The sequence below is a fragment of the Sinohyriopsis cumingii genome, chromosome 4 (assembly GCF_028554795.1).
Source record: "Sinohyriopsis cumingii isolate HCF-2022 chromosome 4, ASM2855479v2, whole genome shotgun sequence".
Classification (NCBI taxonomy): domain Eukaryota; kingdom Metazoa; phylum Mollusca; class Bivalvia; order Unionida; family Unionidae; genus Sinohyriopsis; species Sinohyriopsis cumingii.
The window spans coordinates 39,190,227-39,334,405 of NC_142964.1; the positions used below are offsets into that span (position 1 = coordinate 39,190,227).

At 35.4% G+C, this 144,179-nt stretch overlaps 53 non-coding genes across 53 annotated transcripts; 50 read left to right on the forward strand and 3 right to left on the reverse strand.

Annotated features, from left to right (window-relative positions):
- Positions 1–1,322: 1,322 nt before the first annotated feature.
- Trnas-uga (transfer RNA serine (anticodon UGA)) lies at positions 1,323–1,404 on the forward strand. The gene has a single exon. It is a non-coding gene; the product is annotated as a tRNA-Ser (tRNA).
- Positions 1,405–1,662: 258 nt separating this feature from the next.
- On the forward strand, positions 1,663–1,744 carry Trnas-aga (transfer RNA serine (anticodon AGA)). Its single transcript has one exon. It is a non-coding gene; the product is annotated as a tRNA-Ser (tRNA).
- Positions 1,745–6,653: 4,909 nt separating this feature from the next.
- Positions 6,654–6,735, forward strand: Trnas-aga (transfer RNA serine (anticodon AGA)). The gene has a single exon. It is a non-coding gene; the product is annotated as a tRNA-Ser (tRNA).
- A 1,256-nt stretch (positions 6,736–7,991) lies between these two features.
- Trnas-aga (transfer RNA serine (anticodon AGA)) lies at positions 7,992–8,073 on the forward strand. Its single transcript has one exon. It is a non-coding gene; the product is annotated as a tRNA-Ser (tRNA).
- Positions 8,074–8,460: 387 nt separating this feature from the next.
- Trnas-uga (transfer RNA serine (anticodon UGA)) lies at positions 8,461–8,542 on the forward strand. The gene has a single exon. It is a non-coding gene; the product is annotated as a tRNA-Ser (tRNA).
- A 256-nt stretch (positions 8,543–8,798) lies between these two features.
- On the forward strand, positions 8,799–8,880 carry Trnas-aga (transfer RNA serine (anticodon AGA)). The gene has a single exon. It is a non-coding gene; the product is annotated as a tRNA-Ser (tRNA).
- Positions 8,881–13,365: 4,485 nt separating this feature from the next.
- Trnas-aga (transfer RNA serine (anticodon AGA)) lies at positions 13,366–13,447 on the forward strand. The gene has a single exon. It is a non-coding gene; the product is annotated as a tRNA-Ser (tRNA).
- A 1,255-nt stretch (positions 13,448–14,702) lies between these two features.
- Trnas-aga (transfer RNA serine (anticodon AGA)) lies at positions 14,703–14,784 on the forward strand. Its single transcript has one exon. It is a non-coding gene; the product is annotated as a tRNA-Ser (tRNA).
- A 387-nt stretch (positions 14,785–15,171) lies between these two features.
- Trnas-uga (transfer RNA serine (anticodon UGA)) lies at positions 15,172–15,253 on the forward strand. Its single transcript has one exon. It is a non-coding gene; the product is annotated as a tRNA-Ser (tRNA).
- Positions 15,254–15,510: 257 nt separating this feature from the next.
- Positions 15,511–15,592, forward strand: Trnas-aga (transfer RNA serine (anticodon AGA)). Its single transcript has one exon. It is a non-coding gene; the product is annotated as a tRNA-Ser (tRNA).
- Positions 15,593–26,166: 10,574 nt separating this feature from the next.
- Trnas-aga (transfer RNA serine (anticodon AGA)) lies at positions 26,167–26,248 on the forward strand. The gene has a single exon. It is a non-coding gene; the product is annotated as a tRNA-Ser (tRNA).
- Positions 26,249–26,637: 389 nt separating this feature from the next.
- On the forward strand, positions 26,638–26,719 carry Trnas-uga (transfer RNA serine (anticodon UGA)). Its single transcript has one exon. It is a non-coding gene; the product is annotated as a tRNA-Ser (tRNA).
- A 255-nt stretch (positions 26,720–26,974) lies between these two features.
- On the forward strand, positions 26,975–27,056 carry Trnas-aga (transfer RNA serine (anticodon AGA)). Its single transcript has one exon. It is a non-coding gene; the product is annotated as a tRNA-Ser (tRNA).
- A 4,908-nt stretch (positions 27,057–31,964) lies between these two features.
- On the forward strand, positions 31,965–32,046 carry Trnas-aga (transfer RNA serine (anticodon AGA)). The gene has a single exon. It is a non-coding gene; the product is annotated as a tRNA-Ser (tRNA).
- A 1,256-nt stretch (positions 32,047–33,302) lies between these two features.
- Trnas-aga (transfer RNA serine (anticodon AGA)) lies at positions 33,303–33,384 on the forward strand. Its single transcript has one exon. It is a non-coding gene; the product is annotated as a tRNA-Ser (tRNA).
- Positions 33,385–33,771: 387 nt separating this feature from the next.
- Positions 33,772–33,853, forward strand: Trnas-uga (transfer RNA serine (anticodon UGA)). Its single transcript has one exon. It is a non-coding gene; the product is annotated as a tRNA-Ser (tRNA).
- A 256-nt stretch (positions 33,854–34,109) lies between these two features.
- On the forward strand, positions 34,110–34,191 carry Trnas-aga (transfer RNA serine (anticodon AGA)). Its single transcript has one exon. It is a non-coding gene; the product is annotated as a tRNA-Ser (tRNA).
- A 4,908-nt stretch (positions 34,192–39,099) lies between these two features.
- Trnas-aga (transfer RNA serine (anticodon AGA)) lies at positions 39,100–39,181 on the forward strand. Its single transcript has one exon. It is a non-coding gene; the product is annotated as a tRNA-Ser (tRNA).
- Positions 39,182–40,437: 1,256 nt separating this feature from the next.
- On the forward strand, positions 40,438–40,519 carry Trnas-aga (transfer RNA serine (anticodon AGA)). Its single transcript has one exon. It is a non-coding gene; the product is annotated as a tRNA-Ser (tRNA).
- Positions 40,520–40,906: 387 nt separating this feature from the next.
- Trnas-uga (transfer RNA serine (anticodon UGA)) lies at positions 40,907–40,988 on the forward strand. The gene has a single exon. It is a non-coding gene; the product is annotated as a tRNA-Ser (tRNA).
- A 257-nt stretch (positions 40,989–41,245) lies between these two features.
- Trnas-aga (transfer RNA serine (anticodon AGA)) lies at positions 41,246–41,327 on the forward strand. The gene has a single exon. It is a non-coding gene; the product is annotated as a tRNA-Ser (tRNA).
- A 4,908-nt stretch (positions 41,328–46,235) lies between these two features.
- Positions 46,236–46,317, forward strand: Trnas-aga (transfer RNA serine (anticodon AGA)). Its single transcript has one exon. It is a non-coding gene; the product is annotated as a tRNA-Ser (tRNA).
- Positions 46,318–47,572: 1,255 nt separating this feature from the next.
- Trnas-aga (transfer RNA serine (anticodon AGA)) lies at positions 47,573–47,654 on the forward strand. The gene has a single exon. It is a non-coding gene; the product is annotated as a tRNA-Ser (tRNA).
- A 388-nt stretch (positions 47,655–48,042) lies between these two features.
- Trnas-uga (transfer RNA serine (anticodon UGA)) lies at positions 48,043–48,124 on the forward strand. Its single transcript has one exon. It is a non-coding gene; the product is annotated as a tRNA-Ser (tRNA).
- Positions 48,125–48,379: 255 nt separating this feature from the next.
- On the forward strand, positions 48,380–48,461 carry Trnas-aga (transfer RNA serine (anticodon AGA)). Its single transcript has one exon. It is a non-coding gene; the product is annotated as a tRNA-Ser (tRNA).
- Positions 48,462–53,369: 4,908 nt separating this feature from the next.
- Positions 53,370–53,451, forward strand: Trnas-aga (transfer RNA serine (anticodon AGA)). Its single transcript has one exon. It is a non-coding gene; the product is annotated as a tRNA-Ser (tRNA).
- Positions 53,452–54,707: 1,256 nt separating this feature from the next.
- On the forward strand, positions 54,708–54,800 carry Trnas-aga (transfer RNA serine (anticodon AGA)). The gene has a single exon. It is a non-coding gene; the product is annotated as a tRNA-Ser (tRNA).
- Positions 54,801–60,824: 6,024 nt separating this feature from the next.
- Positions 60,825–60,906, forward strand: Trnas-uga (transfer RNA serine (anticodon UGA)). The gene has a single exon. It is a non-coding gene; the product is annotated as a tRNA-Ser (tRNA).
- Positions 60,907–61,163: 257 nt separating this feature from the next.
- On the forward strand, positions 61,164–61,245 carry Trnas-aga (transfer RNA serine (anticodon AGA)). Its single transcript has one exon. It is a non-coding gene; the product is annotated as a tRNA-Ser (tRNA).
- Positions 61,246–66,155: 4,910 nt separating this feature from the next.
- Positions 66,156–66,237, forward strand: Trnas-aga (transfer RNA serine (anticodon AGA)). The gene has a single exon. It is a non-coding gene; the product is annotated as a tRNA-Ser (tRNA).
- Positions 66,238–67,493: 1,256 nt separating this feature from the next.
- Trnas-aga (transfer RNA serine (anticodon AGA)) lies at positions 67,494–67,575 on the forward strand. The gene has a single exon. It is a non-coding gene; the product is annotated as a tRNA-Ser (tRNA).
- Positions 67,576–67,962: 387 nt separating this feature from the next.
- On the forward strand, positions 67,963–68,044 carry Trnas-uga (transfer RNA serine (anticodon UGA)). Its single transcript has one exon. It is a non-coding gene; the product is annotated as a tRNA-Ser (tRNA).
- Positions 68,045–68,299: 255 nt separating this feature from the next.
- On the forward strand, positions 68,300–68,381 carry Trnas-aga (transfer RNA serine (anticodon AGA)). Its single transcript has one exon. It is a non-coding gene; the product is annotated as a tRNA-Ser (tRNA).
- Positions 68,382–73,291: 4,910 nt separating this feature from the next.
- Positions 73,292–73,373, forward strand: Trnas-aga (transfer RNA serine (anticodon AGA)). The gene has a single exon. It is a non-coding gene; the product is annotated as a tRNA-Ser (tRNA).
- A 1,256-nt stretch (positions 73,374–74,629) lies between these two features.
- Positions 74,630–74,711, forward strand: Trnas-aga (transfer RNA serine (anticodon AGA)). The gene has a single exon. It is a non-coding gene; the product is annotated as a tRNA-Ser (tRNA).
- Positions 74,712–75,098: 387 nt separating this feature from the next.
- On the forward strand, positions 75,099–75,180 carry Trnas-uga (transfer RNA serine (anticodon UGA)). Its single transcript has one exon. It is a non-coding gene; the product is annotated as a tRNA-Ser (tRNA).
- Positions 75,181–75,436: 256 nt separating this feature from the next.
- On the forward strand, positions 75,437–75,518 carry Trnas-aga (transfer RNA serine (anticodon AGA)). Its single transcript has one exon. It is a non-coding gene; the product is annotated as a tRNA-Ser (tRNA).
- A 4,908-nt stretch (positions 75,519–80,426) lies between these two features.
- On the forward strand, positions 80,427–80,508 carry Trnas-aga (transfer RNA serine (anticodon AGA)). The gene has a single exon. It is a non-coding gene; the product is annotated as a tRNA-Ser (tRNA).
- A 1,256-nt stretch (positions 80,509–81,764) lies between these two features.
- Trnas-aga (transfer RNA serine (anticodon AGA)) lies at positions 81,765–81,846 on the forward strand. Its single transcript has one exon. It is a non-coding gene; the product is annotated as a tRNA-Ser (tRNA).
- A 387-nt stretch (positions 81,847–82,233) lies between these two features.
- Trnas-uga (transfer RNA serine (anticodon UGA)) lies at positions 82,234–82,315 on the forward strand. The gene has a single exon. It is a non-coding gene; the product is annotated as a tRNA-Ser (tRNA).
- A 256-nt stretch (positions 82,316–82,571) lies between these two features.
- Trnas-aga (transfer RNA serine (anticodon AGA)) lies at positions 82,572–82,653 on the forward strand. Its single transcript has one exon. It is a non-coding gene; the product is annotated as a tRNA-Ser (tRNA).
- Positions 82,654–87,561: 4,908 nt separating this feature from the next.
- On the forward strand, positions 87,562–87,643 carry Trnas-aga (transfer RNA serine (anticodon AGA)). The gene has a single exon. It is a non-coding gene; the product is annotated as a tRNA-Ser (tRNA).
- Positions 87,644–88,899: 1,256 nt separating this feature from the next.
- Trnas-aga (transfer RNA serine (anticodon AGA)) lies at positions 88,900–88,981 on the forward strand. The gene has a single exon. It is a non-coding gene; the product is annotated as a tRNA-Ser (tRNA).
- A 388-nt stretch (positions 88,982–89,369) lies between these two features.
- Trnas-uga (transfer RNA serine (anticodon UGA)) lies at positions 89,370–89,451 on the forward strand. The gene has a single exon. It is a non-coding gene; the product is annotated as a tRNA-Ser (tRNA).
- A 256-nt stretch (positions 89,452–89,707) lies between these two features.
- Positions 89,708–89,789, forward strand: Trnas-aga (transfer RNA serine (anticodon AGA)). Its single transcript has one exon. It is a non-coding gene; the product is annotated as a tRNA-Ser (tRNA).
- A 4,910-nt stretch (positions 89,790–94,699) lies between these two features.
- On the forward strand, positions 94,700–94,781 carry Trnas-aga (transfer RNA serine (anticodon AGA)). Its single transcript has one exon. It is a non-coding gene; the product is annotated as a tRNA-Ser (tRNA).
- A 1,256-nt stretch (positions 94,782–96,037) lies between these two features.
- On the forward strand, positions 96,038–96,119 carry Trnas-aga (transfer RNA serine (anticodon AGA)). The gene has a single exon. It is a non-coding gene; the product is annotated as a tRNA-Ser (tRNA).
- A 388-nt stretch (positions 96,120–96,507) lies between these two features.
- On the forward strand, positions 96,508–96,589 carry Trnas-uga (transfer RNA serine (anticodon UGA)). The gene has a single exon. It is a non-coding gene; the product is annotated as a tRNA-Ser (tRNA).
- Positions 96,590–96,845: 256 nt separating this feature from the next.
- Trnas-aga (transfer RNA serine (anticodon AGA)) lies at positions 96,846–96,927 on the forward strand. Its single transcript has one exon. It is a non-coding gene; the product is annotated as a tRNA-Ser (tRNA).
- A 5,526-nt stretch (positions 96,928–102,453) lies between these two features.
- On the forward strand, positions 102,454–102,535 carry Trnas-uga (transfer RNA serine (anticodon UGA)). Its single transcript has one exon. It is a non-coding gene; the product is annotated as a tRNA-Ser (tRNA).
- Positions 102,536–116,268: 13,733 nt separating this feature from the next.
- Trnas-aga (transfer RNA serine (anticodon AGA)) lies at positions 116,269–116,350 on the reverse strand. Its single transcript has one exon. It is a non-coding gene; the product is annotated as a tRNA-Ser (tRNA).
- A 9,790-nt stretch (positions 116,351–126,140) lies between these two features.
- On the reverse strand, positions 126,141–126,222 carry Trnas-cga (transfer RNA serine (anticodon CGA)). The gene has a single exon. It is a non-coding gene; the product is annotated as a tRNA-Ser (tRNA).
- A 10,380-nt stretch (positions 126,223–136,602) lies between these two features.
- Trnas-cga (transfer RNA serine (anticodon CGA)) lies at positions 136,603–136,684 on the reverse strand. The gene has a single exon. It is a non-coding gene; the product is annotated as a tRNA-Ser (tRNA).
- Between the last annotated feature and the right edge of the window lie 7,495 nt (positions 136,685–144,179).

Here is a 144,179-nt window from a genome sequence, read left to right on the forward strand (position 1 = left end):
CGTTGATTTTTCAAGAACCAGCTTCTGTTTCCTTTTGGAGTAAGATATTTAGTTTGGAAAAGCATAAATACTGGAAATTGATACATCTACCTTTCAAGACCCCAGATTGTATAGATTTGGATTACAGAATAATGCACAATCGAATATTTACAAAAGAGAGACTAAAATACTATGGCAAAATTGATAATGACTTATGTCCAGTGTGCCAGTTGGAAACAGAAGATTTATTTCACATGTTTTTGAAATGTCCTGAATTAAGCTCTTTTAAGAATTATATTGTATATATAGTTGAGATTCTTTTTAAAAATTGTAGAGTTGGTGTTCTCAATAGCACTTCTTTTGAACAAATGCTCATGATAGGATATAACAAAGAAACAAAATCAGTAAATAGTTATTTTTTGAACTACATTCTGAGCATTGCTCGATTGTGCATTTACAAAAGAAGAAACATTAGGTCTTTATTAGGGAAACAAATAGACATAGAAAGATTGTTCCAATATTTGACTAGAAAATATATATTATATGCGTATCAACATTACAAAGACAAAAATCAGACTTTGATTACGAAGTATTTTGTAAAAGATAATCCTTTAATGAGAATAGAAGAGGATAAAGTGTTTATTACTTTGTAGAATCATTGTTTTGTACTATAGCATTACAAAATAAAATTTTAGAATCATTGTTCTGTAATATAGCTTAACAAAATACTATTGTAGAATCATTGTTTTGTAATATAGCATTACAAAATACTATTGTAGAACCATTATTTTGTAATATAGCATTACAAACTACTATGTACATACTGACTGTATATTTTTAACTTATATACTGTACAAAGCGTTTTTTAAATAAAGAAAGAAAAAAAAAAAAAAAGGCGATAGACTAGAAATCTATTGGGGTCTCCCCGCGTAGGTTCGAATCCTACCGGCGACGTAATATTTTTTTATATGGGTCAAAGGTGTGATAGTAGAATACATCAGCCGTACAAGAGAGGGAAACTGCCCGCGAGGACATACGATATGTTTTTACCTATAACCTATGATTTTCTTCGCGGGTTCAAACCAGCTATACTATAACTCCATCCACTCACAGGTGCTCGACGCGAGGTTGATGTTGAGAAAAAAAAAAATAATTAATCGCTCTTTAAGATATTTTCCTTTACATTATTGTTTTTTTTAAATCTTCTCAATATCAAGCTCGCGTCGAGCACCTGTGCATCAACTGTGAAAGACACAGTATTGTGATATGAAAAGAGAGAGACAAATTCCTGTATCAGTTCCAAAATGAAACAAAACGCGAATTTGCCAAACATAGGTGTAGAAGTCGTCGTGGCCGAGTGGTTAAGGCGATAGACTTGAAATCTATTGGGGTTTCCCCGCGTAGGTTCGAATCCTACCGGCGACGTATTATTTTTTTTTTTTTATGGCAGAGTGTTGTGATAGTAGAATACACGAGCCGTACAAAAGACGGAAACTGACGGCGATGACATAGGGATATTTTATTTACCTATAACCTATGATTTTCTTCATGGGTTCAAGCAAGCTATAATATAACTCCATCCACTGTGAAAGACACATTATAGTGATCTGAAAAGAGAGAGAAATTCATGTATCAAGTCCAAGAATGAAAAGAAATGAAAATGTGCCAAACCTAGGTGTAGAAGTCGTCGTGGCCGAGTGGTTAAGGCGATAGACTAGAAATCTATTGGGGTCTCCCCGCGTAGGTTCGAATCCTACCGGCGACGTAATACTTTTTTATATGGGTCAAAGGTGTGATAGTAGAATATATCAGTCGTACAAGAGAGGGAAACTGCCCGCGATGACATAGGGATATGTTTTTACCTATGACCTATGATTTTCTTCACGAGTTAAATTTTGTTTTATATTGATGATGATTAATTGTCACGTGAGTGTAAAAATTTAAACAAGCCATTACTACATCTAGCTGGTCATACCGCCTGATGATATGCACAACACTCTGCTACATAATCCTCTGCTCTTTACATCTTCAACTGTAGCGGACAGATGGAGGAGGAGAGGATGGTTGCCAGAGGTCTTGCCGTCTTCAAATGTAGCGTACAAATGGGGTTGGTGGGTTGGAGGAGGCGGACGGGTGCCAGACGTCTTGAGAAACACAATCCATATTGATGCTGATTAATGATATGTCGGAATATATATGAAGAATGTCTGCAGAAGCTGTTAACAGGGTGACTCACTATCTAAATGTCTATTTTTACTACGTGCAAAAAGTGTGATCGAAACTATGAAAAAATAATAGGAATAATAAAAGCAATGAACTACATGAAACAGAATATTTGCTCCAACATTTTGCGATGATACTACCTTGATTCTTGATGGTTCTTTTCGAATTTCTTAAAACTTCCATTGATGTATTTGATTTGTTTGCAAAGATCGCATGGAATCAAAACTATTGTCATATTAGCAGATGAAAATGGCAACAAATTATTAAAACGATGAACAATATGCTCTGACATTATGTTTTACCTGCTTGGAAACTTTTAATACAAAGAAATATATCTCAAATAGGGGATAATTTTATGGCCATGAACTTATTGATGAAGACACTAATTAGAGTAAACAAAGTACCCATCATGTACAAGAAAGGGATTGAACATAATATAATTGATATTAGCGATGTATTCACTTACCAGGGAAGTGTTCTTGAATTTGAAATCTATAAAGAAACGTAAAACAGCAATGCAAATTATCTTGCCTTCCAAGGGGCCACTCATATTATGAGAGCATTACGAGGAAACTTTAACCTAAATCTGTATACTGGCAGGAATGTGTGACCTTTCAGCCTTAGCAACTAAGAGAGCGAGAGAGATCATAAATCCAAAAACCTTAGCACCATATAAAAAGTTTGAAAAGCAGGTTAATAAAGGGGAACATTTTACTTCGATACTTCTTAGGCCGAGATGCAGCGATAAGCCGCGATGTTTGAAAAGACCTACTGAAGGATAGGTCCTATCACTGAAGCAATCACAAGCAAATCACATTCGCTGCGAAACAGAGAGGAACTGTAAGCCGACACACAGGATCCGGGAAACAAGTCGAAAAGCATTGGTGAAATTTCGAGTAAATGTGGCCTGTACGAATCAATAAGGTACTTAAATCTTATATAATGGAAACGGTTTGGAATATGTTGTTGACGTTGGTGTCATTTACGGCTAACTAACTGTATGTACATACAATATAGGAAATGTGGCACATAATCATCGACGGGTTAGATTGTGAACCGCGAGAGTTACCTTGTTTTAATGGAGAGTAGGGGAGAGGATCATTATTAGTTTCTCTCTTCTGTCTAATTGCATGTGTTTGTGGCTTCAACTACAGGTTTAGAAAAGTGCCGTTTCATTGAACACCTCTTCCAATATTCGATAACTACATCGATTTATACGCATACTTAAGTATAAATTACCGTGTTTATAGTCTACACTTTTAAGATCATTTCTATAAACGTTTTTTCATTCAAGGACTAAATAGAAATATATTTTGCACTTGTTCAGTACATTATACAGTAGCGCACGTATGAACTTCTCCTTTTGTATTTGGGTTTTTAAATACCCAGTCCTACCTTCCATGATTTTGTAAGCTTACCAAAGCTGGCATCATCCTCTGATCACCTTTCATGTCTTTATTCTACATGTCTTGATGTTTCTTCTTTTATTGTTATTGCAGCACCTTCTTTAACTTGATGTTATACATTTTCTTCAGAATATCTGTTATGTTATATTACTTATTGTTACCTTCTGTTCTTGCGTTCGATATATCTTCTGTCATACTTACAATATCTTCAGACATCATATTCGTTTCCTTTTGAATTTGTCTTTGATCTTACTATGCTACAATTCACTCCAATCATGGTCGATATATAAGATAAAAAGAAAAACAAACTTTATTAGCAGTAATCTTGATATTGTACAATGGAGAGAATTTTGGTAAACGTCATTAGTAGGCCTGGTTTATATAAGTTCTTTATGGTCGCTCCACATAACCATACTAACAAGATTATAAACGTTTTTAAAGTTGAATTCTGTGTCAATAAATATTGCTACATTAAATTATCAGCGGTAGGGGATCTCAGGAAAAGAAGAATTGTATTGGCAACTAAATTGCTACACCTGTTAATATTTATGAACCAATAAAGACAATTCATACTTTACCTGGAGATAAAAAAAAGATATATCTTGCATTATAAAAATAATTTTGTTTATTTTAAGGTAGGATGATTTCGATGTTATATAGATATATTCAATTATTGTAATTTAAATAACCGAAATGCAAGAGAAAGTTTCTTTGGTACATTCGTAGAATATAATTTAGTTGATGTATTGAGGGAATACAATAATAAATGGGAGCCACATTTAAACTTGGAGGAATGGTAACGTAGTGAAACAAATGAGAATGGACTTTCTTTTGGTACGAAACTGCATTCACAATTACTGAAATTGTAAGTGTTGAATCAGTGTATAGGACTGATCATTCTTTTGTAAAATATTAAGACAGTTTTCCAAAGGAATGTAACAGAGAAACATTCTTGAAATTTACTAAGTTATTACTAAAAGAACATTGACATGTGGAAAGAGTAAAGGAGGCTATCTAATAAATTAAAGATCAATATGTATGCGGTGAACAATAGGATAATTTTGAAAATATTCCTATATCTGATTTCAAACCTGTTATAAATTGTCAATGGTTCAATTAAATATTAGAGGAACAACAATTTAATTTGCATCGTTTAGGAAATATATCCTATATCTATAGGAAAGGCAACTACTTGCAAATATCAGGAATTTAAAAGAGAGAAGTGGTGAAAATGAACTTATATAACGGAGGGATGAAAAATGAAAGAGTTAGAAGATATTAAAAACAAATAGATGGATGTTGTATGGATTAGGTCTTTAGCTATGTAGTTTGAAGAAGAAGAGAGTGACCAGATACAAGTAACAAATAGAACTTCATAAGGAAATTAATACCGCCTCTTGTTACTACCAGTGGTTCTTTAACATACGGAATGAAATGTAAGATGATAGGAATGCACCTTATATGAAATGATATAAAAATTGCGATGTTGATCCTACCGATTTAAGAACGCCGCTTAAATGTTGTGACACTCCTAAAGTGTATTATTTACATAAATTCTCCTGAAACGGTCCTTTATCATATACAGAATATGCAAATGTTTTACAAAATATACCTAATGAAAAAGGATATTGGACAGTTTCTAGTGAGGGCGGTTAACATTGGGAATTACCGTTCAAGTAGAGAGAAGGGGAACTGTGATTATATGTATACCAAAAGGTTATAAGCCTAAACAGTATATGTTATATTGGAAATTCATATAAATTCGCATGTGTAATGCAAAATTGCTTCTGCAGAAATTGCAGTCAGAGTTAAAACTGTGCTACCCACATATATGCAAAACGTCCACACACAAAAACAAAAAACGTTTATAAATGGACGATACATTTGAAGATAACATAAGAAACTTATCTGACTTAATCTAGAAATCGCCAATATTCCTTGACTACTTCTTTTAACGAGATTATTTGAAAAGCCATCTGACACAGTTCCGTCGCTATTTAGTGGCAAACTTATGAAGTTTTCCAAGTTTGAAAAACTTATAATATACTGGGTACAACTTCTTTTCTCGGAAAATCAAATCTTGAGCAATTAATAATGGTCAAGTCTCTAATTGGTTTGGTATGGAAAGAGTGTGTAGACAGGGAGATCCAATCTCCCCATATAGTTGCATCCTATTTGCATAGATGTTAGCTCAAGTGATAAGAAAAATTAAACATATTATGGAAATAAACATAGTTAATATAACATAGGTTGTTTCTCAATATGCTGATATGTCACTTGCTATTATGGATCAGTGACATTTTTGATGTCTGCTTTACATTTGTTGTATCAGTGTTCTATACTGTATGGTCTATATATATGGTTTCCATCAGAAGTAGAATTGCTATAATATGAAATATCGTCCCGAATATAAACTTAATTGGGGATTTCCTGAGTTTGCTGTCTTCTTTGTTAAGTTGTCAACAAACGTTGGAGAAATGCAATCTTTAATAACCCATCTAAAATTCGAGCAATCAAGAATCTGCTTATTCATTCGATTAAAAAGATTCGAACTATATTGTGATAGATAGTAATGATAAGCATCTTGATTTTCATTAACATATCCACAGTGCTACAGTGAAGTCAATACACACTTTCACAAGTTTGTATAGCATGGGTCAAAGGATAAAGTGGAAAGAAAAATTAATTTGAAGGATTACCCTGAGATTGGATTAAATATGAGGCTTAGAAGAATATTGCAATATGGCGCCGTGTTAGTATGAAAAGTCCGCTAAGCATGAAAGACGAAGAGGATGCCAGTGATATGGCCACTTTGTTCACATCCAGGTTAGAAATTATAAATCAGTGAATGAACTGATTAAGTTCCGTGCACTTTCCATCACATTAGAGATTTCCATTTATGAAATTGGTACGGGTTCAAACAAGCTATAATATAACTCCATCCACTGTGAAAGACACAGTATTGTGATCTGAAAAGAGAGAGAAATTCATATATCAAGTCCAAGAATGAGACGAAATGAAAATGTGCCCAACATAGGTGTAGAAGTCGTCGTGGCCGAGTGGTTAAGGCGATAGACTAGAAATCTATTGGGGTCTCCCCGCGTAGGTTCGAATCCTACCGGCGACGTAATATTTTTTTATATGGGTCAAAGGTGTGATAGTAGAATACATCAGCCGTACAAGAGAGGGAAACTGCCCGCAATGACATAGGATATGTTTTTACCTATAACCTATGATTTTCTTCGCGGGTTCAAACCAGCTATAATATAACTCCAACCACTCACAGGTGCTCGACGCGAGGTTGATGTTGAGAAAAAAAAATCTAAATAAAAAAATCATACAGAGTGACAACAATACCTTAGATTACCCCCATGACCCATTCTGATATAGGACCCTCTCTATCATAATATATAAGAGAGAAGGTACGGAACTTCCAAATACGTCATTCCACCCATGACCCTCGATTTCCTTCTGCTATTTCCGTTTTTTAAGGCACATGACCAAACTATATTGCTTGTTTTACTCCTGAGATATTTTTCTATCCATCAAGCCATTATTGACTTTTCTGCGATGTATCCAACTGAAGTTACGGACTCCGAAACGTGCGATTTGTTTACTCTGAGATAAGTCCGAGCTCATATGATAATAAGTAAAACCTTTTGAGCCAATCATATTTCGGCGTTGACGTGTGTGCCGCATAGTTTACCTATTTTGAAAATAGAGTCGCATCTATACAATGTATGTGCCGTGAAGAAGACAGTGTCTAATTCTTGCATAGAACAGGATTAACAAAGTTAAATCGAGTTAATGGTAAGTAAAAACGTACTTTTGCATCTACCACTGTTCTGTAATTCAAGAAGGGATGCACCATAGAGTTGAAAACATGGTACATGTAGCGGTTTTCACATGTGCACGCACTTCTCCAAAACGAAACAATTCGCAAAAATCGCACGTTTCGGAGCCCGTAACTTGAGTTTGGTACAACGCAGAAACGTCAATGATGGCTTGATGGATAGATATCACAGGAGTAAAACAAGTCATAGAGTATGATCGTGTGCCTTGAAAAACGGAAATAGCAGATGGAAATCGAGGGTCATGGGTGGAATGAAGTATTCGGAAGTTCCGTACCTTCTCTCTTATACATTATGATAGAGAGGGCCTATGTCAGAAGGGGTCATGGGGGCAATCTAAGGTATTTTTGTCACTCTGTATGATATTTTCCTTGATATTACTGTTTTTTTAATCTTCTCAACATCAAGCTCGCGTCGAGCACCTGTGCATCCACTGTGAAAGACACAGTATTGTGATCTGAAACGAGAGAGAAATTCCTGTATCAACTCAAAAATGAAACGAAACGAAAATGTGCCAAACGTAGGTGTAGAAGTCGTCGTGGCCGAGTGGTTAAGGCGATAGACTAGAAATCTATTGGGGTCTCCCCGCGTAGGTTCGAATCCTACCGGCGACGTAATATTTTTTTATATGGGTCAAAGGTGTGATAGTAGAATACATCAGCCGTACAAGAGAGGGAAACTGCCCGCGAGGACATACGATATGTTTTTACCTATAACCTATGATTTTCTTCGCGGGTTCAAACCAGCTATACTATAACTCCATCCACTCACAGGTGCTCGACGCGAGGTTGATGTTGAGAAAAAAAAATAATTAATCGCTCTTTATGATATTTTCCTTTACATTATTGTTTTTTTTAAATCTTCTCAATATCAAGCTCGCGTCGAGCACCTGTGCATCAACTGTGAAAGACACAGTATTGTGATATGAAAAGAGAGAGACAAATTCCTGTATCAGTTCCAAAATGAAACAAAACGCGAATTTGCCAAACATAGGTGTAGAAGTCGTCGTGGCCGAGTGGTTAAGGCGATAGACTTGAAATCTATTGGGGTTTCCCCGCGTAGGTTCGAATCCTACCGGCGACGTATTATTTTTTTTTTTATGGCAGAGTGTTGTGATAGTAGAATACACGAGCCGTACAAAAGACGGAAACTGACGGCGATGACATAGGGATATTTTATTTACCTATAACCTATGATTTTCTTCATGGGTTCAAGCAAGCTATAATATAACTCCATCCACTGTGAAAGACACATTATAGTGATCTGAAAAGAGAGAGAAATTCATGTATCAAGTCCAAGAATGAAAAGAAATGAAAATGTGCCAAACCTAGGTGTAGAAGTCGTCGTGGCCGAGTGGTTAAGGCGATAGACTAGAAATCTATTGGGGTCTCCCCGCGTAGGTTCGAATCCTACCGGCGACGTAATATTTTTTTATATGGGTCAAAGGTGTGATAGTAGAATATATCAGTCGTACAAGAGAGGGAAACTGCCCGCGATGACATAGGGATATGTTTTTACCTATGACCTATGATTTTCTTCACGAGTTAAATTTTGTTTTATATTGATGATGATTAATTGTCACGTGAGTGTAAAAATTTAAACAAGCCATTACTACATCTAGCTGGTCATACCGCCTGATGATATGCACAACACTCTGCTACATAATCCTCTGCTCTTTACATCTTCAACTGTAGCGGACAGATGGAGGAGGAGAGGATGGTTGCCAGAGGTCTTGCCGTCTTCAAATGTAGCGTACAAATGGGGTTGGTGGGTTGGAGGAGGCGGACGGGTGCCAGACGTCTTGAGAAACACAATCCATATTGATGCTGATTAATGATATGTCGGAATATATATGAAGAATGTCTGCAGAAGCTGTTAACAGGGTGACTCACTATCTAAATGTCTATTTTTACTACGTGCAAAAAGTGTGATCGAAACTATGACAAAATAATAGGAATAATAAAACAGCAATGCAAATTATCTTGCCTTCCAAGGGGTCACTCATATTATGAGAGCATTACGAGGAAACTTTAACCTAAATCTGTATACTGGCAGGAATGTGTGACCTTTCAGCCTTAGCAACTAAGAGAGCGAGAGATATCATAAATCCAAAAACCTTAGCACCATATAAAAAGTTTGAAAAGCAGGTTAATAAAGGGGAACATTTTACTTCGATACTTCTTAGGCCGAGATGCAGCGATAAGCCGCGATGTTTGAAAAGACCTACTGAAGGATAGGTCCTATCACTGAAGCAATCACAAGCAAATCACATTCGCTGCGAAACAGAGAGGAACTGTAAGCCGACACACAGGATCCGGGAAACAAGTCGAAAAGCATTGGTGAAATTTCGAGTAAATGTGGCCTGTACGAATCAATAAGGTACTTAAATCTTATATAATGGAAACGGTTTGGAATATGTTGTTGACATTGGTGTCATTTACGGCTAACTAACTGTATGTACATACAATATAGGAAATGTGGCACATAATCATCGACGGGTTAGATTGTGAACCGCGAGAGTTACCTTGTTTTAATGGAGAGTAGGGGAGAGGATCATTATTAGTTTCTCTCTTCTGTCTAATTGCATGTGTTTGTGGCTTCAACTACAGGTTTAGAAAAGTGCCGTTTCATTGAACACCTCTTCCAATATTCGATAACTACATCGATTTATACGCATACTTAAGTATAAATTACCGTGTTTATAGTCTACACTTTTAAGATCATTTCTATAAACGTTTTTTCATTCAAGGACTAAATAGAAATATATTTTGCACTTGTTCAGTACATTATACAGTAGCGCACGTATGAACTTCTCCTTTTGTATTTGGGTTTTTAAATACCCAGTCCTACCTTCCATGATTTTGTAAGCTTACCAAAGCTGGCATCATCCTCTGATCACCTTTCATGTCTTTATTCTACATGTCTTGATGTTTCTTCTTTTATTGTTATTGCAGCACCTTCTTTAACTTGATGTTATACATTTTCTTCAGAATATCTGTTATGTTATATTACTTATTGTTACCTTCTGTTCTTGCGTTCGATATATCTTCTGTCATACTTACAATATCTTCAGACATCATATTCGTTTCCTTTTGAATTTGTCTTTGATCTTACTATGCTACAATTCACTCCAATCATGGTCGATATATAAGATAAAAAGAAAAACAAACTTTATTAGCAGTAATCTTGATATTGTACAATGGAGAGAATTTTGGTAAACGTCATTAGTAGGCCTGGTTTATATAAGTTCTTTATGGTCGCTCCACATAACCATACTAACAAGATTATAAACGTTTTTAAAGTTGAATTCTGTGTCAATAAATATTGCTACATTAAATTATCAGCGGTAGGGGATCTCAGGAAAAGAAGAATTGTATTGGCAACTAAATTGCTACACCTGTTAATATTTATGAACCAATAAAGACAATTCATACTTTACCTGGAGATAAAAAAAAGATATATCTTGCATTATAAAAATAATTTTGTTTATTTTAAGGTAGGATGATTTCGATGTTATATAGATATATTCAATTATTGTAATTTAAATAACCGAAATGCAAGAGAAAGTTTCTTTGGTACATTCGTAGAATATAATTTAGTTGATGTATTGAGGGAATACAATAATAAATGGGAGCCACATTTAAACTTGGAGGAATGGTAACGTAGTGAAACAAATGAGAATGGACTTTCTTTTGGTACGAAACTGCATTCACAATTACTGAAATTGTAAGTGTTGAATCAGTGTATAGGACTGATCATTCTTTTGTAAAATATTAAGACAGTTTTCCAAAGGAATGTAACAGAGAAACATTCTTGAAATTTACTAAGTTATTACTAAAAGAACATTGACATGTGGAAAGAGTAAAGGAGGCTATCTAATAAATTAAAGATCAATATGTATGCGGTGAACAATAGGATAATTTTGAAAATATTCCTATATCTGATTTCAAACCTGTTATAAATTGTCAATGGTTCAATTAAATATTAGAGGAACAACAATTTAATTTGCATCGTTTAGGAAATATATCCTATATCTATAGGAAAGGCAACTACTTGCAAATATCAGGAATTTAAAAGAGAGAAGTGGTGAAAATGAACTTATATAACGGAGGGATGAAAAATGAAAGAGTTAGAAGATATTAAAAACAAATAGATGGATGTTGTATGGATTAGGTCTTTAGCTATGTAGTTTGAAGAAGAAGAGAGTGACCAGATACAAGTAACAAATAGAACTTCATAAGGAAATTAATACCGCCTCTTGTTACTACCAGTGGTTCTTTAACATACGGAATGAAATGTAAGATGATAGGAATGCACCTTATATGAAATGATATAAAAATTGCGATGTTGATCCTACCGATTTAAGAACGCCGCTTAAATGTTGTGACACTCCTAAAGTGTATTATTTACATAAATTCTCCTGAAACGGTCCTTTATCATATACAGAATATGCAAATGTTTTACAAAATATACCTAATGAAAAAGGATATTGGACAGTTTCTAGTGAGGGCGGTTAACATTGGGAATTACCGTTCAAGTAGAGAGAAGGGGAACTGTGATTATATGTATACCAAAAGGTTATAAGCCTAAACAGTATATGTTATATTGGAAATTCATATAAATTCGCATGTGTAATGCAAAATTGCTTCTGCAGAAATTGCAGTCAGAGTTAAAACTGTGCTACCCACATATATGCAAAACGTCCACACACAAAAACAAAAAACGTTTATAAATGGACGATACATTTGAAGATAACATAAGAAACTTATCTGACTTAATCTAGAAATCGCCAATATTCCTTGACTACTTCTTTTAACGAGATTATTTGAAAAGCCATCTGACACAGTTCCGTCGCTATTTAGTGGCAAACTTATGAAGTTTTCCAAGTTTGAAAAACTTATAATATACTGGGTACAACTTCTTTTCTCGGAAAATCAAATCTTGAGCAATTAATAATGGTCAAGTCTCTAATTGGTTTGGTATGGAAAGAGTGTGTAGACAGGGAGATCCAATCTCCCCATATAGTTGCATCCTATTTGCATAGATGTTAGCTCAAGTGATAAGAAAAATTAAACATATTATGGAAATAAACATAGTTAATATAACATAGGTTGTTTCTCAATATGCTGATATGTCACTTGCTATTATGGATCAGTGACATTTTTGATGTCTGCTTTACATTTGTTGTATCAGTGTTCTATACTGTATGGTCTATATATATGGTTTCCATCAGAAGTAGAATTGCTATAATATGAAATATCGTCCCGAATATAAACTTAATTGGGGATTTCCTGAGTTTGCTGTCTTCTTTGTTAAGTTGTCAACAAACGTTGGAGAAATGCAATCTTTAATAACCCATCTAAAATTCGAGCAATCAAGAATCTGCTTATTCATTCGATTAAAAAGATTCGAACTATATTGTGATAGATAGTAATGATAAGCATCTTGATTTTCATTAACATATCCACAGTGCTACAGTGAAGTCAATACACACTTTCACAAGTTTGTATAGCATGGGTCAAAGGATAAAGTGGAAAGAAAAATTAATTTGAAGGATTACCCTGAGATTGGATTAAATATGAGGCTTAGAAGAATATTGCAATATGGCGCCGTGTTAGTATGAAAAGTCCGCTAAGCATGAAAGACGAAGAGGATGCCAGTGATATGGCCACTTTGTTCACATCCAGGTTAGAAATTATAAATCAGTGAATGAACTGATTAAGTTCCGTGCACTTTCCATCACATTAGAGATTTCCATTTATGAAATTGGTACGGGTTCAAACAAGCTATAATATAACTCCATCCACTGTGAAAGACACAGTATTGTGATCTGAAAAGAGAGAGAAATTCATATATCAAGTCCAAGAATGAGACGAAATGAAAATGTGCCCAACATAGGTGTAGAAGTCGTCGTGGCCGAGTGGTTAAGGCGATAGACTAGAAATCTATTGGGGTCTCCCCGCGTAGGTTCGAATCCTACCGGCGACGTAATATTTTTTTATATGGGTCAAAGGTGTGATAGTAGAATACATCAGCCGTACAAGAGAGGGAAACTGCCCGCAATGACATAGGATATGTTTTTACCTATAACCTATGATTTTTTCGCGGGTTCAAACCAGCTATAATATAACTCCAACCACTCACAGGTGCTCGACGCGAGGTTGATGTTGAGAAAAAAAAATCTAAATAAAAAAATCATACAGAGTGACAACAATACCTTAGATTACCCCCATGACCCATTCTGATATAGGACCCTCTCTATCATAATATATAAGAGAGAAGGTACGGAACTTCCAAATACGTCATTCCACCCATGACCCTCGATTTCCTTCTGCTATTTCCGTTTTTTAAGGCACATGACCAAACTATATTGCTTGTTTTACTCCTGAGATATTTTTCTATCCATCAAGCCATTATTGACTTTTCTGCGATGTATCCAACTGAAGTTACGGACTCCGAAACGTGCGATTTGTTTACTCTGAGATAAGTCCGAGCTCATATGATAATAAGTAAAACCTTTTGAGCCAATCATATTTCGGCGTTGACGTGTGTGCCGCATAGTTTACCTATTTTGAAAATAGAGTCGCATCTATACAATGTATGTGCCGTGAAGAAGACAGTGTCTAATTCTTGCATAGAACAGGATTAACAAAGTTAAATCGAGTTAATGGTAAGTAAAAACGTACTTTTGCATCTACCACTGTTCTGTAATTCAAGAAGGGATGCACCATAGAGTTGAAAACATGGTACATGTAGCGGTTTTCACATGTGCACGCACTTCTCCAAAACGAAACAATTCGCAAAAATCGCACGTTTCGGAGCCCGTAACTTGAGTTTGGTACAACGCAGAAACGTCAATGATGGCTTGATGGATAGATATCACAGGAGTAAAACAAGTCATAGAGTATGATCGTGTGCCTTAAAAAACGGAAATAGCAGATGGAAATCAAGGGTCATGGGTGGAATGAAGTATTCGGAAGTTCCGTACCTTCTCTCTTATACATTATGATAGAGAGGGCCTATGTCAGAAGGGGTCATGGGGGCAATCTAAGGTATTTTTGTCACTCTGTATGATATTTTCCTTTATATTACTGTTTTTTTAATCTTCTCAACATCAAGCTCGCGTCGAGCACCTGTGCATCCACTGTGAAAGACACAGCATTGTGATCTGAAACGAGAGAGAAATTCCTGTATCAACTCAAAAATGAAACGAAACGAAAATGTGCCAAACGTAGGTGTAGAAGTCGTCGTGGCCGAGTGGTTAAGGCGATAGACTAGAAATCTATTGGGGTCTCCCCGCGTAGGTTCGAATCCTACCGGCGACGTAATATTTTTTTATATGGGTCAAAGGTGTGATAGTAGAATACATCAGCCGTACAAGAGAGGGAAACTGCCCGCGAGGACATACGATATGTTTTTACCTATAACCTATGATTTTCTTCGCGGGTTCAAACCAGCTATACTATAACTCCATCCATTCACAGGTGCTCGACGCGAGGTTGATGTTGAGAAAAAAAAATAATTAATCGCTCTTTATGATATTTTCCGTTATATTATTGTTTTTTTTAAATCTTCTCAACATCAAGCTCGCGTCGAGCACCTGTGCATCAACTGTGAAAGACACAGTATTGTGATATGAAAAGAGAGAGACAAATTCCTGTATCAGTTCCAAAATGAAACAAAACGCGAATTTGCCAAACATAGGTGTAGAAGTCGTCGTGGCCGAGTGGTTAAGGCGATAGACTTGAAATCTATTGGGGTTTCCCCGCGTAGGTTCGAATCCTACCGGCGACGTATTATTTTTTTTTTTTATGGCAGAGTGTTGTGATAGTAGAATACACGAGCCGTACAAAAGACGGAAACTGACGGCGATGACATAGGGATATTTTATTTACCTATAACCTTTGATTTTCTTCATGGGTTCAAGCAAGCTATAATATAACTCAATCCACTGTGAAAGACACATTATAGTGATCTGAAAAGAGAGAGAAATTCATGTATCAAGTCCAAGAATGAAAAGAAATGAAAATGTGCCAAACCTAGGTGTAGAAGTCGTCGTGGCCGAGTGGTTAAGGCGATAGACTAGAAATCTATTGGGGTCTCCCCGCGTAGGTTCGAATCCTACCGGCGACGTAATATTTTTTTATATGGGTCAAAGGTGTGATAGTAGAATATATCAGTCGTACAAGAGAGGGAAACTGCCCGCGATGACATAGGGATATGTATTTACCTATGACCTATGATTTTCTTCACGAGTTAAATTTTGTTTTATATTGATGATGATTAATTGTCACGTGAGTGTAAAAATTTAAACAAGCCATTACTACATCTAGCTGGTCATACCGCCTGATGATATGCACAACACTCTGCTACATAATCCTCTGCTCTTTACATCTTCAACTGTAGCGGACAGATGGAGGAGGAGAGGATGGTTGCCAGAGGTCTTGCCGTCTTCAAATGTAGCGTACAAATGGGGTTGGTGGGTTGGAGGAGGCGGACGGGTGCCAGACGTCTTGAGAAACACAATCCATATTGATGCTGATTAATGATATGTCGGAATATATATGAAGAATGTCTGCAGAAGCTGTTAACAGGGTGACTCACTATCTAAATGTCTATTTTTACTACGTGCAAAAAGTGTGATCGAAACTATGAAAAAATAATAGGAATAATAAAAGCAATGAACTACATGAAACAGAATATTTGCTCCAACATTTTGCGATGATACTACCTTGATTCTTGATGGTTCTTTTCGAATTTCTTAAAACTTCCATTGATGTATTTGATTTGTTTGCAAAGATCGCATGGAATCAAAACTATTGTCATATTAGCAGATGAAAATGGCAACAAATTATTAAAACGATGAACAATATGCTCTGACATTATGTTTTACCTGCTTGGAAACTTTTAATACAAAGAAATATATCTCAAATAGGGGATAATTTTATGGCCATGAACTTATTGATGAAGACACTAATTAGAGTAAACAAAGTACCCATCATGTACAAGAAAGGGATTGAACATAATATAATTGATATTAGCGATGTATTCACTTACCAGGGAAGTGTTCTTGAATTTGAAATCTATAAAGAAACGTAAAACAGCAATGCAAATTATCTTGCCTTCCAAGGGGTCACTCATATTATGAGAGCATTACGAGGAAACTTTAACCTAAATCTGTATACTGGCAGGAATGTGTGACCTTTCAGCCTTAGCAACTAAGAGAGCGAGAGAGATCATAAATCCAAAAACCTTAGCACCATATAAAAAGTTTGAAAAGCAGGTTAATAAAGGGGAACATTTTACTTCGATACTTCTTAGGCCGAGATGCAGCGATAAGCCGCGATGTTTGAAAAGACCTACTGAAGGATAGGTCCTATCACTGAAGCAATCACAAGCAAATCACATTCGCTGCGAAACAGAGAGGAACTGTAAGCCGACACACAGGATCCGGGAAACAAGTCGAAAAGCATTGGTGAAATTTCGAGTAAATGTGGCCTGTACGAATCAATAAGGTACTTAAATCTTATATAATGGAAACGGTTTGGAATATGTTGTTGACGTTGGTGTCATTTACGGCTAACTAACTGTATGTACATACAATATAGGAAATGTGGCACATAATCATCGACGGGTTAGATTGTGAACCGCGAGAGTTACCTTGTTTTAATGGAGAGTAGGGGAGAGGATCATTATTAGTTTCTCTCTTCTGTCTAATTGCATGTGTTTGTGGCTTCAACTACAGGTTTAGAAAAGTGCCGTTTCATTGAACACCTCTTCCAATATTCGATAACTACATCGATTTATACGCATACTTAAGTATAAATTACCGTGTTTATAGTCTACACTTTTAAGATCATTTCTATAAACGTTTTTTTTCATTCAAGGACTAAATAGAAATATATTTTGCACTTGTTCAGTACATTATACAGTAGCGCACGTATGAACTTCTCCTTTTGTATTTGGGTTTTTTAAATACCCAGTCCTACCTTCCATGATTTTGTAAGCTTACCAAAGCTGGCATCATCCTCTGATCACCTTTCATGTCTTTATTCTACATGTCTTGATGTTTCTTCTTTTTATTGTTATTGCAGCACCTTCTTTAACTTGATGTTATACATTTTCTTCAGAATATCTGTTATGTTATATTACTTATTGTTACCTTCTGTTCTTGCGTTCGATATATCTTCTGTCATACTTACAATATCTTCAGACATCATATTCGTTTCCTTTTTGAATTTGTCTTTGATCTTACTATGCTACAATTCACTCCAATCATGGTCGATATATAAGATAAAAAGAAAAACAAACTTTATTAGCAGTAATCTTGATATTGTACAATGGAGAGAATTTTGGTAAACGTCATTAGTAGGCCTGGTTTATATAAGTTCTTTATGGTCGCTCCACATAACCATACTAACAAGATTATAAACGTTTTTTAAAGTTGAATTCTGTGTCAATAAATATTGCTACATTAAATTATCAGCGGTAGGGGATCTCAGGAAAAGAAGAATTGTATTGGCAACTAAATTGCTACACCTGTTAATATTTATGAACCAATAAAGACAATTCATACTTTACCTGGAGATAAAAAAAGATATATCTTGCATTATAAAAATAATTTTGTTTATTTTAAGGTAGGATGACTTCGATGTTATATAGATATATTCAATTATTGTAATTTAAATAACCGAAATGCAAGAGAAAGTTTCTTTGGTACATTCGTAGAATATAATTTAGTTGATGTATTGAGGGAATACAATAATAAATGGGAGCCACATTTAAACTTGGAGGAATGGTAACGTAGTGAAACAAATGAGAATGGACTTTTCTTTTGGTACGAAACTGCATTCACAATTACTGAAATTGTAAGTGTTGAATCAGTGTATAGGACTGATCATTCTTTTTGTAAAATATTAAGACAGTTTTCCAAAGGAATGTAACAGAGAAACATTCTTGAAATTTACTAAGTTATTACTAAAAGAACATTGACATGTGGAAAGAGTAAAGGAGGCTATCTAATAAATTAAAGATCAATATGTATGCGGTGAACAATAGGATAATTTTGAAAATATTCCTATATCTGATTTCAAACCTGTTATAAATTGTCAATGGTTCAATTAAATATTAGAGGAACAACAATTTAATTTGCATCGTTTAGGAAATATATCCTATATCTATAGGAAAGGCAACTACTTGCAAATATCAGGAAATTTAAAAGAGAGAAGTGGTGAAAATGAACTTATATAACGGAGGGATGAAAAATGAAAGAGTTAGAAGATATTAAAAACAAATAGATGGATGTTGTATGGATTAGGTCTTTAGCTATGTAGTTTGAAGAAGAAGAGAGTGACCAGATACAAGTAACAAATAGAACTTCATAAGGAAATTAATACCGCCTCTTGTTACTACCAGTGGTTTCTTTAACATACGGAATGAAATGTAAGATGATAGGAATGCACCTTATATGAAATGATATAAAAATTGCGATGTTGATCCTACCGATTTAAGAACGCCGCTTAAATGTTGTGACACTCCTAAAGTGTATTATTTACATAAATTCTCCTGAAACGGTCCTTTATCATATACAGAATATGCAAATGTTTTACAAAATATACCTAATGAAAAAGGATATTGGACAGTTTCTAGTGAGGGCGGTTAACATTGGGAATTACCGTTCAAGTAGAGAGAAGGGGAACTGTGATTATATGTATACCAAAAGGTTATAAGCCTAAACAGTATATGTTATATTGGAAATTCATATAAATTCGCATGTGTAATGCAAAATTGCTTCTGCAGAGAGACTTCCGGTTATGACATCAGAAGGAAAACACGTTTGATGATCGCTCCGTGAATTTTCAAGTTTTTTTCCTTTAATAGACATTTTTGCTGTTTTAATTTGTTACAGGTACGTTGATAAGATTTGTTTGATCGCATTCATATATCAGTGAGATATATTTTGAGTGTGTGGATAACTTTATCCACCACACAAAATATTATTTTCTGTGACAATGAATACAAAGCCTGGTCGTGCTGCACGTGCAGCACAAGGAGCTGACTCACACTCTAATGACACCAGTGGAATAGCTAACAATAAGAATGGCATGTCGAGTAACATCGATAGACAGACAGGAGCTTCTCGTCGTTTTGGGAAAGAATGTACCGTGGTGATTGATGTAAAGGATGTGAAGAAAATAAAGGCAAGTGATATTGTTAGAAGTGTAGAAGAATTAACCGGAGATATGTCGGTCTATGCAGTTGTGCCCAAAGGTGCAAATTTGTATGAGGTCACACTACCGAGTAAGGAAGTAGCATATAATACCTTGTGTGGAATTGATATTGGAAGTGAACACTTTGATTGTACTCTTTTATATTCAGACACTATTATTGTGTCAATTCTTCATTTACCAGCATACATCACAGATGATGATATAAGTATGAAGCTCGGTGAATACGGAGTAGAACTTCTTTCTCCCATTCAACGCAGATATTATCCTGGAACTAGTGTGGCTGATGGGACTCGTTATGTCAAATGTAAATTTCCACAGCAGGTAAAATCCTTGCCTTACAGTCTGAAATTTCAGACTGTTAATGGTCAACAATACTTTAGAGTATTACACAATAATCAAGTTAAGGTATGTTCTAGATGTCTTGATCCGGGACATGTTATAAAAGACTGCCCTGATTTTGTATGCTACAAGTGTGGGGAGCAAGGCCACGTAGCAAAAAAGTGCACAAGGCAAAGATGTGAAAGTTGTGGAAGTTTTCCTCTTATGTGTACATGCAGGATATGCGACAAATGCCACAAAGAGGCGCAAACATGTATGTGTTACAGAGAGGCCATTGAAGGCATTCATTCGGAAGTTGATGATGATATGAGGGAAGACATATTGGAGTTACAGAGTGACGAAGATGATAAAGAAGAAATTGAGAATGCAAAAAAAGATAATGAGAGTGGAGAAAGTGGGGAAGAAAAAGAAAGAATTGGAGTTGATATGACCAATGTAGAAATAGAATCTGAGGAAGTAAACAACAATCATACAATTGGAGATGGATCGGGGACAGATTCAGATGATGACAGGAAGATGGCTGCAGACGTTGTTGAAAGATCAAACGAATCACGTACATGTCAAGAAAACGGTACTAATATCGAAAATTTCAAAGTAGTACAAAGGAGAAGGAGAAGGTTTAATCCAGTACCTAATATGAAGATGAATAGCATGCGACGAACACCTATGAAGAAATGATCAAACACTCAACATTTTTTAATACTTTCAATACACTCATCATAATCATGGCTTTAAATATTGTATCTCTAAATGTAAATGGCTTGCGTAATTTGAATAAACTAAAGTCTGTTTTAGAAATATTTAAAGAGAAAAGAGGCCATATTTTATTATTGCAAGAAACCTTTTGGGATGATGAGTTTGTTGAAAGTATTAGAGAAAATGAGATTTGGAATGGTGACATATTTTATAGTAATGCTGACAATAGGAGGGCAGGTGTAGCTGTTTTAGTAGTGAGAGAATTGAGAAATCAGGTGACACAAGAAATGATTGAAAAGGGTAGGATTTTACATCTTAAAATAGCTATTGATGATAAAGTGATTGATTTAATCAATATTTATGCTCCAAATGTTGTGAAGGAAAGGTTTAACTTTTTCATGAAGCTAAATACATATTTACATAACAGTACTAGTGATAGCACTATCCTGGCTGGTGATTTTAATACAACTTTAGCAGGTATTGATCGATATAACAAAGCCTTACATATTGATGATGTAGCAGTGCGTGAACTTTATAAAATTATTCATGATAGGAATATTACCGATTTATGGAGATCACGAAATCCTAGTACTCGTAGTTTCTCCAGAAAACAAGTTGTACTAGGCGAAATGAAGCAGAGTAGAATAGATTATTTTTTGATTTCCTCAAAATTGCACTCCAATGTGCAAAATATTTATTATGCAGATACATCCTTTAGTGATCATTCTTTTGTATACCTTAAACTAAATACCTGCAAAGTGGAAACAGGGCCCGGATTATGGATATTAAATAACAATGTTCTTTTTGAGGAAAAATATGTACAAAGAGTGAAATCAATTCTTACCGAGGGAAAAACTGACGAAATGTATTTCAGTGAACCACTCATTTGGTGGGATAATGTAAAATACAAAATTAAAAAATTTTCCCAAGTATACTGTACAAGAAGAAATAAGGAAAGATTAAAAGAATACTTTACATTGCAAAATAAATTAAAATCATTTTCAGAAAAAGTCGCAAATAAAGAACCATATGACATTAACAAATATGAAGAACTAAAACATCAGCTAAGTGACTATGAAACTGATTTTTGTCGGGGTGCTATATTGAGATCTAAGGCCAAATGGGCAATTGAAAGCGATAGAAATACTAAATATTTTCTAAATCTTGAGAAATATCGACACAACAAAAATGTAATCAATGAATTGATTGATGATGATGGTGTAATTATTTCAAATACAAGCGGAATCTTAGATGAAATACATCAGTTTTATAGTCATTTATATTCTTCGGTAACTGTTGATGATAATTGTACTGATTCACTTTTAAATTTTGTAAACTGTTCTGTATCTGATGAGGATAAAGATATGTGTGATGCCATAATAACAGTTGATGAAATACATACAGCTATAAAAGGGATGGCTAAAAATAAAAGCCCCGGCCCGGACGGATTGACAGTAGAGTGGTATTGTAAATTTTATGATTGTATATATGATATTCTGTTGCACATCTTTCAGAGTGTTAAGAATGACAATATTATGTCGAGATCAATGAGATTTGGGGTTATATCACTTATTTATAAAAATAAGGGGGATAATAGAAGATTGCAAAATTGGCGTCCTATCAGTTTACTTAATGTAGATTATAAAATTTTGGCAAGGATTTTGTCTACACGTTTAAAAATGGTATTACCCAAAATTATTTCTCAAACTCAGACATGTTGTATAGTTGGGAGAGATATTGCTGATACTATAGTCACTGTAAGAGATATTATAGATATGGTTGAGAGAGACAATCTTGAGGGATATATCTTAAAAATTGATCAAGAAAAAGCGTTTGACAGAGTTTGCCACTCATATTTGATTTCTGTTTTACGAAAGTTCGGTTTTGGTGACAATTTTATTCAGTGGATAAAGATATTTTATAATGAAATTAAAAGTAGTGTTAAATGCAATGGTCATCTAACGAAACCCTTTTTAATTAAAAATTCAGTCAGACAAGGTTGTCCTATATCAGCAATGTTATATGTATTAGCAGCAGAACCCTTAGGACTCGCTATCAAAGCAAATCCCACTATCAAAGGTATTCCGCTCCCACTGTCTAGTAATACAAGTAAAGTTTTTCAACATGCAGATGATACAACCTTGACATTAGCGGACACACAATCCATTAATCAATCTTTTAATGTACTTGACTTGTATTGTAAAGGATCTGGTGCAAAGGTGAACAAGGAAAAGACAGAACTTCTGTGTATTGGATCTGGTAAACTTACTGATGATTATTGCAAACAATTACAAATTCAAATGTGTGATCACGTCATCTTAATTTTGGGAGCTTATGTTGGAAAATGTGCAAAGTTATGTGAGCAACTGAACTGGAATGATAGATTGTCTAAAATTAAAAACTTATTACAACTGTGGTCACAGAGATATTTGACAATACAAGGAAAAGTAACAGTTGTTAATAACTTATTAGTTTCTAGAGTATTGTACATAGTGTCAGTTCAGCCTCTTCCTGATATGATTGCTGATGAATTGAAGCAATTATTTCTCAGATTTATCTGGTCAGGAAAGTCCCATTTGGTTCACTATTATACAATAATTGGTGATAAGCGAAATGGCGGACTACAGTTAACTGATATAAAGATGAAAATGTATGCATTCAGACTAAAATTTTTAAAAAGATACTTTGATGTGAATTGCCATGCTATGTGGAAAAATACCTTTGATCACTTTTTATCTACTGTCCTGAACATGAGGTTGACCAAAGAGTTGTTTCTCATGTCTTTAAATAAGCAACAATTGAATACCCTACCTATATTTTACAGAGAAATGTTTCATGCATGGGAAAAACTTAGAAATAATATCGATACAAATATTGATGTGAGGAATGTTTTTGAACAACCTCTCTTTTTAAATCCTAATATTACATGTGCTGGTAAAACGTTGTTTTTCGCAGAATTTATAGAAGCAGGAATTGTTCGTGTTCAGGATATTACATATGAATTTGTACCTGGAATACTACCTTATAGAGCTATTCAAGAAATGATATACAAATCAAATTCTGAGATCAAAACAGATAAGATAAAAAAAGACTATAATTGCATAATAGAAAGTATACCATTAGGCTGGAGAAATATTGTTGCAACAGAGCCAAAACCCACTGTAACCAATGGGAGAAATAATATGTTTCTCAGAGTTGATACAAAATTATATGACCTCTGTTTATGTACAACACAACTATTTTACAAGCTTTTATGTACGTTGATTTTTCAAGAACCAGCTTCTGTTTCCTTTTGGAGTAAGATATTTAGTTTGGAAAAGCATAAATACTGGAAATTGATACACCTACCTTTCAAGACCCCAGATTGTAAAGATTTGGATTACAGAATAATGCACAATCGAATATTTACAAAAGAGAGACTAAAATACTATGGCAAAATTGATAATGACTTATGTCCAGTGTGCCAGTTGGAAACAGAGGATTTATTTCACATGTTTTTGAAATGTCCTGAATTAAGCTCTTTTAAGAATTATATTGTATATATAGTTGAGATTCTTTTTAAAAATTGTAGAGTTGGTGTTCTCAATAGCACTTCTTTTGAACAAATGCTCATGATAGGATATAACAAAGAAACAAAATCAGTAAATAGTTATTTTTTGAACTACATTCTGAGCATTGCTCGATTGTGCATTTACAAAAGAAGAAACATTATGTCTTTATTAGGGAAACAAATAGACATCGAAAGATTGTTCCAATATTTGACTAGAAAATATATATTATATGCGTATCAACATTACAAAGACAAAAATCAGACTTTGATTACGAAGTATTTTGTAAAAGATAATCCTTTAATGAGAATAGAAGAGGATAAAGTGTTTATTACATTGTAGAATCATTGTTTTGTACTATAGGATTACAAAATAAAATTTTAGAATCATTGTTCTGTAATATAGCTTAACAAAAAACTGTTGTAGAATCATTGTTTTGTAATATAGCATTACAAAATACTATTGTAGAACCATTATTTTGTACTATAGCATTACAAACTACTATGTACATACTGACTGTATATTTTTAACTTATATACTGTACAAAGCGTTTTTTAAATAAAGAAAAAAAAAAAAAAGGCGATAGACTAGAAATCTATTGGGGTCTCCCCGCGTAGGTTCGAATCCTACCGGCGACGTAATATTTTTTTATATGGGTCAAAGGTGTGATAGTAGAATACATCAGCCGTACAAGAGAGGGAAACTGCCCGCAATGACATAGGATATGTTTTTACCTATAACCTATGATTTTCTTCGCGGGTTCAAACCAGCTATAATATAACTCCAACCACTCACAGGTGCTCGACGCGAGGTTGATGTTGAGAAAAAAAAATCTAAATAAAAAAATCATACAGAGTGACAACAATACCTTAGATTACCCCCATGACCCATTCTGATATAGGACCCTCTCTATCATAATATATAAGAGAGAAGGTACGGAACTTCCAAATACGTCATTCCACCCATGACCCTCGATTTCCTTCTGCTATTTCCGTTTTTTAAGGCACATGACCAAACTATATTGCTTGTTTTACTCCTGAGATATTTTTCTATCCATCAAGCCATTATTGACTTTTCTGCGATGTATCCAACTGAAGTTACGGACTCCGAAACGTGCGATTTGTTTACTCTGAGATAAGTCCGAGCTCATATGATAATAAGTAAAACCTTTTGAGCCAATCATATTTCGGCGTTGACGTGTGTGCCGCATAGTTTACCTATTTTGAAAATAGAGTCGCATCTATACAATGTATGTGCCGTGAAGAAGACAGTGTCTAATTCTTGCATAGAACAGGATTAACAAAGTTAAATCGAGTTAATGGTAAGTAAAAACGTACTTTTGCATCTACCACTGTTCTGTAATTCAAGAAGGGATGCACCATAGAGTTGAAAACATGGTACATGTAGCGGTTTTCACATGTGCACGCACTTCTCCAAAACGAAACAATTCGCAAAAATCGCACGTTTCGGAGCCCGTAACTTGAGTTTGGTACAACGCAGAAACGTCAATGATGGCTTGATGGATAGATATCACAGGAGTAAAACAAGTCATAGAGTATGATCGTGTGCCTTGAAAAACGGAAATAGCAGATGGAAATCGAGGGTCATGGGTGGAATGAAGTATTCGGAAGTTCCGTACCTTCTCTCTTATACATTATGATAGAGAGGGCCTATGTCAGAAGGGGTCATGGGGGCAATCTAAGGTATTTTTGTCACTCTGTATGATATTTTCCTTTATATTACTGTTTTTTTAATCTTCTCAACATCAAGCTCGCGTCGAGCACCTGTGCATCCACTGTGAAAGACACAGCATTGTGATCTGAAACGAGAGAGAAATTCCTGTATCAACTCAAAAATGAAACGAAACGAAAATGTGCCAAACGTAGGTGTAGAAGTCGTCGTGGCCGAGTGGTTAAGGCGATAGACTAGAAATCTATTGGGGTCTCCCCGCGTAGGTTCGAATCCTACCGGCGACGTAATATTTTTTTATATGGGTCAAAGGTGTGATAGTAGAATACATCAGCCGTACAAGAGAGGGAAACTGCCCGCGAGGACATACGATATGTTTTTACCTATAACCTATGATTTTCTTCGCGGGTTCAAACCAGCTATACTATAACTCCATCCACTCACAGGTGCTCGACGCGAGGTTGATGTTGAGAAAAAAAAAAATAATTAATCGCTCTTTAAGATATTTTCCTTTACATTATTGTTTTTTTTAAATCTTCTCAATATCAAGCTCGCGTCGAGCACCTGTGCATCAACTGTGAAAGACACAGTATTGTGATATGAAAAGAGAGAGACAAATTCCTGTATCAGTTCCAAAATAAAACAAAACGCGAATTTGCCAAACATAGGTGTAGAAGTCGTCGTGGCCGAGTGGTTAAGGCGATAGACTTGAAATCTATTGGGGTTTCCCCGCGTAGGTTCGAATCCTACCGGCGACGTATTATTTTTTTTTTATGGCAGAGTGTTGTGATAGTAGAATACACGAGCCGTACAAAAGACGGAAACTGACGGCGATGACATAGGGATATTTTATTTACCTATAACCTATGATTTTCTTCATGGGTTCAAGCAAGCTATAATATAACTCCATCCACTGTGAAAGACACATTATAGTGATCTGAAAAGAGAGAGAAATTCATGTATCAAGTCCAAGAATGAGACGAAATGAAAATGTGCCAAACCTAGGTGTAGAAGTCGTCGTGGCCGAGTGGTTAAGGCGATAGACTAGAAATCTATTGGGGTCTCCCCGCGTAGGTTCGAATCCTACCGGCGACGTAATATTTTTTTATATGGGTCAAAGGTGTGATAGTAGAATATATCAGTCGTACAAGAGAGGGAAACTGCCCGCGATGACATAGGGATATGTTTTTACCTATGACCTATGATTTTCTTCACGAGTTAAATTTTGTTTTATATTGATGATGATTAATTGTCACGTGAGTGTAAAAATTTAAACAAGCCATTACTACATCTAGCTGGTCATACCGCCTGATGATATGCACAACACTCTGCTACATAATCCTCTGCTCTTTACATCTTCAACTGTAGCGGACAGATGGAGGAGGAGAGGATGGTTGCCAGAGGTCTTGCCGTCTTCAAATGTAGCGTACAAATGGGGTTGGTGGGTTGGAGGAGTCGGACGGGTGCCAGACGTCTTGAGAAACACAATCCATATTGATGCTGATTAATGATATGTCGGAATATATATGAAGAATGTCTGCAGAAGCTGTTAACAGGGTGACTCACTATCTAAATGTCTATTTTTACTACGTGCAAAAAGTGTGATCGAAACTATGAAAAAATAATAGGAATAATAAAAGCAATGAACTACATGAAACAGAATATTTGCTCCAACATTTTGCGATGATACTACCTTGATTCTTGATGGTTCTTTTCGAATTTCTTAAAACTTCCATTGATGTATTTGATTTGTTTGCAAAGATCGCATGGAATCAAAACTATTGTCATATTAGCAGATGAAAATGGCAACAAATTATTAAAACGATGAACAATATGCTCTGACATTATGTTTTACCTGCTTGGAAACTTTTAATACAAAGAAATATATCTCAAATAGGGGATAATTTTATGGCCATGAACTTATTGATGAAGACACTAATTAGAGTAAACAAAGTACCCATCATGTACAAGAAAGGGATTGAACATAACATAATTGATATTAGCGATGTATTCACTTACCAGGGAAGTGTTCTTGAATTTGAAATCTATAAAGAAACGTAAAACAGCAATGCAAATTATCTTGCCTTCCAAGGGGTCACTCATATTATGAGAGCATTACGAGGAAACTTTAACCTAAATCTGTATACTGGCAGGAATGTGTGACCTTTCAGCCTTAGCAACTAAGAGAGCGAGAGAGATCATAAATCCAAAAACCTTAGCACCATATAAAAAGTTTGAAAAGCAGGTTAATAAAGGGGAACATTTTACTTCGATACTTCTTAGGCCGAGATGCAGCGATAAGCCGCGATGTTTGAAAAGACCTACTGAAGGATAGGTCCTATCACTGAAGCAATCACAAGCAAATCACATTCGCTGCGAAACAGAGAGGAACTGTAAGCCGACACACAGGATCCGGGAAACAAGTCGAAAAGCATTGGTGAAATTTCGAGTAAATGTGGCCTGTACAAATCAATAAGGTACTTAAATCTTATATAATGGAAACGGTTTGGAATATGTTGTTGACGTTGGTGTCATTTACGGCTAACTAACTGTATGTACATACAATATAGGAAATGTGGCACATAATCATCGACGGGTTAGATTGTGAACCGCGAGAGTTACCTTGTTTTAATGGAGAGTAGGGGAGAGGATCATTATTAGTTTCTCTCTTCTGTCTAATTGCATGTGTTTGTGGCTTCAACTACAGGTTTAGAAAAGTGCCGTTTCATTGAACACCTCTTCCAATATTCGATAACTACATCGATTTATACGCATACTTAAGTATAAATTACCGTGTTTATAGTCTACACTTTTAAGATCATTTCTATAAACGTTTTTTCATTCAAGGACTAAATAGAAATATATTTTGCACTTGTTCAGTACATTATACAGTAGCGCACGTATGAACTTCTCCTTTTGTATTTGGGTTTTTAAATACCCAGTCCTACCTTCCATGATTTTGTAAGCTTACCAAAGCTGGCATCATCCTCTGATCACCTTTCATGTCTTTATTCTACATGTCTTGATGTTTCTTCTTTTATTGTTATTGCAGCACCTTCTTTAACTTGATGTTATACATTTTCTTCAGAATATCTGTTATGTTATATTACTTATTGTTACCTTCTGTTCTTGCGTTCGATATATCTTCTGTCATACTTACAATATCTTCAGACATCATATTCGTTTCCTTTTGAATTTGTCTTTGATCTTACTATGCTACAATTCACTCCAATCATGGTCGATATATAAGATAAAAAGAAAAACAAACTTTATTAGCAGTAATCTTGATATTGTACAATGGAGAGAATTTTGGTAAACGTCATTAGTAGGCCTGGTTTATATAAGTTCTTTATGGTCGCTCCACATAACCATACTAACAAGATTATAAACGTTTTTAAAGTTGAATTCTGTGTCAATAAATATTGCTACATTAAATTATCAGCGGTAGGGGATCTCAGGAAAAGAAGAATTGTATTGGCAACTAAATTGCTACACCTGTTAATATTTATGAACCAATAAAGACAATTCATACTTTACCTGGAGATAAAAAAAGATATATCTTGCATTATAAAAATAATTTTGTTTATTTTAAGGTAGGATGATTTCGATGTTATATAGATATATTCAATTATTGTAATTTAAATAACCGAAATGCAAGAGAAAGTTTCTTTGGTACATTCGTAGAATATAATTTAGTTGATGTATTGAGGGAATACAATAATAAATGGGAGCCACATTTAAACTTGGAGGAATGGTAACGTAGTGAAACAAATGAGAATGGACTTTCTTTTGGTACGAAACTGCATTCACAATTACTGAAATTGTAAGTGTTGAATCAGTGTATAGGACTGATCATTCTTTTGTAAAATATTAAGACAGTTTTCCAAAGGAATGTAACAGAGAAACATTCTTGAAATTTACTAAGTTATTACTAAAAGAACATTGACATGTGGAAAGAGTAAAGGAGGCTATCTAATAAATTAAAGATCAATATGTATGCGGTGAACAATAGGATAATTTTGAAAATATTCCTATATCTGATTTCAAACCTGTTATAAATTGTCAATGGTTCAATTAAATATTAGAGGAACAACAATTTAATTTGCATCGTTTAGGAAATATAACCTATATCTATAGGAAAGGCAACTACTTGCAAATATCAGGAATTTAAAAGAGAGAAGTGGTGAAAATGAACTTATATAACGGAGGGATGAAAAATGAAAGAGTTAGAAGATATTAAAAACAAATAGATGGATGTTGTATGGATTAGGTCTTTAGCTATGTAGTTTGAAGAAGAAGAGAGTGACCAGATACAAGTAACAAATAGAACTTCATAAGGAAATTAATACCGCCTCTTGTTACTACCAGTGGTTCTTTAACATACGGAATGAAATGTAAGATGATAGGAATGCACCTTATATGAAATGATATAAAAATTGCGATGTTGATCCTACCGATTTAAGAACGCCGCTTAAATGTTGTGACACTCCTAAAGTGTATTATTTACATAAATTCTCCTGAAACGGTCCTTTATCATATACAGAATATGCAAATGTTTTACAAAATATACCTAATGAAAAAGGATATTGGACAGTTTCTAGTGAGGGCGGTTAACATTGGGAATTACCGTTCAAGTAGAGAGAAGGGGAACTGTGATTATATGTATACCAAAAGGTTATAAGCCTAAACAGTATATGTTATATTGGAAATTCATATAAATTCGCATGTGTAATGCAAAATTGCTTCTGCAGAAATTGCAGTCAGAGTTAAAACTGTGCTACCCACATATATGCAAAACGTCCACACACAAAAACAAAAAACGTTTATAAATGGACGATACATTTGAAGATAACATAAGAAACTTATCTGACTTAATCTAGAAATCGCCAATATTCCTTGACTACTTCTTTTAACGAGATTATTTGAAAAGCCATCTGACACAGTTCCGTCGCTATTTAGTGGCAAACTTATGAAGTTTTCCAAGTTTGAAAAACTTATAATATACTGGGTACAACTTCTTTTCTCGGAAAATCAAATCTTGAGCAATTAATAATGGTCAAGTCTCTAATTGGTTTGGTATGGAAAGAGTGTGTAGACAGGGAGATCCAATCTCCCCATATAGTTGCATCCTATTTGCATAGATGTTAGCTCAAGTGATAAGAAAAATTAAACATATTATGGAAATAAACATGGTTAATATAACATAGGTTGTTTCTCAATATGCTGATATGTCACTTGCTATTATGGATCAGTGACATTTTTGATGTCTGCTTTACATTTGTTGTATCAGTGTTCTATACTGTATGGTCTATATATATGGTTTCCATCAGAAGTAGAATTGCTATAATATGAAATATCGTCCCGAATATAAACTTAATTGGGGATTTCCTGAGTTTGCTGTCTTCTTTGTTAAGTTGTCAACAAACGTTGGAGAAATGCAATCTTTAATAACCCATCTAAAATTCGAGCAATCAAGAATCTGCTTATTCATTCGATTAAAAAGATTCGAACTATATTGTGATAGATAGTAATGATAAGCATCTTGATTTTCATTAACATATCCACAGTGCTACAGTGAAGTCAATACACACTTTCACAAGTTTGTATAGCATGGGTCAAAGGATAAAGTGGAAAGAAAAATTAATTTGAAGGATTACCCTGAGATTGGATTAAATATGAGGCTTAGAAGAATATTGCAATATGGCGCCGTGTTAGTATGAAAAGTCCGCTAAGCATGAAAGACGAAGAGGATGCCAGTGATATGGCCACTTTGTTCACATCCAGGTTAGAAATTATAAATCAGTGAATGAACTGATTAAGTTCCGTGCACTTTCCATCACATTAGAGATTTCCATTTATGAAATTGGTACGGGTTCAAACAAGCTATAATATAACTCCATCCACTGTGAAAGACACAGTATTGTGATCTGAAAAGAGAGAGAAATTCATATATCAAGTCCAAGAATGAGACGAAATGAAAATGTGCCCAACATAGGTGTAGAAGTCGTCGTGGCCGAGTGGTTAAGGCGATAGACTAGAAATCTATTGGGGTCTCCCCGCGTAGGTTCGAATCCTACCGGCGACGTAATATTTTTTTATATGGGTCAAAGGTGTGATAGTAGAATACATCAGCCGTACAAGAGAGGGAAACTGCCCGCAATGACATAGGATATGTTTTTACCTATAACCTATGATTTTCTTCGCGGGTTCAAACCAGCTATAATATAACTCCAACCACTCACAGGTGCTCGACGCGAGGTTGATGTTGAGAAAAAAAAATCTAAATAAAAAAATCATACAGAGTGACAACAATACCTTAGATTACCCCCATGACCCATTCTGATATAGGACCCTCTCTATCATAATATATAAGAGAGAAGGTACGGAACTTCCAAATACGTCATTCCACCCATGACCCTCGATTTCCTTCTGCTATTTCCGTTTTTTAAGGCACATGACCAAACTATATTGCTTGTTTTACTCCTGAGATATTTTTCTATCCATCAAGCCATTATTGACTTTTCTGCGATGTATCCAACTGAAGTTACGGACTCCGAAACGTGCGATTTGTTTACTCTGAGATAAGTCCGAGCTCATATGATAATAAGTAAAACCTTTTGAGCCAATCATATTTCGGCGTTGACGTGTGTGCCGCATAGTTTACCTATTTTGAAAATAGAGTCGCATCTATACAATGTATGTGCCGTGAAGAAGACAGTGTCTAATTCTTGCATAGAACAGGATTAACAAAGTTAAATCGAGTTAATGGTAAGTAAAAACGTACTTTTGCATCTACCACTGTTCTGTAATTCAAGAAGGGATGCACCATAGAGTTGAAAACATGGTACATGTAGCGGTTTTCACATGTGCACGCACTTCTCCAAAACGAAACAATTCGCAAAAATCGCACGTTTCGGAGCCCGTAACTTGAGTTTGGTACAACGCAGAAACGTCAATGATGGCTTGATGGATAGATATCACAGGAGTAAAACAAGTCATAGAGTATGATCGTGTGCCTTGAAAAACGGAAATAGCAGATGGAAATCGAGGGTCATGGGTGGAATGAAGTATTCGGAAGTTCCGTACCTTCTCTCTTATACATTATGATAGAGAGGGCCTATGTCAGAAGGGGTCATGGGGGCAATCTAAGGTATTTTTGTCACTCTGTATGATATTTTCCTTTATATTACTGTTTTTTTAATCTTCTCAACATCAAGCTCGCGTCGAGCACCTGTGCATCCACTGTGAAAGACACAGTATTGTGATCTGAAACGAGAGAGAAATTCCTGTATCAACTCAAAAATGAAACGAAACGAAAATGTGCCAAACGTAGGTGTAGAAGTCGTCGTGGCCGAGTGGTTAAGGCGATAGACTAGAAATCTATTGGGGTCTCCCCGCGTAGGTTCGAATCCTACCGGCGACGTAATATTTTTTTATATGGGTCAAAGGTGTGATAGTAGAATACATCAGCCGTACAAGAGAGGGAAACTGCCCGCGAGGACATACGATATGTTTTTACCTATAACCTATGATTTTCTTCGCGGGTTCAAACCAGCTATACTATAACTCCATCCATTCACAGGTGCTCGACGCGAGGTTGATGTTGAGAAAAAAAAATAATTAATCGCTCTTTATGATATTTTCCGTTATATTATTGTTTTTTTTAAATCTTCTCAACATCAAGCTCGCGTCGAGCACCTGTGCATCAACTGTGAAAGACACAGTATTGTGATATGAAAAGAGAGAGACAAATTCCTGTATCAGTTCCAAAATGAAACAAAACGCGAATTTGCCAAACATAGGTGTAGAAGTCGTCGTGGCCGAGTGGTTAAGGCGATAGACTTGAAATCTATTGGGGTTTCCCCGCGTAGGTTCGAATCCTACCGGCGACGTTTTATTTTTTTTTATATGGCAGAGTGTTGTGATAGTAGAATACACGAGCCGTACAAAAGACGGAAACTGACGGCGATGACATAGGGATATTTTATTTACCTATAACCTATGATTTTCTTCATGGGTTCAAGCAAGCTATAATATAACTCCATCCACTGTGAAAGACACATTATAGTGATCTGAAAAGAGAGAGAAATTCATGTATCAAGTCCAAGAATGAAAAGAAATGAAAATGTGCCAAACCTAGGTGTAGAAGTCGTCGTGGCCGAGTGGTTAAGGCGATAGACTAGAAATCTATTGGGGTCTCCCCGCGTAGGTTCGAATCCTACCGGCGACGTAATATTTTTTTATATGGGTCAAAGGTGTGATGGTAGAATATATCAGTCGTACAAGAGAGGGAAACTGCCCGCGATGACATAGGGATATGTTTTTACCTATGACCTATGATTTTCTTCACGAGTTAAATTTTGTTTTATATTGATGATGATTAATTGTCACGTGAGTGTAAAAATTTAAACAAGCCATTACTACATCTAGCTGGTCATACCGCCTGATGATATGCACAACACTCTGCTACATAAACCTCTGCTCTTTACATCTTCAACTGTAGCGGACAGATGGAGGAGGAGAGGATGGTTGCCAGAGGTCTTGCCGTCTTCAAATGTAGCGTACAAATGGGGTTGGTGGGTTGGAGGAGGCGGACGGGTGCCAGACGTCTTGAGAAACACAATCCATATTGATGCTGATTAATGATATGTCGGAATATATATGAAGAATGTCTGCAGAAGCTGTTAACAGGGTGACTCACTATCTAAATGTCTATTTTTACTACGTGCAAAAAGTGTGATCGAAACTATGAAAAAATAATAGGAATAATAAAAGCAATGAACTACATGAAACAGAATATTTGCTCCAACATTTTGCGATGATACTACCTTGATTCTTGATGGTTCTTTTCGAATTTCTTAAAACTTCCATTGATGTATTTGATTTGTTTGCAAAGATCGCATGGAATCAAAACTATTGTCATATTAGCAGATGAAAATGGCAACAAATTATTAAAACGATGAACAATATGCTCTGACATTATGTTTTACCTGCTTGGAAACTTTTAATACAAAGAAATATATCTCAAATAGGGGATAATTTTATGGCCATGAACTTATTGATGAAGACACTAATTAGAGTAAACAAAGTACCCATCATGTACAAGAAAGGGATTGAACATAATATAATTGATATTAGCGATGTATTCACTTACCAGGGAAGTGTTCTTGAATTTGAAATCTATAAAGAAACGTAAAACAGCAATGCAAATTATCTTGCCTTCCAAGGGGTCACTCATATTATGAGAGCATTACGAGGAAACTTTAACCTAAATCTGTATACTGGCAGGAATGTGTGACCTTTCAGCCTTAGCAACTAAGAGAGCGAGAGAGATCATAAATCCAAAAACCTTAGCACCATATAAAAAGTTTGAAAAGCAGGTTAATAAAGGGGAACATTTTACTTCGATACTTCTTAGGCCGAGATGCAGCGATAAGCCGCGATGTTTGAAAAGACCTACTGAAGGATAGGTCCTATCACTGAAGCAATCACAAGCAAATCACATTCGCTGCGAAACAGAGAGGAACTGTAAGCCGACACACAGGATCCGGGAAACAAGTCGAAAAGCATTGGTGAAATTTCGAGTAAATGTGGCCTGTACAAATCAATAAGGTACTTAAATCTTATATAATGGAAACGGTTTGGAATATGTTGTTGACGTTGGTGTCATTTACGGCTAACTAACTGTATGTACATACAATATAGGAAATGTGGCACATAATCATCGACGGGTTAGATTGTGAACCGCGAGAGTTACCTTGTTTTAATGGAGAGTAGGGGAGAGGATCATTATTAGTTTCTCTCTTCTGTCTAATTGCATGTGTTTGTGGCTTCAACTACAGGTTTAGAAAAGTGCCGTTTCATTGAACACCTCTTCCAATATTCGATAACTACATCGATTTATACGCATACTTAAGTATAAATTACCGTGTTTATAGTCTACACTTTTAAGATCATTTCTATAAATGTTTTTTCATTCAAGGACTAAATAGAAATATATTTTGCACTTGTTCAGTACATTATACAGTAGCGCACGTATGAACTTCTCCTTTTGTATTTGGGTTTTTAAATACCCAGTCCTACCTTCCATGATTTTGTAAGCTTACCAAAGCTGGCATCATCCTCTGATCACCTTTCATGTCTTTATTCTACATGTCTTGATGTTTCTTCTTTTATTGTTATTGCAGCACCTTCTTTAACTTGATGTTATACATTTTCTTCAGAATATCTGTTATGTTATATTACTTATTGTTACCTTCTGTTCTTGCGTTCGATATATCTTCTGTCATACTTACAATATCTTCAGACATCATATTCGTTTCCTTTTGAATTTGTCTTTGATCTTACTATGCTACAATTCACTCCAATCATGGTCGATATATAAGATAAAAAGAAAAACAAACTTTATTAGCAGTAATCTTGATATTGTACAATGGAGAGAATTTTGGTAAACGTCATTAGTAGGCCTGGTTTATATAAGTTCTTTATGGTCGCTCCACATAACCATACTAACAAGATTATAAACGTTTTTAAAGTTGAATTCTGTGTCAATAAATATTGCTACATTAAATTATCAGCGGTAGGGGATCTCAGGAAAAGAAGAATTGTATTGGCAACTAAATTGCTACACCTGTTAATATTTATGAACCAATAAAGACAATTCATACTTTACCTGGAGATAAAAAAAGATATATCTTGCATTATAAAAATAATTTTGTTTATTTTAAGGTAGGATGATTTCGATGTTATATAGATATATTCAATTATTGTAATTTAAATAACCGAAATGCAAGAGAAAGTTTCTTTGGTACATTCGTAGAATATAATTTAGTTGATGTATTGAGGGAATACAATAATAAATGGGAGCCACATTTAAACTTGGAGGAATGGTAACGTAGTGAAACAAATGAGAATGGACTTTCTTTTGGTACGAAACTGCATTCACAATTACTGAAATTGTAAGTGTTGAATCAGTGTATAGGACTGATCATTCTTTTGTAAAATATTAAGACAGTTTTCCAAAGGAATGTAACAGAGAAACATTCTTGAAATTTACTAAGTTATTACTAAAAGAACATTGACATGTGGAAAGAGTAAAGGAGGCTATCTAATAAATTAAAGATCAATATGTATGCGGTGAACAATAGGATAATTTTGAAAATATTCCTATATCTGATTTCAAACCTGTTATAAATTGTCAATGGTTCAATTAAATATTAGAGGAACAACAATTTAATTTGCATCGTTTAGGAAATATATCCTATATCTATAGGAAAGGCAACTACTTGCAAATATCAGGAATTTAAAAGAGAGAAGTGGTGAAAATGAACTTATATAACGGAGGGATGAAAAATGAAAGAGTTAGAAGATATTAAAAACAAATAGATGGATGTTGTATGGATTAGGTCTTTAGCTATGTAGTTTGAAGAAGAAGAGAGTGACCAGATACAAGTAACAAATAGAACTTCATAAGGAAATTAATACCGCCTCTTGTTACTACCAGTGGTTCTTTAACATACGGAATGAAATGTAAGATGATAGGAATGCACCTTATATGAAATGATATAAAAATTGCGATGTTGATCCTACCGATTTAAGAACGCCGCTTAAATGTTGTGACACTCCTAAAGTGTATTATTTACATAAATTCTCCTGAAACGGTCCTTTATCATATACAGAATATGCAAATGTTTTACAAAATATACCTAATGAAAAAGGATATTGGACAGTTTCTAGTGAGGGCGGTTAACATTGGGAATTACCGTTCAAGTAGAGAGAAGGGGAACTGTGATTATATGTATACCAAAAGGTTATAAGCCTAAACAGTATATGTTATATTGGAAATTCATATAAATTCGCATGTGTAATGCAAAATTGCTTCTGCAGAAATTGCAGTCAGAGTTAAAACTGTGCTACCCACATATATGCAAAACGTCCACACACAAAAACAAAAAACGTTTATAAATGGACGATACATTTGAAGATAACATAAGAAACTTATCTGACTTAATCTAGAAATCGCCAATATTCCTTGACTACTTCTTTTAACGAGATTATTTGAAAAGCCATCTGACACAGTTCCGTCGCTATTTAGTGGCAAACTTATGAAGTTTTCCAAGTTTGAAAAACTTATAATATACTGGGTACAACTTCTTTTCTCGGAAAATCAAATCTTGAGCAATTAATAATGGTCAAGTCTCTAATTGGTTTGGTATGGAAAGAGTGTGTAGACAGGGAGATCCAATCTCCCCATATAGTTGCATCCTATTTGCATAGATGTTAGCTCAAGTGATAAGAAAAATTAAACATATTATGGAAATAAACATAGTTAATATAACATAGGTTGTTTCTCAATATGCTGATATGTCACTTGCTATTATGGATCAGTGACATTTTTGATGTCTGCTTTACATTTGTTGTATCAGTGTTCTATACTGTATGGTCTATATATATGGTTTCCATCAGAAGTAGAATTGCTATAATATGAAATATCGTCCCGAATATAAACTTAATTGGGGATTTCCTGAGTTTGCTGTCTTCTTTGTTAAGTTGTCAACAAACGTTGGAGAAATGCAATCTTTAATAACCCATCTAAAATTCGAGCAATCAAGAATCTGCTTATTCATTCGATTAAAAAGATTCGAACTATATTGTGATAGATAGTAATGATAAGCATCTTGATTTTCATTAACATATCCACAGTGCTACAGTGAAGTCAATACACACTTTCACAAGTTTGTATAGCATGGGTCAAAGGATAAAGTGGAAAGAAAAATTAATTTGAAGGATTACCCTGAGATTGGATTAAATATGAGGCTTAGAAGAATATTGCAATATGGCGCCGTGTTAGTATGAAAAGTCCGCTAAGCATGAAAGACGAAGAGGATGCCAGTGATATGGCCACTTTGTTCACATCCAGGTTAGAAATTATAAATCAGTGAATGAACTGATTAAGTTCCGTGCACTTTCCATCACATTAGAGATTTCCATTTATGAAATTGGTACGGGTTCAAACAAGCTATAATATAACTCCATCCACTGTGAAAGACACAGTATTGTGATCTGAAAAGAGAGAGAAATTCATATATCAAGTCCAAGAATGAGACGAAATGAAAATGTGCCCAACATAGGTGTAGAAGTCGTCGTGGCCGAGTGGTTAAGGCGATAGACTAGAAATCTATTGGGGTCTCCCCGCGTAGGTTCGAATCCTACCGGCGACGTAATATTTTTTTATATGGGTCAAAGGTGTGATAGTAGAATACATCAGCCGTACAAGAGAGGGAAACTGCCCGCAATGACATAGGATATGTTTTTACCTATAACCTATGATTTTCTTCGCGGGTTCAAACCAGCTATAATATAACTCCAACCACTCACAGGTGCTCGACGCGAGGTTGATGTTGAGAAAAAAAAATCTAAATAAAAAAATCATACAGAGTGACAACAATACCTTAGATTACCCCCATGACCCATTCTGATATAGGACCCTCTCTATCATAATATATAAGAGAGAAGGTACGGAACTTCCAAATACGTCATTCCACCCATGACCCTCGATTTCCTTCTGCTATTTCCGTTTTTTAAGGCACATGACCAAACTATATTGCTTGTTTTACTCCTGAGATATTTTTCTATCCATCAAGCCATTATTGACTTTTCTGCGATGTATCCAACTGAAGTTACGGACTCCGAAACGTGCGATTTGTTTACTCTGAGATAAGTCCGAGCTCATATGATAATAAGTAAAACCTTTTGAGCCAATCATATTTCGGCGTTGACGTGTGTGCCGCATAGTTTACCTATTTTGAAAATAGAGTCGCATCTATACAATGTATGTGCCGTGAAGAAGACAGTGTCTAATTCTTGCATAGAACAGGATTAACAAAGTTAAATCGAGTTAATGGTAAGTAAAAACGTACTTTTGCATCTACCACTGTTCTGTAATTCAAGAAGGGATGCACCATAGAGTTGAAAACATGGTACATGTAGCGGTTTTCACATGTGCACGCACTTCTCCAAAACGAAACAATTCGCAAAAATCGCACGTTTCGGAGCCCGTAACTTGAGTTTGGTACAACGCAGAAACGTCAATGATGGCTTGATGGATAGATATCACAGGAGTAAAACAAGTCATAGAGTATGATCGTGTGCCTTAAAAAACGGAAATAGCAGATGGAAATCGAGGGTCATGGGTGGAATGAAGTATTCGGAAGTTCCGTACCTTCTCTCTTATACATTATGATAGAGAGGGCCTATGTCAGAAGGGGTCATGGGGGCAATCTAAGGTATTTTTGTCACTCTGTATGATATTTTCCTTTATATTACTGTTTTTTTAATCTTCTCAACATCAAGCTCGCGTCGAGCACCTGTGCATCCACTGTGAAAGACACAGCATTGTGATCTGAAACGAGAGAGAAATTCCTGTATCAACTCAAAAATGAAACGAAACGAAAATGTGCCAAACGTAGGTGTAGAAGTCGTCGTGGCCGAGTGGTTAAGGCGATAGACTAGAAATCTATTGGGGTCTCCCCGCGTAGGTTCGAATCCTACCGGCGACGTAATATTTTTTTATATGGGTCAAAGGTGTGATAGTAGAATACATCAGCCGTACAAGAGAGGGAAACTGCCCGCGAGGACATACGATATGTTTTTACCTATAACCTATGATTTTCTTCGCGGGTTCAAACCAGCTATATTATAACTCCATCCATTCACAGGTGCTCGACGCGAGGTTGATGTTGAGAAAAAAAAATAATTAATCGCTCTTTATGATATTTTCCGTTATATTATTGTTTTTTTTAAATCTTCTCAACATCAAGCTCGCGTCGAGCACCTGTGCATCAACTGTGAAAGACACAGTATTCTGATATGAAAAGAGAGAGACAAATTCCTGTATCAGTTCCAAAATGAAACAAAACGCGAATTTGCCAAACATAGGTGTAGAAGTCGTCGTGGCCGAGTGGTTAAGGCGATAGACTTGAAATCTATTGGGGTTTCCCCGCGTAGGTTCGAATCCTACCGGCGACGTATTATTTTTTTTTTTTATGGCAGAGTGTTGTGATAGTAGAATACACGAGCCGTACAAAAGACGGAAACTGACGGCGATGACATAGGGATATTTTATTTACCTATAACCTTTGATTTTCTTCATGGGTTCAAGCAAGCTATAATATAACTCAATCCACTGTGAAAGACACATTATAGTGATCTGAAAAGAGAGAGAAATTCATGTATCAAGTCCAAGAATGAAAAGAAATGAAAATGTGCCAAACCTAGGTGTAGAAGTCGTCGTGGCCGAGTGGTTAAGGCGATAGACTAGAAATCTATTGGGGTCTCCCCGCGTAGGTTCGAATCCTACCGGCGACGTAATATTTTTTTATATGGGTCAAAGGTGTGATAGTAGAATATATCAGTCGTACAAGAGAGGGAAACTGCCCGCGATGACATAGGGATATGTTTTTACCTATGACCTATGATTTTCTTCACGAGTTAAATTTTGTTTTATATTGATGATGATTAATTGTCACGTGAGTGTAAAAATTTAAACAAGCCATTACTACATCTAGCTGGTCATACCGCCTGATGATATGCACAACACTCTGCTACATAAACCTCTGCTCTTTACATCTTCAACTGTAGCGGACAGATGGAGGAGGAGAGGATGGTTGCCAGAGGTCTTGCCGTCTTCAAATGTAGCGTACAAATGGGGTTGGTGGGTTGGAGGAGGCGGACGGGTGCCAGACGTCTTGAGAAACACAATCCATATTGATGCTGATTAATGATATGTCGGAATATATATGAAGAATGTCTGCAGAAGCTGTTAACAGGGTGACTCACTATCTAAATGTCTATTTTTACTACGTGCAAAAAGTGTGATCGAAACTATGAAAAAATAATAGGAATAATAAAAGCAATGAACTACATGAAACAGAATATTTGCTCCAACATTTTGCGATGATACTACCTTGATTCTTGATGGTTCTTTTCGAATTTCTTAAAACTTCCATTGATGTATTTGATTTGTTTGCAAAGATCGCATGGAATCAAAACTATTGTCATATTAGCAGATGAAAATGGCAACAAATTATTAAAACGATGAACAATATGCTCTGACATTATGTTTTACCTGCTTGGAAACTTTTAATACAAAGAAATATATCTCAAATAGGGGATAATTTTATGGCCATGAACTTATTGATGAAGACACTAATTAGAGTAAACAAAGTACCCATCATGTACAAGAAAGGGATTGAACATAATATAATTGATATTAGCGATGTATTCACTTACCAGGGAAGTGTTCTTGAATTTGAAATCTATAAAGAAACGTAAAACAGCAATGCAAATTATCTTGCCTTCCAAGGGGTCACTCATATTATGAGAGCATTACGAGGAAACTTTAACCTAAATCTGTATACTGGCAGGAATGTGTGACCTTTCAGCCTTAGCAACTAAGAGAGCGAGAGAGATCATAAATCCAAAAACCTTAGCACCATATAAAAAGTTTGAAAAGCAGGTTAATAAAGGGGAACATTTTACTTCGATACTTCTTAGGCCGAGATGCAGCGATAAGCCGCGATGTTTGAAAAGACCTACTGAAGGATAGGTCCTATCACTGAAGCAATCACAAGCAAATCACATTCGCTGCGAAACAGAGAGGAACTGTAAGCCGACACACAGGATCCGGGAAACAAGTCGAAAAGCATTGGTGAAATTTCGAGTAAATGTGGCCTGTACGAATCAATAAGGTACTTAAATCTTATATAATGGAAACGGTTTGGAATATGTTGTTGACGTTGGTGTCATTTACGGCTAACTAACTGTATGTACATACAATATAGGAAATGTGGCACATAATCATCGACGGGTTAGATTGTGAACCGCGAGAGTTACCTTGTTTTAATGGAGAGTAAGGGAGAGGATCATTATTAGTTTCTCTCTTCTGTCTAATTGCATGTGTTTGTGGCTTCAACTACAGGTTTAGAAAAGTGCCGTTTCATTGAACACCTCTTCCAATATTCGATAACTACATCGATTTATACGCATACTTAAGTATAAATTACCGTGTTTATAGTCTACACTTTTAAGATCATTTCTATAAACGTTTTTTCATTCAAGGACTAAATAGAAATATATTTTGCACTTGTTCAGTACATTATACAGTAGCGCACGTATGAACTTCTCCTTTTGTATTTGGGTTTTTAAATACCCAGTCCTACCTTCCATGATTTTGTAAGCTTACCAAAGCTGGCATCATCCTCTGATCACCTTTCATGTCTTTATTCTACATGTCTTGATGTTTCTTCTTTTATTGTTATTGCAGCACCTTCTTTAACTTGATGTTATACATTTTCTTCAGAATATCTGTTATGTTATATTACTTATTGTTACCTTCTGTTCTTGCGTTCGATATATCTTCTGTCATACTTACAATATCTTCAGACATCATATTCGTTTCCTTTTGAATTTGTCTTTGATCTTACTATGCTACAATTCACTCCAATCATGGTCGATATATAAGATAAAAAGAAAAACAAACTTTATTAGCAGTAATCTTGATATTGTACAATGGAGAGAATTTTGGTAAACGTCATTAGTAGGCCTGGTTTATATAAGTTCTTTATGGTCGCTCCACATAACCATACTAACAAGATTATAAACGTTTTTAAAGTTGAATTCTGTGTCAATAAATATTGCTACATTAAATTATCAGCGGTAGGGGATCTCAGGAAAAGAAGAATTGTATTGGCAACTAAATTGCTACACCTGTTAATATTTATGAACCAATAAAGACAATTCATACTTTACCTGGAGATAAAAAAAGATATATCTTGCATTATAAAAATAATTTTGTTTATTTTAAGGTAGGATGATTTCGATGTTATATAGATATATTCAATTATTGTAATTTAAATAACGGAAATGCAAGAGAAAGTTTCTTTGGTACATTCGTAGAATATAATTTAGTTGATGTATTGAGGGAATACAATAATAAATGGGAGCCACATTTAAACTTGGAGGAATGGTAACGTAGTGAAACAAATGAGAATGGACTTTCTTTTGGTACGAAACTGCATTCACAATTACTGAAATTGTAAGTGTTGAATCAGTGTATAGGACTGATCATTCTTTTGTAAAATATTAAGACAGTTTTCCAAAGGAATGTAACAGAGAAACATTCTTGAAATTTACTAAGTTATTACTAAAAGAACATTGACATGTGGAAAGAGTAAAGGAGGCTATCTAATAAATTAAAGATCAATATGTATGCGGTGAACAATAGGATAATTTTGAAAATATTCCTATATCTGATTTCAAACCTGTTATAAATTGTCAATGGTTCAATTAAATATTAGAGGAACAACAATTTAATTTGCATCGTTTAGGAAATATATCCTATATCTATAGGAAAGGCAACTACTTGCAAATATCAGGAATTTAAAAGAGAGAAGTGGTGAAAATGAACTTATATAACGGAGGGATGAAAAATGAAAGAGTTAGAAGATATTAAAAACAAATAGATGGATGTTGTATGGATTAGGTCTTTAGCTATGTAGTTTGAAGAAGAAGAGAGTGACCAGATACAAGTAACAAATAGAACTTCATAAGGAAATTAATACCGCCTCTTGTTACTACCAGTGGTTCTTTAACATACGGAATGAAATGTAAGATGATAGGAATGCACCTTATATGAAATGATATAAAAATTGCGATGTTGATCCTACCGATTTAAGAACGCCGCTTAAATGTTGTGACACTCCTAAAGTGTATTATTTACATAAATTCTCCTGAAACGGTCCTTTATCATATACAGAATATGCAAATGTTTTACAAAATATACCTAATGAAAAAGGATATTGGACAGTTTCTAGTGAGGGCGGTTAACATTGGGAATTACCGTTCAAGTAGAGAGAAGGGGAACTGTGATTATATGTATACCAAAAGGTTATAAGCCTAAACAGTATATGTTATATTGGAAATTCATATAAATTCGCATGTGTAATGCAAAATTGCTTCTGCAGAAATTGCAGTCAGAGTTAAAACTGTGCTACCCACATATATGCAAAACGTCCACACACAAAAACAAAAAACGTTTATAAATGGACGATACATTTGAAGATAACATAAGAAACTTATCTGACTTAATCTAGAAATCGCCAATATTCCTTGACTACTTCTTTTAACGAGATTATTTGAAAAGCCATCTGACACAGTTCCGTCGCTATTTAGTGGCAAACTTATGAAGTTTTCCAAGTTTGAAAAACTTATAATATACTGGGTACAACTTCTTTTCTCGGAAAATCAAATCTTGAGCAATTAATAATGGTCAAGTCTCTAATTGGTTTGGTATGGAAAGAGTGTGTAGACAGGGAGATCCAATCTCCCCATATAGTTGCATCCTATTTGCATAGATGTTAGCTCAAGTGATAAGAAAAATTAAACATATTATGGAAATAAACATAGTTAATATAACATAGGTTGTTTCTCAATATGCTGATATGTCACTTGCTATTATGGATCAGTGACATTTTTGATGTCTGCTTTACATTTGTTGTATCAGTGTTCTATACTGTATGGTCTATATATATGGTTTCCATCAGAAGTAGAATTGCTATAATATGAAATATCGTCCCGAATATAAACTTAATTGGGGATTTCCTGAGTTTGCTGTCTTCTTTGTTAAGTTGTCAACAAACGTTGGAGAAATGCAATCTTTAATAACCCATCTAAAATTCGAGCAATCAAGAATCTGCTTATTCATTCGATTAAAAAGATTCGAACTATATTGTGATAGATAGTAATGATAAGCATCTTGATTTTCATTAACATATCCACAGTGCTACAGTGAAGTCAATACACACTTTCACAAGTTTGTATAGCATGGGTCAAAGGATAAAGTGGAAAGAAAAATTAATTTGAAGGATTACCCTGAGATTGGATTAAATATGAGGCTTAGAAGAATATTGCAATATGGCGCCGTGTTAGTATGAAAAGTCCGCTAAGCATGAAAGACGAAGAGGATGCCAGTGATATGGCCACTTTGTTCACATCCAGGTTAGAAATTATAAATCAGTGAATGAACTGATTAAGTTCCGTGCACTTTCCATCACATTAGAGATTTCCATTTATGAAATTGGTACGGGTTCAAACAAGCTATAATATAACTCCATCCACTGTGAAAGACACAGTATTGTGATCTGAAAAGAGAGAGAAATTCATATATCAAGTCCAAGAATGAGACGAAATGAAAATGTGCCCAACATAGGTGTAGAAGTCGTCGTGGCCGAGTGGTTAAGGCGATAGACTAGAAATCTATTGGGGTCTCCCCGCGTAGGTTCGAATCCTACCGGCGACGTAATATTTTTTTATATGGGTCAAAGGTGTGATAGTAGAATACATCAGCCGTACAAGAGAGGGAAACTGCCCGCAATGACATAGGATATGTTTTTACCTATAACCTATGATTTTCTTCGCGGGTTCAAACCAGCTATAATATAACTCCAACCACTCACAGGTGCTCGACGCGAGGTTGATGTTGAGAAAAAAAAATCTAAATAAAAAATCATACAGAGTGACAACAATACCTTAGATTACCCCCATGACCCATTCTGATATAGGACCCTCTCTATCATAATATATAAGAGAGAAGGTACGGAACTTCCAAATACGTCATTCCACCCATGACCCTCGATTTCCTTCTGCTATTTCCGTTTTTTAAGGCACATGACCAAACTATATTGCTTGTTTTACTCCTGAGATATTTTTCTATCCATCAAGCCATTATTGACTTTTCTGCGATGTATCCAACTGAAGTTACGGACTCCGAAACGTGCGATTTGTTTACTCTGAGATAAGTCCGAGCTCATATGATAATAAGTAAAACCTTTTGAGCCAATCATATTTCGGCGTTGACGTGTGTGCCGCATAGTTTACCTATTTTGAAAATAGAGTCGCATCTATACAATGTATGTGCCGTGAAGAAGACAGTGTCTAATTCTTGCATAGAACAGGATTAACAAAGTTAAATCGAGTTAATGGTAAGTAAAAACGTACTTTTGCATCTACCACTGTTCTGTAATTCAAGAAGGGATGCACCATAGAGTTGAAAACATGGTACATGTAGCGGTTTTCACATGTGCACGCACTTCTCCAAAACGAAACAATTCGCAAAAATCGCACGTTTCGGAGCCCGTAACTTGAGTTTGGTACAACGCAGAAACGTCAATGATGGCTTGATGGATAGATATCACAGGAGTAAAACAAGTCATAGAGTATGATCGTGTGCCTTGAAAAACGGAAATAGCAGATGGAAATCGAGGGTCATGGGTGGAATGAAGTATTCGGAAGTTCCGTACCTTCTCTCTTATACATTATGATAGAGAGGGCCTATGTCAGAAGGGGTCATGGGGGCAATCTAAGGTATTTTTGTCACTCTGTATGATATTTTCCTTTATATTACTGTTTTTTTAATCTTCTCAACATCAAGCTCGCGTCGAGCACCTGTGCATCCACTGTGAAAGACACAGCATTGTGATCTGAAACGAGAGAGAAATTCCTGTATCAACTCAAAAATGAAACGAAACGAAAATGTGCCAAACGTAGGTGTAGAAGTCGTCGTGGCCGAGTGGTTAAGGCGATAGACTAGAAATCTATTGGGGTCTCCCCGCGTAGGTTCGAATCCTACCGGCGACGTAATATTTTTTTATATGGGTCAAAGGTGTGATAGTAGAATACATCAGCCGTACAAGAGAGGGAAACTGCCCGCGAGGACATACGATATGTTTTTACCTATAACCTATGATTTTCTTCGCGGGTTCAAACCAGCTATACTATAACTCCATCCACTCACAGGTGCTCGACGCGAGGTTGATGTTGAGAAAAAAAAAATAATTAATCGCTCTTTATGATATTTTCCTTTACATTATTGTTTTTTTTAAATCTTCTCAATATCAAGCTCGCGTCGAGCACCTGTGCATCAACTGTGAAAGACACAGTATTGTGATATGAAAAGAGAGAGACAAATTCCTGTATCAGTTCCAAAATGAAACAAAACGCGAATTTGCCAAACATAGGTGTAGAAGTCGTCGTGGCCGAGTGGTTAAGGCGATAGACTTGAAATCTATTGGGGTTTCCCCGCGTAGGTTCAAATCCTACCGGCGACGTATTATTTTTTTTTTATGGCAGAGTGTTGTGATAGTAGAATACACGAGCCGTACAAAAGACGGAAACTGACGGCGATGACATAGGGATATTTTATTTACCTATAACCTATGATTTTCTTCATGGGTTCAAGCAAGCTATAATATAACTCCATCCACTGTGAAAGACACATTATAGTGATCTGAAAAGAGAGAGAAATTCATGTATCAAGTCCAAGAATGAAAAGAAATGAAAATGTGCCAAACCTAGGTGTAGAAGTCGTCGTGGCCGAGTGGTTAAGGCGATAGACTAGAAATCTATTGGGGTCTCCCCGCGTAGGTTCGAATCCTACCGGCGACGTAATATTTTTTTATATGGGTCAAAGGTGTGATAGTAGAATATATCAGTCGTACAAGAGAGGGAAACTGCCCGCGATGACATAGGGATATGTTTTTACCTATGACCTATGATTTTCTTCACGAGTTAAATTTTGTTTTATATTGATGATGATTAATTGTCACGTGAGTGTAAAAATTTAAACAAGCCATTACTACATCTAGCTGGTCATACCGCCTGATGATATGCACAACACTCTGCTACATAATCCTCTGCTCTTTACATCTTCAACTGTAGCGGACAGATGGAGGAGGAGAGGATGGTTGCCAGAGGTCTTGCCGTCTTCAAATGTAGCGTACAAATGGGGTTGGTGGGTTGGAGGAGGCGGACGGGTGCCAGACGTCTTGAGAAACACAATCCATATTGATGCTGATTAATGATATGTCGGAATATATATGAAGAATGTCTGCAGAAGCTGTTAACAGGGTGACTCACTATCTAAATGTCTATTTTTACTACGTGCAAAAAGTGTGATCGAAACTATGAAAAAATAATAGGAATAATAAAAGCAATGAACTACATGAAACAGAATATTTGCTCCAACATTTTGCGATGATACTACCTTGATTCTTGATGGTTCTTTTCGAATTTCTTAAAACTTCCATTGATGTATTTGATTTGTTTGCAAAGATCGCATGGAATCAAAACTATTGTCATATTAGCAGATGAAAATGGCAACAAATTATTAAAACGATGAACAATATGCTCTGACATTATGTTTTACCTGCTTGGAAACTTTTAATACAAAGAAATATATCTCAAATAGGGGATAATTTTATGGCCATGAACTTATTGATGAAGACACTAATTAGAGTAAACAAAGTACCCATCATGTACAAGAAAGGGATTGAACATAACATAATTGATATTAGCGATGTATTCACTTACCAGGGAAGTGTTCTTGAATTTGAAATCTATAAAGAAACGTAAAACAGCAATGCAAATTATCTTGCCTTCCAAGGGGTCACTCATATTATGAGAGCATTACGAGGAAACTTTAACCTAAATCTGTATACTGGCAGGAATGTGTGACCTTTCAGCCTTAGCAACTAAGAGAGCGAGAGAGATCATAAATCCAAAAACCTTAGCACCATATAAAAAGTTTGAAAAGCAGGTTAATAAAGGGGAACATTTTACTTCGATACTTCTTAGGCCGAGATGCAGCGATAAGCCGCGATGTTTGAAAAGACCTACTGAAGGATAGGTCCTATCACTGAAGCAATCACAAGCAAATCACATTCGCTGCGAAACAGAGAGGAACTGTAAGCCGACACACAGGATCCGGGAAACAAGTCGAAAAGCATTGGTGAAATTTCGAGTAAATGTGGCCTGTACAAATCAATAAGGTACTTAAATCTTATATAATGGAAACGGTTTGGAATATGTTGTTGACGTTGGTGTCATTTACGGCTAACTAACTGTATGTACATACAATATAGGAAATGTGGCACATAATCATCGACGGGTTAGATTGTGAACCGCGAGAGTTACCTTGTTTTAATGGAGAGTAGGGGAGAGGATCATTATTAGTTTCTCTCTTCTGTCTAATTGCATGTGTTTGTGGCTTCAACTACAGGTTTAGAAAAGTGCCGTTTCATTGAACACCTCTTCCAATATTCGATAACTACATCGATTTATACGCATACTTAAGTATAAATTACCGTGTTTATAGTCTACACTTTTAAGATCATTTCTATAAATGTTTTTTCATTCAAGGACTAAATAGAAATATATTTTGCACTTGTTCAGTACATTATACAGTAGCGCACGTATGAACTTCTCCTTTTGTATTTGGGTTTTTAAATACCCAGTCCTACCTTCCATGATTTTGTAAGCTTACCAAAGCTGGCATCATCCTCTGATCACCTTTCATGTCTTTATTCTACATGTCTTGATGTTTCTTCTTTTATTGTTATTGCAGCACCTTCTTTAACTTGATGTTATACATTTTCTTCAGAATATCTGTTATGTTATATTACTTATTGTTACCTTCTGTTCTTGCGTTCGATATATCTTCTGTCATACTTACAATATCTTCAGACATCATATTCGTTTCCTTTTGAATTTGTCTTTGATCTTACTATGCTACAATTCACTCCAATCATGGTCGATATATAAGATAAAAAGAAAAACAAACTTTATTAGCAGTAATCTTGATATTGTACAATGGAGATAATTTTGGTAAACGTCATTAGTAGGCCTGGTTTATATAAGTTCTTTATGGTCGCTCCACATAACCATACTAACAAGATTATAAACGTTTTTAAAGTTGAATTCTGTGTCAATAAATATTGCTACATTAAATTATCAGCGGTAGGGGATCTCAGGAAAAGAAGAATTGTATTGGCAACTAAATTGCTACACCTGTTAATATTTATGAACCAATAAAGACAATTCATACTTTACCTGGAGATAAAAAAAGATATATCTTGCATTATAAAAATAATTTTGTTTATTTTAAGGTAGGATGATTTCGATGTTATATAGATATATTCAATTATTGTAATTTAAATAACCGAAATGCAAGAGAAAGTTTCTTTGGTACATTCGTAGAATATAATTTAGTTGATGTATTGAGGGAATACAATAATAAATGGGAGCCACATTTAAACTTGGAGGAATGGTAACGTAGTGAAACAAATGAGAATGGACTTTCTTTTGGTACGAAACTGCATTCACAATTACTGAAATTGTAAGTGTTGAATCAGTGTATAGGACTGATCATTCTTTTGTAAAATATTAAGACAGTTTTCCAAAGGAATGTAACAGAGAAACATTCTTGAAATTTACTAAGTTATTACTAAAAGAACATTGACATGTGGAAAGAGTAAAGGAGGCTATCTAATAAATTAAAGATCAATATGTATGCGGTGAACAATAGGATAATTTTGAAAATATTCCTATATCTGATTTCAAACCTGTTATAAATTGTCAATGGTTCAATTAAATATTAGAGGAACAACAATTTAATTTGCATCGTTTAGGAAATATAACCTATATCTATAGGAAAGGCAACTACTTGCAAATATCAGGAATTTAAAAGAGAGAAGTGGTGAAAATGAACTTATATAACGGAGGGATGAAAAATGAAAGAGTTAGAAGATATTAAAAACAAATAGATGGATGTTGTATGGATTAGGTCTTTAGCTATGTAGTTTGAAGAAGAAGAGAGTGACCAGATACAAGTAACAAATAGAACTTCATAAGGAAATTAATACCGCCTCTTGTTACTACCAGTGGTTCTTTAACATACGGAATGAAATGTAAGATGATAGGAATGCACCTTATATGAAATGATATAAAAATTGCGATGTTGATCCTACCGATTTAAGAACGCCGCTTAAATGTTGTGACACTCCTAAAGTGTATTATTTACATAAATTCTCCTGAAACGGTCCTTTATCATATACAGAATATGCAAATGTTTTACAAAATATACCTAATGAAAAAGGATATTGGACAGTTTCTAGTGAGGGCGGTTAACATTGGGAATTACCGTTCAAGTAGAGAGAAGGGGAACTGTGATTATATGTATACCAAAAGGTTATAAGCCTAAACAGTATATGTTATATTGGAAATTCATATAAATTCGCATGTGTAATGCAAAATTGCTTCTGCAGAAATTGCAGTCAGAGTTAAAACTGTGCTACCCACATATATGCAAAACGTCCACACACAAAAACAAAAAACGTTTATAAATGGACGATACATTTGAAGATAACATAAGAAACTTATCTGACTTAATCTAGAAATCGCCAATATTCCTTGACTACTTCTTTTAACGAGATTATTTGAAAAGCCATCTGACACAGTTCCGTCGCTATTTAGTGGCAAACTTATGAAGTTTTCCAAGTTTGAAAAACTTATAATATACTGGGTACAACTTCTTTTCTCGGAAAATCAAATCTTGAGCAATTAATAATGGTCAAGTCTCTAATTGGTTTGGTATGGAAAGAGTGTGTAGACAGGGAGATCCAATCTCCCCATATAGTTGCATCCTATTTGCATAGATGTTAGCTCAAGTGATAAGAAAAATTAAACATATTATGGAAATAAACATGGTTAATATAACATAGGTTGTTTCTCAATATGCTGATATGTCACTTGCTATTATGGATCAGTGACATTTTTGATGTCTGCTTTACATTTGTTGTATCAGTGTTCTATACTGTATGGTCTATATATATGGTTTCCATCAGAAGTAGAATTGCTATAATATGAAATATCGTCCCGAATATAAACTTAATTGGGGATTTCCTGAGTTTGCTGTCTTCTTTGTTAAGTTGTCAACAAACGTTGGAGAAATGCAATCTTTAATAACCCATCTAAAATTCGAGCAATCAAGAATCTGCTTATTCATTCGATTAAAAAGATTCGAACTATATTGTGATAGATAGTAATGATAAGCATCTTGATTTTCATTAACATATCCACAGTGCTACAGTGAAGTCAATACACACTTTCACAAGTTTGTATAGCATGGGTCAAAGGATAAAGTGGAAAGAAAAATTAATTTGAAGGATTACCCTGAGATTGGATTAAATATGAGGCTTAGAAGAATATTGCAATATGGCGCCGTGTTAGTATGAAAAGTCCGCTAAGCATGAAAGACGAAGAGGATGCCAGTGATATGGCCACTTTGTTCACATCCAGGTTAGAAATTATAAATCAGTGAATGAACTGATTAAGTTCCGTGCACTTTCCATCACATTAGAGATTTCCATTTATGAAATTGGTACGGGTTCAAACAAGCTATAATATAACTCCATCCACTGTGAAAGACACAGTATTGTGATCTGAAAAGAGAGAGAAATTCATATATCAAGTCCAAGAATGAGACGAAATGAAAATGTGCCCAACATAGGTGTAGAAGTCGTCGTGGCCGAGTGGTTAAGGCGATAGACTAGAAATCTATTGGGGTCTCCCCGCGTAGGTTCGAATCCTACCGGCGACGTAATATTTTTTTATATGGGTCAAAGGTGTGATAGTAGAATACATCAGCCGTACAAGAGAGGGAAACTGCCCGCAATGACATAGGATATGTTTTTACCTATAACCTATGATTTTCTTCGCGGGTTCAAACCAGCTATAATATAACTCCAACCACTCACAGGTGCTCGACGCGAGGTTGATGTTGAGAAAAAAAAATCTAAATAAAAAAATCATACAGAGTGACAACAATACCTTAGATTACCCCCATGACCCATTCTGATATAGGACCCTCTCTATCATAATATATAAGAGAGAAGGTACGGAACTTCCAAATACGTCATTCCACCCATGACCCTCGATTTCCTTCTGCTATTTCCGTTTTTTAAGGCACATGACCAAACTATATTGCTTGTTTTACTCCTGAGATATTTTTCTATCCATCAAGCCATTATTGACTTTTCTGCGATGTATCCAACTGAAGTTACGGACTCCGAAACGTGCGATTTGTTTACTCTGAGATAAGTCCGAGCTCATATGATAATAAGTAAAACCTTTTGAGCCAATCATATTTCGGCGTTGACGTGTGTGCCGCATAGTTTACCTATTTTGAAAATAGAGTCGCATCTATACAATGTATGTGCCGTGAAGAAGACAGTGTCTAATTCTTGCATAGAACAGGATTAACAAAGTTAAATCGAGTTAATGGTAAGTAAAAACGTACTTTTGCATCTACCACTGTTCTGTAATTCAAGAAGGGATGCACCATAGAGTTGAAAACATGGTACATGTAGCGGTTTTCACATGTGCACGCACTTCTCCAAAACGAAACAATTCGCAAAAATCGCACGTTTCGGAGCCCGTAACTTGAGTTTGGTACAACGCAGAAACGTCAATGATGGCTTGATGGATAGATATCACAGGAGTAAAACAAGTCATAGAGTATGATCGTGTGCCTTGAAAAACGGAAATAGCAGATGGAAATCGAGGGTCATGGGTGGAATGAAGTATTCGGAAGTTCCGTACCTTCTCTCTTATACATTATGATAGAGAGGGCCTATGTCAGAAGGGGTCATGGGGGCAATCTAAGGTATTTTTGTCACTCTGTATGATATTTTCCTTTATATTACTGTTTTTTTAATCTTCTCAACATCAAGCTCGCGTCGAGCACCTGTGCATCCACTGTGAAAGACACAGCATTGTGATCTGAAACGAGAGAGAAATTCCTGTATCAACTCAAAAATGAAACGAAACGAAAATGTGCCAAACGTAGGTGTAGAAGTCGTCGTGGCCGAGTGGTTAAGGCGATAGACTAGAAATCTATTGGGGTCTCCCCGCGTAGGTTCGAATCCTACAGGACTTCCGGTTATGACATCAGAAGGAAAACACGTTTTATGATCGCTCCGTGAATTTTCAAGTTTTTTTCCTTTAATAGACATTTTTGCTGTTTTAATTTGTTACAGGTACGTTGATAAGATTTGTTTGATCGCATTCATATATAAGTGAGATATATTTTGAGTGTGTGGATAACTTTATCCACCACACAAAATATTATTTTCTGTGACAATGAATACAAAGCCTGGTCGTGCTGCACGTGCAGCACAAGGAGCTGACTCACACTCTAATGACACCAGTGGAATAGCTAACAATAAGAATGGCATGTCGAGTAACATCGATAGACAGACAGGAGTTTCTCGTCGTTTTGGGAAAGAATGTACCGTGGTGATTGATGTAAAGGATGTGAAGAAAATAAAGGCAAGTGATATTGTTAGAAGTGTAGAAGAATTAACCGGAGATATGTCGGTCTATGCAGTTGTGCCCAAAGGTGCAAATTTGTATGAGGTCACACTACCGAGTAAGGAAGTAGCATATAATACCTTGTGTGGAATTGATATTGGAAGTGAACACTTTGATTGTACTCTTTTATATTCAGACACTATTATTGTGTCAATTCTTCATTTACCAGCATACATCACAGATGATGATATAAGTATGAAGCTCGGTGAATACGGAGTAGAACTTCTTTCTCCCATTCAACGCAGATATTATCCTGGGACTAGTGTGGCTGATGGGACTCGTTATGTCAAATGTAAATTTCCACAGCAGGTAAAATCCTTGCCTTACAGTCTGAAATTTCAGACTATCAATGGTCAACAATACTTTAGAGTATTACACAATAATCAAGTTAAGGTATGTTCTAGATGTCTTGATCCGGGACATGTTATAAAAGACTGCCCTGATTTTGTATGCTACAAGTGTGGGGAGCAAGGCCACGTAGCAAAAAAGTGCACAAGGCAAAGATGTGAAAGTTGTGGAAGTTTTCCTCTTATGTGTACATGCAGGATATGCGACAAATGCCACAAAGAGGCGCAAACATGTATGTGTTACAGAGAGGCCATTGCAGGCATTCATTCGCAAGTTGATGATGATATGAGGGAAGACATATTGGAGTTACAGAGTGACGAAGATGATAAAGAAGAAATTGAGAATGCAAAAAAAGATAATGAGAGTGGAGAAAGTGGGGAAGAAAAAGAAAGAATTGGAGTTGATATGACCAATGTAGAAATAGAATCTGAGGAAGTAAACAACAATCATACAATTGGAGATGGATCGGGGACAGATTCAGATGATGACAGGGAGATGGCTGCAGACGTTGTTGAAAGATCAAACGAATCACGTACATGTCAAGAAAACGGTACTAATATCGAAAATTTCAAAGTAGTACAAAGGAGAAGGAGAAGGTTTAATCCAGTACCTAATATGAAGATGAATAGCATGCGACGAACACCTATGAAGAAATGATCAAACACTCAACATTTTTTAATACTTTCAATACACTCATCATAATCATGGCTTTAAATATTGTATCTCTAAATGTAAATGGCTTGCGTAATTTGAATAAACTAAAGTCTGTTTTAGAAATATTTAAAGAGAAAAGAGGCCATATTTTATTATTGCAAGAAACCTTTTGGGATGATGAGTTTGTTGAAAGTATTAGAGAAAATGAGATTTGGAATGGTGACATATTTTATAGTAATGCTGACAATAGGAGGGCAGGTGTAGCTGTTTTAGTAGTGAGAGAATTGAGAAATCAGGTGACACAAGAAATGATTGAAAAGGGTAGGATTTTACATCTTAAAATAGCTATTGATGATAAAGTGATTGATTTAATCAATATTTATGCTCCAAATGTTGTGAAGGAAAGGTTTAACTTTTTCATGAAGCTAAATACATATCTACATAACAGTACTAGTGATAGCACTATCCTGGCTGGTGATTTTAATACAACTTTAGCAGGTATTGATCGACATAACAAAGCCTTACATATTGATGATGTAGCAGTGCGTGAACTTTATAAAATTATTCATGATAGGAATATTACCGATTTATGGAGATCACGAAATCCTAGTACTCGTAGTTTCTCCAGAAAACAAGTTGTACTAGGCGAAATGAAGCAGAGTAGAATAGATTATTTTTTGATTTCCTCAAAATTGCACTCCAATGTGCAAAATATTTATTATGCAGATACATCCTTTAGTGATCATTCTTTTGTATACCTTAAACTAAATACCTGCAAAGTGGAAACAGGGCCCGGATTATGGATATTAAATAACAATGTTCTTTTTGAGGAAAAATATGTACAAAGAGTGAAATCAATTCTTACCGAGGGAAAAACTGACGAAATGTATTTCAGTGAACCACTCATTTGGTGGGATAATGTAAAATACAAAATTAAAAAATTTTCCCAAGTATACTGTACAAGAAGAAATAAGGAACGATTACAAGAATACTTTACATTGCAAAATAAATTAAAATCATTTTCAGAAAAAGTCGCAAATAAAGAACCATATGACATTAACAAATATGAAGAACTAAAACATCAGCTAAGTGACTATGAAACTGATTTTTGTCGGGGTGCTATATTGAGATCTAAGGCCAAATGGGCAATTGAAAGCGATAGAAATACTAAATATTTTATAAATCTTGAGAAATATCGACACAACAAAAATGTAATCAATGAATTGATTGATGATGATGGTGTAATTATTTCAAATACAAGCGGAATCTTAGATGAAATACATCAGTTTTATAGTCATTTATATTCTTCGGTAACTGTTGATGATAATTGTACTGATTCACTTTTAAATTTTGTAAACTGTTCTGTATCTGATGAGGATAAAGATATGTGTGATGCCATAATAACAGTTGATGAAATACATACAGCTATAAAAGGGATGGCTAAAAATAAAAGCCCCGGCCCGGACGGATTGACAGTAGAGTGGTATTGTAAATTTTATGATTGTATATATGATATTCTGTTGCACATCTTTCAGAGTGTTAAGAATGACAATATTATGTCGAGATCAATGAGATTTGGGGTTATATCACTTATTTATAAAAATAAGGGGGATAATAGAAGATTGCAAAATTGGCGTCCTATCAGTTTACTTAATGTAGATTATAAAATTTTGGCAAGGATTTTGTCTACACGTTTAAAAATGGTATTACCCAAAATTATTTCTCAAACTCAGACATGTTGTATAGTTGGGAGAGATATTGCTGATACTATAGTCACTGTAAGAGATATTATAGATATGGTTGAGAGAGACAATCTTGAGGGATATATCTTAAAAATTGATCAAGAAAAAGCGTTTGACAGAGTTTGCCACTCATATTTGATTTCTGTTTTACGAAAGTTCGGTTTTGGTGACAATTTTATTCAGTGGATAAAGATATTTTATAATGAAATTAAAAGTAGTGTTAAATGCAATGGTCATCTAACGAAACCCTTTTTAATTAAAAATTCAGTCAGACAAGGTTGTCCTATATCAGCAATGTTATATGTATTAGCAGCAGAACCCTTAGGACTCGCTATCAAAGCAAATCCCACTATCAAAGGTATTCCACTCCCACTGTCTAGTAATACAAGTAAAGTTTTTCAACATGCAGATGATACAACCTTGACATTAGCGGACACACAATCCATTAATCAATCTTTTAATGTACTTGACTTGTATTGTAAAGGATCTGGTGCAAAGGTGAACAAGGAAAAGACAGAACTTCTGTGTATTGGATCTGGTAAACTTACTGATGATTATTGCAAACAATTACAAATTCAAATGTGTGATCAAGTCATCTTAATTTTGGGAGCTTATGTGGGAAAATGTGCAAAGTTATGTGAGCAACTGAACTGGAATGATAGATTGTCTAAAATTAAAAACTTATTGCAACTGTGGTCACAGAGATATTTGACAATACAAGGAAAAGTAACAGTTGTTAATAACTTATTAGTTTCTAGAGTATTGTACATAGTGTCAGTTCAGCCTCTTCCTGATATGATTGCTGATGAATTGAAGCAATTATTTCTCAGATTTATCTGGTCAGGAAAGTCCCATTTGGTTCACTATTATACAATAATTGGTGATAAGCGAAATGGCGGACTACAGTTAACTGATATAAAGATGAAAATGTATGCATTCAGACTAAAATTTTTAAAAAGATACTTTGATGTGAATTGCCATGCTATGTGGAAAAATACCTTTGATCACTTTTTATCTACTGTCCTGAACATGAGGTTGACCAAAGAGTTGTTTCTCATGTCTTTAAATAAGCAACAATTGAATACCCTACCTATATTTTACAGAGAAATGTTTCATGCATGGGAAAAACTTAGAAATAATATCGATACAAATATTGATGTGAGGAATGTTTTTGAACAACCTCTCTTTTTAAATCCTAATATTACATGTGCTGGTAAAACGTTGTTTTTCGCAGAATTTATAGAAGCAGGAATTGTTCGTGTTCAGGATATTACATATGAATTTGTACCTGGAATACTACCTTATAGAGCTATTCAAGAAATGATACACAAATCAAATTCTGAGATCAAAACAGATAAGATAAAAAAAGACTATAATTGCATAATAGAAAGTATACCATTAGGCTGGAGAAATATTGTTGCAACAGAGTCAAAACCCACTGTAACCAATGGGAGAAATAATATGTTTCTCAGAGTTGATACAAAATTATATGACCTCTGTTTATGTACAACACAACTATTTTACAAGCTTTTATGTACGTTGATTTTTCAAGAACCAGCTTCTGTTTCCTTTTGGAGTAAGATATTTAGTTTGGAAAAGCATAAATACTGGAAATTGATACACCTACCTTTCAAGACCCCAGATTGTATAGATTTGGATTACAGAATAATGCACAATCGAATATTTACAAAAGAGAGACTAAAATACTATGGCAAAATTGATAATGACTTATGTCCAGTGTGCCAGTTGGAAACAGAAGATTTATTTCACATGTTTTTGAAATGTCCTGAATTAAGCTCTTTTAAGAATTATATTGTATATATAGTTGAGATTCTTTTTAAAAATTGTAGAGTTGGTGTTCTCAATAGCACTTCTTTTGAACAAATGCTCATGATAGGATATAACAAAGAAACAAAATCAGTAAATAGTTATTTTTTGAACTACATTCTGAGCATTGCTCGATTGTGCATTTACAAAAGAAGAAACATTATGTCTTTATTAGGGAAACAAATAGACATAGAAAGATTGTTCCAATATTTGACTAGAAAATATATATTATATGCGTATCAACATTACAAAGACAAAAATCAGACTTTGATTACGAAGTATTTTGTAAAAGATAATCCTTTAATGAGAATAGAAGAGGATAAAGTGTTTATTACTTTGTAGAATCATTGTTTTGTACTATAGCATTACAAAATAAAATTTTAGAATCATTGTTCTGTAATATAGCTTAACAAAATACTATTGTAGAATCATTGTTTTGTAATATAGCATTACAAAATACCATTGTAGAACCATTATTTTGTAATATAGCATTACAAACTACTATGTACATACTGACTGTATATTTTTAACTTATATACTGTACAAAGCGTTTTTTAAATAAAGAAAGAAAAAAAAAAAAAAAGGCGATAGACTAGAAATCTATTGGGGTCTCCCCGCGTAGGTTCGAATCCTACCGGCGACGTAATATTTTTTTATATGGGTCAAAGGTGTGATAGTAGAATACATCAGCCGTACAAGAGAGGGAAACTGCCCGCGAGGACATACGATATGTTTTTACCTATAACCTATGATTTTCTTCGCGGGTTCAAACCAGCTATACTATAACTCCATCCACTCACAGGTGCTCGACGCGAGGTTGATGTTGAGAAAAAAAAATAATTAATCGCTCTTTATGATATTTTCCTTTACATTATTGTTTTTTTTAAATCTTCTCAATATCAAGCTCGCGTCGAGCACCTGTGCATCAACTGTGAAAGACACAGTATTGTGATATGAAAAGAGAGAGACAAATTCCTGTATCAGTTCCAAAATGAAACAAAACGCGAATTTGCCAAACATAGGTGTAGAAGTCGTCGTGGCCGAGTGGTTAAGGCGATAGACTTGAAATCTATTGGGGTTTCCCCGCGTAGGTTCGAATCCTACCGGCGACGTATTATTTTTTTTTTTTATGGCAGAGTGTTGTGATAGTAGAATACACGAGCCGTACAAAAGACGGAAACTGACGGCGATGACATAGGGATATTTTATTTACCTATAACCTATGATTTTCTTCATGGGTTCAAGCAAGCTATAATATAACTCCATCCACTGTGAAAGACACATTATAGTGATCTGAAAAGAGAGAGAAATTCATGTATCAAGTCCAAGAATGAAAAGAAATGAAAATGTGCCAAACCTAGGTGTAGAAGTCGTCGTGGCCGAGTGGTTAAGGCGATAGACTAGAAATCTATTGGGGTCTCCCCGCGTAGGTTCGAATCCTACCGGCGACGTAATATTTTTTTATATGGGTCAAAGGTGTGATAGTAGAATATATCAGTCGTACAAGAGAGGGAAACTGCCCGCGATGACATAGGGATATGTTTTTACCTATGACCTATGATTTTCTTCACGAGTTAAATTTTGTTTTATATTGATGATGATTAATTGTCACGTGAGTGTAAAAATTTAAACAAGCCATTACTACATCTAGCTGGTCATACCGCCTGATGATATGCACAACACTCTGCTACATAATCCTCTGCTCTTTACATCTTCAACTGTAGCGGACAGATGGAGGAGGAGAGGATGGTTGCCAGAGGTCTTGCCGTCTTCAAATGTAGCGTACAAATGGGGTTGGTGGGTTGGAGGAGGCGGACGGGTGCCAGACGTCTTGAGAAACACAATCCATATTGATGCTGATTAATGATATGTCGGAATATATATGAAGAATGTCTGCAGAAGCTGTTAACAGGGTGACTCACTATCTAAATGTCTATTTTTACTACGTGCAAAAAGTGTGATCGAAACTATGAAAAAATAATAGGAATAATAAAAGCAATGAACTACATGAAACAGAATATTTGCTCCAACATTTTGCGATGATACTACCTTGATTCTTGATGGTTCTTTTCGAATTTCTTAAAACTTCCATTGATGTATTTGATTTGTTTGCAAAGATCGCATGGAATCAAAACTATTGTCATATTAGCAGATGAAAATGGCAACAAATTATTAAAACGATGAACAATATGCTCTGACATTATGTTTTACCTGCTTGGAAACTTTTAATACAAAGAAATATATCTCAAATAGGGGATAATTTTATGGCCATGAACTTATTGATGAAGACACTAATTAGAGTAAACAAAGTACCCATCATGTACAAGAAAGGGATTGAACATAACATAATTGATATTAGCGATGTATTCACTTACCAGGGAAGTGTTCTTGAATTTGAAATCTATAAAGAAACGTAAAACAGCAATGCAAATTATCTTGCCTTCCAAGGGGTCACTCATATTATGAGAGCATTACGAGGAAACTTTAACCTAAATCTGTATACTGGCAGGAATGTGTGACCTTTCAGCCTTAGCAACTAAGAGAGCGAGAGAGATCATAAATCCAAAAACCTTAGCACCATATAAAAAGTTTGAAAAGCAGGTTAATAAAGGGGAACATTTTACTTCGATACTTCTTAGGCCGAGATGCAGCGATAAGCCGCGATGTTTGAAAAGACCTACTGAAGGATAGGTCCTATCACTGAAGCAATCACAAGCAAATCACATTCGCTGCGAAACAGAGAGGAACTGTAAGCCGACACACAGGATCCGGGAAACAAGTCGAAAAGCATTGGTGAAATTTCGAGTAAATGTGGCCTGTACAAATCAATAAGGTACTTAAATCTTATATAATGGAAACGGTTTGGAATATGTTGTTGACGTTGGTGTCATTTACGGCTAACTAACTGTATGTACATACAATATAGGAAATGTGGCACATAATCATCGACGGGTTAGATTGTGAACCGCGAGAGTTACCTTGTTTTAATGGAGAGTAGGGGAGAGGATCATTATTAGTTTCTCTCTTCTGTCTAATTGCATGTGTTTGTGGCTTCAACTACAGGTTTAGAAAAGTGCCGTTTCATTGAACACCTCTTCCAATATTCGATAACTACATCGATTTATACGCATACTTAAGTATAAATTACCGTGTTTATAGTCTACACTTTTAAGATCATTTCTATAAATGTTTTTTTCATTCAAGGACTAAATAGAAATATATTTTGCACTTGTTCAGTACATTATACAGTAGCGCACGTATGAACTTCTCCTTTTGTATTTGGGTTTTTAAATACCCAGTCCTACCTTCCATGATTTTGTAAGCTTACCAAAGCTGGCATCATCCTCTGATCACCTTTCATGTCTTTATTCTACATGTCTTGATGTTTCTTCTTTTATTGTTATTGCAGCACCTTCTTTAACTTGATGTTATACATTTTCTTCAGAATATCTGTTATGTTATATTACTTATTGTTACCTTCTGTTCTTGCGTTCGATATATCTTCTGTCATACTTACAATATCTTCAGACATCATATTCGTTTCCTTTTGAATTTGTCTTTGATCTTACTATGCTACAATTCACTCCAATCATGGTCGATATATAAGATAAAAAGAAAAACAAACTTTATTAGCAGTAATCTTGATATTGTACAATGGAGAGAATTTTGGTAAACGTCATTAGTAGGCCTGGTTTATATAAGTTCTTTATGGTCGCTCCACATAACCATACTAACAAGATTATAAACGTTTTTAAAGTTGAATTCTGTGTCAATAAATATTGCTACATTAAATTATCAGCGGTAGGGGATCTCAGGAAAAGAAGAATTGTATTGGCAACTAAATTGCTACACCTGTTAATATTTATGAACCAATAAAGACAATTCATACTTTACCTGGAGATAAAAAAAAGATATATCTTGCATTATAAAAATAATTTTGTTTATTTTAAGGTAGGATGATTTCGATGTTATATAGATATATTCAATTATTGTAATTTAAATAACCGAAATGCAAGAGAAAGTTTCTTTGGTACATTCGTAGAATATAATTTAGTTGATGTATTGAGGGAATACAATAATAAATGGGAGCCACATTTAAACTTGGAGGAATGGTAACGTAGTGAAACAAATGAGAATGGACTTTCTTTTGGTACGAAACTGCATTCACAATTACTGAAATTGTAAGTGTTGAATCAGTGTATAGGACTGATCATTCTTTTGTAAAATATTAAGACAGTTTTCCAAAGGAATGTAACAGAGAAACATTCTTGAAATTTACTAAGTTATTACTAAAAGAACATTGACATGTGGAAAGAGTAAAGGAGGCTATCTAATAAATTAAAGATCAATATGTATGCGGTGAACAATAGGATAATTTTGAAAATATTCCTATATCTGATTTCAAACCTGTTATAAATTGTCAATGGTTCAATTAAATATTAGAGGAACAACAATTTAATTTGCATCGTTTAGGAAATATAACCTATATCTATAGGAAAGGCAACTACTTGCAAATATCAGGAATTTAAAAGAGAGAAGTGGTGAAAATGAACTTATATAACGGAGGGATGAAAAATGAAAGAGTTAGAAGATATTAAAAACAAATAGATGGATGTTGTATGGATTAGGTCTTTAGCTATGTAGTTTGAAGAAGAAGAGAGTGACCAGATACAAGTAACAAATAGAACTTCATAAGGAAATTAATACCGCCTCTTGTTACTACCAGTGGTTCTTTAACATACGGAATGAAATGTAAGATGATAGGAATGCACCTTATATGAAATGATATAAAAATTGCGATGTTGATCCTACCGATTTAAGAACGCCGCTTAAATGTTGTGACACTCCTAAAGTGTATTATTTACATAAATTCTCCTGAAACGGTCCTTTATCATATACAGAATATGCAAATGTTTTACAAAATATACCTAATGAAAAAGGATATTGGACAGTTTCTAGTGAGGGCGGTTAACATTGGGAATTACCGTTCAAGTAGAGAGAAGGGGAACTGTGATTATATGTATACCAAAAGGTTATAAGCCTAAACAGTATATGTTATATTGGAAATTCATATAAATTCGCATGTGTAATGCAAAATTGCTTCTGCAGAAATTGCAGTCAGAGTTAAAACTGTGCTACCCACATATATGCAAAACGTCCACACACAAAAACAAAAAACGTTTATAAATGGACGATACATTTGAAGATAACATAAGAAACTTATCTGACTTAATCTAGAAATCGCCAATATTCCTTGACTACTTCTTTTAACGAGATTATTTGAAAAGCCATCTGACACAGTTCCGTCGCTATTTAGTGGCAAACTTATGAAGTTTTCCAAGTTTGAAAAACTTATAATATACTGGGTACAACTTCTTTTCTCGGAAAATCAAATCTTGAGCAATTAATAATGGTCAAGTCTCTAATTGGTTTGGTATGGAAAGAGTGTGTAGACAGGGAGATCCAATCTCCCCATATAGTTGCATCCTATTTGCATAGATGTTAGCTCAAGTGATAAGAAAAATTAAACATATTATGGAAATAAACATGGTTAATATAACATAGGTTGTTTCTCAATATGCTGATATGTCACTTGCTATTATGGATCAGTGACATTTTTGATGTCTGCTTTACATTTGTTGTATCAGTGTTCTATACTGTATGGTCTATATATATGGTTTCCATCAGAAGTAGAATTGCTATAATATGAAATATCGTCCCGAATATAAACTTAATTGGGGATTTCCTGAGTTTGCTGTCTTCTTTGTTAAGTTGTCAACAAACGTTGGAGAAATGCAATCTTTAATAACCCATCTAAAATTCGAGCAATCAAGAATCTGCTTATTCATTCGATTAAAAAGATTCGAACTATATTGTGATAGATAGTAATGATAAGCATCTTGATTTTCATTAACATATCCACAGTGCTACAGTGAAGTCAATACACACTTTCACAAGTTTGTATAGCATGGGTCAAAGGATAAAGTGGAAAGAAAAATTAATTTGAAGGATTACCCTGAGATTGGATTAAATATGAGGCTTAGAAGAATATTGCAATATGGCGCCGTGTTAGTATGAAAAGTCCGCTAAGCATGAAAGACGAAGAGGATGCCAGTGATATGGCCACTTTGTTCACATCCAGGTTAGAAATTATAAATCAGTGAATGAACTGATTAAGTTCCGTGCACTTTCCATCACATTAGAGATTTCCATTTATGAAATTGGTACGGGTTCAAACAAGCTATAATATAACTCCATCCACTGTGAAAGACACAGTATTGTGATCTGAAAAGAGAGAGAAATTCATATATCAAGTCCAAGAATGAGACGAAATGAAAATGTGCCCAACATAGGTGTAGAAGTCGTCGTGGCCGAGTGGTTAAGGCGATAGACTAGAAATCTATTGGGGTCTCCCCGCGTAGGTTCGAATCCTACCGGCGACGTAATATTTTTTTATATGGGTCAAAGGTGTGATAGTAGAATACATCAGCCGTACAAGAGAGGGAAACTGCCCGCAATGACATAGGATATGTTTTTACCTATAACCTATGATTTTCTTCGCGGGTTCAAACCAGCTATAATATAACTCCAACCACTCACAGGTGCTCGACGCGAGGTTGATGTTGAGAAAAAAAAATCTAAATAAAAAAATCATACAGAGTGACAACAATACCTTAGATTACCCCCATGACCCATTCTGATATAGGACCCTCTCTATCATAATATATAAGAGAGAAGGTACGGAACTTCCAAATACGTCATTCCACCCATGACCCTCGATTTCCTTCTGCTATTTCCGTTTTTTAAGGCACATGACCAAACTATATTGCTTGTTTTACTCCTGAGATATTTTTCTATCCATCAAGCCATTATTGACTTTTCTGCGATGTATCCAACTGAAGTTACGGACTCCGAAACGTGCGATTTGTTTACTCTGAGATAAGTCCGAGCTCATATGATAATAAGTAAAACCTTTTGAGCCAATCATATTTCGGCGTTGACGTGTGTGCCGCATAGTTTACCTATTTTGAAAATAGAGTCGCATCTATACAATGTATGTGCCGTGAAGAAGACAGTGTCTAATTCTTGCATAGAACAGGATTAACAAAGTTAAATCGAGTTAATGGTAAGTAAAAACGTACTTTTGCATCTACCACTGTTCTGTAATTCAAGAAGGGATGCACCATAGAGTTGAAAACATGGTACATGTAGCGGTTTTCACATGTGCACGCACTTCTCCAAAACGAAACAATTCGCAAAAATCGCACGTTTCGGAGCCCGTAACTTGAGTTTGGTACAACGCAGAAACGTCAATGATGGCTTGATGGATAGATATCACAGGAGTAAAACAAGTCATAGAGTATGATCGTGTGCCTTGAAAAACGGAAATAGCAGATGGAAATCGAGGGTCATGGGTGGAATGAAGTATTCGGAAGTTCCGTACCTTCTCTCTTATACATTATGATAGAGAGGGCCTATGTCAGAAGGGGTCATGGGGGCAATCTAAGGTATTTTTGTCACTCTGTATGATATTTTCCTTTATATTACTGTTTTTTTAATCTTCTCAACATCAAGCTCGCGTCGAGCACCTGTGCATCCACTGTGAAAGACACAGCATTGTGATCTGAAACGAGAGAGAAATTCCTGTATCAACTCAAAAATGAAACGAAACGAAAATGTGCCAAACGTAGGTGTAGAAGTCGTCGTGGCCGAGTGGTTAAGGCGATAGACTAGAAATCTATTGGGGTCTCCCCGCGTAGGTTCGAATCCTACCGGCGACGTAATATTTTTTTATATGGGTCAAAGGTGTGATAGTAGAATACATCAGCCGTACAAGAGAGGGAAACTGCCCGCGAGGACATACGATATGTTTTTACCTATAACCTATGATTTTCTTCGCGGGTTCAAACCAGCTATACTATAACTCCATCCACTCACAGGTGCTCGACGCGAGGTTGATGTTGAGAAAAAAAAATAATTAATCGCTCTTTATGATATTTTCCTTTACATTATTGTTTTTTTTAAATCTTCTCAATATCAAGCTCGCGTCGAGCACCTGTGCATCAACTGTGAAAGACACAGTATTGTGATATGAAAAGAGAGAGACAAATTCCTGTATCAGTTCCAAAATGAAACAAAACGCGAATTTGCCAAACATAGGTGTAGAAGTCGTCGTGGCCGAGTGGTTAAGGCGATAGACTTGAAATCTATTGGGGTTTCCCCGCGTAGGTTCGAATCCTACCGGCGACGTATTATTTTTTTTTTATGGCAGAGTGTTGTGATAGTAGAATACACGAGCCGTACAAAAGACGGAAACTGACGGCGATGACATAGGGATATTTTATTTACCTATAACCTATGATTTTCTTCATGGGTTCAAGCAAGCTATAATATAACTCCATCCACTGTGAAAGACACATTATAGTGATCTGAAAAGAGAGAGAAATTCATGTATCAAGTCCAAGAATGAAAAGAAATGAAAATGTGCCAAACCTAGGTGTAGAAGTCGTCGTGGCCGAGTGGTTAAGGCGATAGACTAGAAATCTATTGGGGTCTCCCCGCGTAGGTTCGAATCCTACCGGCGACGTAATATTTTTTTATATGGGTCAAAGGTGTGATAGTAGAATATATCAGTCGTACAAGAGAGGGAAACTGCCCGCGATGACATAGGGATATGTTTTTACCTATGACCTATGATTTTCTTCACGAGTTAAATTTTGTTTTATATTGATGATGATTAATTGTCACGTGAGTGTAAAAATTTAAACAAGCCATTACTACATCTAGCTGGTCATACCGCCTGATGATATGCACAACACTCTGCTACATAATCCTCTGCTCTTTACATCTTCAACTGTAGCGGACAGATGGAGGAGGAGAGGATGGTTGCCAGAGGTCTTGCCGTCTTCAAATGTAGCGTACAAATGGGGTTGGTGGGTTGGAGGAGGCGGACGGGTGCCAGACGTCTTGAGAAACACAATCCATATTGATGCTGATTAATGATATGTCGGAATATATATGAAGAATGTCTGCAGAAGCTGTTAACAGGGTGACTCACTATCTAAATGTCTATTTTTACTACGTGCAAAAAGTGTGATCGAAACTATGAAAAAATAATAGGAATAATAAAAGCAATGAACTACATGAAACAGAATATTTGCTCCAACATTTTGCGATGATACTACCTTGATTCTTGATGGTTCTTTTCGAATTTCTTAAAACTTCCATTGATGTATTTGATTTGTTTGCAAAGATCGCATGGAATCAAAACTATTGTCATATTAGCAGATGAAAATGGCAACAAATTATTGAAACGATGAACAATATGCTCTGACATTATGTTTTACCTGCTTGGAAACTTTTAATACAAAGAAATATATCTCAAATAGGGGATAATTTTATGGCCATGAACTTATTGATGAAGACACTAATTAGAGTAAACAAAGTACCCATCATGTACAAGAAAGGGATTGAACATAACATAATTGATATTAGCGATGTATTCACTTACCAGGGAAGTGTTCTTGAATTTGAAATCTATAAAGAAACGTAAAACAGCAATGCAAATTATCTTGCCTTCCAAGGGGTCACTCATATTATGAGAGCATTACGAGGAAACTTTAACCTAAATCTGTATACTGGCAGGAATGTGTGACCTTTCAGCCTTAGCAACTAAGAGAGCGAGAGAGATCATAAATCCAAAAACCTTAGCACCATATAAAAAGTTTGAAAAGCAGGTTAATAAAGGGGAACATTTTACTTCGATACTTCTTAGGCCGAGATGCAGCGATAAGCCGCGATGTTTGAAAAGACCTACTGAAGGATAGGTCCTATCACTGAAGCAATCACAAGCAAATCACATTCGCTGCGAAACAGAGAGGAACTGTAAGCCGACACACAGGATCCGGGAAACAAGTCGAAAAGCATTGGTGAAATTTCGAGTAAATGTGGCCTGTACAAATCAATAAGGTACTTAAATCTTATATAATGGAAACGGTTTGGAATATGTTGTTGACGTTGGTGTCATTTACGGCTAACTAACTGTATGTACATACAATATAGGAAATGTGGCACATAATCATCGACGGGTTAGATTGTGAACCGCGAGAGTTACCTTGTTTTAATGGAGAGTAGGGGAGAGGATCATTATTAGTTTCTCTCTTCTGTCTAATTGCATGTGTTTGTGGCTTCAACTACAGGTTTAGAAAAGTGCCGTTTCATTGAACACCTCTTCCAATATTCGATAACTACATCGATTTATACGCATACTTAAGTATAAATTACCGTGTTTATAGTCTACACTTTTAAGATCATTTCTATAAATGTTTTTTTCATTCAAGGACTAAATAGAAATATATTTTGCACTTGTTCAGTACATTATACAGTAGCGCACGTATGAACTTCTCCTTTTGTATTTGGGTTTTTAAATACCCAGTCCTACCTTCCATGATTTTGTAAGCTTACCAAAGCTGGCATCATCCTCTGATCACCTTTCATGTCTTTATTCTACATGTCTTGATGTTTCTTCTTTTATTGTTATTGCAGCACCTTCTTTAACTTGATGTTATACATTTTCTTCAGAATATCTGTTATGTTATATTACTTATTGTTACCTTCTGTTCTTGCGTTCGATATATCTTCTGTCATACTTACAATATCTTCAGACATCATATTCGTTTCCTTTTGAATTTGTCTTTGATCTTACTATGCTACAATTCACTCCAATCATGGTCGATATATAAGATAAAAAGAAAAACAAACTTTATTAGCAGTAATCTTGATATTGTACAATGGAGAGAATTTTGGTAAACGTCATTAGTAGGCCTGGTTTATATAAGTTCTTTATGGTCGCTCCACATAACCATACTAACAAGATTATAAACGTTTTTAAAGTTGAATTCTGTGTCAATAAATATTGCTACATTAAATTATCAGCGGTAGGGGATCTCAGGAAAAGAAGAATTGTATTGGCAACTAAATTGCTACACCTGTTAATATTTATGAACCAATAAAGACAATTCATACTTTACCTGGAGATAAAAAAAAGATATATCTTGCATTATAAAAATAATTTTGTTTATTTTAAGGTAGGATGATTTCGATGTTATATAGATATATTCAATTATTGTAATTTAAATAACCGAAATGCAAGAGAAAGTTTCTTTGGTACATTCGTAGAATATAATTTAGTTGATGTATTGAGGGAATACAATAATAAATGGGAGCCACATTTAAACTTGGAGGAATGGTAACGTAGTGAAACAAATGAGAATGGACTTTCTTTTGGTACGAAACTGCATTCACAATTACTGAAATTGTAAGTGTTGAATCAGTGTATAGGACTGATCATTCTTTTGTAAAATATTAAGACAGTTTTCCAAAGGAATGTAACAGAGAAACATTCTTGAAATTTACTAAGTTATTACTAAAAGAACATTGACATGTGGAAAGAGTAAAGGAGGCTATCTAATAAATTAAAGATCAATATGTATGCGGTGAACAATAGGATAATTTTGAAAATATTCCTATATCTGATTTCAAACCTGTTATAAATTGTCAATGGTTCAATTAAATATTAGAGGAACAACAATTTAATTTGCATCGTTTAGGAAATATAACCTATATCTATAGGAAAGGCAACTACTTGCAAATATCAGGAATTTAAAAGAGAGAAGTGGTGAAAATGAACTTATATAACGGAGGGATGAAAAATGAAAGAGTTAGAAGATATTAAAAACAAATAGATGGATGTTGTATGGATTAGGTCTTTAGCTATGTAGTTTGAAGAAGAAGAGAGTGACCAGATACAAGTAACAAATAGAACTTCATAAGGAAATTAATACCGCCTCTTGTTACTACCAGTGGTTCTTTAACATACGGAATGAAATGTAAGATGATAGGAATGCACCTTATATGAAATGATATAAAAATTGCGATGTTGATCCTACCGATTTAAGAACGCCGCTTAAATGTTGTGACACTCCTAAAGTGTATTATTTACATAAATTCTCCTGAAACGGTCCTTTATCATATACAGAATATGCAAATGTTTTACAAAATATACCTAATGAAAAAGGATATTGGACAGTTTCTAGTGAGGGCGGTTAACATTGGGAATTACCGTTCAAGTAGAGAGAAGGGGAACTGTGATTATATGTATACCAAAAGGTTATAAGCCTAAACAGTATATGTTATATTGGAAATTCATATAAATTCGCATGTGTAATGCAAAATTGCTTCTGCAGAAATTGCAGTCAGAGTTAAAACTGTGCTACCCACATATATGCAAAACGTCCACACACAAAAACAAAAAACGTTTATAAATGGACGATACATTTGAAGATAACATAAGAAACTTATCTGACTTAATCTAGAAATCGCCAATATTCCTTGACTACTTCTTTTAACGAGATTATTTGAAAAGCCATCTGACACAGTTCCGTCGCTATTTAGTGGCAAACTTATGAAGTTTTCCAAGTTTGAAAAACTTATAATATACTGGGTACAACTTCTTTTCTCGGAAAATCAAATCTTGAGCAATTAATAATGGTCAAGTCTCTAATTGGTTTGGTATGGAAAGAGTGTGTAGACAGGGAGATCCAATCTCCCCATATAGTTGCATCCTATTTGCATAGATGTTAGCTCAAGTGATAAGAAAAATTAAACATATTATGGAAATAAACATGGTTAATATAACATAGGTTGTTTCTCAATATGCTGATATGTCACTTGCTATTATGGATCAGTGACATTTTTGATGTCTGCTTTACATTTGTTGTATCAGTGTTCTATACTGTATGGTCTATATATATGGTTTCCATCAGAAGTAGAATTGCTATAATATGAAATATCGTCCCGAATATAAACTTAATTGGGGATTTCCTGAGTTTGCTGTCTTCTTTGTTAAGTTGTCAACAAACGTTGGAGAAATGCAATCTTTAATAACCCATCTAAAATTCGAGCAATCAAGAATCTGCTTATTCATTCGATTAAAAAGATTCGAACTATATTGTGATAGATAGTAATGATAAGCATCTTGATTTTCATTAACATATCCACAGTGCTACAGTGAAGTCAATACACACTTTCACAAGTTTGTATAGCATGGGTCAAAGGATAAAGTGGAAAGAAAAATTAATTTGAAGGATTACCCTGAGATTGGATTAAATATGAGGCTTAGAAGAATATTGCAATATGGCGCCGTGTTAGTATGAAAAGTCCGCTAAGCATGAAAGACGAAGAGGATGCCAGTGATATGGCCACTTTGTTCACATCCAGGTTAGAAATTATAAATCAGTGAATGAACTGATTAAGTTCCGTGCACTTTCCATCACATTAGAGATTTCCATTTATGAAATTGGTACGGGTTCAAACAAGCTATAATATAACTCCATCCACTGTGAAAGACACAGTATTGTGATCTGAAAAGAGAGAGAAATTCATATATCAAGTGCAAGAATGAGACGAAATGAAAATGTGCCCAACATAGGTGTAGAAGTCGTCGTGGCCGAGTGGTTAAGGCGATAGACTAGAAATCTATTGGGGTCTCCCCGCGTAGGTTCGAATCCTACCGGCGACGTAATATTTTTTTATATGGGTCAAAGGTGTGATAGTAGAATACATCAGCCGTACAAGAGAGGGAAACTGCCCGCAATGACATAGGATATGTTTTTACCTATAACCTATGATTTTCTTCGCGGGTTCAAACCAGCTATAATATAACTCCAACCACTCACAGGTGCTCGACGCGAGGTTGATGTTGAGAAAAAAAAATCTAAATAAAAAAATCATACAGAGTGACAACAATACCTTAGATTACCCCCATGACCCATTCTGATATAGGACCCTCTCTATCATAATATATAAGAGAGAAGGTACGGAACTTCCAAATACGTCATTCCACCCATGACCCTCGATTTCCTTCTGCTATTTCCGTTTTTTAAGGCACATGACCAAACTATATTGCTTGTTTTACTCCTGAGATATTTTTCTATCCATCAAGCCATTATTGACTTTTCTGCGATGTATCCAACTGAAGTTACGGACTCCGAAACGTGCGATTTGTTTACTCTGAGATAAGTCCGAGCTCATATGATAATAAGTAAAACCTTTTGAGCCAATCATATTTCGGCGTTGACGTGTGTGCCGCATAGTTTACCTATTTTGAAAATAGAGTCGCATCTATACAATGTATGTGCCGTGAAGAAGACAGTGTCTAATTCTTGCATAGAACAGGATTAACAAAGTTAAATCGAGTTAATGGTAAGTAAAAACGTACTTTTGCATCTACCACTGTTCTGTAATTCAAGAAGGGATGCACCATAGAGTTGAAAACATGGTACATGTAGCGGTTTTCACATGTGCACGCACTTCTCCAAAACGAAACAATTCGCAAAAATCGCACGTTTCGGAGCCCGTAACTTGAGTTTGGTACAACGCAGAAACGTCAATGATGGCTTGATGGATAGATATCACAGGAGTAAAACAAGTCATAGAGTATGATCGTGTGCCTTAAAAAACGGAAATAGCAGATGGAAATCGAGGGTCATGGGTGGAATGAAGTATTCGGAAGTTCCGTACCTTCTCTCTTATACATTATGATAGAGAGGGCCTATGTCAGAAGGGGTCATGGGGGCAATCTAAGGTATTTTTGTCACTCTGTATGATATTTTCCTTTATATTACTGTTTTTTTAATCTTCTCAACATCAAGCTCGCGTCGAGCACCTGTGCATCCACTGTGAAAGACACAGTATTGTGATCTGAAACGAGAGAGAAATTCCTGTATCAACTCAAAAATGAAACGAAACGAAAATGTGCCAAACGTAGGTGTAGAAGTCGTCGTGGCCGAGTGGTTAAGGCGATAGACTAGAAATCTATTGGGGTCTCCCCGCGTAGGTTCGAATCCTACCGGCGACGTAATATTTTTTTATATGGGTCAAAGGTGTGATAGTAGAATACATCAGCCGTACAAGAGAGGGAAACTGCCCGCGAGGACATACGATATGTTTTTACCTATAACCTATGATTTTCTTCGCGGGTTCAAACCAGCTATACTATAACTCCATCCATTCACAGGTGCTCGACGCGAGGTTGATGTTGAGAAAAAAAAATAATTAATCGCTCTTTATGATATTTTCCGTTATATTATTGTTTTTTTTAAATCTTCTCAACATCAAGCTCGCGTCGAGCACCTGTGCATCAACTGTGAAAGACACAGTATTGTGATATGAAAAGAGAGAGACAAATTCCTGTATCAGTTCCAAAATGAAACAAAACGCGAATTTGCCAAACATAGGTGTAGAAGTCGTCGTGGCCGAGTGGTTAAGGCGATAGACTTGAAATCTATTGGGGTTTCCCCGCGTAGGTTCGAATCCTACCGGCGACGTTTTATTTTTTTTTATATGGCAGAGTGTTGTGATAGTAGAATACACGAGCCGTACAAAAGACGGAAACTGACGGCGATGACATAGGGATATTTTATTTACCTATAACCTATGATTTTCTTCATGGGTTCAAGCAAGCTATAATATAACTCCATCCACTGTGAAAGACACATTATAGTGATCTGAAAAGAGAGAGAAATTCATGTATCAAGTCCAAGAATGAGACGAAATGAAAATGTGCCAAACCTAGGTGTAGAAGTCGTCGTGGCCGAGTGGTTAAGGCGATAGACTAGAAATCTATTGGGGTCTCCCCGCGTAGGTTCGAATCCTACCGGCGACGTAATATTTTTTTATATGGGTCAAAGGTGTGATAGTAGAATATATCAGTCGTACAAGAGAGGGAAACTGCCCGCGATGACATAGGGATATGTTTTTACCTATGACCTATGATTTTCTTCACGAGTTAAATTTTGTTTTATATTGATGATGATTAATTGTCACGTGAGTGTAAAAATTTAAACAAGCCATTACTACATCTAGCTGGTCATACCGCCTGATGATATGCACAACACTCTGCTACATAAACCTCTGCTCTTTACATCTTCAACTGTAGCGGACAGATGGAGGAGGAGAGGATGGTTGCCAGAGGTCTTGCCGTCTTCAAATGTAGCGTACAAATGGGGTTGGTGGGTTGGAGGAGGCGGACGGGTGCCAGACGTCTTGAGAAACACAATCCATATTGATGCTGATTAATGATATGTCGGAATATATATGAAGAATGTCTGCAGAAGCTGTTAACAGGGTGACTCACTATCTAAATGTCTATTTTTACTACGTGCAAAAAGTGTGATCGAAACTATGAAAAAATAATAGGAATAATAAAAGCAATGAACTACATGAAACAGAATATTTGCTCCAACATTTTGCGATGATACTACCTTGATTCTTGATGGTTCTTTTCGAATTTCTTAAAACTTCCATTGATGTATTTGATTTGTTTGCAAAGATCGCATGGAATCAAAACTATTGTCATATTAGCAGATGAAAATGGCAACAAATTATTAAAACGATGAACAATATGCTCTGACATTATGTTTTACCTGCTTGGAAACTTTTAATACAAAGAAATATATCTCAAATAGGGGATAATTTTATGGCCATGAACTTATTGATGAAGACACTAATTAGAGTAAACAAAGTACCCATCATGTACAAGAAAGGGATTGAACATAATATAATTGATATTAGCGATGTATTCACTTACCAGGGAAGTGTTCTTGAATTTGAAATCTATAAAGAAACGTAAAACAGCAATGCAAATTATCTTGCCTTCCAAGGGGTCACTCATATTATGAGAGCATTACGAGGAAACTTTAACCTAAATCTGTATACTGGCAGGAATGTGTGACCTTTCAGCCTTAGCAACTAAGAGAGCGAGAGAGATCATAAATCCAAAAACCTTAGCACCATATAAAAAGTTTGAAAAGCAGGTTAATAAAGGGGAACATTTTACTTCGATACTTCTTAGGCCGAGATGCAGCGATAAGCCGCGATGTTTGAAAAGACCTACTGAAGGATAGGTCCTATCACTGAAGCAATCACAAGCAAATCACATTCGCTGCGAAACAGAGAGGAACTGTAAGCCGACACACAGGATCCGGGAAACAAGTCGAAAAGCATTGGTGAAATTTCGAGTAAATGTGGCCTGTACAAATCAATAAGGTACTTAAATCTTATATAATGGAAACGGTTTGGAATATGTTGTTGACGTTGGTGTCATTTACGGCTAACTAACTGTATGTACATACAATATAGGAAATGTGGCACATAATCATCGACGGGTTAGATTGTGAACCGCGAGAGTTACCTTGTTTTAATGGAGAGTAGGGGAGAGGATCATTATTAGTTTCTCTCTTCTGTCTAATTGCATGTGTTTGTGGCTTCAACTACAGGTTTAGAAAAGTGCCGTTTCATTGAACACCTCTTCCAATATTCGATAACTACATCGATTTATACGCATACTTAAGTATAAATTACCGTGTTTATAGTCTACACTTTTAAGATCATTTCTATAAATGTTTTTTCATTCAAGGACTAAATAGAAATATATTTTGCACTTGTTCAGTACATTATACAGTAGCGCACGTATGAACTTCTCCTTTTGTATTTGGGTTTTTAAATACCCAGTCCTACCTTCCATGATTTTGTAAGCTTACCAAAGCTGGCATCATCCTCTGATCACCTTTCATGTCTTTATTCTACATGTCTTGATGTTTCTTCTTTTATTGTTATTGCAGCACCTTCTTTAACTTGATGTTATACATTTTCTTCAGAATATCTGTTATGTTATATTACTTATTGTTACCTTCTGTTCTTGCGTTCGATATATCTTCTGTCATACTTACAATATCTTCAGACATCATATTCGTTTCCTTTTGAATTTGTCTTTGATCTTACTATGCTACAATTCACTCCAATCATGGTCGATATATAAGATAAAAAGAAAAACAAACTTTATTAGCAGTAATCTTGATATTGTACAATGGAGAGAATTTTGGTAAACGTCATTAGTAGGCCTGGTTTATATAAGTTCTTTATGGTCGCTCCACATAACCATACTAACAAGATTATAAACGTTTTTAAAGTTGAATTCTGTGTCAATAAATATTGCTACATTAAATTATCAGCGGTAGGGGATCTCAGGAAAAGAAGAATTGTATTGGCAACTAAATTGCTACACCTGTTAATATTTATGAACCAATAAAGACAATTCATACTTTACCTGGAGATAAAAAAAGATATATCTTGCATTATAAAAATAATTTTGTTTATTTTAAGGTAGGATGATTTCGATGTTATATAGATATATTCAATTATTGTAATTTAAATAACCGAAATGCAAGAGAAAGTTTCTTTGGTACATTCGTAGAATATAATTTAGTTGATGTATTGAGGGAATACAATAATAAATGGGAGCCACATTTAAACTTGGAGGAATGGTAACGTAGTGAAACAAATGAGAATGGACTTTCTTTTGGTACGAAACTGCATTCACAATTACTGAAATTGTAAGTGTTGAATCAGTGTATAGGACTGATCATTCTTTTGTAAAATATTAAGACAGTTTTCCAAAGGAATGTAACAGAGAAACATTCTTGAAATTTACTAAGTTATTACTAAAAGAACATTGACATGTGGAAAGAGTAAAGGAGGCTATCTAATAAATTAAAGATCAATATGTATGCGGTGAACAATAGGATAATTTTGAAAATATTCCTATATCTGATTTCAAACCTGTTATAAATTGTCAATGGTTCAATTAAATATTAGAGGAACAACAATTTAATTTGCATCGTTTAGGAAATATAACCTATATCTATAGGAAAGGCAACTACTTGCAAATATCAGGAATTTAAAAGAGAGAAGTGGTGAAAATGAACTTATATAACGGAGGGATGAAAAATGAAAGAGTTAGAAGATATTAAAAACAAATAGATGGATGTTGTATGGATTAGGTCTTTAGCTATGTAGTTTGAAGAAGAAGAGAGTGACCAGATACAAGTAACAAATAGAACTTCATAAGGAAATTAATACCGCCTCTTGTTACTACCAGTGGTTCTTTAACATACGGAATGAAATGTAAGATGATAGGAATGCACCTTATATGAAATGATATAAAAATTGCGATGTTGATCCTACCGATTTAAGAACGCCGCTTAAATGTTGTGACACTCCTAAAGTGTATTATTTACATAAATTCTCCTGAAACGGTCCTTTATCATATACAGAATATGCAAATGTTTTACAAAATATACCTAATGAAAAAGGATATTGGACAGTTTCTAGTGAGGGCGGTTAACATTGGGAATTACCGTTCAAGTAGAGAGAAGGGGAACTGTGATTATATGTATACCAAAAGGTTATAAGCCTAAACAGTATATGTTATATTGGAAATTCATATAAATTCGCATGTGTAATGCAAAATTGCTTCTGCAGAAATTGCAGTCAGAGTTAAAACTGTGCTACCCACATATATGCAAAACGTCCACACACAAAAACAAAAAACGTTTATAAATGGACGATACATTTGAAGATAACATAAGAAACTTATCTGACTTAATCTAGAAATCGCCAATATTCCTTGACTACTTCTTTTAACGAGATTATTTGAAAAGCCATCTGACACAGTTCCGTCGCTATTTAGTGGCAAACTTATGAAGTTTTCCAAGTTTGAAAAACTTATAATATACTGGGTACAACTTCTTTTCTCGGAAAATCAAATCTTGAGCAATTAATAATGGTCAAGTCTCTAATTGGTTTGGTATGGAAAGAGTGTGTAGACAGGGAGATCCAATCTCCCCATATAGTTGCATCCTATTTGCATAGATGTTAGCTCAAGTGATAAGAAAAATTAAACATATTATGGAAATAAACATGGTTAATATAACATAGGTTGTTTCTCAATATGCTGATATGTCACTTGCTATTATGGATCAGTGACATTTTTGATGTCTGCTTTACATTTGTTGTATCAGTGTTCTATACTGTATGGTCTATATATATGGTTTCCATCAGAAGTAGAATTGCTATAATATGAAATATCGTCCCGAATATAAACTTAATTGGGGATTTCCTGAGTTTGCTGTCTTCTTTGTTAAGTTGTCAACAAACGTTGGAGAAATGCAATCTTTAATAACCCATCTAAAATTCGAGCAATCAAGAATCTGCTTATTCATTCGATTAAAAAGATTCGAACTATATTGTGATAGATAGTAATGATAAGCATCTTGATTTTCATTAACATATCCACAGTGCTACAGTGAAGTCAATACACACTTTCACAAGTTTGTATAGCATGGGTCAAAGGATAAAGTGGAAAGAAAAATTAATTTGAAGGATTACCCTGAGATTGGATTAAATATGAGGCTTAGAAGAATATTGCAATATGGCGCCGTGTTAGTATGAAAAGTCCGCTAAGCATGAAAGACGAAGAGGATGCCAGTGATATGGCCACTTTGTTCACATCCAGGTTAGAAATTATAAATCAGTGAATGAACTGATTAAGTTCCGTGCACTTTCCATCACATTAGAGATTTCCATTTATGAAATTGGTACGGGTTCAAACAAGCTATAATATAACTCCATCCACTGTGAAAGACACAGTATTGTGATCTGAAAAGAGAGAGAAATTCATATATCAAGTGCAAGAATGAGACGAAATGAAAATGTGCCCAACATAGGTGTAGAAGTCGTCGTGGCCGAGTGGTTAAGGCGATAGACTAGAAATCTATTGGGGTCTCCCCGCGTAGGTTCGAATCCTACCGGCGACGTAATATTTTTTTATATGGGTCAAAGGTGTGATAGTAGAATACATCAGCCGTACAAGAGAGGGAAACTGCCCGCAATGACATAGGATATGTTTTTACCTATAACCTATGATTTTCTTCGCGGGTTCAAACCAGCTATAATATAACTCCAACCACTCACAGGTGCTCGACGCGAGGTTGATGTTGAGAAAAAAAAATCTAAATAAAAAAATCATACAGAGTGACAACAATACCTTAGATTACCCCCATGACCCATTCTGATATAGGACCCTCTCTATCATAATATATAAGAGAGAAGGTACGGAACTTCCAAATACGTCATTCCACCCATGACCCTCGATTTCCTTCTGCTATTTCCGTTTTTTAAGGCACATGACCAAACTATATTGCTTGTTTTACTCCTGAGATATTTTTCTATCCATCAAGCCATTATTGACTTTTCTGCGATGTATCCAACTGAAGTTACGGACTCCGAAACGTGCGATTTGTTTACTCTGAGATAAGTCCCAGCTCATATGATAATAAGTAAAACCTTTTGAGCCAATCATATTTCGGCGTTGACGTGTGTGCCGCATAGTTTACCTATTTTGAAAATAGAGTCGCATCTATACAATGTATGTGCCGTGAAGAAGACAGTGTCTAATTCTTGCATAGAACAGGATTAACAAAGTTAAATCGAGTTAATGGTAAGTAAAAACGTACTTTTGCATCTACCACTGTTCTGTAATTCAAGAAGGGATGCACCATAGAGTTGAAAACATGGTACATGTAGCGGTTTTCACATGTGCACGCACTTCTCCAAAACGAAACAATTCGCAAAAATCGCACGTTTCGGAGCCCGTAACTTGAGTTTGGTACAACGCAGAAACGTCAATGATGGCTTGATGGATAGATATCACAGGAGTAAAACAAGTCATAGAGTATGATCGTGTGCCTTAAAAAACGGAAATAGCAGATGGAAATCGAGGGTCATGGGTGGAATGAAGTATTCGGAAGTTCCGTACCTTCTCTCTTATACATTATGATAGAGAGGGCCTATGTCAGAAGGGGTCATGGGGGCAATCTAAGGTATTTTTGTCACTCTGTATGATATTTTCCTTTATATTACTGTTTTTTTAATCTTCTCAACATCAAGCTCGCGTCGAGCACCTGTGCATCCACTGTGAAAGACACAGTATTGTGATCTGAAACGAGAGAGAAATTCCTGTATCAACTCAAAAATGAAACGAAACGAAAATGTGCCAAACGTAGGTGTAGAAGTCGTCGTGGCCGAGTGGTTAAGGCGATAGACTAGAAATCTATTGGGGTCTCCCCGCGTAGGTTCGAATCCTACCGGCGACGTAATATTTTTTTATATGGGTCAAAGGTGTGATAGTAGAATACATCAGCCGTACAAGAGAGGGAAACTGCCCGCGAGGACATACGATATGTTTTTACCTATAACCTATGATTTTCTTCGCGGGTTCAAACCAGCTATACTATAACTCCATCCATTCACAGGTGCTCGACGCGAGGTTGATGTTGAGAAAAAAAAATAATTAATCGCTCTTTATGATATTTTCCGTTATATTATTGTTTTTTTTAAATCTTCTCAACATCAAGCTCGCGTCGAGCACCTGTGCATCAACTGTGAAAGACACAGTATTGTGATATGAAAAGAGAGAGACAAATTCCTGTATCAGTTCCAAAATGAAACAAAACGCGAATTTGCCAAACATAGGTGTAGAAGTCGTCGTGGCCGAGTGGTTAAGGCGATAGACTTGAAATCTATTGGGGTTTCCCCGCGTAGGTTCGAATCCTACCGGCGACGTTTTATTTTTTTTTATATGGCAGAGTGTTGTGATAGTAGAATACACGAGCCGTACAAAAGACGGAAACTGACGGCGATGACATAGGGATATTTTATTTACCTATAACCTATGATTTTCTTCATGGGTTCAAGCAAGCTATAATATAACTCCATCCACTGTGAAAGACACATTATAGTGATCTGAAAAGAGAGAGAAATTCATGTATCAAGTCCAAGAATGAGACGAAATGAAAATGTGCCAAACCTAGGTGTAGAAGTCGTCGTGGCCGAGTGGTTAAGGCGATAGACTAGAAATCTATTGGGGTCTCCCCGCGTAGGTTCGAATCCTACCGGCGACGTAATATTTTTTTATATGGGTCAAAGGTGTGATAGTAGAATATATCAGTCGTACAAGAGAGGGAAACTGCCCGCGATGACATAGGGATATGTTTTTACCTATGACCTATGATTTTCTTCACGAGTTAAATTTTGTTTTATATTGATGATGATTAATTGTCACGTGAGTGTAAAAATTTAAACAAGCCATTACTACATCTAGCTGGTCATACCGCCTGATGATATGCACAACACTCTGCTACATAAACCTCTGCTCTTTACATCTTCAACTGTAGCGGACAGATGGAGGAGGAGAGGATGGTTGCCAGAGGTCTTGCCGTCTTCAAATGTAGCGTACAAATGGGGTTGGTGGGTTGGAGGAGGCGGACGGGTGCCAGACGTCTTGAGAAACACAATCCATATTGATGCTGATTAATGATATGTCGGAATATATATGAAGAATGTCTGCAGAAGCTGTTAACAGGGTGACTCACTATCTAAATGTCTATTTTTACTACGTGCAAAAAGTGTGATCGAAACTATGAAAAAATAATAGGAATAATAAAAGCAATGAACTACATGAAACAGAATATTTGCTCCAACATTTTGCGATGATACTACCTTGATTCTTGATGGTTCTTTTCGAATTTCTTAAAACTTCCATTGATGTATTTGATTTGTTTGCAAAGATCGCATGGAATCAAAACTATTGTCATATTAGCAGATGAAAATGGCAACAAATTATTAAAACGATGAACAATATGCTCTGACATTATGTTTTACCTGCTTGGAAACTTTTAATACAAAGAAATATATCTCAAATAGGGGATAATTTTATGGCCATGAACTTATTGATGAAGACACTAATTAGAGTAAACAAAGTACCCATCATGTACAAGAAAGGGATTGAACATAATATAATTGATATTAGCGATGTATTCACTTACCAGGGAAGTGTTCTTGAATTTGAAATCTATAAAGAAACGTAAAACAGCAATGCAAATTATCTTGCCTTCCAAGGGGTCACTCATATTATGAGAGCATTACGAGGAAACTTTAACCTAAATCTGTATACTGGCAGGAATGTGTGACCTTTCAGCCTTAGCAACTAAGAGAGCGAGAGAGATCATAAATCCAAAAACCTTAGCACCATATAAAAAGTTTGAAAAGCAGGTTAATAAAGGGGAACATTTTACTTCGATACTTCTTAGGCCGAGATGCAGCGATAAGCCGCGATGTTTGAAAAGACCTACTGAAGGATAGGTCCTATCACTGAAGCAATCACAAGCAAATCACATTCGCTGCGAAACAGAGAGGAACTGTAAGCCGACACACAGGATCCGGGAAACAAGTCGAAAAGCATTGGTGAAATTTCGAGTAAATGTGGCCTGTACAAATCAATAAGGTACTTAAATCTTATATAATGGAAACGGTTTGGAATATGTTGTTGACGTTGGTGTCATTTACGGCTAACTAACTGTATGTACATACAATATAGGAAATGTGGCACATAATCATCGACGGGTTAGATTGTGAACCGCGAGAGTTACCTTGTTTTAATGGAGAGTAGGGGAGAGGATCATTATTAGTTTCTCTCTTCTGTCTAATTGCATGTGTTTGTGGCTTCAACTACAGGTTTAGAAAAGTGCCGTTTCATTGAACACCTCTTCCAATATTCGATAACTACATCGATTTATACGCATACTTAAGTATAAATTACCGTGTTTATAGTCTACACTTTTAAGATCATTTCTATAAATGTTTTTTCATTCAAGGACTAAATAGAAATATATTTTGCACTTGTTCAGTACATTATACAGTAGCGCACGTATGAACTTCTCCTTTTGTATTTGGGTTTTTAAATACCCAGTCCTACCTTCCATGATTTTGTAAGCTTACCAAAGCTGGCATCATCCTCTGATCACCTTTCATGTCTTTATTCTACATGTCTTGATGTTTCTTCTTTTATTGTTATTGCAGCACCTTCTTTAACTTGATGTTATACATTTTCTTCAGAATATCTGTTATGTTATATTACTTATTGTTACCTTCTGTTCTTGCGTTCGATATATCTTCTGTCATACTTACAATATCTTCAGACATCATATTCGTTTCCTTTTGAATTTGTCTTTGATCTTACTATGCTACAATTCACTCCAATCATGGTCGATATATAAGATAAAAAGAAAAACAAACTTTATTAGCAGTAATCTTGATATTGTACAATGGAGAGAATTTTGGTAAACGTCATTAGTAGGCCTGGTTTATATAAGTTCTTTATGGTCGCTCCACATAACCATACTAACAAGATTATAAACGTTTTTAAAGTTGAATTCTGTGTCAATAAATATTGCTACATTAAATTATCAACGGTAGGGGATCTCAGGAAAAGAAGAATTGTATTGGCAACTAAATTGCTACACCTGTTAATATTTATGAACCAATAAAGACAATTCATACTTTACCTGGAGATAAAAAAAGATATATCTTGCATTATAAAAATAATTTTGTTTATTTTAAGGTAGGATGATTTCGATGTTATATAGATATATTCAATTATTGTAATTTAAATAACCGAAATGCAAGAGAAAGTTTCTTTGGTACATTCGTAGAATATAATTTAGTTGATGTATTGAGGGAATACAATAATAAATGGGAGCCACATTTAAACTTGGAGGAATGGTAACGTAGTGAAACAAATGAGAATGGACTTTCTTTTGGTACGAAACTGCATTCACAATTACTGAAATTGTAAGTGTTGAATCAGTGTATAGGACTGATCATTCTTTTGTAAAATATTAAGACAGTTTTCCAAAGGAATGTAACAGAGAAACATTCTTGAAATTTACTAAGTTATTACTAAAAGAACATTGACATGTGGAAAGAGTAAAGGAGGCTATCTAATAAATTAAAGATCAATATGTATGCGGTGAACAATAGGATAATTTTGAAAATATTCCTATATCTGATTTCAAACCTGTTATAAATTGTCAATGGTTCAATTAAATATTAGAGGAACAACAATTTAATTTGCATCGTTTAGGAAATATATCCTATATCTATAGGAAAGGCAACTACTTGCAAATATCAGGAATTTAAAAGAGAGAAGTGGTGAAAATGAACTTATATAACGGAGGGATGAAAAATGAAAGAGTTAGAAGATATTAAAAACAAATAGATGGATGTTGTATGGATTAGGTCTTTAGCTATGTAGTTTGAAGAAGAAGAGAGTGACCAGATACAAGTAACAAATAGAACTTCATAAGGAAATTAATACCGCCTCTTGTTACTACCAGTGGTTCTTTAACATACGGAATGAAATGTAAGATGATAGGAATGCACCTTATATGAAATGATATAAAAATTGCGATGTTGATCCTACCGATTTAAGAACGCCGCTTAAATGTTGTGACACTCCTAAAGTGTATTATTTACATAAATTCTCCTGAAACGGTCCTTTATCATATACAGAATATGCAAATGTTTTACAAAATATACCTAATGAAAAAGGATATTGGACAGTTTCTAGTGAGGGCGGTTAACATTGGGAATTACCGTTCAAGTAGAGAGAAGGGGAACTGTGATTATATGTATACCAAAAGGTTATAAGCCTAAACAGTATATGTTATATTGGAAATTCATATAAATTCGCATGTGTAATGCAAAATTGCTTCTGTAGAAATTGCAGTCAGAGTTAAAACTGTGCTACCCACATATATGCAAAACGTCCACACACAAAAACAAAAAACGTTTATAAATGGACGATACATTTGAAGATAACATAAGAAACTTATCTGACTTAATCTAGAAATCGCCAATATTCCTTGACTACTTCTTTTAACGAGATTATTTGAAAAGCCATCTGACACAGTTCCGTCGCTATTTAGTGGCAAACTTATGAAGTTTTCCAAGTTTGAAAAACTTATAATATACTGGGTACAACTTCTTTTCTCGGAAAATCAAATCTTGAGCAATTAATAATGGTCAAGTCTCTAATTGGTTTGGTATGGAAAGAGTGTGTAGACAGGGAGATCCAATCTCCCCATATAGTTGCATCCTATTTGCATAGATGTTAGCTCAAGTGATAAGAAAAATTAAACATATTATGGAAATAAACATAGTTAATATAGCATAGGTTGTTTCTCAATATGCTGATATGTCACTTGCTATTATGGATCAGTGACATTTTTGATGTCTGCTTTACATTTGTTGTATCAGTGTTCTATACTGTATGGTTTATATATATGGTTTCCATCAGAAGTAGAATTGCTATAATATGAAATATCGTCCCGAATATAAACTTAATTGGGGATTTCCTGAGTTTGCTGTCTTCTTTGTTAAGTTGTCAACAAACTTTGGAGAAATGCAATCTTTAATAACCCATCTAAAATTCGAGCAATCAAGAATCTGCTTATTCATTCGATTAAAAAGATTCGAACTATATTGTGATAGATAGTAATGATAAGCATCTTGATTTTCATTAACATATCCACAGTGCTACAGTGAAGTCAATACACACTTTCACAAGTTTGTATAGCATGGGTCAAAGGATAAAGTGGAAAGAAAAATTAATTTGAAGGATTACCCTGAGATTGGATTAAATATGAGGCTTAGATGAATATTGCAATATGGCGCCGTGTTAGTATGAAAAGTCCGCTAAGCATGAAAGACGAAGAGGATGCCAGTGATATGGCCACTTTGTTCACATCCAGGTTAGAAATTATAAATCAGTGAATGAACTGATTAAGTTCCGTGCACTTTCCATCACATTAGAGATTTCCATTTATGAAATTGGTACGGGTTCAAACAAGCTATAATATAACTCCATCCACTGTGAAAGACACAGTATTGTGATCTGAAAAGAGAGAGAAATTCATATATCAAGTCCAAGAATGAGACGAAATGAAAATGTGCCCAACATAGGTGTAGAAGTCGTCGTGGCCGAGTGGTTAAGGCGATAGACTAGAAATCTATTGGGGTCTCCCCGCGTAGGTTCGAATCCTACCGGCGACGTAATATTTTTTTATATGGGTCAAATGTGTGATAGTAGAATACATCAGCCGTACAAGAGAGGGAAACTGCCCGCAATGACATAGGATATGTTTTTACCTATAACCTATGATTTTCTTCGCGGGTTCAAACCAGCTATAATATAACTCCAACCACTCACAGGTGCTCGACGCGAGGTTGATGTTGAGAAAAAAAAATCTAAATAAAAAAATCATACAGAGTGACAACAATACCTTAGATTACCCCCATGACCCATTCTGATATAGGACCCTCTCTATCATAATATATAAGAGAGAAGGTACGGAACTTCCAAATACGTCATTCCACCCATGACCCTCGATTTCCTTCTGCTATTTCCGTTTTTTAAGGCGCATGACCAAACTATATTGCTTGTTTTACTCCTGAGATATTTTTCTATCCATCAAGCCATTATTGACTTTTCTGCGATGTATCCAACTGAAGTTACGGACTCCGAAACGTGCGATTTGTTTACTCTGAGATAAGTCCGAGCTCATATGATAATAAGTAAAACCTTTTGAGCCAATCATATTTCGGCGTTGACGTGTGTGCCGCATAGTTTACCTATTTTGAAAATAGAGTCGCATCTATACAATGTATGTGCCGTGAAGAAGACAGTGTCTAATTCTTGTATAGAACAGGATTAACAAAGTTAAATCGAGTTAATGGTAAGTAAAAACGTACTTTTGCATCTACCACTGTTCTGTAATTCAAGAAGGGATGCACCATAGAGTTGAAAACATGGTACATGTAGCGGTTTTCACATGTGCACGCACTTCTCCAAAACGAAACAATTCGCAAAAATCGCACGTTTCGGAGCCCGTAACTTGAGTTTGGTACAACGCAGAAACGTCAATGATGGCTTGATGGATAGATATCACAGGAGTAAAACAAGTCATAGAGTATGATCGTGTGCCTTAAAAAACGGAAATAGCAGATGGAAATCGAGGGTCATGGGTGGAATGAAGTATTCGGAAGTTCCGTACCTTCTCTCTTATACATTATGATAGAGAGGGCCTATGTCAGAAGGGGTCATGGGGGCAATCTAAGGTATTTTTGTCACTCTGTATGATATTTTCCTTTATATTACTGTTTTTTTAATCTTCTCAACATCAAGCTCGCGTCGAGCACCTGTGCATCCACTGTGAAAGACACAGTATTGTGATCTGAAACGAGAGAGAAATTCCTGTATCAACTCAAAAATGAAACGAAACGAAAATGTGCCAAACGTAGGTGTAGAAGTCGTCGTGGCCGAGTGGTTAAGGCGATAGACTAGAAATCTATTGGGGTCTCCCCGCGTAGGTTCGAATCCTACCGGCGACGTAATATTTTTTTATATGGGTCAAAGGTGTGATAGTAGAATACATCAGCCGTACAAGAGAGGGAAACTGCCCGCGAGGACATACGATATGTTTTTACCTATAACCTATGATTTTCTTCGCGGGTTCAAACCAGCTATACTATAACTCCATCCATTCACAGGTGCTCGACGCGAGGTTGATGTTGAGAAAAAAAAATAATTAATCGCTCTTTATGATATTTTCCGTTATATTATTGTTTTTTTTTAAATCTTCTCAACATCAAGCTCGCGTCGAGCACCTGTGCATCAACTGTGAAAGACACAGTATTGTGATATGAAAAGAGAGAGACAAATTCCTGTATCAGTTCCAAAATGAAACAAAACGCGAATTTGCCAAACATAGGTGTAGAAGTCGTCGTGGCCGAGTGGTTAAGGCGATAGACTTGAAATCTATTGGGGTTTCCCCGCGTAGGTTCGAATCCTACCGGCGACGTTTTATTTTTTTTTATATGGCAGAGTGTTGTGATAGTAGAATACACGAGCCGTACAAAAGACGGAAACTGACGGCGATGACATAGGGATATTTTATTTACCTATAACCTATGATTTTCTTCATGGGTTCAAGCAAGCTATAATATAACTCCATCCACTGTGAAAGACACATTATAGTGATCTGAAAAGAGAGAGAAATTCATGTATCAAGTCCAAGAATGAAAAGAAATGAAAATGTGCCAAACCTAGGTGTAGAAGTCGTCGTGGCCGAGTGGTTAAGGCGATAGACTAGAAATCTATTGGGGTCTCCCCGCGTAGGTTCGAATCCTACCGGCGACGTAATATTTTTTTATATGGGTCAAAGGTGTGATAGTAGAATATATCAGTCGTACAAGAGAGGGAAACTGCCCGCGATGACATAGGGATATGTTTTTACCTATGACCTATGATTTTCTTCACGAGTTAAATTTTGTTTTATATTGATGATGATTAATTGTCACGTGAGTGTAAAAATTTAAACAAGCCATTACTACATCTAGCTGGTCATACCGCCTGATGATATGCACAACACTCTGCTACATAATCCTCTGCTCTTTACATCTTCAACTGTAGCGGACAGATTGAGGAGGAGAGGATGGTTGCCAGAGGTCTTGCCGTCTTCAAATGTAGCGTACAAATGGGGTTGGTGGGTTGGAGGAGGCGGACGGGTGCCAGACGTCTTGAGAAACACAATCCATATTGATGCTGATTAATGATATGTCGGAATATATATGAAGAATGTCTGCAGAAGCTGTTAACAGGGTGACTCACTATCTAAATGTCTATTTTTACTACGTGCAAAAAGTGTGATCGAAACTATGAAAAAATAATAGGAATAATAAAAGCAATGAACTACATGAAACAGAATATTTGCTCCAACATTTTGCGATGATACTACTTTGATTCTTGATGGTTCTTTTCGAATTTCTTAAAACTTCCATTGATGTATTTGATTTGTTTGCAAAGATCGCATGGAATCAAAACTATTGTCATATTAGCAGATGAAAATGGCAACAAATTATTAAAACGATGAACAATATGCTCTGACATTATGTTTTACCTGCTTGGAAACTTTTAATCCAAAGAAATATATCTCAAATAGGGGATAATTTTATGGCCATGAACCTATTGATGAAGACACTAATTAGAGTAAACAAAGTACCCATCATGTACAAGAAAGGGATTGAACATAATATAATTGCTATTAGCGATGTATTCACTTACCAGGGAAGTGTTCTTGAATTTGAAATCTATAAAGAAACGTAAAACAGCAATGCAAATTATCTTGCCTTCCAAGGGGTCACTCATATTATGAGAGCATTACGAGGAAACTTTAACCTAAATCTGTATACTGGCAGGAATGTGTGACCTTTCAGCCTTAGCAACTAAGAGAGCGAGAGAGATCATAAATCCAAAAACCTTAGCACCATATAAAAAGTTTGAAAAGCAGGTTAATAAAGGGGAACATTTTACTTCGATACTTCTTAGGCCGAGATGCAGCGATAAGCCGCGATGTTTGAAAAGACCTACTGAAGGATAGGTCCTATCACTGAAGCAATCACAAGCAAATCACATTCGCTGCGAAACAGAGAGGAACTGTAAGCCGACACACAGGATCCGGGAAACAAGTCGCAAAGCATTGGTGAAATTTAGAGTAAATGTGGCCTGTACAAATCAATAAGGTACTTAAATCTTATATAATGGAAACGGTTTGGAATATGTTGTTGACGTTGGTGTAAGTTACGGCTAACTAACTGTATGTACATACAATATAGGAAATGTGGCACATAATCATCGACGGGTTAGATTGTGAACCGCGAGAGTTACCTTGTTTTAATGGAGAGTAGGGGAGAGGATCATTATTAGTTTCTCTCTTCTGTCTAATTGCATGTGTTTGTGGCTTCAACTACAGGTTTAGAAAAGTGCCGTTTCATTGAACACCTCTTCCAATATTCGATAACTACATCGATTTATACGCATACTTAAGTATAAATTACCGTGTTTATAGTCTACACTTTTAAGATCATTTCTATAAACGTTTTTTCATTCAAGGACTAAATAGAAATATATTTTGCACTTGTTCAGTACATTATACAGTAGCGCACGTATGAACTTCTCCTTTTGTATTTGGGTTTTTAAATACCCAGTCCTACCTTCCATGATTTTGTAAGCTTACCAAAGCTGGCATCATCCTCTGATCACCTTTCATGTCTTTATTCTACATGTGTTGATGTTTGTTTTTCTTTTATTGTTATTGCAGCACCTTCTTTAACTTGATGTTATACATTTTCTTCAGAATATCTGTTATGTTATATTACTTATTGTTACCTTCTGTTCTTGCGTTCGATATACCTTCTGTCTTACTTACAATATCTTCAGACATCATATTCGTTTCCTTTTGAATTTGTCTTTGATCTTACTATGCTACAATTCACTCCAATCATGGTCGATATATAAGATAAAAAGAAAAACAAACTTTATTAGCAGTAATCTTGATATTGTACAATGGAGAGAATTTTGGTAAACGTCATTAGTAGGCCTGGTTTATATAAGTTCTTTATGGTCGCTCCACATAACCATACTAACAAGATTATAAACGTTTTTAAAGTTGAATTCTGTGTCAATAAATATTGCTACATTAAATTATCAACGGTAGGGGATCTCAGGAAAAGAAGAATTGTATTGGCAACTAAATTGCTACACCTATTAATATTTATGAACCAATAAAGACAATTCATACTTTACCTGGAGATAAAAAAAGATATATCTTGCATTATAAAAATAATTTTGTTTATTTTAAGGTAGGATGATTTCGATGTTATATAGATATATTCAATTATTGTAATTTAAATAACCGAAATGCAAGAGAAAGTTTCTTTGGTACATTCGTAGAATATAATTTAGTTGATGTATTGAGGGAATACAATAATAAATGGGAGCCACATTTAAACTTGGAGGAATGGTAACGTAGTGAAACAAATGAGAATGGACTTTCTTTTGGTACGAAACTGCATTCACAATTACTGAAATTGTAAGTGTTGAATCAGTGTATAGGACTGATCATTCTTTTGTAAAATATTAAGACAGTTTTCCAAAGGAATGTAACAGAGAAACATTCTTGAAATTTACTAAGTTATTACTAAAAGAACATTGACATGTGGAAAGAGTAAAGGAGGCTATCTAATAAATTAAAGATCAATATGTATGCGGTGAACAATAGGATAATTTTGAAAATATTCCTATATCTGATTTCAAACCTGTTATAAATTGTCAATGGTTCAATTAAATATTAGAGGAACAACAATTTAATTTGCATCGTTTAGGAAATATATCCTATATCTATAGGAAAGGCAACTACTTGCAAATATCAGGAATTTAAAAGAGAGAAGTGGTGAAAATGAACTTATATAACGGAGGGATGAAAAATGAAAGAGTTAGAAGATATTAAAAACAAATAGATGGATGTTGTATGGATTAGGTCTTTAGCTATGTAGTTTGAAGAGGAAGAGAGTGACCAGATACAAGTAACAAATAGAACTTCATAAGGAAATTAATACCGCCTCTTGTTGGTACCAGCGGTTCTTTAACATACGGAATGAAATGTAAGATGATAGGAATGCACCTTATATGAAATGATATAAAAATTGCGATGTTGATCCTACCGATTTAAGAACGCCGCTTAAATATTGTGACACTCCTAAAGTGTATTATTTACATAAATTCTCCTGAAACGGTCCTTGATCATATACAGAATATGCAAATGTTTTACAAAATATACCTAATGAAAAAGATATTGGACAGTTTCTAGTGAGGGCGGTTAACATTGGGAATTACCGTTCAAGTAGAGAGAAGGGGAACTGTGATTATATCTATACCAAAAGCTTATAAGCCTAAACAGTACATGTTATATTGGAAATTCATATAAATTCACATGTGTAATGCAAAATTGCTTCTGCAGAAATTGCAGTCAGAGTTAAAACTGTGCTACCCACATATATGCAAAACGTCCACACACAAAAACAAAAAACGTTTATAAATGGACGATACATTTGAAGATAACATAAGAAACTTATCTGACTTAATCTAGAAATCGCCAATATTCCTTGACTACTTCTTTTAACGAGATTATTTGAAAAACCATCTGACACAGTTCCGTCGCTATTTAGTGGCAAAGTTATGAAGTTTTCCAAGTTTGAAAAACTTATAATATACTGGGTACAACTTCTTTTCTCGGAAAATCAAATCTTGAGCAATTAATAATGGTCAAGTCTCTAATTGGTTTGGTATGGAAAGAGTGTGTAGACAGGGAGATCCAACCTCCCCATATAGTTGCATCCTATTTGCATAGATGTTAGCTCAAGTGATAAGAAAAATTAAACATATTATGGAAATAAACATAGTTAATATAGCATAGGTTGTTTCTCAATATGCTGATATGTCACTTGCTATTATGGATCAGTGACATTTTTGATGTCTGCTTTACATTTGTTGTATCAGTGTTCTATACTGTATGGTTTATATATATGGTTTCCATCAGAAGTAGAATTGCTATAATATGAAATATCGTCCCGAATATAAACTTAATTGGGGATTTCCTGAGTTTGCTGTCTTCTTTGTTAAGTTGTCAACAAACTTTGGAGAAATGCAATCTTTAATAACCCATCTAAAATTCGAGCAATCAAGAATCTGCTTATTCATTCGATTAAAAAGATTCGAACTATATTGTGATAGATAGTAATGATAAGCATCTTGATTTTCATTAACATATCCACAGTGCTACAGTGAAGTCAATACACACTTTCACAAGTTTGTATAGCATGGGTCAAAGGATAAAGTGGAAAGAAAAATTAATTTGAAGGATTACCCTGAGATTGGATTAAATATGAGGCTTAGATGAATATTGCAATATGGCGCCGTGTTAGTATGAAAAGTCCGCTAAGCATGAAAGACGAAGAGGATGCCAGTGATATGGCCACTTTGTTCACATCCAGGTTAGAAATTATAAATCAGTGAATGAACTGATTAAGTTCCGTGCACTTTCCATCACATTAGAGATTTCCATTTATGAAATTGGTACGGGTTCAAACAAGCTATAATATAACTCCATCCACTGTGAAAGACACAGTATTGTGATCTGAAAAGAGAGAGAAATTCATATATCAAGTCCAAGAATGAGACGAAATGAAAATGTGCCCAACATAGGTGTAGAAGTCGTCGTGGCCGAGTGGTTAAGGCGATAGACTAGAAATCTATTGGGGTCTCCCCGCGTAGGTTCGAATCCTACCGGCGACGTAATATTTTTTTATATGGGTCAAATGTGTGATAGTAGAATACATCAGCCGTACAAGAGAGGGAAACTGCCCGCAATGACATAGGATATGTTTTTACCTATAACCTATGATTTTCTTCGCGGGTTCAAACCAGCTATAATATAACTCCAACCACTCACAGGTGCTCGACGCGAGGTTGATGTTGAGAAAAAAAAATCTAAATAAAAAAATCATACAGAGTGACAACAATACCTTAGATTACCCCCATGACCCATTCTGATATAGGACCCTCTCTATCATAATATATAAGAGAGAAGGTACGGAACTTCCAAATACGTCATTCCACCCATGACCCTCGATTTCCTTCTGCTATTTCCGTTTTTTAAGGCGCATGACCAAACTATATTGCTTGTTTTACTCCTGAGATATTTTTCTATCCATCAAGCCATTATTGACTTTTCTGCGATGTATCCAACTGAAGTTACGGACTCCGAAACGTGCGATTTGTTTACTCTGAGATAAGTCCGAGCTCATATGATAATAAGTAAAACCTTTTGAGCCAATCATATTTCGGCGTTGACGTGTGTGCCGCATAGTTTACCTATTTTGAAAATAGAGTCGCATCTATACAATGTATGTGCCGTGAAGAAGACAGTGTCTAATTCTTGTATAGAACAGGATTAACAAAGTTAAATCGAGTTAATGGTAAGTAAAAACGTACTTTTGCATCTACCACTGTTCTGTAATTCAAGAAGGGATGCACCATAGAGTTGAAAACATGGTACATGTAGCGGTTTTCACATGTGCACGCACTTCTCCAAAACGAAACAATTCGCAAAAATCGCACGTTTCGGAGCCCGTAACTTGAGTTTGGTACAACGCAGAAACGTCAATGATGGCTTGATGGATAGATATCACAGGAGTAAAACAAGTCATAGAGTATGATCGTGTGCCTTAAAAAACGGAAATAGCAGATGGAAATCGAGGGTCATGGGTGGAATGAAGTATTCGGAAGTTCCGTACCTTCTCTCTTATACATTATGATAGAGAGGGCCTATGTCAGAAGGGGTCATGGGGGCAATCTAAGGTATTTTTGTCACTCTGTATGATATTTTCCTTTATATTACTGTTTTTTTAATCTTCTCAACATCAAGCTCGCGTCGAGCACCTGTGCATCCACTGTGAAAGACACAGTATTGTGATCTGAAACGAGAGAGAAATTCCTGTATCAACTCAAAAATGAAACGAAACGAAAATGTGCCAAACGTAGGTGTAGAAGTCGTCGTGGCCGAGTGGTTAAGGCGATAGACTAGAAATCTATTGGGGTCTCCCCGCGTAGGTTCGAATCCTACCGGCGACGTAATATTTTTTTATATGGGTCAAAGGTGTGATAGTAGAATACATCAGCCGTACAAGAGAGGGAAACTGCCCGCGAGGACATACGATATGTTTTTACCTATAACCTATGATTTTCTTCGCGGGTTCAAACCAGCTATACTATAACTCCATCCATTCACAGGTGCTCGACGCGAGGTTGATGTTGAGAAAAAAAAATAATTAATCGCTCTTTATGATATTTTCCGTTATATTATTGTTTTTTTTTAAATCTTCTCAACATCAAGCTCGCGTCGAGCACCTGTGCATCAACTGTGAAAGACACAGTATTGTGATATGAAAAGAGAGAGACAAATTCCTGTATCAGTTCCAAAATGAAACAAAACGCGAATTTGCCAAACATAGGTGTAGAAGTCGTCGTGGCCGAGTGGTTAAGGCGATAGACTTGAAATCTATTGGGGTTTCCCCGCGTAGGTTCGAATCCTACCGGCGACGTTTTATTTTTTTTTATATGGCAGAGTGTTGTGATAGTAGAATACACGAGCCGTACAAAAGACGGAAACTGACGGCGATGACATAGGGATATTTTATTTACCTATAACCTATGATTTTCTTCATGGGTTCAAGCAAGCTATAATATAACTCCATCCACTGTGAAAGACACATTATAGTGATCTGAAAAGAGAGAGAAATTCATGTATCAAGTCCAAGAATGAAAAGAAATGAAAATGTGCCAAACCTAGGTGTAGAAGTCGTCGTGGCCGAGTGGTTAAGGCGATAGACTAGAAATCTATTGGGGTCTCCCCGCGTAGGTTCGAATCCTACCGGCGACGTAATATTTTTTTATATGGGTCAAAGGTGTGATAGTAGAATATATCAGTCGTACAAGAGAGGGAAACTGCCCGCGATGACATAGGGATATGTTTTTACCTATGACCTATGATTTTCTTCACGAGTTAAATTTTGTTTTATATTGATGATGATTAATTGTCACGTGAGTGTAAAAATTTAAACAAGCCATTACTACATCTAGCTGGTCATACCGCCTGATGATATGCACAACACTCTGCTACATAATCCTCTGCTCTTTACATCTTCAACTGTAGCGGACAGATTGAGGAGGAGAGGATGGTTGCCAGAGGTCTTGCCGTCTTCAAATGTAGCGTACAAATGGGGTTGGTGGGTTGGAGGAGGCGGACGGGTGCCAGACGTCTTGAGAAACACAATCCATATTGATGCTGATTAATGATATGTCGGAATATATATGAAGAATGTCTGCAGAAGCTGTTAACAGGGTGACTCACTATCTAAATGTCTATTTTTACTACGTGCAAAAAGTGTGATCGAAACTATGAAAAAATAATAGGAATAATAAAAGCAATGAACTACATGAAACAGAATATTTGCTCCAACATTTTGCGATGATACTACTTTGATTCTTGATGGTTCTTTTCGAATTTCTTAAAACTTCCATTGATGTATTTGATTTGTTTGCAAAGATCGCATGGAATCAAAACTATTGTCATATTAGCAGATGAAAATGGCAACAAATTATTAAAACGATGAACAATATGCTCTGACATTATGTTTTACCTGCTTGGAAACTTTTAATCCAAAGAAATATATCTCAAATAGGGGATAATTTTATGGCCATGAACCTATTGATGAAGACACTAATTAGAGTAAACAAAGTACCCATCATGTACAAGAAAGGGATTGAACATAATATAATTGCTATTAGCGATGTATTCACTTACCAGGGAAGTGTTCTTGAATTTGAAATCTATAAAGAAACGTAAAACAGCAATGCAAATTATCTTGCCTTCCAAGGGGTCACTCATATTATGAGAGCATTACGAGGAAACTTTAACCTAAATCTGTATACTGGCAGGAATGTGTGACCTTTCAGCCTTAGCAACTAAGAGAGCGAGAGAGATCATAAATCCAAAAACCTTAGCACCATATAAAAAGTTTGAAAAGCAGGTTAATAAAGGGGAACATTTTACTTCGATACTTCTTAGGCCGAGATGCAGCGATAAGCCGCGATGTTTGAAAAGACCTACTGAAGGATAGGTCCTATCACTGAAGCAATCACAAGCAAATCACATTCGCTGCGAAACAGAGAGGAACTGTAAGCCGACACACAGGATCCGGGAAACAAGTCGCAAAGCATTGGTGAAATTTAGAGTAAATGTGGCCTGTACAAATCAATAAGGTACTTAAATCTTATATAATGGAAACGGTTTGGAATATGTTGTTGACGTTGGTGTAAGTTACGGCTAACTAACTGTATGTACATACAATATAGGAAATGTGGCACATAATCATCGACGGGTTAGATTGTGAACCGCGAGAGTTACCTTGTTTTAATGGAGAGTAGGGGAGAGGATCATTATTAGTTTCTCTCTTCTGTCTAATTGCATGTGTTTGTGGCTTCAACTACAGGTTTAGAAAAGTGCCGTTTCATTGAACACCTCTTCCAATATTCGATAACTACATCGATTTATACGCATACTTAAGTATAAATTACCGTGTTTATAGTCTACACTTTTAAGATCATTTCTATAAACGTTTTTTCATTCAAGGACTAAATAGAAATATATTTTGCACTTGTTCAGTACATTATACAGTAGCGCACGTATGAACTTCTCCTTTTGTATTTGGGTTTTTAAATACCCAGTCCTACCTTCCATGATTTTGTAAGCTTACCAAAGCTGGCATCATCCTCTGATCACCTTTCATGTCTTTATTCTACATGTGTTGATGTTTGTTTTTCTTTTATTGTTATTGCAGCACCTTCTTTAACTTGATGTTATACATTTTCTTCAGAATATCTGTTATGTTATATTACTTATTGTTACCTTCTGTTCTTGCGTTCGATATACCTTCTGTCTTACTTACAATATCTTCAGACATCATATTCGTTTCCTTTTGAATTTGTCTTTGATCTTACTATGCTACAATTCACTCCAATCATGGTCGATATATAAGATAAAAAGAAAAACAAACTTTATTAGCAGTAATCTTGATATTGTACAATGGAGAGAATTTTGGTAAACGTCATTAGTAGGCCTGGTTTATATAAGTTCTTTATGGTCGCTCCACATAACCATACTAACAAGATTATAAACGTTTTTAAAGTTGAATTCTGTGTCAATAAATATTGCTACATTAAATTATCAACGGTAGGGGATCTCAGGAAAAGAAGAATTGTATTGGCAACTAAATTGCTACACCTATTAATATTTATGAACCAATAAAGACAATTCATACTTTACCTGGAGATAAAAAAAGATATATCTTGCATTATAAAAATAATTTTGTTTATTTTAAGGTAGGATGATTTCGATGTTATATAGATATATTCAATTATTGTAATTTAAATAACCGAAATGCAAGAGAAAGTTTCTTTGGTACATTCGTAGAATATAATTTAGTTGATGTATTGAGGGAATACAATAATAAATGGGAGCCACATTTAAACTTGGAGGAATGGTAACGTAGTGAAACAAATGAGAATGGACTTTCTTTTGGTACGAAACTGCATTCACAATTACTGAAATTGTAAGTGTTGAATCAGTGTATAGGACTGATCATTCTTTTGTAAAATATTAAGACAGTTTTCCAAAGGAATGTAACAGAGAAACATTCTTGAAATTTACTAAGTTATTACTAAAAGAACATTGACATGTGGAAAGAGTAAAGGAGGCTATCTAATAAATTAAAGATCAATATGTATGCGGTGAACAATAGGATAATTTTGAAAATATTCCTATATCTGATTTCAAACCTGTTATAAATTGTCAATGGTTCAATTAAATATTAGAGGAACAACAATTTAATTTGCATCGTTTAGGAAATATATCCTATATCTATAGGAAAGGCAACTACTTGCAAATATCAGGAATTTAAAAGAGAGAAGTGGTGAAAATGAACTTATATAACGGAGGGATGAAAAATGAAAGAGTTAGAAGATATTAAAAACAAATAGATGGATGTTGTATGGATTAGGTCTTTAGCTATGTAGTTTGAAGAGGAAGAGAGTGACCAGATACAAGTAACAAATAGAACTTCATAAGGAAATTAATACCGCCTCTTGTTGGTACCAGCGGTTCTTTAACATACGGAATGAAATGTAAGATGATAGGAATGCACCTTATATGAAATGATATAAAAATTGCGATGTTGATCCTACCGATTTAAGAACGCCGCTTAAATATTGTGACACTCCTAAAGTGTATTATTTACATAAATTCTCCTGAAACGGTCCTTGATCATATACAGAATATGCAAATGTTTTACAAAATATACCTAATGAAAAAGATATTGGACAGTTTCTAGTGAGGGCGGTTAACATTGGGAATTACCGTTCAAGTAGAGAGAAGGGGAACTGTGATTATATCTATACCAAAAGCTTATAAGCCTAAACAGTACATGTTATATTGGAAATTCATATAAATTCACATGTGTAATGCAAAATTGCTTCTGCAGAAATTGCAGTCAGAGTTAAAACTGTGCTACCCACATATATGCAAAACGTCCACACACAAAAACAAAAAACGTTTATAAATGGACGATACATTTGAAGATAACATAAGAAACTTATCTGACTTAATCTAGAAATCGCCAATATTCCTTGACTACTTCTTTTAACGAGATTATTTGAAAAACCATCTGACACAGTTCCGTCGCTATTTAGTGGCAAAGTTATGAAGTTTTCCAAGTTTGAAAAACTTATAATATACTGGGTACAACTTCTTTTCTCGGAAAATCAAATCTTGAGCAATTAATAATGGTCAAGTCTCTAATTGGTTTGGTATGGAAAGAGTGTGTAGACAGGGAGATCCAACCTCCCCATATAGTTGCATCCTATTTGCATAGATGTTAGCTCAAGTGATAAGAAAAATTAAACATATTATGGAAATAAACATAGTTAATATAACATAGGTTTTTTCTCAATATGCTGATATGTCACTTGCTATTATGGATCAGTGACATTTTTGATGTCTGCTTTACATTTGTTGTATCAGTATTCTATACTGTATGGTCTATATATATGGTTTCCATCAGAAGTAGAATTGCTATAATATGAAATATCGTCCCGAATATAAACTTAATTGGGGATTTCCTGAGTTTGCTGTCTTCTTTGTTAAGTTGTCAACAAAACGTTGGAGAAATGCAATCTTTAATAACCCATCTAAAATTCGAGCAATCAAGAATCTGCTTATTCATTCGATTAAAAAGATTCGAACTATATTGTGATAGATAGTAATGATAAGCATCTTGATTTTCATTAACATATCCACAGTGCTACAGTGAAGTCAATACACACTTTCACAAGTTTGTATAGCATGGGTCAAAGGATAAAGTGGAAAGAAAAATTAATTTGAAGGATTACCCTGAGATTGGATTAAATATGAGGCTTAGAAGAATATTGCAATATGGCGCCATGTTAGAATGAAAAGTAAGCTAAGCATGAAAGACGCAGAAGATGCCAGTGATATGGCCATTTTATTTACAGCCAGGTTATAAATTATGTGTGTGTGTGTGTGTGTGGTTTGGATTTTTTAACGTAGCTTTAACAATGTTTCAGTCATATCGCTAGGATGTAAGCAGTGTAACAGTTTATAGTGATGTCTAGCACTGGAGCATCATGCCACAGACATGTAGCATGATGTCCCATCCAGTCACATTATCCTGACACCAGGGCTACCTGTCCTAACAATAACCTATTATGCTGAGCGCCAAGCGAGGCATCTGTTAGTACCATTTTTTTAAGTCTTTGGTATGATTTGGCCGGGGATCGAACCCACGACCTCCCGCATCTTAGGCGGACGCTCTAACCACTAGGCCACCGGAGCGGTTGTAGAAATTATAAATCAATGAATGAACTGACTAAGTTTTGTGCACATCAAATTAGAGATTTACTCTTTTGAAAATGGTACGGGTTTCCCAGCGTAGGTTCGAAGTCTACCAGCTGCAAAATGAAGCGAAACGAAAATGTGCCAAACATAGGTGTAGAAGTGGTCTTGGCCGAGTGGTTATTTCGATAGACTTGAAATCTATTGGGGTTTCTCCGCGTAGGTTCGAATCCTACCTGCGACGTGTTATTTTTTTTATATGGCTCAATTTTGTGATAGTAGAATACACGAGCCGTACAAAATGACGGAAACTGCCGTCGATGACATAGGGATATGTTTTTACCTATAACGTATGAGTTTCTTCACGGGTTCATACAAGCTATAATATAACTCTATCCGCTGTGAAAGACACAGTATTGTGATCTGAAAAGAGAGAGAAATGCTTGTATCAACTCCAAAATGAAACGAAACGAAAATGTGCCAAACATAGGTGTAGAAGTCGTCGTGGCCGAGTGGTTAAGGCGATAGACTTGAAATCTATTGGGGTTTCCCCTCGTAGGGTCGAATCCTACAGGCGAGGTATTAATTTCTATATATGGCTCAATACACAGGTGCACAACGCGATCTTGATGTTGAGAAAAGAACAACAAAAAAAGAAACAAAACAATAATCTGAAGGAAACAAATCCATAGAGAGTTACAAAACTACCTTAGATTACCATCATGACCCGTTCTGGCATGGGACCCACTCTATCATAATACAGAAGAGAGAAGGTACGGAACATCCAAATACTTCGTTCTACCCATTACCCTCAATTTCCTTCTGCTTTTTCCGATTTTAAAGGCACACGACCGTACTATATGGCTTGTTTTACTCCTGAGATATTTTTCTTTTCGTCAAGCCATTATTGACTCTTCTGCGGGAATTGCATAAGGAAGTTATAAGCTACTCCGACGTCATTCTCAACATTGCTGTTACGGTTCAGTGTAATTTATGATATCTGCTTTACATTTGTTGTATAAGTATTCAATATTGTCTGGCTTATATAGATGGTTTCCATCAAAAGTAGAATTGCTATAATATGAAATATCGCCCCTAATATAAACTTAATTGCGGATTTACTGAGTTTGTTTTAATCTTTGTTAAGTTTTCAAGAAACGTTAAAAAAAATACAATCATTAAAAACACATGCAAAATTCGAGAAATCGAGACCTGCTAATTCAATTGACTGAAAGGATAAGCATCGTGTATTGTCATTACCATATCCAGAGTTCCTTAGTGAAGTAAACACACACTTTCACAAGTTTGTATGGCATGGGTTATAGGACAAAATCGAAAGAAAAATTGATTTGAAGGATTATCATGAGAAGGGATTAAATATGAGGCTTAGAACAATATTGCACGGGGAGTCTAAATGGTCAAGTGATTAATGATTCATTTAACCTCTGTCGGCGTGAGTTCGAGTCTCGGTTTGTCCGTCGTGGCCATGTAAGAAAGCTTTATAGTAGCTTCCCGTGGGTTTGTGGTTCTTCGCGGATTATTAAACCCCACTAAACGTAACCAAGCCAAGCTGGAAGGATTGAGAGTAGATTTGTATTGTACATTTTTTGAAATTATGTCTATGATATTTTGTTAAAGATCTTTTCGGAGTGTTAAGAATGAATCAGTTATATAAAGGTCAATGAGAATTTGTGTTATATCACCTTTATTTTTTAAAATAAAATCAAGGTTGACAATGATGCTTTAAAAATTGACATTCTCAATAATTCACAGTTGGTGTCCTGTTTAAAAATATTCGGGTATGGTGAAAGTTTCATTCAGTGGATATAAAACATCTGTAAATTAAAAATTAAAGGAAGTGTCAGATGCAATGGCAGACTGACTATGGTTTGTATTTTTTTAACTTTCAACTTGCACTGAAACTTAATAATTACAATTTGAAAAATCCGATGGACTAGAAATCCTTTGGGTTCTCTCCACATATGTTCAAACCCATCTGCAACGAAAGACTTTTTAATTATGATTTAAAGGTGTGGTAGCGTATTAAAAGATGGACCAGTCCTAGCAAACATAGAAAGAAATCAATCCATGGCTTCTAAACAATGGTCATTTTGGCAATATCATATACAGGAATAACACCGTAATTAAATGCATCGTGTACAGAATTATTTATATATTAACTATGCCTCTCTTATAAAGAACTTGTAATCTATATTTAATTGTATTCAATGTGTCAAGAATAACACCTGGTAGCATGCATCACCTACAACAATGTGACTTTTCCGATGTTGCTGTATTTCCATACTTTACAGGGATGGACCAGTGGAATGTTTTCCTATCAGTTGATTTCCCTATAACAAGGATCACACAAGCCTGCTTAGTGTCTAAAGCCTGTATAAAGACTTTTTCATCGAAGGTGATGTAACTCCTCAGGTATTTGTCCTGTGGGCACAATGGACAGTTTTATGCATAAATATGATGCCTCATCACCTTTAACGATATAAAAAAATCAAATACAAATACATAACTAAAGTCATCAACGTAAAACAAAATTGGATACCTATAATAAAACAAAACAAAACATTATGATTCACGTTTTATGACAAGTCAGTGGATGATCATATCAAAATTTTTTTATGCGCAACAGCCTTACATTAATTCATGTATTTTTCACGTCCGACCGTCATTATGGCACAAATTGATGTTCAAAGTACAAATACAAGCCCTTTCTCACTGTGATAATTTTTAAAAACATTGTGTACTAAATAGTTTGATGCAGTTCAAAATACTTGCCATCCATGCCGCTTTTGAGTTTTCTAATTGCCTTGAACCTACATGTCTACTGATATGTTTCCTTTCTGACTATTGACATTTCAATGTCAACATACTGTGAAGTTACTATAGAAGGTGAATATGACTTGCATCAATTTCAAGAACAATACAAGCCCCAAAACAATATCTCAAAATATTTAATTCATAAACAATAATAGCTGGAAAAGTCACATTATAGCTTAGGTTAAAAAATTGGACACGGGACAATTTACAAAACTAATCCCTGTCACCTGCTACAGGTACGGAAGGAAATGAATTGTCATAGCATCTACCCTCAAATTATTTGCCTCGCTGGATTATATTATTTTTCTTGTCACATGTTACTGAAATCCGTTTTTTTTTGTTACAAGTGGTGATAAGAATTACATTCTGTCCATTTGTCTTTCTTAATACTTACATGCCGTGCTTTTATAGTCTAAGTTTGTTCAATCCATAAAATTTGCAAGGATTCTTTTACCATACAGAAAGATAAATAGTTTGCTTTTCAATCAACTAGGAAATATAAAATGCATATAGAAAACACTATTTACTCATTTATAGATGAACTTATACTTTATTACATATTTTGATTATAATTTTATTCAATATTTTGACAAATACTACAATTACAAAATATAATAAATGGGTGCATGCAGTTCTCTTATATATACACAGTATCATGTCTAAAGATAATGTACAGATTTGCAAATCGAGTTTCTAGACTTGCAGATGGTTCTTTTGAAATCATAAAATCAGACTGACTTCCACACCTAGATATCTGCATTGTATGTGCTTGAAACCATATACCATCATAAGTTCATTTATTCGTTCCTTCTTCTTCATATATTACATTTGACATCGTGGTATAGATGTTTTGTACCAAAAAAAAGATAATTTTTTTGAACTGAATAGTCTATTCCTGTAAGTGTCGCACTAACCCACTACCCACCCCCGCAGTTACAAAATAAATATAACACGTAATAATTGAGAGGCATTCGAATGTACATGAATTTCAGGTTGATTTTACTACACTACAAATCTATGTGATTTAGCAAAATTAATCACATTTGTCCTGCAATTTATAGAATGTTACATTTTGTTCGTTTCAAATGAAATTTATGAAACATCGCTACTACTTTCAAGGCCTTCAAAAGTTAGACATTATTTCACCATTTCAATAATATTTATTTGAAACAAACACTATTGATCAAACTTAGTTTATCGTGTTCTGTACACCTTTATGACAAATTCCAAGAATAAGGTTCCGACGATAGGATTAAAAATTCTCTCTCTCTCTCTCTCTCTCTCTCTCTCTCTCTCTCTCGTGCATTGGAAAATGTTTATCTGGTCACCGGTATACAAGTGGTCAAAGGCGCTCACCTTTAAACAATACTCAAACAATTCACCTCTGTCCGCGTGACTTCGAGTGTCGCCTCTAACAGCATGGGAAGGTAAGAAAACTGTTCAGTAGATTCCGGTGAGTCTGTGGTTTCTTTCGGGATCATTCTCCACTAAATATCCTGTTCGCCATGTATAGTCAGCATATCATATGCTTAAAAATAATGTTAAAATTGTGAAATTTGTTCGGGAAAAATATATTAATGTGTACAATTTCAGAGCACAACAGCCTGGCCTGAATGTTTGACATACCTGAACATGATTAGCTAATCTTACGATTCATATAGATTATACTCCAGAAAAACCAGTGTAGTATTTGAAGGTAAATCACTTTATACAAGGGTCAAATAGCTCTGATATTAACGTGATATGGTCACGTGGCACTATATGTGTTTTAGCCTACATGTTTATACCATCCCCAGTGAAGTGAAAGCAAAGAAAACAACAACAATAACTAGAACGAATCAAAAGTGAAAGCAAAATTATCAACGATTCAAAAATTTGGGCATCATTACAGGTCATAGACATTTGTATTCATAAGTTTTTTTTGTACTTAGTTGGCAGCCTATTGTTTCACCCAATAAGAAATAAAATAAAATACTAGATGAGAAAAATATACTGGTAGGGCAAGCAACAAAAGCAGACCAATTCATCAAACAATATAACAAAAACACAATAGTATAGGATCATATTTTAATACCTCACTACGTAATTGTTAAACTAACAACCATCGCCATTTTACTCTCTCAAACATTTGTACAAAAAAAATATATGAAAAATATTCACCTACAAACCTGTCTACCTTAACTTTATTTACAAAGTCTCTTTAATGTGTTATTGTCACAGTGAAGACGTAAACCTTGAACTTCCACTTGGTATCCACGGGTGAAATTTTATACGATTATTTTTTAATACATATAATGAAGATGTATATTGATGCTTGACACAGTCATGCATAATATATGTGTATTCAATGAAAATTTAATATGAAACGAATGGCATTAGTATTACTACTTAACTGAAGAAATAATACGTATTTACACCAAACATACAGGAAGTATTATGACTTTCACCATGAGTGATGGAAACAAAACATCTCTCCAAGTCAGTATAGCATAATATAGGCTTGTGACCTAGCACATTCATTTTTGAAAAACTGAACAGAAAACCTGCGAAAAAACATCAGTTTCAAGTAATTGGATGAAAATATAACAAGGTTTTGTTATATTAAATTTTGTACAAAATGATTTACGAAAGAAATTCAATTCATTTGTGAAATAAAAATATAGATTCATACTGTTAGCAAAAACGTACAGGGTCCTTTTTGCAGATGGTAAAAGGAGTTACAAAACTGAATAATCTCATTTTGGAAATAGCAATATTAATTGATAATGTTAGTAAAAACGTACTGGGTCCTTTTCACAGAAAGTAAGTCCTTATCGAGAAAAAGACATATTATGTTAAAGTCATAATATATTAGTAAAAGGCGGAAATGACGTCATTAACGGAGCAAGACATCAGCTTACCTTTCTAAACCATGGACACAAATTTGTCGACACGAAATACACAAATAACATCAAGAAGCAATGTCTCGCATACAAAGTTAACATTTTACATAACTTAGATAATGACTGACTGAAGAAGATAACCTGGGTGTTTAATATCTCACTTTGCCCTCACGAGTGGGAACATGAGTCCCTCCCATTGCAATTGCTTTGTGAACTGCACAATATGTGGACGTGCCGTTTCATAATTCCAGTATTCGAACACGATCTGATATAGTCTCATTTTATCTTAAGGCTTTGGCCATTTTCTTTTCAGGCTAATGATTTCTTTGGGTTAAGGGTAATTGGTGTTGGAAATGCACATTTTTAAAAAGGTCCAGGCAACAACGACAAGTTTACATACACAGAGCGGTGATATAAGCTAAAACAAGATTTATTTAAGGTCAACATGATTTAAAAGAACAGTTCAACATAAACTCTAATGGCCTTTTTATACCGACATTACATAAAACAAATGAGTCTTTGCAACAAGCATGCTTTGAAAGACATACAAACACAGTAGAATACATAGGTATATCTGGAGAAAACACATTGAGCATAACTTGAAACATGAACAAGCAAAACATCTTAAAAGGCAATGATTAAATGTGAATATAGTATGTGGATAAATTAAAACGACAATTTAGGAAAGTGGCAACCAAAAATAAAAATAATTATTGGTAAAAATTGAAATTGAAATTAACTGCAGTAGTACCAAATTAGAACTTAAAAAAAACATGCTGTAATTTAGATAAAACGTTGTTGAAATAGAAAGGAGCTAACCGTCGGACACTTGATGGTAGTTATATAAAAGCGATATGTAATAAAATAGAAGATATTACTGATACAAACTTTAAAAAGTAATAGTCGGCGGGTTGACCCTTGAAAAACTTTTTTTTAAAGTACAATTCCTCAAGACAACATGCAACTTTATTTGCTGTTTTCTATCAATTCAACAGATATCACAGAAAGAGCCCTACTGTGCCATCTAACATACCATAAGCTCTTCATAACTGCATCTACATGTTTGTTTTCATGAAGAACTTTCTCCCAGTCTTCATGATAACGTAACAAGCGTCCATGACCTTTACAATTAGAACTCAACTGTTTGTTAAAAATGTTATTAACAAATGATGCTAAGTTGGTTGATTTCTCAACCAGTTTGGTTATGATGGGTACAATGCTGACAGGTTTATAAATACTACCACAGCCCTTTATTACCAGCGTGAACCACTGCTCAGATTTCCGGGTATACGATATACTACTTTCTCTACTGCATGCGAAATGGTGCATGTATGATACATGTATGGTACATGTATGGTACATGTATGGTGCGAACAAGTCCCGTTTTGATCGGGTCTTATGTTGATTTTCAAAAGCATATTATAGTCTGACTATACCTACCAGTTTTTTTTTTTTGTATCCCCCTACCGGTTTAGAAAGAGAAAATCACAAATGAGGTGAAAGATGCGGAGACCTCAGTTCATTTATTGATTTATAATGTCATATTTGATTATGCCCATGATCCCTAACACCATTACAATCTGCTCGTTTTATTCAAAACGGAATTTTCAGTGTAAAAGACGATCGTGCTCGCCCGTCAATTCTAGTTCCTGGACAAGTCCATTTTCAGCCAACGTATATATATGTACATTGAGTCATAGAAGAAAAAATTACGTCGTCAGTTACTGATATTTACAATGTCTATCCAGGCAAGCGAAACGAACGACAACTACAAATTTGCATTTAACGTGGATAAAACAAGCTGTATATTTTCTTTGATCATGTGTGCAAAGGGACATAACTCTAAACTCTCAACATTATGGTAATTTACGGAATTATTCGACAGTTACGGAAACGGATGAACATCATCACCCTGTAGGCTGATGACAATAAACTCATCCATAATATACGGAATTACATCACAATTAATACTTCCAGTTCAGTACCCACGAATGTAGTTCTAGTCTATTTTTAGAACATTTTTTCCTCTCTCATTTTGGTGGTGATAGAAGAGTTTTATTTATGCATTTTTGGTAGGGATTTAAAGGTAACTGTTTATTCTTGATAATATGAGCTCAGGGTGTTGTTGTCTGTATGTATTTTGGCGACAGTGCACAGTGAGTAATAAGGTCTTGGTGATGATCCGGAAGTGAAATATGTGTTCTGTTTACATGCTGTTATGTTGACAGTCAATCATCTAAAAAAAGAGCAGGTCAACCTTTGACAAGAATTTCACCGTGAAGTCATCTTTGAAGGTATTTTATATTAACATATGATTTGCATTGATTGTCACACAGTGGAAAGGTCAGTACTGAGAAATAAATGTAGAGAACATATAGTAAAATTAATTGTGTACTATGTAAATACGTAATATGGCGCCGTGTTAGTATGAAAAGTCCGTTGAGCATGAAAGACGCAGAGAATGCCAGTGATATGGCCACTTTGTTCACAGCCATGTTAGAAATTATAAACCAATGAAAAAATTTACCAAGTTCTGTGCACTTTTCATTACATTAGAGATTTCTTTTATTGAAAATGGTAAGGGTTGACACAAACAGACTACAGAGTTATCACCTCCTTGCTTGCGCATAGCTATAATATAACTGCATCCACAGTGTAAAACAGACACATTATAGTGTTCTGGAAAGAGAGGAAAATTTCTGTAACAACTCCAAGAATGAACCAAAATGAAAATGTGCCATATGTAAGTATACAAGTCGTCGTGACCGAGTGGTTAAGGTGATAGACTGGAAATATATACACTTGCCTTTCAAGACCCCAGATTGTGTAGATTTGGATTACAGAATAATGAACAATCGAATATTTACAAAAGAGAGACTGAAATACTATGGCAAAATTGATAATGACTTATGTCCAGTGTGCCAGTTGGAAACAGAGGATTTATTTCACATGTTCTTGAAATGTCCTGAATTAAGCTCTTTTAAGAATTATATTGTATATATAGTTGAGATTATTTTTAAAAATTGTAGAGTTGCAGTTCTAAATAGCACTTCCTTTGAACAAATGCTCATGATAGAATATAACAAAGAAACAAAATCAGTCAATAGTTATTTTTTGAACTACATTCTGAGCATTGCTCGATTGTGCATTTACAAAAGAAGAAACAGTATGTCGTTATTAGGGAAACAAATAGACATCGAAAGATTGTTCCAATATTTGACTAGAAAATATAAATTATATGCATATCAACATTACAAAGACAAAAATCAGACTTTGATTACAAAGTATTTTGTAAAAGATAATCCGTTAATGAGAATAGAAGAGGAGAAATTGTTTATTACATTGTAGAATCATTGTTTTTGTAATATAGCATTACAAAATATTATTTTAGAATCAATGTTCTGTAATATAGCATTGCAAAATACTATTGTAGAATCATTTTGTAATATAGCATTACAAACTACTATGTACATACTGACTGTATACTTTTAACTTATATACTGTACAAAACGTTTTTTAAATAAAGAAAGAAACAAAAAAGGTGATAGACTTGAAATCTATTGGGGTCTCCCCGTGCAGGTTCGAATCAAACCGGCGACGTATTATATTTTATATGGCTCAAAGGTGTGATAGCACTGGTCAACAGTGAAATCATTACTGACTTGAAAAGGCCCTAATCTGTAGTATTTTGGTGTGCCGAACACGAATATAACCGTGAAAAATTTGTATTGGCTCTCGTTTTGAAGATATTCATATACCTCATTTTCTATGTTTCACTGTGTAAATTTCTCCAGTAGGACTGCAGCAACATCCGGAATAATGATGTTACATTGCATAATACCATCATGCTCACATCATCCACAGTTGATTGCATCATTTTCTGATGCAATGCAATACTAATGCCATGCGGCTGCTGAAGTAAGTTGACGTCAGCAGTGTACTATACATGTGTAGGCCTATTATACTAATGCCAGGCGGCTGCTGAAGCTGACGTAAGCAGTGTACTATATAAAGCCCAATCAGATAGGTTCAGCATTTAAAATATTTTAGACGTTGTGCGAGACAGTTCAAGCTACTGTTACATAAAACTTATTTTATCCATTTACGTACAATAAAGAACAGTAATGCCTCGAAAGTGTGTTAATACCGCGGACAATTTTTGCTATATTTGTGGGGAAGTGACATTTGCCAACCAGAAGAAAAGTATCAATTCTCAAGTGAAGAAGGCATATCATCTTTACTTCGGATGCAAGGTTGGTGACCAAGACAAGCCTTGGGCTCCGCATATATGCTGTGCTACATGTACAACACAGCTTTCACAGTGGTTGAATTGCAAAAGGTCATCAATGCCGTTTGCAGTCCCAATGGTGTGGAGAGAGCCAAGCAACCACCTAAATGACTGTTACTTCTGCTTGGTTCCTCCTCTTTCCGGCGGAATAACGAAGCGAAAGAAGTCGAGAATAGTCTACCCAAACATTCCGTCTGCATTGAGACCAGTTCCACATGGTGAGGGACTTCCTATTCCAGAACCTCCAGCAGAATATTCTCTTGATTCATCTGACGAAGACAAAGGTGAGTCGACCTGTTCTTCTCCTGGTCCATCAGCATGCAGTGATCCAGATTTTCACTGTGGTGCATCATCAACCCCACACAGAATAACACAGGAAGAACTAAATGACCTGATTCGTGATTTGGACTTATCAAAGAACAAGGCAGAATTGCTAGGATCAAGACTCCAACAATGGAATCTTCTAGAAGAAGATGTCACAATTACTGCATATCGAAAGCGCCACCAGCAATTGGAGCCTTTCTTCAGAAAGGAAAGTAATCTGATATTCTGTTCCGATATTGAGGGCCTCATGAATGCTTTAAAAATCACTCATGACCCACAAGAATGGAGACTATTTGTGGACTCTTCGAAACTGAGTCTCAAGGCTGTGCTTTTGCACAATGGAAACATTCTTCCATCTATTCCAGTAGCGTATGCTGTCCACATGAAAGAGACATACGATAACTTAAGGCAGCTACTGAATTCCATTGAGTATAACAAGTACAGCTGGCACCTCTGTGGTGATTTGAAGGTAGTTGCCCTTTTAATGGGACTGCAGCAAGGATATACAAAATACATGTGTTTCTTATGCGAGTGGGATAGCCGAGCAAGGGAAATGCACTACATGAGGAAGGAATGGACTCACAGGCAGAATGTAGCCATTGGAGAGAAGAATATCCAACACCCAGCTCTGGTTGAGGCTCAGAAAATCTTGCTACCACCCCTTCACATCAAAACTAGGTTTGATGAAGAACTTCGTGAAAGCCATTGACCGGACTTTGCCAGCATTCCGATACCTGCATGAAAAATTCCCTCGACTCAGCGAAGCAAAGATTAAAGAGGGAGTTTTTGTGGGTCCTCAGATTCGAGAGCTTTTCAAAGATGACCGGTTCGACAACTTGCTGGAAGGTGACGCGAAACAAGCATGGAATGCTTTTCGCCTAGTTTCTACAAACTTCCTCGGAAATGTTAGGGCAGAAAACTATAAGGAACTAGTAGAAGACATGTTGATGAAGTATAAGAAACTTGGCTGCAATATGTCTCTAAAGATTCACTTCCTTCATTCCCATTTGGATTTCTTTCCTAGCAACTGTGGTATTGTTAGTGATGAACACGGCGAACGTTTTCATCAAGATATCGCAACAATGGAACAAAGATACCAGGGAAAATGGTCCACTACAATGCTGGCTGACTACTGCTGGACACTCCTCAGAGATGCTCCCGAACAGCTGTACAAGAGACAGGCGAAGAAATCTAAGATGTAGTCAATGACTTGATTTTTTATAGGTAGGCTATTACAGTTGACCTTTTACTATTGGAATGCATTTCGTTATGTAAACATTAATTTCTTGCAGATTACAAAAAAAAACTAGAGCCAATTTTGCAATTTGACTGTCATATTCGTGTTCAGCACATAAAAATTGATAAGAATTGACTAATTTTATTTCAGTAACATGACTTTTGTAAAAATTTGTTGTCCAGTGTAGTAGAATACATCTGCTGTACAAAAGAGGGAAACTGTCCGCGATGACATAGGAAAATATTTTTACCTATAACCTATGATTTTCTTCATGAGTTAAGAAACAATTTATATTTATGAAGATTAATTGTCACGTGATTGTGTGAAAATTTAAACAAGCCATTACTACATCTAGCTGATCATACCGCCTGATGATGTGCACAACACCTCTGTTACATAATCATCTGCCCTTTTAATCTTCAATTGTAGGGTACACATGGAAGAGGAAAGGACGGGTGCCAGAGGTCATGCCTTCTTCAAATGTAGCCTGCTTAATTATTCTCACAATCCTCAAGTGTATTACTTACATACATTCTCCTGAGACGGTTCTTTATCATATACAGAATATGCAAATGTTTTACAAAATAATGAAACATCCCATGATCCGATGAATTTTATAAATGTTTTACACTTACATTAGACAATTTTTAATGAGGGCTGATAACATTGGGGATTATCGTTCGTGCAGAGAGAAGGGGAACCGTGATTATATGGATACCAAAATGTTATAAACCTAAACAGTATATCTTGAATTAGAGAAACAGATAACATGTGTAATTCAAAATTGCTTCTGCATGCATTGCAATCAGGGTTAAAATTGTGCTACCCATATATATGCAAAACGATCAAAAAGCGTTTATAAATGGACGCTACGCTTGGTGGTAACATCAGAAACTTATATGATTTAATGTTTTGATCTAGAAAGCACAACATACCTTGACTACTTTTTTTTAATTGGTTTTTTGAAAAGCCATCTGGCTCACTCCCGTGGCTATTTATTGATAAAGTTATGAAGTTTTCAAAGTTTGAAGAATTATAAATATACTGGATACAACTTCTTATATCGGAAAATCAAATCTTGAGCAATTATAATGGTCAAGTCTCTAATTGGTTTGGTATCGAAAGAGTGTATAGACAGGGAAATCCACTTTCCCCATAATTTTTCATCCTATGTGCACAGATTTTAGCTCAGGTGATAAGAAAACGTAAACATATCAGGGAAAGAAACAAAGTTAATATAAAATAGGTTGTTTCTCAATATGAGGATATGTCAGTTGCTATTATGATTCAGGGAAAAATTGTGATGTCTGTTTTATTACATCTCTTGTACCAGTATTCTATATTGTCTGGCCTTAGTATAAATATTGAAAAAAAAGAAAGATGATTTATATCAGAAGTAGAATTGCATTAATATATGAAATATCGTCCCGATAATAAACTTAATTGGGGATATACTTTCTTGTCTTCTTTGTCAAGTTTTCAACAAACGTTAAAAAAATACAATCTTTAATAACCGACCTAAAATTCGAAAAATCAAGAACGTGCTAATTGTAACAAAATTGAAACCGAGTGGGCTTTGGACTAAATGAATAACACAAACACAATGTGTGTGAATGACGAGACTTGTGTATTGTACGATAAGATGATGGCACGAAAGTAATAAATGAAACAATCTATGCCATACCCTACTCTCGCACACATTAACAAAAGATATATATATATATATATATATATATATATATATATATATATATATATATATATATATATATATATATATATATATATATATAGTGACGGGGGTTGATTGTTGTTCTTGTTGTACGGTTTAACGCCATTTTTCAGCACACGATAGGCTATGCATGGCGGCCAGTATTAATGTTGGAGGATGAACTAGGGAAAACCCCAGAAAGACCCACCGACCCACGATAAGCTACTGGCAAGCTTTCTCACATACCCACATTAGCCGAATCCGAGACTCGAACCCATGCAGACAGAGGTGAGATGGCAGTGATCCGTAACGGAGAGCGCTTTAGATCACTTGGCCACTCGGGGCCGTTATGAGGATTGAGATGATGACGACAGAGTGTTGAAATTACCAATGATACTGATGACGACAGTTCATATAACCGATATGCTATTTAAAATGAAACTTAACAAAATATCATACTTCTGACCCACGCCGGGTGCACACTGGTTGAACATCCCACTTTGAACGAAAAAAACCCCACAAAATATCACAGTTCCACTTTGGCTCAATTTCCCAGATTCATACTGGCTCAGCTTCACCCTCCATCAGTTTCAGTCTGGCTCAACTACACCCTCCACCAGTTTCAGTCTGGCTCAACTACAACCTCCACCAGTTTCAATCTGGCTCTACTACATCCTCCACCAGTTTCAGTCTGGCGCAACAGCTCCCACCAGTTTCAGTCTGGCGCAAAAAACACCTTCCACCAGTTCCAGTCTGATTCACCTACACCTACCCCTACACCAGTTTCAGTTACAAATAAATGGAACTGGCAGCGTATAAATGACACCCGTCCTTTCCCATTCCATGTGTACGCTACAGTTGAAAATGAAAAGGGCAGATGATGGAAACAATATTTACTCTAAAAGTCAGTATAGCATAATATAGGCTTGTGGGGAAAATATAGGTTATAGGTAAGAACATTTTCCTGTGTTATCGAGGACAATTTTCATCTTTGTCCGACTGATCTATTCTAATATGATGCATATAAAAAATATTACGTCGCCGGTAGGATTCGAACCTACGCGGGGAGACCCCAATAGATTTCTAGTCTATCGCCTTAACCACTCGGCCACGACGACTTCTATAATTATGATACGCACATTTTCATTTCGTTTCATTCTGAATTTATCTCACTTTCCTTATCACAATCATGTGTCTGTTTTTCACAGTCAATGCAGTTATATTATAGCTATGCGCAAGCAAGATGGTATCACTCTATAGTCTGTTTGTGTTGTTGTTGTTGTAGGGTTTAACGCCATTTTTCAGCACACAATAGGCTATACATGGCGGCCAGTATTAATGGTGGAGGAAGAACCCGGGAAAACCCCGGAAAGAACCACCGACCCACGAGAAGCTACTGGCAAGCTTTCTCACATTCTGTTTGTGTGAATCTTTACCATTTTCAATAAAGGAAATCTCTAATATGATGAAAAGTGCATAGAACTTGGTAAATTCCTTCATTGGTTTATAATTTCCAACCTGTCTATGAACAAAGTCGCCATATCATAGGCATTCTCTGAGTCTTTCATGCTCAACAGACTTTTCATACTAATACAGCACCATATTACATATATTATCGACGAGTTTATTGTCATCAGCCTACAGGGTGACGTCGTCGAATAATTCCGTAAATTACCATAATGTTGAGAGTTTAGTTTGATGTCCCTTTGCACTCATGATCATAAAAATTATACCGCTTGCTACATCCATGTTAAATGCAAATTTGTAGTTGTCATTCTGTTCGTTTGCCTGGATCGACATTGTAAATATCAGAAACTGACGACGTAATGTTTTCCATCTATGACTCAATGTACATATATGTGTAGTCATGCACACACCCGTTGGCTGAAAATGGACTTGTCAAGGAACTCGAATTAACGGCGAGCAGGGTCGTCTTTTACACGAAAATTCCAGTTTGAATGAAACGAGCAGATTATAACGGTGTTAGGGATCATGGGTGTAATCAGGTTTGAAATTATAAATCAGTAAATGAACTAAGTTCTCCGCATCTTTTATCTCATTTGTGTTTTTCGCTTTCTAAGTCGGTAGGGGGATACAAACAAACTGGTTGGTATAGTCAGACTATAATATGCTTTTGAAAATCAACATAAGATCCGGATATCAAAACAAACAGTTGATTTCTAATTGTAAAGGTCATGGACGCTTGTTACGTTATCATGGAGACTGGGAGAAGGTTCTTCATGAAAACAAACATGTAGATGCAGTTATGAAGAGCTTATGGTATGTTAGATGACTCAGTAAGGCTCTTTCTGTGCTATCTGTTGAACTGATCGAAGGCAGCAAATAAAGTTGCATGTTGTCTTCAGAAATTATTCTTTAAAAAAAACAGGTTTTTCAAGGATCGACCCTCGGACTATTCTTTTTTAAGTTCGTATCAGTAATATCTTCTATTTTATTACATATCGCTTTTTATATAACTACCATCAAGTGCCCTACGGTTAGTTCCTTTCTATTTCAACAACGTTTTAGCTAAATAACAACATGTTTTTTTTTATTGTAATATGGTACTACTGCAGTTAATTTCAATTTCAATTTTTACCAATAATTATTTTTATTTTTGGTTGACACTTTCCTAAATTGTTTTAATTTATCCACATACTATATTCACATTTAATCGCTGCCTTTTAAGATGCTTTGCTTGTTCATGTTTCAAGTTATGCTCAATGCATTTTGTCCAGATAAACCTATGCAGTCTGCTGTGTCTGTATGTCGTGCAAATCGTACTTGTTGCAAAGACTCATTTGTTTTATGTAAGAACGGTATAAAAAGGTTATTAGAATATATGTTGAATTGTTGTTTGAAATCATGTCGACCTTAAATAAATCTTGTTTTATCTTATATCACCGCTCTGTGTATGCAAAATTGTCGTTGTTACCTGGACCTTTTTGAAAATGTATCCTTTCCCCCACCAATCACCCATAACCCTAACACATCCGCAGCCTGAACAGAAAATGGCCAGAGCCTTAAGATAAAATGAGACTATATCATATCGTGTTGGTCTCCTGGAATTATGAAACGGCACGTAGACATGTTCTGCTGTTCACAAATCAATTGAAATGGGAAGGACTCATGTTCCCACTCGTGAGGGCAAATCCAGATATAAATACCCAGGATATCTTCTTCAGCCAGTCTTCCTTTAAGTCAGTGCTGTCCAACCCATTTGATACCATGGGCCACTGAATTTTTTTTTTTGTTGAAGCCCAGGAACGCAGCATTAAACTGAAAAGCAACGACTATATAGCTGCTAGAGCTCTGGTGTGCTATTTAAAATCAGCATGTCGCCCGCGGACCGCAGGTTCGACAGTAATGCTCTAAGTTATGTGAAATGTTAATTTTGTATGCGAGACATTGCTTTTTGATGTTATTTGTGTATTTCGTGGCAACAGATTTGTGACCATGGTTTAGAAAGGTAAGCTGATGTCTTCCTCCGTTAATGACGTCATTTTCGCATTTTACTAATACATCATGACTTTAACATAACAGGTCCTTTCCTCAATAAGGACTTACTTTCTGTGCAAAGGACCCAGTTCGTTTTTACTAACAGAATCAATTAATATTGTTATTTCCAAAATGAGATTATTCTGTTTACTAACTCATGTTACCGTCTGGGAAAAGAACCCTGTACGTTTTTGATAACAGCATCAATCTATAATTTTATTTCACGAATGAAATTAATTTCTGTCGTAAATCATTTTATACAGAATTTAATGTAACAAACCCTTGTCATGATTTGATCCAATTACCTGAAAATGATGTTTTCCCTCAGGTTTTCTGTTCAGGTTTTGAAAATGAATGTGCTTCGTCACAAGTCTATATTATGCTATACTGACTTGGAGAGTACGTTTTGTTTCCATCAGTCATGGTGAAAGTCAATATTTCTTATACAGTATGTTGGGTGTAAATACTTATTATTTCTTCAGTTATGTAGTAATACTAATGTCATTCTTTTTATATTACATTTTACTGAATGCATATGTATTATGAATGACTGTGCCAAGCATCAATATACATCTTCATTACATGTATTAAAAAATAATCGTATAGAATTTCGAACTTGGATGCCAAGTGGAAGTTCAAGGTTTACGTCTTCACTGTGACAATAACACATTGGAGAGACTTTGTAAATAAAGTTAAGGTAAACGGGTTTGTAGGTGACTATTTGTCATATATTTTTTTTGATACAAAATTTTGAGAGAGTAAAATGGCGATGGTTGTTAGTTTAACAATTACGTAGTGAGGTATTAAAATATGATCCTATACTATTGTGTTTTTGTTATATTGTTTGATGAATTTGTGTTCTTTTGTTGCTTGCCCTACCAGTATATTTTTCTCATCTTGTGTTTTATTTTATTTCTCATTGGGTGACACAATAAGATGCCAACCAAGTAAAAACAACTTATGAATAAAAATGTCTATGACCTGTAGCCATGCCTAAATTTTTGAATCGTTGATAATTTTGCTTTCACTTTTGATTTGTTCTAATTTTTTGTTGTTTTCGTTGCTTTCACTTCACTGGGGATGGTATAAACATGTAGGCTAAAAACACATATAGTGCCACGTGACCATATCACGCTAATACCAAAGCTATTTGACCCTTGTATACGGTGGCTTACCTTCAAATACTACACTGGTTTTTCTGGAGTATAATCCATATGAACCGTAAGATTAGCTAATAAACATTCAGGCCAGGCTGTTGTGCTCTGTATTTGTACACAGTAATATATTTTCCCGGGCAAATTTCACAATCTGTAGACAGTTTTAATCTTGGCCTTTACTCTTTTTTTCTCACACATGCATGCACTTTAAGGATTTGTTATATTTAGTGTATTTATTTGGGAATGCACACCTGAGTAAGTAAATGTTTCATCGAGAGAGACAGAGACAGAGAGAGAGATACAGAGAGAGAGACAGAGAGAGAGACAGAGACAGAGGGTACAATTGTTGCTGTGCCCTGAATTTTTACAATGTTTTTTTTTCCAGGTCAATTTTCCCATTTGTAAGCATTCTTAATGATGGCCTTTACTCTTCGTTTTTCTTATGCTTGCATTCTACGGAGATTCAAACCCAGGCCCGCAGGTAAACGGCACCCATCGCCTTGCCTGCACACACGAGCCCATATTTCCCCAATAAGCACACATCACCAAAAAAATTACCCGCGGATCTGGGTTCGAATCTACAATATAACACCGATTGACTAGTATCATTGTTTGCTGATGTTTGCTTAGTCGTGAAGGAATATGGGCTCGTGTGTGCAGGCAAGGCGATGGGTGCCGTTTACCCGCGGACCTGGTTTCGAATCTCCACTGAGTACGAATTAAAAATTATCTAGCCTGTATGATAGTGTTATAATATGCTGTCTATATATACATATATAAGCTTGGACCCCTATATTCCTGTTTCTGTCTTTTATCAGTCTGATCTATCCTACTATCACAACTTAAAATCCATATTGCAAAAACAATCATTTCGTCGCCGGTAGGATTCGAACCTACTCGAGGAGACCCCAATACTTTTCAAGTTTATACCCTTAACCATTCGGCCACAACGATATCCTGTCTGCGTCGAGCACATTTTCATTTCGTTTCATTCTTGAAGTTGTTACAGGAAATACTATATCTTTCAAGATCACAATAATGTATCTGTCATTCATTGTAAAGGGAGTGCTAGGGGGCAGGGGCCAGATTTTATGTACAAATTTAATATCGCAATCAACGACCTAGTATAACAAAAATCATAAAGAATCAAGTACACAAGTGAGGTCAAAAGAGTCCATCTTTTTGGATACCTACCCGCCATGTCGTCCAATTCTTCACGTCGGGTAATTCTGCGCAACGAAACGTCATTTCTGTAAACATTGGATCACGTGCTATTTTGGGTCAAAATTCCATTTTGTATCCAGAAAGAACAATCGTACATTAATTAAGAAAAGTCATATTCAGAAAGTGCACAAAAATAATATCCCACATTGAGACTCGAAATGCACATAAAAATGTCATTTTTAAATGGCTACGTGAAGACCCACTCCATGACCTTCTTGAACCTGTAACCCAGAAAATTCGAAAAGATGGAAATGTGGGCCTTAAAACAAAACTGTATTTTAATCCAAGTTTCCAATTTTGCAAGAATTTGTCCCACACGTACAAAATCGTCTGCTACCCAAGTACTTTCCGCTAGAACATAATTTCTCAACAAATTCCCTGGCGTATTGCCTGTGTCTATATTCTGCAGTCATTTTTCCAAATCAATAAGACGTTGTAAACACATTACATCCTATTCATTGTTGTTTCTCTTCCACGTAATAGCTTATTTTTCATAAAATGTTGAACTTTACTAACCTTTTTACAAGATCGGTTTAGTTTGCTTAATATCTCTTGCCATTTATTGGCATTTTTAAGTTGAATTTTGAAAACTAGCTATAAATCTGACCTAATTACTTAACTGAACTGCTGACAGAAACAGTGCAAAGTAATATATTTCATTTCTATTGCAAGATGGATAAACATTACATCTTTTCAAAGCTATGCGCAGAATAGGCCGACATATCGCGATTCAGAAAAACAGGGGGGTGGTATCCTCTGTGTCCAAAATTAATATTATTTTGAACAGAATATTCTGGTGATAAATGCATCTTTTCAAATGGTAAGCATCGCTGTATTTTATATTTGTCAATCGCTCGAATTCGGTATGCGTTTTGCTTCAATATTGAAAACGAAAACCTTAGGTGCGCAGAAATGCCAGACAGCAGTGCATATTAAAACCAAGTATAAGAATATTATCCACTTGACCAGAGAAGTCAATGGCAGTTCATAACAGAAGCCGTTTATGCACCCATATCCCAAATATATACCTGCAATGTGTATGTCCTAAGGTCATTTTTGACACCGTATGGTGCTCGCGGTGCAAACAAACACCTTTTTCTAGATGACAATTCCGCAAAACAGTGTGTATTAAACAGGCTGATGAAATTGAAAATAGTTGTCATCCAAGCCGTTTTTTGAGATATTCTCCTTGACCCGAACCCTTGTGTTTACTGCTATGGGAGGCTAGCTCTTCTTCCATGCTAACTGTTGCTAATTCGCTCTCAACATACTGCAGAGGAACTATGGAAGGTGTACAGGCCTGACATCTATTTCAAGAAAAACACAAGCCCGAAACACCTAGTTCACAAATAGATCCATATCTTTATATAGGAAACAATAATACTGAAAAAGTCCCACCATAGCCTTAAGTTAAGAAATTTTGCCACGGGCCAATTTACGAAACTGGACACTGTCACCTATACTGTAGCTATGCGCAAATAAAGTTGGAATAACTTTAAGATGCTTTTGAAAATTAACAGAAGACCCAGAGATCGAAACGGATCTTTGTTCGCACCATACATACACTATTTCTCAAGCAGAAGAAACAGCAGTATAGCATATGGGCTAATTAGTATTGAGTCAGTCAAGTCGATGGGTGAGAACTCTATATTTCCAGTTAAAGGAAGTAATCAAGGTTCTGTAAATAATATATAGGGAAATTGCCACGCTAAAGAAGTTTTCATGGACCTTTCCTCGAAATGAAAATTAGATCTTCATGAATGTGTGTTCAAATTCTATCAGCGACGTATTACTTTTGGATTACGTCCAGAATGCATTTTGTACATATTAAATAGAGAATCTTATAGACGCGATCATTTCTATTTTTGGCCTTCGCTTTGAAATGATTTAACCGAGACTTTAACTGTGGACAGAGTTATACGAGGTAAGCATATAATGAATAATAAGATATAACTGTGCGAATTGTGAGGACATCACATGACCAAACTCCCTATATTCTATTTGCATACATCTACGATAAATCAATGGTGTATATTTCGATAGAATTATAAATCAAAACCTATAATACACGGGAAGTATGTCGACTACATGGAGCCTGCGTGGGGGATAGCACTTTTCTGACCCTGCAAGGAAGAGAAAACCCTTAACACCAGACATGATTCGATGAGAACTTATCCGAGAAATAAGTAATAAGTCATGCAACTTACAATGCCGTGAAGAGAACACATTCGTCTTTGCTGTATCAATCAAGTTGTAATACATGTTTAACACATCGGACAACGTATCTAATGATCACATGGGATACATTTTGAGTGACATCATGGGAATGTCATGTTGTGTAAAATGAGTAAATAGACATTTGCGTTCTCTACAAATTCTACTGAAATGAGATTTGCCTCTCATTATGGAACTCCAGATCTGTTTTAGATGAACATTTCAACTATATTATGTACAAACCTCTTGGTATGATGTGCCTTTGTCATAATGTCATCTGCAAATATCTCACAATATATATACCGTTTCATGTCCTTATATCATGTACAATCACCTTTATCTGCGGTGATTTTCGCTTTCAATGATGTTTCGTCCTTTTATGATGTTCAAACTTCCATATATGATGTACTTTTGTCCTTGTATTATATATAAATGTCTGTATATGTGGTGCTATTATCCCTGTCTCATTCAGTAAAACGGAAAACTTCATATTCTGTCGAAACTTCCTTATACTGAGTGCAAAGTTCTTTGATGACGAGGAGCATATACTGAACTTTCGCAGGCGCAGACGCAGGCGCGCGCAGGGGAGTAAAGGAATATATTGTCTAACTACAACACTACACCACGTGATGTATCAAGACATATTGGTTGAAATTCTGAGTGAAATTCAGGACTATCTTCCATTAAGTCCTTTATTGAAACTTTTATAAATGACAAAAATCGACAGAACATAATATTGTAAATATCCGATGTACTTTGGAGATAGAGAACGCTTCAGAGAAATGAGAAAACATGCAAGTAATTTTAGTAAAATTAACTAAAGGGCTATATAATACAGCGCACCCGGGTACAGGTCAATTGCCACGATGCCGTTGCATGACAATTTTGAGTGGTTCGTATGGAAACTACTAACATTATTACTACTAGTTACTAATAATATTACTACCAGTTAAGAAGATGGATGACGCAACCCATATTGATGTTGATTAAAGATGTTTGGGATTTTATTATATGTACGCAAATTTGTGAATATTTAAATATACATAAAAATAATATCTCCGGAGGCTGTAGGTAACATGACCGACCATCTCCATATCTATTCTTAACATGTGCAGAAATTGTATCGATAACATTTAAAGAATAATAAGAATATTAATAGCATTAAAGTTCTGTATACTGAATAATTATTCGCATAGTTCGCAGATGATATTATCTTAATTCTTGATGGTTCTTTCCAATCTTCCAATTATTTATTAGATTTATTGCGACGATTTCAGGCCGGAAGCTCGATATTACCATTAGAATAAGAAGTAAGACATAAAGTACATAGATCTTTCATCATAGGTTAAAATTGGAGTGTGTTACTGAATTTATTCTTTTGATATTAAGTGTTCAGCCTACGCAACTAAAATGATATAGTTAAATTTAAAAATAAAAACAGACATGACAAAGAAGTTTTTTTTTTTTGAATTAACACCAATTGTCATAATAACAGCTTTAAAAACCCATGTGATTCCACGCTTAACGTGTTTTAGGACTCCTTACCAGAGCAAACTTTTATTAGCGATGCGAATAAAATATTTTCAAAATTTATGTGGAAGCCAAAGTAAATATAATGAAAAGGGAGACTATGTTTGATAGCATCTACAAAGGCGGGTTTGTATTTATTAACTCTAAAAATAACTTGGATTGTTGCAACTAAAAGAAGCTTGTTTACTTGTTTGAACAAGAAATAAGCGAGATCAAAAATAGTGTCATATTATGAGATGAAATTGCCGAAAAGTTTTCAAATGAGAAGGAGAATATTCTTTGATGTTATGTTTTACCTACTTGTAAATTTTAATACAAAGACATAAACCTCAAAACAGGAGAAGATCTTATGACCACGAACTTGTTGATGAACACACTAGCAATAGTAAACAAAGTACTCATCATTTACAAGAAATTGATTGAATATAACATTATTGGTATTATCGATGTCTTCACTTACCAAGGAAGATTTTTTGAATTTGAAAGCAATCAAGAAAAGTACAACATTAACGAAAAGTATCCAAGGTGTCACTCACACTATTAGATCATTAGGTATCAAATTAAACCTAGGTGTGAATTGAAGCACGAATGCCATACCTTTCCCCAAAATATACGAGAGAGAGAGAGAGAGAGAGAGAGAGAGAGAGAGAGAGAGAGAGAGAGATGTGTAGTGATATGTAAAGGATTTAGTACGTGAAACATTTTTTCTCACTTTGATCGCAAAACGTATGCCTGAATGAATACTTTAATGGGAAAGACAAAGACGGACACATTAACATGAAGCTGCCTATATAAATGTATGTGGTTCTTGATGAGTTTTGAGTTTTGCAATGACAGTTATTTTAATGTAATATGATTTATTAAATTGCATTCGGTTTTGTCACAGTAATGCATACGGATTTGTTTAAAATGTGAATTACATTAAGAAAACAAACTCTGATGATAGTCGTGTTATCAATTATTTATAGAAGGCCTGAACCTATTGATACTGACACTTATTAAAAATGTATATGAAGACATTCTACTTTTCAAATTTGATTAGGCCCATGATCCCTAACACCGTTACAATCTGCTCGTTTGATTCCAAACGGAATTTTCAGTGTAAAAGACGATCGTGCTTGCCCGTCAATTCTAGTTCCTGGACAAGTCTATTTTCAGCCAACTCATGAAGAAAATCATAGGTTATAGGTAAAAACATTTTCCTATGTCATCGAGGACAATTCTCGTCCTTTGTCCGACTGATTTTTTTCTACTGTCACACCTTTGATGCATATAAAAAGTATTACGTCGCCGGTAGGATTCGAACCTACGCGGGGATACCCCAATAGATTTCGAATCTATCGCCTTAACCACTCGGCCACGACGACATCTATAACTATGATACGCACATTTTCATTTCGTTTCAATCTTGGAGTTGTTACAGGAATTTATCTCACTTTCCTTATCACAATCATGTGTCTGTTTTTCACAGTGAATGTAGTTATATTATAGCTATGCGCAAGCAAGATGGTATCACTCTATAGTCTGTGTGAACCTTTAGCATTTTCAATAAAGGAAATCTCTAATGTGATGAAAAGTGCACAGAACTTGGTCAATTCATTCATTGGTTTATAATTTCTAACCTGGTTGTGAACAAAGTGGCCATATCACTGGCATTCTCTGCGTCTTTCATGCTCAACGGACTTTTCATACTAATACGGCGCCATATTGCGTATACTATGGATGAGTTTATTGTCATCAGCCTACAGAGTGACGTAGTTCATCCTATTCGGTAACTGTCGAATAATTCCGTAAATTGCCATAATTTTGAGAGTTTAGTTTGATGTCCCTTTGCACTCATGAGCAGAGAAATTATACCGCTTGTTACATCCATGTTAAATGCAAATTTGTAGTTGTCATTCTGTTCGTTTGCCTGGATCGACATTGTAAATATCAGAAACTGACGACGTAATGTATTCCATCTATGACTCAATGTACATATATGTGTAGTCATGCACACACCCGTTGGCTGAAAATGGACTTGTCCAGGAACTAGAATTAACGGGCGAGCAGGGTCGTCTTTTACACTGAAAATTCCGTTTTGAATGAAACGAGCAGATTATAACGGTGTTAGGGATCATGAGCGTAATCAGGTTTGAAATTATAAATCAATAAATGAGCTAAGTTCTCCGCATCGTTTATCTCATTTGTGTTTTTCGGTTTCTAAATCGGTAGGGTGATACAAAACAAACTGGAAGGGATAGTCAGACTATAATATGCTTTTGAAAATCAACATAAGACCCGGAGATCAAAACGGGACTTTGTTCGCACCATACATGCACCATTTCGTATGCAGTAGAGAAAGCAGTATATCATATACCCTGGAAATCTGAGCAGTGGTTCACGCTGGTGATAAAGGGCTGTGGTAGTATTTATAAACCTGTCAGCATTTTACCCATCTTATCCAAGCTGGTTCAGATATCAGCCTAGTTAGCATCATTTGTTGAGAACATTTTTAACAATCAGTTGGGTTCTAATCGTAAAGGCCATTGACGCTTGTTACGTTATCATGAAGACTGGGAGAAGGTTCTTCATGAAAGCAAACATATAGATGCAGTTATGAAGAGCTTATGGCATGTTAGATGACTCGTTTGAGCTCTTTCTGTGCTATCTGTTGAACTGATCGAAAGCAGCAAATAAAGTTGCATGTTGTCTTGTAGTCCGAGTTTCCCCTGACCCTTCCCACCCCATTTTTTGATATTTGGACATTTATGTTGGGTTGTAGGGTCAGAGCGCATTCCCTATCGAAAAGTGAAAACAACGACGAAAATCTGTAAATGTTGCAGAAATTTGAAGAAATCCAGATTCACTACGAAGAGCACGTGTCAATGTGGTAGTCACGTGACACCAACAAAAAACATCGCTGACACGTGCTCGGTGCTTCTTGAAAATGGTTTTCTCCACCCTGCTGCGATACCGACAGGTTTCTGTTCGTAGTTCTCAGAATAAATATGTTGAGAATTAAGTGTGCATTATATTTATTTACAAACATTAAGTGACTTCTATATAATATGTCCACATTCTATGTACAACAACTTCGGAAATAGGCTTAATGTCGATATCACGTGACTATATGACCTCTGATGTCATTGACATATAGGTTCCGAGAGTTGTATAGTCATATGTCTCGGAATGCAAATGACCAGATCCAGGTCAAATTTCAGTAACGACGTACTTTCGTCTCGTCTGTCAGCGGATTAAAGACATGACAACTGCTATGCCAACGATTTTTGAGAAAATAAATCATATTCCTATCGATTTCATGCAGGTATATCTCGATGAAAGTTCGTTTAAGTGTGCTGGATCGGCTAGAAAGCGGCTACCCTATGCCGACACCAAATGGTGTCGTCGAATTCCAACTTTTCGATAGGGAATGCGCTCTGACCCTAAACCCCAACATAACTGTCCAAATATCAAAAATGGGGTGGCAAGGGTCAGAGGAAACTCGGACTAGTTGTCTTGAGAAATTGGACTTAAATAAAAACGGGTTTTTCAGGGTTCGACCCTCGTACTATTACTTTGTACAGTTCGTATCAGTAATATTTTCTATTTTATTACATATCGCTCTTTATATAACTACCATTAAGTGCCCTACGCTTAGCTCCTTTCTATTTCAACAACGTTTTAGCTAAATTACAGCATGATTTTTTAGTTCTAATTTGGTACTACTGCAGTTAATTTCAATTTCAAATTTTTACCAATAATTATTTTTGTTTTTGGTTGACACTTTCCTAAATTGTCGTTTTAATTTATCAACATACTAAATTCACATTTAATCATTGCCTTTTAAGATGCTTTGCTTGTTCATGTTTCAAGTTATGCTCAATGTGCTTTGTCCAGATATACCTATGTATTCTGCTGTGTCTGTATGTCGTGCAAATCATGCTTGTTGCAAAGACTCATTTGTTTTATGTAATGTCGGTATAAAAAGGTCATTAGAATATATGTTGAACTGTTGTTTGAAATCATGTCGACCTTAAATAAATCTTGTTTTATATTATATCACCTCTCTGTGTATGCAAAATTGTCGTTGTTGCCTGGACCTTTTTGAAAATGTCCCACCAATTACCCATAACCCTAACACATCCACAGCCTTACAAACAAAATGGCCAAAGCCTTAAGACTAAATGAGGCTATATCAGATCGTGTTCGTATCCTGGAATTATGAAACGGCACGTCGACATGTTGTGCTGGTCACAAAGCAATTCAAATGGGAAGGACCCATGTTCCCACTCGTGAGAGCAAAGTGAGATATAAATACCCAGGATATCTTCTTAAGACAGTGCTGTCCAACCCTTTTGACACCAATGGCCACTGAAAAATGTTTTTCTTGAAGCCCAGGACCGCAGCAGAAAACTGAAAAGCAACGACTATATAGTTGCTCGAGTTCTGGAGGGCCATTTAACATTAGCATGCGGCCAACGGGCCGCGGGTAGGACAACAATGCTCTAAGCTATGTGAAATGTTAATTTTGTATGCGAGACATTGCTTTTTGATGTTTTTTGTGAACTTAGTGTCAACAAATTTGTGACCATGGTTTAGAAAGGTAGGGGTACCGAGTGGCCGAGTGGTCTAAAGCGCTCTCCGTTACGGATCACTGCCACCTCACCTCTGTCTGCGTAGGTTCGAGTCTCAGATTCGGCCAATTGTGGGTATGTGAGAAAGCTTGCTAGTAGCTTCTCGTGGGTCGGTGGTTCTTTCCGGCGGTTTTCCCGGGTACTGCCTCCACCATTAATACTGTCCACCATGTATAGCCTATCGTGTGCTGAAAAATGGCGTTAAACCCTACAACAACAACAACATTAGAAAGGTAAGCTGATGTCTTGCTCCGTTAATGACGTCATTTTCGCCTTTTACTAATATATCATGACTATAAAATAACAGGTCCTTTTCTCGATAAGGACTTACTTTCTGTGAAAAGGACCCAGTACGTTTATACTAACAGTATCGATTATTATTATATGCTCATTTTTTCTCCGTTAACTTTACATTGTCAGAATCGTTCAATATTCCCCGATACTGAACGCGCGCGACAATACACATATAGCATTCACGTGAATAAGGGAACTACTTTCTATTGTAAACAAACAATGACGCAGACACCAGCACTTTTGATTTGTAAACAAATCATATACACTCTCGTAAGAGGCTCTTTACCTTGTGGTTGTTTAAATTTGTTTCTGAATGAACTAAAACAGTTTCGTGGACTGCAAAAACCCCAGCTGTTTTGGCACATTCCGCGCTGATACAATGTTACTGATTTAGGCTAGCTACGTTATATAAAAGACGGAAGATTAGGTCCTTACAAATAACATACAACTGGCAAGGCATATACTCTCTTCTTTAGCTGGTGATAAGAATGGCAAAATAAAATATACTTAGTTTTACATCCTGAATTTCGTCAAAATGTTTTTTCTTAATTCTGCAAATCCGAATTACATGAGCCATGTCATATGTTTTCAATCTCGGTTACACATTTCGAAATTGTGCTGTAATTTCGATGATAAGTGCAACTGCATCCTCCTTACTGTACTCAAAATGAAATAAGCATTAAGTTCCATAGCATCTTTTTGCTAATTGCAATTGAAAGACTTAATATTTTTCTCACGTTATGATTTCAAACATTCAATGACAGAAACAGAAACACATTTGCAGACGTAAACACGCTTCTCCCGCGCCACTTCAATCCGATGTATTTCATGTATAATTTGCACAGATGAATCCAGTCCAAAATCACAAACTTCGTCGAATCGAAACAAAATACCAAAAATATATTCATTCCAGCTCAAATGGAAAAGCTGTTTCAATGCGCATTCATTCACAATATGACTGCAAATTTCAATTTTAACTAGACACGCCATTTTCTTTCGAAAGTTATGTCGAGCGCGCGACTAAGTTCATATTTATCTGGGCGGAGTTATGTGCGCATTAATAATGATGTCATTGTGTAATGACAAATCTGCGCTTGTGTATTTAGTTTGGAATACGGCATTCATTCATTTACGTTGTTTCTTGAAATGTATTTTGTTTATATAATTAAACCTTAGGTAGAATGAAAAAAATGAGCGTATAATAAAAAGGTTACTGCATTTGTATGAGAAAATATGAACTCGTTGCAGTATTCCATCCCAAAACTCGTTCATATTTTCCCATACAAATGCAGTAACCTATAAGAATTGCTATTTCTAAAATGAGATTATTTTGTCTTGTAACTCATTTTACCGTCTGCAAAAAGGACCCAGTACGCTTTTGCTAACAGTATCAATCTATATTTTTATTTCACGAATGAAATTAATTTCTGTCGTAAATCATTTTATACATAATTTAGTATAACAAACCCTTGTTATATTTCCATCCAATTATTTGAAACTGATGTTTTCCCGCCGATTTTCTGTTCAGTTTTTGAAAATGAATTTCAATTTCAAATTTTTACCAATAATTATTGTATTTTTGGTTGACACTTTCCTAAATTGTGGTCTTAATTTATGCACATACTATATTCACATTTAATCGCTGCCTTTTAAGATGATTTAAAACAATCATTTCGTCGCCGGTAGGATTCGAACCTACTCAATACTTTTCAAGTTTATCCCCTTAACCATTCGGCCACGACGATATCCTGTCTACGTCGAGCACATTTTCATTTCGTTTCATTCTTGAAGTTGTTACAGGAAATACTATATCTTTCAAGATCACAATAATGTATCTGTCTTTCATTGTAAAGGGAGTGATAGGGGGCAGGGGCCAGGTTTTATGTACAAATTTAATACCGCAATCAACGACCTAGTATAACAAAAATCATAAAGAATCAAGTGAGGTCAAAAGAGTCCATCTTTTTGGATACCTACTCGCGATGTCGTCCAATTCTTCACGTCGGGTAATTCTGCGCAACGATACGTCATTTCTGTAAACATTGGATCACGCGCTATTTTGGGTCAAAATTCCATTTTGTATCCAGAAAGAACAATCGTACATTAATTAAGAAAAGTCATATTCAGAAAGTGCACAAAAATATCCCACATTGAGACTCGAAATGCACATAAAAATGTGATTTCTAAATGGCAACGTGAAGACCCACTCCATGACCTTCTTGAATCTGTAACCCAGAAATTTCGATTTACTATGCATCTTTTAGAATCATACAAATAAAATACATTATATCAAAGATGGAAATGTGGGCCTTGAAACAAAACTGTATTTTAATCCAAGTTTCCAATTTTGCAAGAATTTGTCCCACACGTACAAAATCGTCTGCTACCCAAGTACTTTCCGCTAGAACATAATTTCTCAACAAATTCCCTGGCGTATTGCCTGTGTCTAAATTCTGTAGTCATTTTTCCAAATTAACAAGACGTTGTAAACACATTACATCCTATTCATTGTTGTTTCTCTTCCACGTAATAGCTTATTTTTCATAAAATGTTGAACTTTACTAACTCTTTTTACAAAACATCGGTTTAGTTTGCTTATTATCTCTTGCCATTTATTGGCATTTTTACGTTGAATTTTAAAAACTAGCTATAAATCTGACCTAATTACTCAACTGAACTGCTGACAGAAACAGTGCAAAGTAATATATTTCATTTCTATTGCAAGATGGATAAACATTACATCTTTTCAAAGCTATGCGCAGAATAGGCCGACATATCGCGATTCAGGAAAACAGGGGGGTGGTATCCTCTGTGTCCAAAATAAATATTATTTTGAACAGAATATTCTGGTGATAAATGCATCTTTTCAAATGGTAAGCATTGCTGTATTTTATATTTGTCAATCGCTCGAATTCGATATGCGTTTTGCTTCAGTATTGGAAACGAAAACCTTAGGTGCGCAGAAATGCCAGACAGCAGTGTATATTACAACAAAGCATAAGAATATTATCCACTTGACCAGAGAAGTCAATGGCAGTTCATAACAGAAGCCGTTTATGCACCCATATCCCAAATTTATACCTGCAATTTTTATGTCCGAAGGTCATTTTTGACACCGTATGATGCTCACGGTGCAAACAAACACCTTTTTCTAGATGACAGTTCTGCAAAATAGTGTGTATTGAACAGGCTGATGAAATTGAAAATAGTTGTCATCCAAGCCGTTTTTTTGAGATATTCTCCTTGACCCGAACCCTTGTGTTTACTGCTATGGGAGGCTAGCTCTTCTTCCTAGCCAACTATTGGTAATTCACTATCAACATATTGCAGAGGAACTATGGAAGGTGTACAGGCCTGACATCTATTTCAAGAAAAACACAAGCCCGAAACACCTAGTTCACAAATAGATCCATATCTTTAAATAGGAAACAATAATACTGAAAAAGTCCCACCATAGCCTTAAGTTAAGAAATTTGCCACGGGCCAATTTACGAAACTGGACAATGTCACCTATACTGTAGCTATGCGCAAGTAAAGTTGGAATAACTTTAAGATGCTTTTGAAAATTAACAGAAGACCCGGAGATCCAAACGGATCTTTGTTCGCACCATACATACACTATTTCTCATGCAGAAGACACAGCAGTATAGAATATAGACTAATTAGTATTGAGTCATTCAAGTCGATGGGTGAGAACTCAATATTTCCAGTTCAAGGAAGTAATCAAGGTTCTGTAAATAATATATAGGGAAATTGCCACGCTAAAGAAGTTGTCATGGCCCCTTGTTCGAAATGAAAATTAGATTTTCATGTATGTATGTTCAAATTCTATCAGCGACGTATTACTTTTGGATTACGTCCAGAATGCATATTGTACACATTAAATAGAGAATCCTATAGGCGCGATCATTTCTAATTTTGGCCATCGCTTTGAAATGATTTAACCGAGACTTTAACTGTGGAGGATTGCATTTTTCTGACCCTGCAAAGGAGAGAAAAACCTTAACACCAGACATGATTCGATGAGAACTTATCCGAGAAATAAGTAATACGTCATGCAACTTACGATGCCGTGAAAAGAACACACACTCGTCTTTGCTGTAACAATCAAGTTGTAATACGTGTTTAACACATCGGACAACGTATCTAATGATCACATGGGATACATTTTGAGTGACATCATGGGAATGTCATGTTGTGTAAAATGAGTAAATAGACATTTGCGTTCTCTACAAATTCTACTGAAATGAGATTTGCCTCTCATTATGGAACTCCAGATCTGTTTTAGATGAACATTTTAACTATATTATGTACAAACCTCTTGATATGATGTACTTTCGTCATAATGTCATCTGCAAATATCTCACAATATATATACCGTTTCATGTCCTTATATCATGTACAGTCACCTTTATCTGCGGTGATTTTCGCTTTCTATGAAGTTTCGTCCTTTTATGATGCTCAAACTTCCATATATGATATACTTTTGTCCTTGTATTATATACAAGTAACTGTATATGTGGTGTTATTATCCCTGTCTCATGCAGTAAAACGGAAAATTTCATATTCTGTCGAAACGTCCTTATATTGAGTGCAAAGTTCTTTGATGACGAAGAGCATATACTGAACTTTCGCAGGCGCAAGCGCGAGCAGGGGAGTAAAGGAATATATTGTCTAACTACAACACTACACCACGTGATGTATCAAGACATATTGGTTGAAATTCTGAGTGAAATTCAGGACTATCTTCCATTAAGTCCTTTATTGAAACTTTTATAAATGACAAAAATCGACAGAACATAATATTGTAAATATCCGATGTACTTTGGAGATAGAGTACGCTTCAGAGAAATGAGAAAACATGCAAGTAATTATAGTAAAATTAACTAAAGGGCTATATAATACAGCGCACCCGGGTACAGGTCAATTGCCACGATGCCGTTGCATGACAATTTTGAGTGGTTCGTATGGAAACTACTAACATTATTACTACTAGTTACTAATAATATTACTACCAGTTAAGAAGATGGATGACGCAACCCATATTGATGTTGATTAAAGATGTTTGGGATTTTATTATATGTACGCAAATTTGTAAATATTTAAATAGACATGAAAACAATATCTCCGAAGGCTGTAGACAAGATGACCAACCATCTCCATATCTATTCTTAACATGTGCAGAAATTTTATCGATAACATTTAAAGGATAATAAGAATATTAATAGTATTAAAGTACTGGAAACTGGGTATTTATTCGCACAGTTCGCAGATGATATTATCTTAATTCTTGATGGTTCTTTCGAATCTTCCAATGATTTATTACCTAGATTTATTTCGACGATCTCAGGTCGGAAGCTCGATATTATCATCAAAATAAGAAGTAAGACATACAGTACAGATATATTTAATCATAGGTTAAAATTGGAATGTGTTACGGAATTTATTCTACTGATATTAAGTGTTCAGACTATGCAAATAAAACGACATGACAATGAAGTTTATTTTTTAATTGGGATGAACGAACCATAACACCAATTGTTATAATAACAGTTTTAAAGACCCATGTGATTCATAATTAAATCGATTTTTTTAGGACTCCTTAGCAATGCAAATGCAAACTTTTATGAGCGATGTGAATAAAATATTTTCAAAATTTATGTGGAAATCAAAGTAAATATAAGAAATGGAGACTATGTTTCATAGCATCTACAAAGGTGGGTTTGCATTTATTAACTCTAAAATAACTTGGATTCTTACAACTAAAAGGAAATTTGTTTACTTGTTTGAACAAGAAATAAGCGAGATCAAAAATAGTGTCATATTATGAGATGAAATTGCCGAAAAGTTTTCAAATGAGAAGGAGAATATTCTTTGATGTTATGTTTTACCTACTTGTAAATTTTAATGCAAAGACATAAACCTCAAAGCAGGAGAAGATCTTATGACCACGAACTTGTTGATGAACACACTAGCAATAGTAAACAAAGTACTCATCATTTACAAGAAACTGATTGAATATAACATTATTGATATTAGAGATGTCTTCACTTACCAAGGAAGATTTCTTGAATTTGAAAGCTTTCAAGAAAAGTACAACATCAATGAAACGTATCCAAGATGTCACTCACACTATTAGATCATTAGGTATCAAATTAAACCTAGGTGTGATTATATATCAGAGAGAGAGAGAGAGAGAGAGACAAATGTACATATATGTGCAGTGATATGTAAAGGATTTAGTACGTGAAACGTTTTTTCTCACTTTGATCGCAAAACGTATGCCTGAATGAATACTTTAATGGGAAAGACAAAGACAGACACATTAACATGGAGCTGCCTAAATAAATGTATGTGGTTCTTGATGAGTTTTGAGTTTTGCAATGACAGATTTTTCAATGTAATATGATTTATTAAATTGCATTCGGTTTTGTCACAGTAATGCATATGGATTTTTTTAAAATGTGAATTACATTAAGAAAACAAACTCTGATCATAGTCGTGTTATCAATTATTTATAGAAGGACTGAACCTATTGATACTGACACTTATTAAAAATGCATATGAAGACATTCTACTTTTCAAATTTGATTAGGCCCATGATCCCTAACACCGTTACAATCTGCTCGTTTGATTCCAAACGGAATTTTCAGTGTAAAAGACGATCGTGCTCGCCCGTCAATTCTAGTTCCTGGACAAGTCTATTTTCAGCCAACTCATGAAGAAAATCATAGGTTATAGGTAAAAACATTTTCCTATGTCATCGAGGAAAATTTTCATCTTTTATCCGACTGATGTATTCTACTATCACCTTTGATGCATAGAAAAAAAATATATCGTCGCCGGTAGGATTCGAACCTACGCGGGGAGACCCCAATAGATTTCGAGTCTATCGCCTTAACCACTCGGCCACGACGACTTCTATAACTATAATACGCACATTTTCATTTCGTTTCATTCTTGGAGTTCTTACAGGAATTTATCTCACTTTTCCGCATCACAATCATGTGTCTGTTTTTCATAGTGAATGCAGTTATTTTATAGTTATGCGCAAGCAAGATGGAGATCACTCTATAGTCAGAGTTGGGCAAACTTTCCAGTGCAAGTGCCGCATACACAAATTTACACCTTGTCGCGGGCCGCATAGTTCATTAAGTGAAATAATTAATATTTGAAATAGCAAAAACAGAAGGTTTTTCTAAATAACATGTAATTAATTTTCAGTTGTTAATATGTTGTTATTATTTGAAAACTTAAACTTAAACTTCAAAAGAAGCACATTTATTTGATAAACAGAGTAACATAAACAGAGTCAGTGCGAATGATGACTTGTTCCTAGGCCGCATGAAAACCCTTGGCGGTCCACATGCGGCCCGCGGGCCGTAGTTTGCCCACCCGTGCGAGTCTATAGCCTGTTTGTGTGAACCTTTACCATTTTCAATAAAGGAAATTTCTAATGTGATGAAAAGTGCACAGAACTTGGTCAATTCATTCATTGGTTTATAATTTCTAACCTGGCTGTGAACAACGTGGCCATATCACTGGCATTCTCTGCGTATTTCATGCATAACGGACTTTTCATACTAATACGGCGCCATATTGCGTATACTATGGATGAGTTTATTGTCATCAGCCTACAGGGTGACGTAGTTCATCCTATTCGGTAACTGTCGATTAATTCCGTAAATTACCATAATTTTGAGAGTTTAGTTTGATGTCTCTTTGCACTCATATCATAGAAATTATACCGCTTGTTACATCCATGTTAAATGCAAAGTTTTATTTGTCATTCTGTTCGTTTGCTGGATCGACATTGTAAATATCAGAAACTGACGACGTAATGTTTTCCATCTATGACTCAGTGTAGATATATGTGTAGTCATGCAGACAGCCGTTGGCTGAAAATGGACTTGTCCAGGAACTAGAATTAACGGGCAAGCAGGGTCGTCTTTTACACTGAAAATTCCGTTTTAATGAAACGAGCAGATTATAACGATGTTTGCGATCATGGGTGTAATCAGATTTGAAATTATAAATCAACAAATGAACTAAGTTCTCCGCATCTTTTATCTCATTTGTGATTTTCGGTTTCTCAATCGGTAGGAGGATACAAACAAACTGGTAGGTATAGTGAGACTATAATATGCTTTTGAAAATCAACATAAGACCCCGAGATCAAAACGGGACTTTGTTCGCACCATAAATGTACCATACATACACCATTTCGTATGCAGTAGAGAAGGCAGTATATCATATACCCTGGAAATCTGAGCAGTGGTTCACGCTGTTGATAAAGGGCTGTGGTAATATTTATAAACCTGTCAGCATTTTATCCATCATATCCAAGCTGGTTGAGAAATCAACCTAGTTAGCATCATTTGTTGAGAACATTTTTAACAAACAGTTGAGTTCTAATTGTAAAGGTCATGGACGCTTGTGACGTTATCATGAAGACTGGGAGAAGGTTCTTCATGAAAAGAAACATGTAGACGCAATTATGAAGAGCTTATGGTATGTTAGATGACTCAGTAAGGCTCTTTCTGTGCTATCTGTTGAATTGATCGAAAGCAGCAAATAAAGTTGCATGTTATCTTAAACAATTGGACTTAAATAAAAACGGGTTTTTCAAGGATCGACCCTCGGACTATTCTTTTTAAAGTTTGTATCAGTAATATCTTCTATTTTATTACATATCGCTTTTTATATAACTACCATCAAGTGCCCTACGGTTAGTTCCTTTCTATTTCAACAACTTTTTAGATAAATTACATGTTTTTTATTTCTAATTTGGTACAACTGCAGTTAATTTCAATTTCAATTTTTACCAATAATTATTTTTATTTTTGGTTGACACTTTCCTAAATTGTGGTCTTAATTTATCCACATAATATATTCACATTTAATCGCTGCCTTTTAAGATGCTTTGCTTGTTCATGTTTCCAGTTATGCTCAATGTGTTTTGTCCAGATAAACCTATGCATTCTGCTGTGTCTGTGTGTCGTGCAAATCGTGCTTGTTGCAAAGACTCATTTGTTTTATGTAATGTCGGTATAAAAAGGTTATTAGAATATATGCTGAATTGTTGTTTGAAATCATGTCGACCTTAAATAAATCTTGTTTTATCTTATATCACCGCTCTGTGTATGCAAAATTTTCGTTGTTGCTTGGACCTTTTTGAAAATGTATCCTTTCCCCCACCAACCACCCATAACCCTAACACATCCGCAGCCTTACAAACAAAATGGCCAAAGCCTTAAGATGAAATGAGACTATATCAGATCGTGTTCGTATCCTGGAATTATGAAACGGCACGTCGACATGTTGTGCTGTTCACAAATCAATTGAAATGGGAAGGACTCATGTTCCCACTCGTGAGGGCAAAGTGAGATATAAATACCCAGGATATCGTCTTCAGCCAGTCATCCACTAAATCAGTGCTGTCCAACCCTTTTGATACCATGGGCTACTGCATTGTTTTTTTTATTGAAGCACAGGACCGCAGCAGAAAACTGAAAAGCAACGACTATATAGCTGCTAGAGCTCTGGCGTGCTATTTAAAATCAGCATGTTGCCCGCGGACCGCGGGTCGGACAGTAATGCTCTAAGTTATGTGAAATGTTAATTTTGTATGCAGACATTGCTTTTTGATGTTATTTGTGTATTTTGTGTCAACAGATTTGTGACCATGGTTTAGAAAGGTAAGCTGATGTCTTGCTTCGTTAATGACGTCATTTCCGCATTTTACTAATACTTCATGACTTTAACATAACAGGTCCTTTCCTCAATAAGGACTTACTTTCTGTGCAAAGGACCCAGTTCGTTTTTACTAACATTATCAATTAATATTATTTCCAAAATGAGATTATTTTGTTTAGTAACTTATTAAACCGTCTGCGAAAAGAATCCTGTATGTTTTTGATAACAGCATCAATCTATAATTTTATTTCACGAATGAAATTAATTTCTGTCGTAAATCATTTTATACAGAATTTAATGTAACAAAACCTTGTCATGATTTGATCCAATTACCTGAAAATGATGTTTTCCCTCAGGTTTTCTGTTCAGTTTTTTGAAAATGAATGTGCTTGGTCACAAGTCTATATTATGCTATACTGACTTGGAGAGTACGTTTTGTTTCCATCAGTCATGGTGAAAGTCAATATTTCTTATACAGTATGTTGGGTGTAAATACTTATTATTTCTTCAGTTATGTAGTAATACTAATGTCATTCTTTTTATATTACATTTTACTGAATACATATGTATTATGAATGACTGTGCCAAGCATCAATATACATCTTCATTACATGTATTAAAAAATAATCGTATAGAATTTCACCCGTGGATACCAAGTGGAAGTTCAACGTTTACGTCTTCACTGTGACAATAACACATTAGAGAGACTTTGTAAATAAAGTTAAGGTAAACTGGTTTGTAGGTGAATATTTGTCATATATTTTTTTTAATACAAAATTTTGAGAGAGTAAAATGGCGATGGTTGTTAGTTTAACAATTACGTAGTGAGGTATTAAAATATGATCCTATACTATTGTGTTTTTGTTATATTGTTTGATGAATTTGTGTTCTTTTGTTGCTTGCCCTACCAGTATATTTTTCTCATCTTGTGTTTTATTTTATTTCTCATTGGGTGACACAATAAGATGCCAACTAAGTAAAAACAACTTATGAATACAAATGTCTATGACCTGTAGCCTTGCCTAAATTTTTGAATCGTTGATAATTTTGCTTTCACTTTTGATTTGTTCTAATTTTTTGTTGTTTTCGTTGCTTTCACTTCACTGGGGATGGTATAAACATGTAGGCTAAAAACACATATAGTGCCACGTGACCATATCACGCTAATACCAGAGCTATTTGACCCTTGTATACGGTGGCTTACCTTCAAATACTACACTGGTTTTTCTGGAGTATAATCCGTACGAACCGTAAGATTAGCTAATAAACATTCAGGCCAGGCTGTTGTGCTCTGAATTTGTACACAGTAATATATTTTCCCGGGCAAATTTCACAATCTGTAGACAGTTTTAATCTTGGCCTTTACTCTTTTTTTTCCTCACACATGCATGCACTTTACGGATTTGTTATATTTAGTGTATTTATTTGAGAATGCACACCTGAGTAAGTAAATGTTTCATCGAGAGAGACAGAGACAGAGAGAGAGATACAGAGAGAGACAGAGACAGAGGGTACAATTGTTGCTGTGCCCTGAATTTTTACAAATTTTTTTTTCCAGGTCAATTTTCCCATTTGTAAGCATTCTTAATGATGGCCTTTACTCTTCGTTTTTCTTATGCTTGCATTCTACGGAGATTAAAACCCAGGCCCGCAGGTAAACGGCACCCATCGCCTTGCCTGCACACACGAGCCCATATTTCCCCAATAAGCACACATCACCAAAAAAATTACCCGCGGATCTGGGTTCGAATCTACAATATAACACCGATTGACTAGTATCATTGTTTGCTGATGTTTGCTTAGTCGTGAAGGAATATGGGCTCGTGTGTGCAGGCAAGGCGATGGGTGCCGTTTACCCGCGGACCTGGTTTCGAATCTCCACTGAGTACGAATTAAAAATTATCTAGCCTGTATGATAGTGTTATAATATGTTGTCTATATATACATATATAAGCTTGGACCCCTAGATTCCTGTTTCTGTCTTTTATCAGTCTGATCTATCCTACTATCACAACTTAAAATCCATATTGCAAAAACAATCATTTCGTCGCCGGTAGGATTCGAACCTACTCGGGGAGACCCCAATACTTTTCAAGCTTATCCCCTTAACCATTCGGCCACGACGATATCCTGTCTACGTCGAGCACATTTTCATTTCGTTTCATTCTTGAAGTTGTTACAGGAAATACTATATCTTTCAAGATCACAATAATGTATCTGTCTTTCATTGTAAAGGGAGTGCTAGGGGGCAGGGGCCAGGTTTTATGTACAAATTTAATACCGCAATCAACGACCTAGTATAACAAAAATCATAAAGAATCAAGTGAGGTCAAAAGAGTCCATCTTTTTTGGATACCTACTCGCGATGTCGTCCAATTCTTCACGTCGGGTAATTCTGCGCAACGATACGTCATTTCTGTAAACATTGGATCACGTGCTATTTTGGGTCAAAATTCCATTTTGTATCCAGAAAGAACAATCGTACATTAATTAAGAAAAGTCATATTCAGAAAGTGCACAAAAATATCCCACATTGAGACTCGAAATGCACATAAAAATGTGATTTCTAAATGGCAACGTGAAGACCCACTCCATGACCTTCTTGAACCTGTAACCCAGAAATTTCGATTTACTATGCATCTTTTAGAATCATACAAATAAAATACATTATATCAAAGATGGAAATGTGGGCCTTGAAACAAAACTGTATTTTAATCCAAGTTTCCAATTTTGCAAGAATTTGTCCCACACGTACAAAATCGTCTGCTACCCAAGTACTTTCCGCTAGAACATAATTTCTCAACAAATTCCCTGGCGTATTGTCTGTGTCTAAATTCTGTAGTCATTTTTCCAAATTAACAAGACGTTGTAAACACATTGCATCCTATTCATTGTTGTTTCTCTTCCACGTAATAGCTTATTTTTCATAAAATGTTGAACTTTACTAACTCTTTTTACAAAACATCGGTTTAGTTTGCTTATTATCTCTTGCCATTTATTGGCATTTTTACGTTGAATTTTGAAAACTAGCTATAACTCTCACCTAATTACTCGACTGAACTGCTGACAGAAACAGTCCAAAGTAATATATTTCATTTCTATTGCAAGATGGATAAACATTACATCTTTTCAAAGCTATGCGCAGAATAGGCCGACATATCGCGATTCAGGAAAACAGGGGAGTGGTATCCTCTGTGTCCAAAATAAATATTATTTTGAACAGAATATTCTGGTGATAAATGCATCTTTTCAAATGGTAAGCATTGCTGTATTTTATATTTGTCAATCGCTCGAATTCGATATGCGTTTTGCTTCAGTATTGGAAACGAAAACCTTAGGTGCGCAGAAATGCCAGACAGCAGTGTATATTACAACAAAGCATAAGAATATTATCCACTTGACCAGAGAAGTCAATGGCAGTTCATAACAGAAGCCGTTTATGCACCCATATCCCAAATTTATACCTGCAATTTTTATGTCCGAAGGTCATTTTTGACACCGTATGATGCTCACGGTGCAAACAAACACCTTTTTCTAGATGACAGTTCTGCAAAATAGTGTGTATTGAACAGGCTGATGAAATTGAAAATAGTTGTCATCCAAGCCGTTTTTTTGAGATATTCTCCTTGACCCGAACCCTTGTGTTTACTGCTATGGGAGGCTAGCTCTTCTTCCTAGCCAACTATTGGTAATTCACTATCAACATATTGCAGAGGAACTATGGAAGGTGTACAGGCCTGACATCTATTTCAAGAAAAACACAAGCCCGAAACACCTAGTTCACAAATAGATCCATATCTTTAAATAGGAAACAATAATACTGAAAAAGTCCCACCATAGCCTTAAGTTAAGAAATTTGCCACGGGCCAATTTACGAAACTGGACAATGTCACCTATACTGTAGCTATGCGCAAGTAAAGTTGGAATAACTTTAAGATGCTTTTGAAAATTAACAGAAGACCCGGAGATCCAAACGGATCTTTGTTCGCACCATACATACACTATTTCTCATGCAGAAGACACAGCAGTATAGCATATAGACTAATTAGTATCTAGTCATTCAAGTCGATGGGTGAGAACTCAATATTTCCAGTTCAAGGAAGTAATCAAGGTTCTGTAAATAATATATAGGGAAATTGCCACGCTAAAGAAGTTGTCATGGCCCCTTGTTCGAAATGAAAATTAGATTTTCATGTATGTATGTTCAAATTCTATCAGCGACGTATTACTTTTGGATTACGTCCAGAATGCATATTGTACACATTAAATAGAGAATCCTATAGGCGCGATCATTTCTAATTTTGGCCTTCGCTTTGAAATGATTTAACCGAGACTTTAACTGTGGAGGATTGCATTTTTCTGACCCTGCAAAGGAGAGAAAAACCTTAACACCAGACATGATTCGATGAGAACTTATCCGAGAAATAAGTAATACGTCATGCAACTTACGATGCTGTGAAAAGAACACACACTCGTCTTTGCTGTAACAATCAAGTTGTAATACGTGTTTAACACATCGGACAACGTATCTAATGATCACATGGGATACATTTTGAGTAACATCATGGGAATGTCATGTTGTGTAAAATGAGTAAATAGACATTTGCGTTCTCTACAAATTCTACTGAAATGAGATTTGCCTCTCATTATGGAACTCCAGATCTGTTTTAGATGAACATTTTAACTATATTATGTACAAACCTCTTGATATGATGTAC